The sequence below is a fragment of the Mus musculus genome, chromosome 4 (assembly GCF_000001635.26).
Source record: "Mus musculus strain C57BL/6J chromosome 4, GRCm38.p6 C57BL/6J".
Classification (NCBI taxonomy): Eukaryota; Metazoa; Chordata; class Mammalia; order Rodentia; family Muridae; genus Mus; species Mus musculus.
Window position 1 is genome coordinate 52,237,758 of NC_000070.6, and position 144,179 is coordinate 52,381,936.

Sequence of the window (144,179 nt, forward strand, 5' to 3'; positions counted from 1 at the left end):
TTGCTCTTGGGACCCTTTTCCTGCTATTGGGTTGCCCAATCTATTCTCAATATGAAGCCTTTGCCTTGTCATGTTGTATCTTATTTTGTTGTTCCTGTGTTGTCACTTGGAGATCTATACCTTTTTGAAGGGAAACAGGGGGATGTGAGTCTGAAAGGGAGTGGAGGTGTCTGTGGGGTTTGTGAGGAATTGGGGAACAGGAAAATGGCATTGGGATTGTACGGGAGAAGAATTTATTTTAAATTAAAAAAATGAACTCCACCAAGAATGGACCTCTGTCACTATCAGATATTCTCATATTCTCTACTTTTATGGTAGATGTCTTCCTTATCTGCGTTCTTTTGATGAAATAACACTAAACAGGAAAGACTTTTTCTGACTCCATCTACATTGAATATCTGCATTGAATTTTCCTCAAGGATCCGAGGTGAAAAGAAATTAAGGTGTAATTAACCTTAACTAAACACTTCTTAAAATAATTTCTTTACCTTTTTCAACATAGAAAACAAACAGACTTGCATCTAGGGAAAAAGCAATCATTTATTATATGTTAACTCCATTTAATTTTTGAACAGCTGGAAATTACCCACACTTCACACAGATAGGAAGAAAATTCTTGAATTTTTTTAAAGGTGTAATTCCTCTTTGAAGTATATATACATATGAAACAATTAAACTTTATTTCAACATTATGCTTTTGATTCTTTCACTAAAGGATTTAATTACTATTTATACTCTACTATTTATCTCAGAATAAATAACATTGTCCATAATTACTATTGTGTCTCTAACAGTGTCATCTGTCCAGCAAATGAGCATTGTTTCCTCAGAGACAGAATACTTGAGTACTATAAGAATCATTTGCTTCCCAGATACTCATTTGCACTTTCGAGCAAGGAAAACAAAACCTAAACAGCCCCACATAGTGCTCTCCTAGTTTGCTGTATGTATGCTTTACATTGCTAGAAAAATGCTCTTCCCTCTACAGCATGACCATGAATATGGGGCCAACAATTTTGTTTTCAGGAACCTATCCTAGCTAAATCTTGTCATTTTTGAACCAGTTTTGTCACCTCTGTTTTATGTCAAAATGATATACTTGAACACTGAGCTATAGCAAGGAAAATGTATTTATTTATTGTTAGGCTGTTCTTCACAAGTAATGGGATCTGCCTCAGGCAGGCTGAGTGTGGATAATGGATTCATTTTTATTATCAACACAAGTATACACCCAGTGGATAAGAGTCAGCACCAAATCTCTTGACCTCTTCATACTATTTGATTAAAGCAACTTTTCAATAAATGTGTTACATGAATAACCTTTTCATCAGAATGGGATCCTCCCAGATTCTCAAGTTTGGATATTTATCTTATAAGCATCAGTATAGGATGCCCTTGAATGAATATCAACTTTTGATCATCAGGTTTGTTGTCTGACTTAGATGGAAAATTTAGAATTATAGTAAAACATGCTAGAATTTTAACTAAGGAATGTCAGAGGAAAAACACTAAATTAAGAGCCTGACAACAGGAAGCTAACTAGCACAGATTTAAAAACAAATAAACAGTGCAAATAGAATATCTGGAAAATAAATGTTTCTTACAGTACTCATGTCTTCTGTCTCCCAGAATAATATCATTATTCCTAATGATATCCTGTTATACCTATAGATCAATGCCCAGCACAGTCATCATCAGAGAGGCATCCTCCAGCAGATAATGGGAGAAGGTGCAGAGACTCAAACCAAAAAATAAGAGGAGCTCAGGGAACCCCATAGAAAATGGGTAGAAAAGATTGTATGAGTCAGGGGGCTTGAGATCAGGAGCAAACAGACCATGGAACCAACTAAGTAGGGTTCAAAGGACCTCACAGAGACAGTATCAAAGCCTACATGAGTCTATGATAGGTCCTGTACATATACCTTATGGTTGAGTAGCCTGTAGGTTTAGTGGGACTCCTAACAATGGAGGGTGTCTCTGACTCTTGTCTGCTCTTGGAGCCCTTTTCCTCTTCCTAGGTTGCCTTGCCCAACATTGATATGAGGGTTTGTGTCTGATGATATTGTATCTTGTTATGCTGTATTTGGTTGATATTCCTGGGAAGCCTGATCAGGGTGTATTACATGAGAGAAGATTTTTTTTTAAAGAACTTGACAACACAAACACAGTGAGGAAAATATTATTTGCCAAAACCTTTCCAATGACTAGCAGTCTAAGACAGAAACATCCCCAGGTGAATGAATGGCATGAAGCTGTGAATGGAGCTGAGACAGGGTAAGGCTTCACTAGTGTGCCCATGTCCCGTGTTCAGTGCCTGGAATCACAAGCACTGAATAATAAAAAATTTGTGGCAATAAATACTAGTAACTTCTTCAAAACCTCATAAAAATCTACAAATGAGACACAACTCAAATATGGTAAATATAAGGGAATGAATTTTATTTTCTTACTAGTACTCTCCTCCCACACTACTGGCAGTGCAGTGTTTTGTCCCAGGCATAACCTCACCAAAGAGGAAAAAAAGCAGAGACTTACAAGTTGGCCTATAAATTCAAAATTAATAGAAAAATGAATTATTCATCTATATTTATAGCCTATGTACAAGTATCTGACCTGTGCCATCATAGCTGTTTTTCTTATGTGAATTAATAATTGATAAGGGACTAGTTGCTTTCAAATACCAAAAAAATCCTTTTCTACTTTTTCTGTAACACCACTTTTTTTTTCTAAATATTAAGATCCTAGTGTAGCCATCATCATTTCTAACAACCTAACAACCTGAGGCTATAAACTCTCAAATCTCTCCATCTTTAGCACCATTAGGCCTCAATGTTATTAAGGGATGCAAAGATGATAACAATTTGCTTTGGTGCAGTGTCATCCTGATGAAAAGTGCTCCCCAGATGCAAGATTTATTAAAAACAAACAAACAAACAAAACACACACACACATTTGCTTTAAACATTTTCTTTAAAACTGAAAATAAACAGTTGGTATTTTTAGTACCTTATAATTGGAAGCTTCATACATAACAATAGCTAGCTCATCACCATTATCTCCATGTTTTTTGGAGCTAAAAATAAAGTTACTTTAAAATAATAAAATAGGCTTTCTGCTCGGCCGTTCTCCTGTATAGGAGGCAGCCATGGCGCCCAGCTGGAATGGCATGATCCTGAAGCCCCACTTCCACAAGAATTGGCAGCAGCGAGTGGATACTTGGTTCAACCAGCCGGCACGCAAGATCTGCAGGTGCAAGGCCGGGCAGTCAAAACCCCTCGACACGCGTCCAGCCCCATCAGGCCCATTGTGAGGTGCCCTACAGTTAGATACCACACCAAGATCCGGGCTAGCAGGGGCTTCATCCTGGAGGAATTCAGGGTGGCTGGTATCCACGAGAAAAAGGCTTGCACCATCGGCATCTCTGTGGACCCAAGGAAGCGAAACAAATCCACTGAATCACTGCAGGCCAACGTGCAGCACCTGAAAGAGTACCGCTCCAAGCTCATACTTTTCCACAGGAAGCCTTCTGCTTCGAAGAAGGGAGACAGTTCTGCTGAAGAACTTAAGCTGGCCACCAAGCTGACAGGACCTGTGATGCCCATCCGGAATGTGTACAAAAAGGAAAAGGCCAGAGTTATCACAGAAGAAAAGAAGAACATTAAGGCTTTTGCCAGTCTCCAAATGGCCCGTGCCAATGCCTGGCTCTTTGGCAGCAAAGCAAAAAGGGCGAAGGAAGCTGCAGAGCAAAACGTTGGAAAAAAAAAAAAAAGTAATGCGCTGTTGGAGAGTTGCAATAAATTTTCCATAAGGCAAAATAATAATAATAATAATAATAATAATAATAATAATAAGTGCAGATCTGCAGAGGGCCAGGGCTGCACTCTTTCTGCCTTTCTCCTCAACTCCAGCAGCCAGCAGCAACACTGGTCTTTGCAGGCCAGGAACCTGTGCATGATGCCCCCCAAAAAGGGAGGAGATGGAATTAAACAACCTCCAAGACTTGGAACCTCACAGAAAATTGGTATTGTTAGATTGTGAAACGTTGGGAAGGCCACCTTCTTCGATGGATTAAGCAGTAGTTAGGCTTGAGGAGAAAACATCCTAGCCTGCACTATTGATCCTATTGAGAGTAGACCGTCTGTGTCAGATGAGAGGTTTGACTTTCTCTGCCAATATCACGAACCAGGAAGCAAGATTGCTCCTTTCCTAATGTAGAGGCTTTTGTTGGCTATATGAAAGGTGCTCATAATGGGCAGGGCATGGGGAATGCTTTTTATCCCACATTAGTGCCTGGGAGGGGGTTTTTCACTTAACACATGCTTTTAAAGGTGATGATATCACACGTTTTGAAGGAAGTTTAGATTCTACTCAGGATATAGAAGTAATTCATGAAGAGCTTCAGTTGAGAGATGAGAAAATAATTGGGCCCAGTATAGACAAACTAGAGAAAATGGCTGTGAGAGGAAGTGATAAGACACTAAACACCAAGCCCAAATGTATTTTATATATATATATATATATATATATATATATATATATATATATATATATATATATTACTATGCAAATCTAGGGTTACAGATCAAAAGAAACCTATTCACTAGAATGACAAAGAGATTGAAGTTTAACTCAAAACTATCTACTTGGTTAATCTTTCTGAAAAAAAAACTATATAAGAAAGAAAAACAAATGGTTGATAATATCTGTCTACTAATCTATCCATACAGAAGATACTAGAAGGAAAAATCCTATACAAACTACACCCAAGAAAACACAAGAAATTAGGCATCCTGACTCGAGCCCCGGGCTACCTTGCCAGCAGAGTCTCGTCCAACACCCGCAAGGGCCCACACAGGACTCCCCACAGTATCCTAAGACCTCTGGTGAGTGGAACACAGCGCCTGCCCCAATCCAATCATGCGGAACCTGAGACTGCGGTACATAGGGAAGCAGGCTACCCGGGCCTGATCTGGGGCACAAGCCCCTTCCGCTCCACTCGAGCCCCAGGCTACCTTGCAAGCGGAGTCGCCTGACACGGGCAAGGGCCCACACAGGATTCCACACGGGATCCTAAGACCTCTAGTGAGTGGAACACAACTTCTGCCAGGAGTCTGGTTCGAACACCAGATATCTGGGTACCTTCCCTGCAAGAAGAGAGCTTGCCTGCAGAGAATACTCTGCCCACTGAAACTAAGGAGAGTGCTACCCTCCAGGTCTGCTTATAGAGGCTAACAGAGTCACCTGAAGAACAAGCTCTTAACAGTGATAACTAAAACAGCTAGCTTCAGAGATTACCAGATGGCAAAAGGCAAACGTAAGAATCCTACTAACAGAAATCAAGACCACTCACCATCATCAGAACGCAGCACTCCCACCCCACCTAGTCCTGGGCACCCCAACACAACCGAAAATCTAGACACAGATTTAAAAACATTTCTCATGATGATGATAGAGGACATCAAGAAGGACTTTCATAAGTCACTTAAAGAATTACAGGAGAGCACTGCTAAAGAGTTACAGGCCCTTAAAGAAAAGCAGGAAAACACAGCCAAACAGGTAGAAGTCATTAAAGAAAAACAGGAAAACACATCCAAACAGGTAATGGAAATGAACAAAACCATACTAGAACTAAAAAGGGAAGTAGACACAATAAAGAAAACCCAAAGCGAGGCAACGCTGGAGATAGAAACCCTAGGAAAGAGATCTGGAACCATAGATGCGAGCATCAGCAACAGAATACAAGAAATGGAAGAAAGAATCTCAGGTACAGAAGATTCCATAGAGAACATCGACACAACAGTCAAAGAAAATACAAAATGCAAAAGGATCCTAACTCAAAACATCCAGGAAATCCAGGACACAATGAGAAGACCAAACCTACGGATAATAGGAATTGATGAGAATGAAGATTTTCAACTTAAAGGGCCAGCTAATATCTTCAACAAAATAATAGAAGAAAACTTCCCAAACATAAAGAAAGAGATGCCCATGATCATACAAGAAGCCTACAGAACTCCAAATAGACTGGACCAGAAAAGAAATTCCTCCCGACACATAATAATCAGAACAACAAATGCACTAAATAAAGATAGAATATTAAAAGCAGTAAGGGAGAAAGGTCAAGTAACATATAAAGGAAGGCCTATCAAAATTACATCAGACTTTTCACCAGAGACTATGAAAGCCAGAAGAGCCTGGACAGATGTTATACAGACACTAAGAGAACACAAATGCCAGCCCAGGCTACTATACCTGGCCAAACTCTCAATTACCATAGATGGAGAAACCAAAGTATTCCACGACAAAACCAAATTCACACAATATCTTTCCACGAATCCAGCCCTTCAAAGGATAATAACAGAAAAGAAGCTATAAAAGGATGGAAATCACGCCCTAGAACAAGCAAGAAAGTAATCACTCAACAAACCAAAAAGAAGACAGCCACAAGAACAGAATGCCAACTCTAACAACAAAAATAAAAGGAAGCAACAATTACTTTTCCTTAATATCTCTTAATATCAATGGACTCAATTCCTCAATAAAAAGACATAGACTAACAGACTGGCTACACAAACAGGACCCAACATTCTGCTGCTTACAGGAAACCCATCTCAGGGAAAAAGACAGACACTACCTCAGAGTGAAAGGCTGGAAAACAATTTTCCAAGCAAATGGACTGAAGAAACAAGCTGGAGTAGCCATTTTAATATCGGATAAAATCGACTTCCAACCCAAAGTTATCAAAAAAGACAAGGAGGGACACTTCATACTCATCAAAGGTAAAATCCTCCAAGAGGAACTCTCAATTCTGAATATCTACGCTCCAAATGCAAGGGCAGCCACATTCATTAAAGACACTTTAGTAAAGCTCAAAGCACACAATGCACCTCACACAATAATAGTGGGAGACTTCAACACACCACTTTCTTCAATGGACAGATCGTGGAAACAGAAACTAAACAGGGACACAGTGAAACTAACAGAAGTTATGAAACAAATGGACCTGACAGATATCTACAGAACATTTTATCCTAAAACAAAAGGATATACTTTCTTCTCAGCACCTCACGGGACCTTCTCCAAAATTCACCATATAATTGGTCACAAAACAGGCCTCAACAGATACAAAAATATTGAAATTGTCCCATGTATCCTATCAGACCACCATGGCCTAAGACTGATCTTCAATAACAACATAAATAATGGAAAGCCAACATTCACGTGGAAACTGAATAACACTCTTCTCAATGATACCTTGGTCAAGGAAGGAATAAAGAAAGAAATTAAAGACTTTTTAGAGTTTAATGAAAATGAAGCCACAACGTACCCAAACCTATGGGACACAATGAAAGCATTTCTAAGAGGGAAACTCATAGCTCTGAGTGCCTCCAAGAAGAAACTGGAGAGAGCACATACTAGCAGCTTGACAACACATCTAAAAGCCCTAGAAAAAAAGGAAGCAAATTCACCCTAGAGGAGTAGACGGCAGGAAATAATCAAACTCAGGGGTGAAATCAACCAAGTGGAAACAAGAAGAACTATTCAAAGAATTAACCAAACGAGGAGTTGGTTCTTTGAGAAAATCAACAAGATAGATAAACCCTTAGCTAGACTCACTAAAGGGCACAGGGACAAAATCCTAATTAACAAAATCAAAGACAAAAACCACATGATCATCTCGTTAGATGCAGAAAAAGCATTTGACAAGATCCAACACCCATTCATGATAAAAGTTTTGGAAAGATCAGGAATTCAAGGCCCATACCTAAACATGATAAAAGCAATCTACAGCAAACCAGTAGCCAACATCAAAGTAAATGGAGAGAAGCTGGAAGCAATCCCACTAAAATCAGGGACTAGACAAGGCTGCCCACTTTCTCCCTACCTTTTCAACATAGTACTTGAAGTATTAGCCAGAGCAATTCGACAACAAAAGGAGATCAAGGGGATACAAATTGGAAAAGAGGAAGTCAAAATATCACTTTTTGCAGATGATATGATAGTATATATAAGTGACCCAATTCCAACTCAATTCTTCAACGAATTGGAAGGAGCAATTTGCAAATTCGTCTGGAATAACAAAAAACCTAGGATAGCAAAAAGTCTTCTCAAGGATAAAAGGAATCACCATGCCAGACCTAAAGCTTTACTACAGAGCAATTGTGATAAAAACTGCATGGTACTGGTATAGAGACAGACAAGTAGACCAATGGAATAGAATTGAAGACCCAGAAATGAACCCACACACCTATGGTCACTTGATCTTCGACAAGGGAGCTAAAACCATCCAGTGGAAGAAAAACAGCATTTTCAACAATTGGTGCTGGCACAACTGGTTGTTATCGTGTAGAAGAATGCGAATCGATCCATACTTATCTCCTTGTACTAAGGTCAAATCTAAGTGGATCAAGGAACTTCACATAAAACCAGAGACACTGAAACTTATAGAGGAGAAAGTGGGGAAAAGCCTTGAAGATATGGGCACAGGGGAAAAATTCCTGAACAGAACAGCAATGGCTTGTGCTGTAAGATCGAGAATTGACAAATGGGACCTATTGAAACTCCAAAGTTTCTGCAAGGCAAAGGACACCGTCAATAAGACAAAAAGACCACCAACAGATTGGGAAAGGTTCTTTACCTATCCTAAATCAGATTGGGGACTAATATCGAACATATATAAAGAACTCAAGAAGGTGGACTTCAGAAAATCAAATAATCCCATTAAAAATGGGGCTCAGAACTGAACAAAGAATTCTCACCTGAGGAATACCGAATGGCAGAGAAGCACCTGAAAAAATGTTCAACATCCTTAATCATCAGGGAAATGCAAATTAAAACAACCCTGAGATTCCACCTCACACCAGTCAGAATGGCTAAGATCAAAAATTCAGGTGACAGCAGATGCTGGCGAGGATGTGGAGAAAGAGGAACACTCCTCCATTGTTGGTGGGATTGCAGGCTTGTACAACCACTCTGGAAATCAGTCTGGTGGTTCCTCAGAAAATTGGACATAGTACTACCGGAGGATCCAGCAATACCTCTCCTGGGCATATATCCAGAAGATGCCCCAACTGGTAAGAAGGACACATGCTCCACTATGTTCATAGCAGCCTTATTTATAATAGCCAGAAACTGGAAAGAACCCAGATGCCCCTCAACAGAGGAATGGATACAGAAAATGTGGTACATCTACACAATGGAGTACTACTCAGCTATTAAAAAGAATGAATTTATGAAATTCCTAGCCAAATGGATGGACCTGGAGGGCATCATCCTGAGTGAGGTAACACATTCACAAAGGAACTCACACAATATCTACTCACTGATAAGTGGATATTAGCCCCAAACCTAGGATACCCAAGATATAAGATACAATTTGCTAAACACATGAAACTCAAGAAGAATGAAGACTGAAGTGTGGACACTATGCCCCTCCTTAGAATTGGGAACAAAACACCCATGGAAGGAGTTACAAAGACAACATTTGGAGCTGAGATGAAAGGATGGACCATGTAGAGACTGCCATATCCAGGGATCCACCCCATAATCAGCATCCAAACGCTGACACCATTGCATATACTAGCAAGATTTTATCGAAAGGACACAGATGTAGCTGTCTCTTGTGAGACTATGCCGGGGCCTAGCAAACACAGAAGTGGATGCTCACAGTCAGCTAATGGATGGATCACAGGGCTCCCAATGGAGGAGCTAGAGAAAGTAGCCAAGGAGCTAAAGGGATCTCCAACCCTATAGGTGGAACAACATTATGAACTAACCAGTACCCCGGAGCTCTTGACTCTAGCTGAATATGTATCAAAAGATGGCCTAGTCGGCCATCACTGGAAAGAGAGGCCCATTGGACACGCAAACTTTATATGCCCCAGTACAGGGGAACGCCAGGGCCAAAAAGGGGGAGTGGGTGGGTAGGGGAGTGGGGGTGGGTGGGTATGGGGGACTTTTGGTATAGCATTGGAAATGTAAATGAGCTAAATACCTAATAAAAAATGGAAGGAAAAAAAAAAGAAATTAGGCATCCCACAGCAAAACCAAAAGAGAATCTCTCTCTCTCTCTCTCTCTCTCTCTCTCTCTCTCACACACACACACACACACATACACACACACACACAGTAACACATTCAAAATCAGAACAACAGGAACTAACAATCATTGGTCATTGATATCTCTCAACATCAACAGGCTCAATTCACCTATAAAAAGATAAGGGCTAACACATTAGATGTGTAAACAAGATCCTCCATTCTGCTGCATATAAGAAATACTCCTCAGAAACAAAGATAGACACTATCAGAGTGTAGAGGGATGGACAAAAAGATTTTCCAAGCAAATGTCCCCAAGAAGCAAGCTGAAATAACCTTTCTAATATTTAATAAAATAGACTTTCAACCAAAAGTAATCAAAAGAGATGGGGAAGGACACTTCACACTCATCAATGGAAAAGTCCACCATGATGATGTCTCAATTTTGAACATCTATGCCTCAAATACAAGGGAACACTTTCAGATGGAAAAACAAAACAAAACAAAACAAAACCTTTACTAAAACTCAAAACACGCATGGAAACCCACACAGTAATAGTGAGTAAAGAAATTCAACACCCCACTCCCACCAAGAGGAAAGTCATCAAAACAAAAACCAAACAGAGGAACAATGAAACTAACAGGAGATATGAACCAAATCGATTTAACAGAAATGTCATATATATATATATATATATATATATATATATATATATATATATATATATAGAGAGAGAGAGAGAGAGAGAGAGAGCATTTTACCCCCGAAACAGAAGAATATACCTTCTTCTCAGAACATCATGCAACTTTCTCCAAAATTGACCATATAATCAAACACAAAACAAGCCTCAAAAAATACAAGAAGATTGAAATAACCTCTTCTATTTTATCAGATTGCTATGGACTAAGGTTGGACTTCAACAACAACAGAAACAACAGAATGCCCACATTCTCATGGAAAATGAACAACTCTCTAGTTGATAACTTGGTCAGGGAAAAAGTAAAAAAAGAAATTAAAGACTTTCTATAAAAATGAAGGCACAACGTACCCAAACTTATGGGGCACAATGAAAGCAGTGTTAAGAGGGAAATTAATAGTACTAAGTACCTTCATAAAGAAATTAAAGTGATCTCATACTAGCAACTTAACAGCACCCCAGAAAACCCTAGGAAAAAAAGCAAACATACCCAAGAGGAGTAGACAACAAGAAATAGCCAAACTCAGGGCTCAAATCAACCAATTAGAAACAAAGAAAACAATATGAAGAATCAATAAAACCAACAGTGGGTTCAATCTATGAGACCACAGTTACTGTGATACCTAAACCACACAAACTAAGCAAGACAACTTCAGACAAATTTCACTTATGAACATTAATGCAAAAATAGTCAATAAAATTCTTGCAAACTGAATACAAAAACACATCAAAAACATCCTTCACCATGATCAAATACACTTCCTCCCATGGCTTCAGGATGGTTCATTATATGAATATCCATCAACATAATATACTATATAAACAAACAGAAAAACAAAGAACACATGATCATATCAATAAATGTTGAAATATCCTTCATGTTAAAAAACGGGATCAGGAATTCAAGGCAGACATCTACACATATTAAAAGCATTATATACAGCAAACCAATAGCCAACATAAAATTAAATGAAGAAAATTTTAAAGCAATTCCATTCAAACCAGGGTCAAGACAAGACTGCCCCACTCTCTTCATATCTATTCAATATAGTATGTGAAGTTCTAGCAAGAGCAATAAGACAACAAAATGAGATCAAAGGAATAAAAATTAGAAAATAAGAAGTCAGAGTGTTACTATTTGTGGATGATATGTTAGGATATGAAAGCAATCTCTAAAATTCTACCAGAGAACTCCTAGTGCTGAAAAACAACTTCAGGAAAGTGACTGGATATAAAATTAACTTAAATTAATCAGTAGCCTTCTTATACAGAAATCATAAATGAACAGAGAAAGAAATTAGTGAAACAGCACCCTTCTCAATAGCCACAAAATATGTAAAATATATAGGTTTAGCTCTAACCAAGCAAGTAAAAGATATATAGGACAAGAACTACAATCCATGATGATCTGGAAGATATCATCCTGAGTGAGGTAACCCAATCATAAAAGAACTCACATGATATACACTCACTGATAAGTGGATATTAGCCTAGAAACTTTGAATACCCAAGATACAATTTGCAAAACACAAGAAAATCAAGAAGGAAGATCAACGTGTGAATACTTCATTCCTCCTTAGACTAGGGAACAAAATACCCATGGAAGGAGTTACAGAGACAAAGTTTGGAGCTGAGACGAAAGGATGGACTATCCAGAGACTGCCCCACTCGGGGATCTATCCCATAATCAGCCACCAAATGCAAACACTATTGCATATGCCAGAAAGATTTTGCTGACAGGACCCTGATATAGCTGTCTCTTGTGAGGCTATGCACTGGCAAATACAGAAGTGGATGCTCACAATCTATTGGGTGGAACACAGGGCCCCCAGTGGAGGAGCTAGAGAAAAAACCCAAGGAGCTAAAGGGCTCTGCAACCCTACAGGCGAAACAACAATATGAATTAACCAGTACCCCCAGAGCTCATGTCTCTAGCTGCATATATAGCAGAAGATGGCCTAGTCAGCCATCATTGGGAAGAAAGGACCCTTGGTCTTGCAAACTTTATATGCCCCAGTACAGGGGAACACCAAGGCCAAGAAGTGAGAGTGTGTTGGTAGGGGAGCAAGGCGCTGGGGGAGGGTATAGCTGACTTTCAGGATAGCATTTGAAATGTAAATGAAGAAAATGTCTAATAAAATATTGAAGAAAAAAAAAGAACTACAATCCCTGAAGAAAGAAACTGAAGAAGATATCAGAAGATGGAAACATCTTCCATGCCATGGATCAGTAGGATTAATATAGTGAAATTGGCCATCTTACCAAAAGCAGTCTACAGATTTAATTCAATCTCCATCAAAATTCTAACACAATTCTTACAGACCTTGAAAGAGCAATTCTCTACTTCGTATGAAAAAAAACAAAACAAAACAACAACAACAACAACAACAACAAAACCCACAAGAAAATAAAAAAAAAGGATAGCCAAAATAATCCTGAACACTAAAAGAACTTCTGGAGGAATCACCATCCCAGACCTAACACTGTACTGTAGATCAAAATTGATTTTAAAATATGCATGGTATTGGTACAGAAACAGACACATTGATCAATGCAGTCAAACCAAAGATCCAAAAATAAACCCACACAGCTATGGGCATTTGATTTTCTACATGGTACCAAAACCATGTAGAAAATGGAAAAAAAGAAAAAATACAATGGAAAAAAAGAAAGTATATTCAACAAATGGTGCTGGTCCAACTGGATGTCTACATGTAGAAGAATGCAAATAGATCCATATTTATTACCCTGCACAAAACTCAAGTCCAAGTGGATTAAGGAACTCAACATAAAACTGGATACAATAAACCTAATGGAAGAGAAAATGGGAAAGAGCCTTGAACACATTGGTACAGGAGACAATTTCCTGAACAGAACACCAATGACTCAGGTTTTAAGATCAACAAATGAAAAATAGGATGTTTTGAAACTGAAAAGATTCTGTAAGGCAAAGGACACTGTCAACAGGACAAAATAACAGCCTATGCAATGAACAAATATCTTCACTAATTCTACAATTGACAGAAGGCCAATATCCAAAATATATAAAGAATTTGACAAGTTAAACTCCAAAAAAAAAAACAAACAACCCAATTAAAAGATGGGGAAGATAACTAAACCAAATTCTCATGAGAGGAATCTCAAATGGCTGAGCAATGTTCAAAATCCTTAGTCATCAGGGAAATGCAATCCAAAATGACCTTGAGATTCTACCTTACACCAAACAGAATGGCTGAGATCAAAAACCCAAGGAACAGCACATGTTACAAAGGATGTGAAGAAAGAGGAACACTTCTCCATTGCTGGTGGTGTGCAAACTTGTACAACCCCTATGGAAGTAAATCTGGAGGTTTCTAAGAAAATTGGAACTAATTCTATCTGAAGACCCAGCTATTCCTAAATAAAGACCCAGAAATAAACATATACAGCTATGGACACTTGGTTTTCCACATAGAAGGCAAAAATAATAAAATGGAGAGAAGAAAGCATGTTCAACAAATGATGCTAGTCCAACTGGATATCTGCATGTAGAAGAATGCAAAATAGATCCATATTTATCACCCTGCCAAAAAAAAAAAAAAAAAAAAAGAAAAAACTCGAGTCCAAGTGGATCAAGGAACTCAACATAAAACTGGATACAATAAACCTATTGGAAAAGAAAGTAGGAAAGGTATACTCAAATGATGCTCAAACATACCAAAGGAAATGTGCTCCACTACATTCATAGTAGCCTTACTCATAATACCCAGAAAATGGAAGCAACTCAGATGTCCCTCAATCAAAAAATGGATACAGAAAATGTGGTTTATTTACACAATGGAATATTATTCAGCTATTGAAAACAAAGACATCATGAATTTTGCAGGCACATGAATAGAACTAGAAAACATCATGCTCAGTTAGGTAATTCAAACTCAAAAGGAAAGCTATGGTATATATTCATTGATAAGTAGATGTTAGCCATAAGGGACTGAATACAATGGTAGACCCAGAATATAATCAAGAAGGAAGGTCAATGTGAGGATATTTGGACCACACAAAACAATCATAGGAGGCAGAGGGAGGGAGGGAATAGGGGGAAGTGAGGAATAGGGAATGGGGAAGCAGGATCAGGTATTGGGAAAGAGAGAAGAGTGGCCCAGAGGATCAGGGAATGAATGGAAATCTGTAAGTACAGATTGAGTGACCTTATCCAAGTTACCTAATAGGGAGGACATGGAAGCTGAAGATGCCACCTCCTGCAGACAGGCAGTACCCACAGTGGGAGGGTAGGGATATCAACCCATCCACAAAACTTTCAACCCAAAATTTGTCCTGTCTAAAAGAAATGCAGTGATTTAGCAGAGACTAAAAGAAAGATCAACCAATAACCAGCCCAACTTGAAACTCATACAAGCATCAGTCCCTGACACTATTAATGATGTTTTTATGACAGGAGCCTAGCTAGCATAACTAACCTCTGAGAGGCTCTACCCAGCAGCAGACTTGATCTGACATTTTCCTCAGGGCATAGTTTACAATCTTAGTTGAGTTTTTCACAAAGTCAATACAGCAGAATTCTTTGAATAAGAGTGTGTGATAAATCCTAGATTTCAAGAAGCCACGATTTTATTTATTTTACCTATGCAAAGTGTTGGCAGCATGTAAAAACTTACCCAAGGATTGTGGATGGCTATATGAAAGAATCTAACGGGAGATTCACTAGCTCCAAAATTCACCCGCCACCAAAATTTACTACTAAAATTTCTGCATAGCCTTGTTCTACCTCCTTTTACCTCTGTCTACACAATGAAAGAGCTTTGAGATGTACAGTTGAACTAAAAGAAAACAAGTATTTTCTATGGTTTAAATTCTCTCTCTCTCTCTCTCTCTCTCTCTCTCTCTCTCTCTCTCTCTCTCTCTCTCTCTCTCGCATGCGCGCATGCCTTTTCTCATGATACAAGAGCAGAAATAAAATATTTTGACAGTGAACCATTATGAATAGCCATGAATGACATAACCTATAATTTCCAAATATGCCCTCAAGAGTCAAGTGACAAAAGAAAGTTGCAAGTGGAGTCCACATTACATATGAGTCCTTTGAGAAAACATTGTGTGTCTAAAGAGTTGTCCTTTCAATGCATTTCCTGTCCCAGATATGTTTAATCTCGTATTCACTTTTTTCCAGTTAGAATCATGATTATGAACAACTGTAGATTATAATAGGTACTCTGACAGAATTCTTCTAAATCATCCATAATATAGGGTGCCTTAGTTAGGGTTTTACTGCTGTGAACAGACACCGTGACCAAGGCAAGTCTTATAAAACAACATTTAATTGGGGCTAGCTTACAGGTTCAGAGGTTCAGTCCATTATCATCAAGGTGGGAGCATGGCAGTATCCAGGCAGGCATGGTGCAGGAGGAGCTGAGAGTTCTGTGTCTTCATCCAAAGGCTGCTAGTGGAAGACTGACTTCCAGGCAACTAGGGTGAGGATCTTATACCCACACCCACAGTGACACACCCATTCCAACCAGGTCACACCTATATCAACAAGGCCACACCTTCAGATGGTGCCACTCCCTGGTCCAAGGATATACAAACCATCACATAGGGACTAAATGTGATTATTCTTAGACCTCCTTTCTTTTGTTCTTTCTGTTTCTTCCTTTGCCAGACTTGAATACTCATCACATCTCAAGAGTTACAAAATAATTCATACTTTATTTAAAGTTCATTTTGTTTTGTCTAAGATGGGGTCTTATGCAGTTCATGCTGACCTAGAACTCACTATGAAGCTCAGGCTGGCCTTAAACTCATGTATGATTTTTCTGCCTCCACCTTCCAAGTACTAGGATTATAGGTATATAATACAATACAATGCCTTCAAGTGGCTCTTTATTTGTTTGTTTGTTTGGTTTTGTTTTGTTTTGTTTCGAGACAGGGTTTCTCTGTATAGCCCTGGCTGTCCTGGAACTCACTCTGTAGACCAGGCTGGCTTCGAACTCAGAAATCCGGTTTTTTGTTGTTGGTGGTAGTGGTGGTTTTGGATTTTTTTTTGTTTTTTGTTTTTTGTTTTTTGTTTTTGTTTTTTGTTTTGTTTGGTTTGGTTTGGTTTGGTTTGGTTTGGTTTCAAGTGGCTCTTACTTCATTTTGAAGGAAATGTATAAAGTAATCTATACTTGCTATCACAACATGTATTCATCAGTTACTATTGAGAATACTCTCATCAGATTATGAAATATATATTGAATAAACATTTATAACAGAATTTTGTGTAATATCCCAAAATAATTCATTCTTCAAAAAAACTGGGAAGGATTTTAGCTTATTGCTGCTATTGATATGTAGTATCAATAATAGCTAAATTTCATAATCAACTAGAGTCAATTTAATCTCAAACTTTCTGCAATTATCTGTAAATTCTACAGTATGCCTTGGGTATTAACTTTATCTTCAATTTTCTATATTTCCAAGTCTCCCATCTCGTCTATTAAGTGTCAGTCAATGCATTAAGTACTCACTGTCATGAAGCGCAAAGCTCATCCATGCTCTAACATGCCGAGACTCAGATAGCTCATGACTACAAATATGAATGTCATGTGGCAATATATTGATATGCTGGGGGCAGAAGCTTTTAAATTATTGCCACTGATATATTATAACTGCTCTGATTGCTAACTTTAGTACTTCCCAGAGCAAAATTGTCTCCTCACTAGTATTTAAGAAAGAGTCAAAAAGGGAGATTTTATTAATACCTAAACCCTATATCATGAAATAACTACCACCATATTTAAGTATATGAAATATGTGTATAAGAAACAAAGAATGAGAGACACACACACAAAATGAGAATGAGTTTTTTAAATACAAATTCCATTCAGTGGTTTCACGGGAGTGGAAAATCACTGGAGTGAATCAATAGTGACTTGAAAAGGAAAAATGTATAAAAACACAGTGTTGTTTTAGATATAATTTAATATGTAGGTACTTAATGTTTAAACAGTTTTCACCTATTGTTTTAATAATTGAATCCTATTGTCCAATTATATAGTCAAAGACTAAGCAAACAGGAAATGTTGCCCTGAAGTTATCATTGTTACTGTTTCTAACTTGCAGTACCAGATAATACAGGTACAGTTGTGTGACTTGATGCATGAAATTAAAAATTTATTTTAACTCTAAGTCAACATTTTAACTTTTAATTCTAGGCTTGCTCTTACATATATGTTAATAAAATAAAAATATTAATTGGGACAGAAAAGTATGTTGTTAATTTACCTTGATAAGGTTTTATATTCACAATTATTAATTATCCATGCAAAGGGCTAATTTCTGAGAAAACATGGTGAGCAGTTTCAAATATTTATTCGCCCCACATGTATTCACTGCAGATACCAGGAAAACTAAGGAAAAGAAAACTTAAGGTCAGTTCTGCTCACCAAACTCAAAGCAGCACGGAGATAGAAAATTGATGCTGTTTAGTCTAAACAACATTTTCTGGACCAACAATTTTTTTCTGTTCCTTTAAGACAAACAACAATATTCTTGAGCAATGAAAATAATCCCCTAATAAGTTCATTATAAAATTCATGTACTTTTAGAAGGTGTAGTTCATGTTAAATTTTATGAATATTTGTTTGCAGGGTACATTTAAAAATCACCCTCAAATTGGTAGAAATGAATCTGCTTAGACCAACAGAGTGCTATCAGTGCCACATGATTGAACATAGTCAAGAGTTGACTGTAGATTCAACTACCATGTCAGCTCAGTGTGAGAGATGGTGCTGTCCATAGCAATGCCTGTGAACACATAAGGAATTAAGTGGAAAAGATGATAAGGTGTTCCACTCTCTTCTCGATTTCAAAGTAATGGGATTTGCTATTTTAGTGCAGAAGAAAACCTCTGGGCCTTTTGGTATTTGACTGAACTTTAAATACTAAATCTATCCTGTATTGCAAAGCCACTCAGCTCAATCTATATTCTCAGAGCCACGTCTACAACGGAACAATGAACGCATAACATCTGTGATTAAGAAATCTCAAAGGCCTGCTACTACCCTTCTTCATCACATATGATGTTACACTCACACTTCTGAAGTGATAATTTGCCATAAAGAATTGAGATTGTGCTGAAGTGTGTAATGTTAATAGTTCTGCTAAGCCAATCAATTATTTTAACAGAATTACCAAGGCAAGTTTTAGATGACTTCAAAAATAAAACTATTTTTAAACTTTCAAAACTACATATGTTTACATGCAAGGTGCTATCTTGTCAGTCATTAATTAGCTGGTCTCAAATAGTTATGATGTTCACATATAGATAAATACAGTATAACCACTGTGAAATATTGGAATATTGACTTTTGTATGTAAATGTTATTATTGAAACCAAATTTATCATAAAATGAATAAGTAAATTCAAAACATTTCTGAACAGGTAGAAACTAGTCATTAGATGTAGGCTCATCAAACAAAAATATCATAAATAAATAAAAAATCATGGATACTTAGTTTATATCAGGACAAATTAATAAGATACTTCTAAAAGGATTGGAGTATCTCATACTAAAGGCAAGGTGTTTTCATGGCTTGCAACAATGGTTTGGACTGAAGTTTTCCCAGAAGACTTCAACAAAAGCTAGAAAATACATCCCCACAGAGTGGTCAGTGCCATCTTCTCAACAAAAGATGCATGCTCAATGAGAAGAAAGGGTTTTGCTAAATTATAAAGCATTAATGTATGAATGTTGCACAGCCATGAACAATGATCATTGCATAGATAAATTGTAGATAACTAATTGCAATACTATCTCAAGCAGCAAAACATAAGATGAAAATTGTAGTTCATACTGCACATAAGCTGTAAAAGAAACCATTTGCAGATGGCTACATATTAGTAATAAGCAGAAACAAAAACACCTGCTACTTTAGTATTGAGTCAATTTTATGTTTATATTTTAATAGAAGTAAATTATGGTTAAATATATAAATAAAAACACCATTATTATACCCAAAGTGAAAAGCCACAGCATGTTCAGAAAAGCTGAAACAAATTTTGATTTTAGAATATTTTGACTGCCAGAGTAGTTTCACATTCACAACAAACTTGAGCAGAAAGTGTGGAGGGCTCATCTGTGTCTATCCACATCCATATCCACAGCATCCTTTAATATCAGCATCCCAAGGGCAGCAATTAATCTAATTGATGAACCTCAAAGGACACATTACTACCTCCCAGAGGACTCACTTCACATTAGGAATCACTCTTGGGCATTGTACAGACAACTGAGCAACATCATGTTCTACTTATGATATATGGAGCAGTCTCATGATTCTCCAGTTTTTCTTTCCAGTGTCCAGACATCCTTCCCATTCCCCACCTTCACAATTATTGATTCATCAAAACCTTTACTATATACAACTCAGAAACACCAAGATGGAAAACATATGTAAGGTAACTTTTTTAAAACTTAAAAATTATATTGCTCTTCTTTTTTTTTTCCATTTTTTATTAGGTATTTAACTCATTTACATTTCCAATGCTATACCAAAAGTCCCCCATATTCACCCACCCCCACTCCCCTGCCCACCCACTCCCCCTTTTTGGCCCTGGTGTTCCCCTGTACTGGGGCATATAAAGTTTGCAAGTCCAATGGGCCTCTCTTTCCAGTGATGGCCGACTAGGCCATCTTTTGATATATATGCAGCTAGAGTCAAGAGCTCCGGGGTACTGGTTAGTTCATAATGTTGTTCCACCTATAGGGTTGCAGATCCCTTTAGCTCCTTGGCTACTTTCTCTAGCTCCTCCATTGGGAGCCCTATGATCCATCCATTAGCTGACTGTGAGCATCCACTTCTGTGTTTGCTAGGCCCCGGCATAGTCTCACAAGAGACAGCTACATCTGGGTCCTATTGTTTTGTTTGTTTGAGCATTGTTTTGTCATTTGTTTACTTTTGAAGACATATATATGCATATACATACATATGTACACACCTCACGGTGATAAGTAGTATGCAAAGAAACTATAAATCGTTTTCCTTTATATTAAAATAAAATTTATGTCGTGTTCTCCATTCACATACATGATGTCTAACGAGGTACTCTTATACACAGAATGCATATACTTTGAGATTAGTGTTTTACATTACCTTTGTGTACTGTAGGATCATGGTATATGTAAATATCCATGTCACGGGAAGTGCATGTACAAGTATGTGCAGGAGCACATGGATATGAAGGTATGCATTTGTGTGCAGGAGAGCATGCGTGTGGAGACAGACTTGTGTGTATGCAAGAACACACGCACATGCATGTGGAGGCCGGACATCAATGTCAAGCAATCCTTCAGTCACTTCCCACCTTGTTTTTTGAGACAGAGGATTTTTTTTCCCTTTTTTATTTATGTATTTCTTACTTATTTCTTCTTTTTTTATTTTTAAGTTTTATTTATTTATTTACACTCTATATTTTATTCCCCATCCCATCCACCTTTTGACTGTTCCACATCCCACACCTCCTCCCCACCCACCAGTCTCCACATGGATGTCCCCACTCCCAACCCCACCTGACCTCTAAACTCTCTGGGGCCTCCAGTTTCTTGAGGGTCAGGTGCATCATCTCTGAATGAACACAGACCCCACAATCTTCTGCTGAATGTATGTTGGGGGCCTCATATCAGCTAGTATATGCTGCCTGTTTGGTGGTCCAATGTTTGAGAGATCTCAGGGGTCCAGATTATTTGAGACTGCTGATCCTCCTACAGGGTCACCCTTCTCCTCAGCTTCTTTCAGCCTTCCCTAATTCAACAGGAGTCAGCTGCTTCTGACAATTGGTTGGGTGGAAATATCTGCACCTGACACTTTCAGATGCTTATTGGGACTTCCAGAGTGCAGTCATACTAGGTCCCTTTTTTCCATCCCTGTAATTCTTTCAGTCAGGAACAATTATGGGTCACAGTTGTGACTGTGGGATGACACCCCTCTTCCTCATTTGATGCCCTGTCTTTTTTCTGGAGGTGGGCTCTATAAGTTCCCTCTCCCTACTGTCTGGCATTTCATCTAAGGTCTCTCCCTTTGATTCCTGAGAGTCTCTCACCTCCCAGGTCTCTGGTGCATTCTGGACCTCCCCCCTCCCCCAATCTTCTATCTTCCCAGATTGCCTGTTTTCATTCTTTCTGCTAGCCCTTGGGGCTTCAGTCCTTTTCCCTCACCCAATACCAGATCAGGTTCTCCTCTTCCCCCATTTCTCCCTCCTCCCCCCAGTCCACTTTCCCTCACAGTTCCCTCCCTCCCCACATGTGATTTCTTTCTTCTCCCTCCCTCCCAAGTGGGACTGAGGAGTCCTCACTTGGGCACTTCAGCTTGTTGACCTTTTTGAGTTCTGTGGACTGTATCTTGGATATACTGTGTGTTTTGTTTTTTGGGGGATTTTGCTTTGTTTTGTTTTTGGTTTTTGGGTTGTTTGTTTGTTTGTTTTTTGTGATTTTTGTTTGTTTGTTTTGTTTTTTGGCTAACATCCACTTATTAGTGAGTACATACCATGCATGTCCTTGGAGACAAAGGCTTTGAGTGACCTGGATCTCACTAATTTGGTTGGACTGACTCACTAGCGAGCCACAGAATCCCACTTGTCTATACCTCTTTGGAATTGGGATGTCAGAAGCACACTTCTCTGTCTAGAGTTTTACATGAGTGCTAGAGATCTTACCTCAGGACTTTAGTTTTGACTATTTCCCAGGGCCCACTTAAATCTTAACTGCCAAGAAAGACCAGAGAAAACTCCTCCTAGTTGATTTATCTGAATTTGTAAGTGATGCTGCGGGAGATGAGCACAATTATCCTCACCAAGTGAGGTGTTACAAGACAAAAATCTCAGGAAAAATACTTCACGAGACAGACAACGTTTATTATTTCAATTCACAGAGAAGTAAATCGCCTTAAAAATATGTTAGTATGTGTTTAGAAATCAAAATAGCTTTATGTTCCTAATATGACCGCTGATATCATTTCAAGGTAGCTTCTATAAAGCATACCTTTTCATTAAAGATATTCACATATTTGTTTTCAATGTTAACTAAGATCCCTCTAAACATTACTTTTAAAATATTTACTTCCCTTAATGTTGGGGTTTAAGCATTCTGAAAACTGTACTTTTGGAAATAATGTTTAAATGAACAAAACGGTAGGGATTTTTTTTAACCTGTATTTCAAACACTGTTACTTTTTAAAACTCTTAATTTATAGTGGCTAATTTATTGCCCCAAATTCATTATAAAGTATGTATATGTGTATGTTAAAAATATAGATATATGAATATGTATGCAATTTTAAAAGAATTTGTAATATTTAGTTTTTGTTATAAGATTTAAAACAATCAAATCTGATATATAGAAATAAGAAATTAAAATGAATCACTGCAACCACTGAATATGAAAAAATAACTATTTTAGGTTGAAAGAAATAAACAGTTTATTTATTTATATAAATAAAATTTGTTCATGTAAAGGCTAAGAAATTAAAGTGATCCAAAAGAATCCACAAAAGGCAGCAAAGTTAGTAGAAGAGACAGATGCAGTAGAAGAGAATTTCTGAGTTAAGACTGATGTCTATTAGGTTTTATGAAAAACCCCTAGGTAACTTTTATTGACGATATCAGGATGCACTTGAAAATGATCCAGTTTCCCTTTTTTTACAGTAAAAAGCAAGGTGACTGATAGTACAACTGATAGTCAAAGAAAGTTGTATAAAGAGGATCGAGGTAATGGAAAACAGCTTTCAAAAGATCAAATTTGGAAGGTATCCTCAAATAAATCAAATCACAAAGGAAGAGAAAATCTAGAAAATGAAAGGTCGGAGCCAAATAAAGAAGGTGTGGTACCATGTATTTCTTTGTTTTTATTGTTGTGATAAAATGTTTACTAAAGCTAACTTGGGGAGGGGGCTCTATTTGGCATACATATCCCAGAGCAAGAACCCAAAGGTAGGAACTGAAGTACAGACTGTGGAGAAATGATTCTCACTGTTTTCTTTTCCATAGCTCCCCCAGTTTTCTCTTTTTATACACTCCAGGACCACCTGTCCAGGGTTGGCATCACCCACAGTGGGATAAGGCCTCTATAAGCTATAATCAAAAATTGCCCTGTAGGGCCAATCTAACGGAAGTATTTAAAAAAAACAAAAAAACTGAAGTTCCCTGTTCCCACACAACTCTAGCTTACATTGATCCGACAAAAGCAAAACTACTAAGACACAATTCAAAAGCTACACATTTTCTCCTACATTAGGTGCATTGTTTGGCTGGCTAATGGTGCTGGACACTAACCTAGGTTTGGAGAAATAGAGATAAACATTAAATATGTCCGACTATTATGGGAGTTGAACGTCTATTTGGAGGCAGTCATAGCCCTAAACAATGCTTCTTTAGTAACTGTCAAAAGAAAAATATTAAAACATATAATGTTTGCTAAATATGAATTAACAAAGTTGGCCACATTGCCTCCAGTAGTCACTGGTATAATGAGAGGAGAGTGATGATACTATAAATTGACAAGACTTTTCCACAAAGAAATTTGCTTTTGCCAAGAAGGGTAGCATATTCTAATTTTAACATGCTTGCATGCTAAACTATCAATGTACAACATATTTGAAGATTATTGTAAGATGTGAAATTACTATGGCCACTGTATCTTTAGTTTCTTGTGGCAGGTTGTCAAGCCATAATTTTCAGAATGAAAGAATACAGGATATATTCATATGTAAAGTTAAAAACTAAGAAAGAGAGCTTGATTCTAATTATTTTAAGGTAGACACTGAATGTTGTTGGCCATTGTTCTGGGGTTCTATAAAGTGTCTCTATTTTGGAAGATTATTTGCTGTGCAACCTATGAAAACTTATTTGAAATAAAAGCATTACAAGAATTGGTTTATAAAATATTCATTAAACATGAGGCTTGGAAAATTGTCTCCCAACAGACCTAAAGTATCAAAAGTCTTAATACAAATCTGATATTACACACACACACACAAAATAGTTTTGTCAGACTCAAGTGTGGCAAAGATCTCATTTAATACAGACATAACAAATTCAGTTATTCAAATGATTGTAAGAAGGACGCTTGAGGTGGCTAACTCAGTTCCCTGTGTCCTATTTTGTTCTAAAAGTAGTATTCAGCCAGGTTACTTATGGAAAAAAAAAACAATTTCTCACATAGATACTTGCATAGTATAATGGACACAATCTAAGTATTTACACATTCTTTTTTGTTTTCCTTAACAATTTTAAACAAATTGATATACACTGACTGAAACAAATTCTATAATAAAGACTCCCTGTAAGCAAGTGCCACCAGTGGGTTTTCTGGCAGGTATGCCACTGGCAAATCTACTTAGAGATGAGTGAGTCAAATGTTTGTACAGCTGTTAACATATTTAACTTTTGGGTATCTTGTTTCTCTTGCCCTCAAATATGGAAAACAAGAATGCATATTTTACACGTTTATTGTATAGACTCAATGAGATAATAAAAGCTAATGAAGAGGTATGAGCCTTGCCCATTGCAGAACCTATACTCCTTGATATGGTTGCACTAAACCCATAAAAAATGTTTATCAATCAGCATAACCGTATTTAAAAACCCACAATATCATCTCTTTCCTTTGTTTCAAGAATTATTGAACATTATAGGAAAGTACTAATAGTATGTAGTTAAATAAAACTACCTAAACCTAAACCATATTTCCATATTATACCAACTTTTAAAAATATACCTACATGTATACCTATAAAAGAAACTTAACAGAAAAATTCTGTCTTCATATTCATTGAGATAAAGAATGAGTTATTTTCACCATAATTTTAATACTCCTTTTACCTCCTATAAGAAAAAAATTACTGACCTGTAACATATTTATGATAGGAAAAGTAACACTTCAATTAAAATGGGATTTGTAATAGTATATGAACCCACATTGATTCAACCTTTAATCAAAATCTTTTTTCTAACACTTCTGTAAACTTACTTAACATCCTGTTAAGGATGAAAATATTTGCAATATGTTATGGTGCTTCTTCTTTTTCAAATGTTTTAACTCCCAGACCAATGCCTTATTTACTTCTTCAATTTATAATGCTTCCGAGATGTATCAATCCCAGGTTTTTGCTTCCTATGTACCATGAAGAGTGTTTCGTTTGCTCAATAGAGGGGGATATTTACTTGTAGATTTTCTTCATCTGCCAGCTGGAATTTTGAGTGACATGCTAAATAGAAGCTTAAAAGTAGCATCATATACAAAGCCCAGAGACTCCTTGTTAATTACAGTGTTGAATGTATGAAAATAAGGTTCCTTACAAAGCCCACATATCGAACTCATAGACGACAACAGTTGCTCCTCTGACTTTCTATTTTTCTTACTAAAGACTGTGAGTTGTCAAATTGCTTTGAACTTAAGGACATTTTAGGAATGATGTAACAAACACAGAATTTAGTTCAATCCAGTCATCAAGCAAGTGAGTTCAGCTGGTCTGACTCAGCAGCATGGTCTTTCTCTGTGATGCATTTCCATTGTGAATCAGAGTTCAGGAGTTATGAAAACACACAGTCCTCTTACCAGATGCCACCCTCTGGTTACTTTGGAATGAAATACTAAAGAGATAATATTTTTCTGTGACTTCTGAACAGAAGCCCATCTTCTTTGTTTCAAATTTTGGAAACTGAGATGCAGGGTAGAGGGGTATGTGCTGCAGATAATATTATTAATTATGATATTATTAATTATTTTTAAATGTATTATTAATTACCAATTGCAGTAAACATGCTAAAGTGAACAGGAGAATGCCAATGAAGCCTTAACTCTGCACAAAGAATTCCAGGCAACCAAGGGATGCTGGGAGTGGGAGGAATTGTCTCCAACTGGTCTCCAATAGTCTACCAAATGAACAGACCTGAGAACATAGAACAGACAAAGCAGGTTGTATTTAGGAATATATATGTATATACATGCACATATATGTATATAACAACAATTATGCAAAAAGGGCATAAATTTGAAAGAAAGCAAGAAGAGATTTTTGTTAAAGAGCATTTAGAGGAAGAAAAGGGAAGGGGTGAATTGTGTAATTGTATTACTAACTCGGTAATAAATGATTTAAAAAGCAGAATGAGATCAGCATATGGCTTCTACACACAATACAATCTTACCATCAGTAAGCCAATCTCATTCTTTTGTAAGCTGCTTCCTTTGAAAGGAGCCACTTTAACAGGTACTTACAGAGGACTTTTCTTCTGCAAAAAGTTTTCTTGAATGAGGTAGACTGAAATAAATAACATAAAAGAGTAGAGTAGTTTTTATGTAAATGAGAATTCTAAAGCAGAAATTCATTTGTAAGTGAATCAATGTGTGTGACTAAGGAGAGGAGACACTGAAACACTAAAACAAGTAGACTTAGAGCTCATGTGGCATGCCTATAGACTAAGTCTTCTAAGAGCAAAGAAGATCCAGGTCTGGTTGAATGATAAAGGCGACAGACAGCAAGACTCTAGTTGAATCAGTGGTCCCTAGGCTATAAGTGCAGAAAAAGCAGAAAGTGGCCATGCCCTCAATGAGAAATCATACATTAAAAGTGATTACAGAAAAAAGCCTCAATAAGGATTTTCTTTTATAGATTTCATTGATTAAACGAATGAGTAATATGCAAATATTCATGCATGTTTTAGCTGGAGTTCAAGAAAACTGAACAGGAACACTTCTTTAGAAGATTTTGATAGGCTATTCAACTTGGCCTCAATAAAAAAAGGGTAAAAAAATGACTTTGCCCGTGGGCTTTCTTTATTCAGAGAGTTTAAAAAAAAAATCTGAAAATGAAGCCAGCTGCCAGATGGAAGATGTGTTCTCAGAGCTCAGAAAACCGATGCAGAGCTCACACTGCTGAACAACAGCAACTGGGGCCTGCCTTGGCACTTGCTATCTGTTTGCATTCATTCATAAAATGTTAATGTTTAGACATTAAGCAGAACACAGAAGAGGTACTGCTATGGTCTGCTAAGTGTTAGTGCCAGATGAAGGCCTATTGGTGTTGTGAAAAACAATAGCAGAAGCTATTCTAAGGATTTAAGAAAACACAACTGTGGCTGCTTTTTCATCTAGGAGAAAAAAAGCTGCGTCATAAACATAACAGTTACTTCATATAGCTTATTTTTGATCATTATGAAATCCAATATGTCCTACAGTGGTGTATGTGATCACTGGCTAAGTTTGTAGTGGTCAAAGAATCAAGCTTCCTTTGGGGTCTCCATACAAAACAAGGTAGGATCCTTGTTCAAGATTAGCTTGCCTAACTATCATTACAATTCTAGGTGTTGTTGAGTATTGCAGAAGACAACCTCCATAGAAGTAAACATGTGTTTTAGAAAAGAACTTGGATTCAAATCAATGAAAAACATTTCATCTACCATGAAACTTGGCTTTGTCTATAAAACTTGATAATAGCTATTTTAAGGATAATTTAATTTTCATTAAACTATTAATGTAAGTATGTCCTCTGATCACAGTCTACTTTTTAAGTGTAACAAACATTTTTTAACTGTGGCAAATGACTTTCCTACATCCAGAAATTATAAATAATAAGGAGAGACTATTTATAACAATCTGGAAGTAAACTAGTCATTGTTTATCTTTGTGTCCTAGATTCTAAGTTTTTACCTCCTTTCAATGATAGTTAAGGCTTATCTCCCCCAACATGAGGATTGATATATACATACCTACAGGCTAAAGCCTAACTCGTATAAGTGTTAGATGCCTCCAAGAAATATTAATAGCTCTTTTCCTGACAAGTTGTGTCTGGATATAGTTCATGTCTGTCTTGGCTGATGAATGAGCTTCTAAAGGTGTTCAAAATTTCAGGTACCTGTAAGAGTATCCTGCGGAAACTCCTTGACCTAAGCTGTTGCTGTGCAGCGTCTCTGCTGAGATGTTACAGAGTGACCTCTCTGTGATTGGTCTGGGAATACTGAGTTTCTGGCCTCAGCTCCAGGTCATTAGTCATTAGTTATCACCAGAGTCACCTCTGTTGCTATCAAAGTGATAATAACACACACAATGCCTACTCCACTTAGACCTAAAGTCTTTGAAAGGAGATATCTCCCTAACATGAATTTGACTCTGCCCCTTGTTCATAGGACTCATGACACAGAATCACATATCACATCTTCTTTCTGTCCTATCATGGCTTCACCTTATGCCCTGGTTGAATACTTAAACCCACATCATGGACTGGTTCCACTTTACATATATCTGTTTGTCTTGCTTTCTTAGAAAAGCTCCTAGCATCAATAACATATACAGGGAATGTATGTAGTTTAAGATTCTCTTGGTTGCTTTATAAAGGCTCATTTAGCACAACATTCCTACAATGAAAAGTTAACTACAGATTCTACTGTTATGAATATGAAACTTGTAGATGGATTTTGCCTCTGTTAACAAACTGGCTCTCTACTGAGTTTACTTCCTGATCTTCAATATATGATCTATATAAAAAAATTAAATGAAACAAAAAGAATGACAATTTATACCATATATTATAACAAAATTCTTCCTGGATTCTAGAATAGAGAATACTGCAGTCTATAGTAAAATGTCCTGGGAAAATAGGAAGATAAATTCTAAATAAAAAAAAATAATAATTCTGACTGACCTGTGTTCCCAGTAAAATAAAATAGAATAGAAAAACTAAAATAAAAAATTTAGTGAAGAGGTAGATGGCTCAGCAGTGAAGAACATTGCTGATCTGGCAGAGGACTCAGGTTTGTTTTCCAGCACCTATACAAGGGATCTCACAACTGTTCATAATCGTAGTTCCATGGGGTCTTAAAGTCATACATATGGTATGCATATACACATGGAGGCACTCACATAAACCCATAAAACAAAAATAAATGAATAAATAAATACATCTTTCAAAAACCCTTTAAATGATCCAAATGCTGCCTCATAGAACACTATGTAAAAAAAAAAGCTGAACTCTTCAGATGGTTTTATTTTTAAAATGCTATCAGAATGTCTTAGAAATTTTTGCTTATTCATTTTAATTTACTTAAGATACAATTTCATCATTTCCCTCAGGATCTCTTCCCTTCTAGCTTTCCCATGTCCACCCCTCCTAAATTAGTACCCGCCTCTTCTTTAACCATTGTTGTTATGTATAGATATAAGTGAATAATATAAGTGCAAACTGCTGAATGCCTTCAGCATTGCCTACAAGTATGTCATGCTAGGACTGACCCCTCAGTATTGGCTTTTCATTATGAAATCTCACCCCTGAGGAAACTAATTCTCCCACCTCTCAGAAGCTGCTAATTGTTTGTGCAAAATTATTCTCAATTTTTAAAATTATTGTTTTATCATTTTATAAGCTCTAACATTATAAGTTATTGATTCATATATACCCATGAAATCTTAATAGTAAGACCCAAACAACCACAACACTTGAAATTTCAACATAAATGGGGGAAACCTCACAAGGACCCAGCCCTAGATGGGGATATGGAACCCAAAGAGGTCATCTTCTGTAGCCAGGCAGGAACCCCAGTGGTACAATAGAGACACCAACCCATCCACAAAATTTTCAACACAAAATTTATCCTGTCTTCAAGAAATGCAGGGATGGGGAATAGACCAGAGACTGTGGGAATGGCCAAGCAATAACTGGCATATCTTGATACTCATCCCAAAGGCAAGCTCCAACCCCTGACACTATTAATTATACTCTGTTATCCTTGCAGACTGGAGCCTAGCTTGATTGTCCTCTGAGAGGTCCCACTTAGCAACTGACTCAAATGAATGCAGAGAACTGCAGCTAAACATTGGATGAAGCTTGGAGGATGCTTATGGAAGAATTGGTGGAATGATTGAGGGCCCTGAATGGGGATAGGAACTCCATGGGAAGATCAACAGTAGCAACTAACTTGGGTCCTTGGGGGCTCAGATACTGAAATAAACTGCCTAAGAGTACGCATGGGCTGAACCTAGGCCCCTGTAGATATGTAGCAGATGTGCAGCTGGGTCTTCATGTGGGTCCAGAACAACTGGGATGGGGCTATCCCTAAAGCTGTTGCCTATCTGAGGAAAAGATCCTCTAGTTGGGCTGCCTTGTCTGGCCTCAGTGGGAGAGAATGAGCCTAGCCCCACAGAGACTTGATGTGCAAGCTTGGGGAGATACAGGGGGTCAGAGAGCTCTACTCTCTCAGGGGATAAAGGGAGGGGGTGTGGGAAGGACTGTGGGAAGGAGAGGCCAGAGGAGGCAACAATCCAGATATAAAGGTAATAAATTAATTTTTTTAAAGGAAAAAAATCTAGTCATTTATTTGACCATTTATTGATTGGATGTGTTATTTTGATGTTTAAGTTTAGAACTTTTTATCCTCTCCAAGTATTATTCTCCTATCAGAGTTATAGTTGATGGCTAAAGACTTGATTCAAAGATTAAATGCACTCCTTGTTCTAGTAAAAGACCAAGTTCAATTCCCAACACAACAGTGGCTCACAACTGTCTGTAACTACAATCTGGGGGTGGGGTGGGGGTGAGGGGTTCAATGTTCTCCATGACTTCTATGCGTACCAGGTATGCATGTAGTGCACAAACATAGATGTAAGAAAAACACTTATACACATAAAGTAAAATAAAATAATAAATCTAAGATAATTTTTAAAAGAAGTCTAATTGATACATTTCTCCCCAATTCTATAGTCTTTCTTCACTATCATAAACATTCCCTGACTATGGGAAACCTTTTTAATTGCAGGCAATCCCATTTGTTAAGCCTTGAGATAATGTTCTGTTTTGTTGAAATTTCATTCAGTTCCTTCACTTAAAGTGTCTTCCCAATGTTTCATGTTCGCAATTTCAGTGTCTCTGATCTCTTCCTAAGATCTTTAATAAATTTTAACTGATGTTTGTGAAGTGAGAAACATTTTGGACTAGTTTCACTTTTGTGTGTTTTCTGTATTTCCAGAACCATTTGTTGAAGAGACTCTTTTCTATACCATGTGCTTTTAACACCTTTCACAAAATTTAGGTGGCTAATGCTGTAGGAGTTTACTAGCCTTCTGTACTAATATATTTGAGGTTTCTGTTTTGTTGTGTACACTGTGATGGTTTTGTTATCATATCTCCAAAGTATGATTTGAGAGAAGGTGGACTCATTTGGCTGATCAGGTTTCTACAGGCTTCTGTGTGAATTTTATAACTCTCTGTTTCTAGTTCTTTGAAGAATATTGTTGGGAGTTTTATGGAAATTATATTACTAATCTTCACTGCTAAGTATACTTAGAATCACCTGCATATGCATCTCTAGGAATGTCAGCCAATATGTGTTTGTGACAGAGCTTAAATGAGGAAAGGCAACTTGACTGTAACCCCAGGGCCATAGTCTATTATTGAATAAAAAGGAGAAAGTATGTGGAGCACCAGTGTACATCTCGCTTAACTTCTGACTGTCAATACAATGGAAAAAAATCCTTGACACCCCCCCATGCTGTTCCACAAAGGCAGACTATATCCCTTCTTAAAATGAGAGCCAAATTAAATTATTTTTCATTTAAGAAACATTTGTCATCACAACTACAAGAAAATTTACAGATTGCTTTCAGTAATATAGCTTTGTTTTTTTCATTAATTATACCTACACATGAGCTGGGAAGTCTTTTCAAGCTGGAAGTATCTTCTTTAGTTGCTTTCTCTGGTGTTTTAAGGTTTTCTTTGTAAAGATGCTTTGCCTCAAAGACACCGTCAATAAGACAAAAAGACCACCAACAGATTGGGAAAGGATCTTTGCCTATCCCAAATCGGATAGGGGACTAATATCCAATATATATATATAAAGAACTCAAGAAGGTGGACTCCAGAAAATCAAATAACCCCATTAAAAAATGGGGCTCAGAGATGAACAAAGAATTCTCACCTGAGGAATACTGAATGGCTGAGAAGCACCTGAAAAAAATGTTCAACATCCTTAATCATCAGGGAAATGCAAATCAAAACAACCCTGAGATTCCACCTCACACCAGTCAGAATGGCTAAGATCAAAAATTCAGGTGACAACAGATGCTGGCGAGGATGTGGAGAAAGAGGAACACTCCTCCATTGTTGGTGGGATTGCAGGCTTGTACAACCACTCTGGAAATCAGTCTGGCGGTTCCTCAGAAAATTGGACATAGTACTACCGGAGGATCCAGCAATACCTCTCCTGGGCATATATCCAGAAGATGTCCCAACCGGTAAGAAGGACACATGCTCCACTATGTTCATAGCAGCCTTATTTATAATAGCCAGAAGCTGGAAAGAACCCAGATGCCCCTCAACAGAGGAATGGATACAGAAAATGTGGTACATCTACACAATGGAGTACTACTCAGCTATTAGAAAGAATGAATTTATCAAATTCCTAAGCAAATGGATGGACCTGGAGGGCATCATCCTGAGTGAGGTAACCCAATCACAAAGGAACTCTCACAATATGTACTCACTGATAAGTGGATATTAGCCCAGAAACTTAGGATACCCAAGATATAAGATACAATTTGCAAAACACATGAAACTCAAGAAGAACGAAGACCAAAGTGTGGACACTTTGCCCCTTCCTAGAAATGGGAACAAAACACCCATGGAAGGAGTTACAGAGACAAAATTTGGAGCTGTGACGAAAGGATGGACCATCCAGTGATTGCCATATCCAGGGATCCATCCCATAATCAGCTTCCAAACGCTGACACCATTGCATACACTAGCAAGATTTTGCTGAAAGGACCCTGATATAGCTGTCTCTTGTGAGACTATGTGGGGCCTAGCAAACACAGAAGTGGATGCTCACAGTCAGTTATTGCATGGGTCACACAGCCCCCAATGGAGGAGCTAGAGAAAGTACCCAAGGAGCTAAAGGGAACTACAACCCTATAGATGGAACAACAATATGAACTAACCAGTACCCCGGAGCTCTTGACTAGCTGCATATGTATCAAAAGATGGCCTAGTCGGCCATCACTGGAAAGAGAGGCCCTTTGGACTTGCAAACTTTATATGCCCCAGTACAGGGGAACGCCAGAGCCAAAAAGTGGGAGTGGGTAGGGGATTGGGGGGGGGTGGGTATGGGGGACTTTTGGGATAGCATTGGAAATGTAAACGAGAAAAATACCTAATTAAAAAAAAAAGAGAGAGAGAGAAAAAAAAGATGCTTTGCCTCCTTAGTTAGGGTTATTCCTGGATACACACACACACACACACACACACACACACACACAGGGAAATTTTGTTCCAATCATTCTTGGTGGGTTATTTTTATATATTTTAACTTTTATGTGTATGAGTGTTTTGCTTCTATGTATGCATTTGCACCACATATGTGCTTGGTGCCTGTTGCAGGGGTCAAAAAAGCTGGATTAATCCCATGTAAGTGGAGTTTCAGACAGTGAGTACTGGGAATACTGGGAATGTGAGTACTGGGAATCAAGCCCAGGCCATCTGCAAGAATAACAAGTACTCTTAATCTCTGTGCTTTCACTCCTTCTTGGTAAGTTTTTAATTCATATAGTGTAAAGCGATATAATTTCATAACTTGCCATTTTAGCTAAGGTGTTTGTCAACTTTAAGAATTTCTTGGCAGAACCTCCACAGACCTAAAGATATATGATTGTGCTGTCTGCAAACAGGGATAATGTGACGTCTTCCATTCCCACTTCTTCTTTATTTCTACCTTTTGTCTTGGGGCTATAAAAGATGAGCTTTCAAGTACTCTATTGAACTAGATTGACTTATTGTATGCCTGATTTGAGACAAAATGCTGTAAATTTTTTTCCATTTAGCTATAATTCTATTAAATTTAGTCATTATTATGTTAAGGCATCTTGTTTTTATTCTGGCTTCATCAGGGAAAGGATGTTAGACTTTGCTAAAGGCTTTTAATTCTTCATTTGGGGTGGCCACGTGATTTATGTTCTAAGTCTATTTATGTAGTGTTTATGTTTATTGACTTAAATTGGCAATTATTCTTAAGGTGTCTTCATTATATGGAAATATATAGAAACACTAGGAGAGTTTTCTGTTTGTTTTTTTTTTAAGTTATTAAGTATATATCAACATGGAAACAAAAAATAAAGAATATGTTGATTTAAAAAAACATAAAAGATGGCAATTAATTATTGAATGCATTGTTTAACATAAATTAATTTGTCAGGTGTTAGAATTCCACGTGGTCAGGGTTGTTCATCAGTCTTGGGAAGGAGGAGCCATCTCTGCAGCAAAGCAGTTGGCTGCTGAAGAAGGTGTGAGGTAACTGGTTACATCCTTATGCCCAGCCACTCATTTTCATTATTTTTCAGGTTCTTTCTTCTTATCTGTTAAAAACCATGTTGATTTAAATCAGGAACAAGTCAAAACCTGTCCAATAATAAAACGAACCAAACAAAATAAATAAATAAACAAACAAACAAACAGAACCATCCATTAGTTCTCCTTCTCCCTAGTCCTCCATTTTTTTTATTTTCCTACAGTTTCCACCTTCTTGACTCTTTCATCTTTTGTTTTCTCACCCATCTGTCTTCTCTATGTTTTTGTGAGCCTTTTCTATGGATAAAAATGCTGACTCAAAAATAATACCGTCTTACATTTCCCAATAAATCGGGATCTATATGTATGCTATCATCAGTATTTTTGAGACTGTATCAAAAACTCTGTTTAAACAAACAGGCACAGAGTATTTCTTAACAGGCAAAAATATATGGGACAAGGATTTGTTGAAAAGAAAAACCCAGACTTAATATGTTTCTGTCACTCAACATCTTCTGTCCTTAGCTGTGCTTCTCTGTGACGCACAGTCATCCAAATCTCCCTATTGTTCTGTGGCTATCTTCTTTTAGTCATGAAAACCAGCATTGGTGGCTACCAGAGAACCTCCCTTTCCACTATGAAAGAAGAACCATTTTTCTCTATAATCTTTATCAACTCTCTTTTTTCCCTTTTTTTTCCCCATTATTTTTCTCTCCCTGTTCAACTGCAAAAGCAATTTTAAGGTGTAAGCAGAAATAGCTTCCTTATAAGGACTATGAAAGAAACTATAAGTCCTCCAGATATAGGTTCAATAAACAAACTGAAGCAGAGATCACAACTCTGATAGTTTCACTGTTAAGAAAGTTAAGGAAAGTTTAGTACAAAGAGGTTGAAATCAGATCTTTTACTACAGTAATTAATTAAGATTTGAAAATTTTTATGATATGTCATTTAGGTTTGTCTTAGCACAAACATGAGAACCTCAATAAATGATAAATAAGCAAGCTGTGTGTCCAGATGAATAAACAGCCTAAATTATTCACAAAGATATAAATTAGGTCATTGAGTGTTCTGAAGCAAAAATGGAAAATGTATTCCTTACTAGATTATCTTACTGGTTAAAAAGAAAATCCCTGAACAAAAATTTAAATCACTAACAACAGAGGTAGTCTCAGTTTTCAGTTCAGATAGCTAAAATATGTGAGAAAAAAAAAAGTAAGCTTGGTTCTTAAATAGGCATGGGGCTAATAGTTTAACACAGAGAAACTTTTCACCAAAATATTAATTAAATGTTCCCCTGTTGTACTCTAGAGAGAGAAAAGAAATTTGATCTCTATCAGTTCTCTACCAGAAAAAGTTCTGTACCCTAGAAGTATGTCTACGGATCCTAAATGACATGAGACAGTCTCATACAATCAAGAATCATTCACTTTACTTAAAATGCCAATAGAGTCTTGCTTCAAAGAAAAACAGTGGTTATATAAAACAATTTTAAACAGAAAACTAGTTATCTAGCACCTCATCCAAAGTATGTAGATTAGAAACTGTTTATGGTATTCAATTCCACAGATGTCTGTTTCATTTTTACCATTCAAAAGTATTAAGAGTTAGTTTTTGATGCTAAGTTCCATTCCCAGTTGGTTCTTGATCTGTCAGTACAGAAAGCCATGGGCCAATTGCTGGGCAGAAGATATAGGCAGGACTTCCAGGTCCCTATAAGAAAAGAGAGATGCAATGAAGGAGAGGAAGAATTTTGCCATGCTTTGGAGGAAAAAGAATCCAGCAGCCATGTGAAGTCTCGGGAGGAGCTGGGGCCTGTAGCCACTACTACAGGCCAGTGGTCAGTGATGTTTGGCTGGATGGGAATACCCAGTGAAATTTAGGGCAGGTGGGAAGTATGGAGCAAAGAGTATTAATAAGGGTATGCTTCTCTAGGTGGGAGGTAGTAGTGCCTAGCAGTTGTGCCAAGAAGGCAAGTTGAAAACACACAGCTATCTCTGTGATGCTGTGATTCTGTGATCCCGTGATCTTGAGATCCTGGGTGTGTCAGAGCTCCTGGCTATCCAGCCCTACAGAGGATAATAGAAGGAAAACTCCAACACAAGGAGGGAAACTACACCCAAGAAAAAGCAAAAAACTAATCTTTACAAAACAAATCAAAAGAAGAAAACCACACAAGCATAATTCCACCAACTGGAAGCAACAATCATTGGTCTTTAATAGCTCAACATCAATGGACTCAATGGCTAAATAAAAAGACATAGACTAGCATGCTGGATACTTAAACAGGACCCAGGATTCTGCCACATACAGGAAATACACCTCTGTGAGAAAGACAGATACTACCTCAAAGTAAAAGGGTGGAAAAAACTTTTGCAGGCAAATGCTCCTAAGAAACAAGCTGCAGTAGCAATTCTAGTATCCAATAAAATATACTTTCAACCAAAAGCTATCAGAAAAGATAAGAAAGGACACTTCATCTCATCAAAGGAAAAAATCTACCAAGAAGAACTCTCAATTCTGAACATCTATGCTCCTAATGCAAGGGTATCCATATTCATAAAAGAAACTTTACTAAAGCTCAAAGCACACATTGTACCTCACACAATAATTGTGGGGGACTTCAACACCCCCACTCTCATCAATAGAGAGATCAGGGAAACAAACTATACAGAGACACGATGAAACTAACACAAGTTATGAACCAAATGTACTTAACAGATATCTGCAGAAAATTTCATCCTAAAACAAAAGATTATACATTTTTCTCAACACCTCATGATACCTTCTCCAAAATTGACTATATAATCAGACACATAACAAGCCTCAACCAATACAAGTAGATTGAAATAATCACATGCATCCTATCAGAACCTTACAGACTAAGGCAGGTCTTCAACAACAACAAAAACAACCAGAAGTCAACATACCCATGGAAACTGAACAATTATCTACTCAATGATAACTTGGGAAAGAAAGAAAGAAAGAAAGAAAGAAAGAAAGAAAGAAAGAAAGAAAGAAAGAAAGAAAGAAAGAAAGAAAGAAAGAAAGAAAGAGACTGTTTAGAATTTAATGAAAATAAAGGTACAACATACCCAAACTTATGGGAAACAATGAAAGCAGTGTTAAGAGGAAAACTCATAGCTCTGAGCGCTTCCATAAAGAAGTTGTAGAGATTATACACTATCATCTTAAGAGGACATCTGACCTCTAGAACAAAAGGAAGCAAATACACCCAAGAGGAATAGAAGGCAGGAAATAATCAAACTCAGGGATGAAAACAACCAAGAAGAAACAAAAAGAACTATACAAAGAATCAACAAAACCAGGATCTGGTTCTTTGAGAAAATCAACAAGATAGATAAACCTTCAGCCAGACTAATCAGAGAGCACAGAGACAGTATCCAAATTACCAAAATCAGACATGAAAATGGAGACATAACAACAGAAACTGAAGTAATTCAAAAATTATCAGATCCTACTACAAAAGCCTATACTCAACAAAACTGGAAAATCTAGATTAAAGGATGATTTTCTACACAGATACCAAGTGCCAAAGTTAAATCAGGATCAGATAAACCATCTAAATAGTCCCATAACCCCTAAAGAAATAGAAGTGGTCATTAAAAGTCTCCCAACCAAAAAATCCCAAGGACTAGATGGTTTTAGTGCAGAATTCTATCAGACCTTCAAAGAAGACCTCATACCAATACTTCTCAAGGTATTTAATAAAATAGAATCAGAAGGAACACTACCTAATACATTCTATGAAGCCACAGTTACACTAATACCTAAACCACACAGAGACCCAACAAATAAAAAGAACTTCACACCAATTTCCCTCATGAAGATTGATGTAAAAATACTCAATAAAATTCTTGCGCAAACTGAATCCAAGAATACATCAGAATGGTTATTCACCAAGATCAAGTAGGATTCATCCCAGGAATGCAGGGATAGTTCAATATATAGAAATCCATCAACATAATCCACTATATAAACAAACTCAAAGGAAAAAAAAACACATGATCATCTTATTAGATGCTGAAAACGCCTTTGACAAAATACAACTTCATGTTAAAAGTATTGGAGAGAATAAGAATTCAAGGTCCATACCTAAATGTAATAAAACAATATACAGCAAGCCAATTAAATAGAGAGAAACTTGAAGCAATCTCACTAAAATCAGGGACAAGACAAGGCTGCCCACTCTCCCCCTATCTATTCAATATAGTCCTTGAATTTCTAGCCAGAGCAACTAGGCAACAAATGGAGATCAAAGGGATACAAATTGGAAAGTAGGAAGTCAAGTTATCACTAGTTGCAGATGATATAAAAATATACATAAGTGACCCAAAAAATTCCACAAGAGAACTCCTAAATCTGACAAACGTCACCAAAGTGGCTGGATACAAAATTACCTCAAACATATCAGTAGCTTTCTTCTACTCAAAGGACAAACAGGCTAAGAAAGAAATTAGTGAAACAACACCCTTGGCAATAGTCACAAATAATATGAAAAATCTTCGTGTGATGCTAACCGAGTAAGTGAAAGATCTATATGGCAAGAACTACAAATCTCTGAAGAAAGAAATTGAAGAAGACCTCAGAAGATGAAAAGATCTCCAATGCTCATCTTACCTAAAGCAATCTACAGATTCAATGCAATTCCCATCACAATTCCAACACAATTCTTCATAGAATTAGAAAAGGCAACTCTCAAATATATCTGGGTTAACAAAAAACCCAGGATATCAAAAAACATTCTAAACAATAAAAGAACTTCTGGGAGAGTCACCATCCCTGACACCAAGCTATACTATAGAGCAATAGTGAAAAAAAAAAACAAAACTGCATGGTATTAGTACAGAGACAGACAAGTAGATCAATGGAATAGAACTGAAGACCCAGAAATGAGCCCACATACCTATGGTCACTTGATCTTTGACAAAGGAGTCAAAACCATCCAGTGGATAAGACAGCATTTTCAACAAATGGTGCTGGTTCAACTGGTCGTCAGCATGTAGAAGAACGCACATTAACCCATTCTTATCTCCTTGTACAAAGGTCAAGTTCAAGTGGATTAATGACCTCCACATAACACTAAATACACTGAATCTAATAGAAGAGAGAGTGGAGAAGAGCCTTGAACACATGGGCACAGGAGAAAATTTCCTGAACAGAATACCAACGGCTTATAAGCTAAGATCAAGAATTGACAAATGGGAACTTACAAAATTAAAAAGCTTCTGTAAGGCAAAGGACACTATCAATAGGACAAATGGCAATTTGGAAAAAGATCTTTACCAACTCTACATCAGATAGAGAGCTAATATCCAAAACATACAAAGAACTCAAAAAGTTAGACTCCAAAGAACCAAATAACCCTATTTAAAACGGGGTACAGAGTTAAACATAGAATTCTCAACTGAGGAATCTGAAATGGCTGAGAAGCACTTAAAGAAATGTTTAACATCCTTAGTCATCAGGGAAATGCAAATCAAAACAACCCTGAGATTGCACCTCACACCAGTCAGAATGATTAAGATAAAAACTCAAGCAGTAGCAGATGCTGGCAAGGATGTAGAGAAAGCAGAACACTCCTCCATTATGGGTGGGATTGCAAGCTGTTACAACTACTATGGAAATCAGTCTGGTGATTCCCCAGAAAACTGGAAATAGTTCTACCTGAGGGCCCAGCTATAACACTCCTGGGCATATACCCAAAAGATGCTCCAACATATAACAAGGACACATGCTTCACTATGTTCATAGCATCCTTATTTATAATAGCCAGTAACTGGAAAGAACCCAGATGTCCCTCAACAGAGGAATGGATAAAAAAAAAATGTGGTACATTCACACAATGGAGTACTGCACATGGAGATATCAAAAACAAATGATTTCATGAAATTCTTAGGCAAATGGGTGGAACTTGGAAATATTATCCTCAGTGAGGTAATCCTGTCACAAAAGAACACACATGGTATGCACTCACTGATAAGTGGATATTAGCCCAAAAGTTCAGAATACACAAGATTCAATTCACATATCATGTAAAACCCAATAAGAAAGATCACACCATATGTAGATGCTGTTGCCCTACTCAGTAGTGGGAAGAGAATAATTTCTGGGAAGTAATGGGAGAGAGGGATCTGGGAGGGAGAGAGGAGGGAGAAGGAAAAAGTGGGGCCAGTTCAGATATGGGAGGAGATAGGGGACAATTATAAAGGATGAGGAATTTGAAAGTAGGTGTATAGCAGTGGGGGGGGGGGGGAACTGAGGGTAGCCACTAGAAAGTCCCAGATGCCAGGGACTCAAGAGGTTTTATTGACCAAACAGGGAGAACATTAATCAAAATATGTAACAAAGTGGAGATAGAACCCAATGGAGAAGCTAGAGAAAGCACCCAAGGAGCTGAAGGGGTCTGAAACCCTATAGGTGGAACAACAATATGAACTAGCCAGTACACCCAGAGCTCATGTCTCTAGCTGCAAATATAACAGAAGATGGCCTAGTCGGCCATCACTGGAAAGAGAGGCCCCTTGGTATTGCAAAATTTATATGCTCCAGTACAGGGGAATGCCAGGGCCAAGAAGCAGGAGTGGGTGGGTAGGGGAGCAGGGCGGGGGGGGGGGTGTATAGGGAACTTTCAGGATAGCATTTGAAATGTATATAAAGAAAATATCTAATAAAAAAATAAAAAAGAACCGATAGAGACCATATCCAGTGGATAGGCATGACCCCCAGTTGAGGGATGGGGTCACTCACCCACCTCAAAAATATTAATACAGAATTCCTCCTGTCAAAAGAAAATGTAGGGACAAAGAGTGGAGCAAAAACTGAAGGAAAGGCCACCCAGGGACTGCCCCACCTAGGGATCCATCCAATCTGCTGACACCAAACCCAGACATTATTGCTGATGCCAAAAGTTTCTTAGTGAGAGGAGCCCTGTATAGCTGTCCCCTGAAAGGCTCTGCCAGAGCTGGACCAATACAAATGCAAATGTAAATAGCCAAACATTGGACTGAGCATGGAGACCCCAATGGAGAAGTTAGGGCAAGGATGTGGGAGCTGAAGGAGTTTACAACCTCATAGAAAGAACAATAATATCAACCAACCAGACCCCCCCCCCCAGAGCTCCCAAAGACTAAACCACCAACCAAAGAGTACACAGCGTGTACCCATGGCTCCAGCTGAATATGTAGCAGAGGATTGCCTTACTGGCATCATTGGGAGGGGAGCCCCTTGGTCCTGTGGAAGCTTAATGACTCAGGATAGGGGAACACTATGGTGATGAGGCAGGAGTGAGTAGGCAGGTGAGGGATCACCCTCATAGAGTAGGGGGAGGAAGGAGGGGTTAAGGGGCTTGTGGAAGGGAAACTGGGAAGAGAGATAACATTTGAAATGTAAATTAATAAAATAACCAATAAGAAGTAATTAATAAAGTAGTTAGAGACAGTCAGTTTGAAGAGATGAACTAGAAGTTAATGGAAGGTTGTTATCTTCCATGATATCTTAAGGATCCTCTTTAAAAGTGATGTATGCCCTTATTCAAGAATCTTACTATCCAAAGTACTGTCGACAGACAAACAACATAGCATGACCTGGGAACCCACCAGGAATGCAGAATAGCAGATCACACCTCACATACATTCCATTATTGTGTTTTTAAATGTGCTCCTTAGTTGACGCTCCTCCACATTCAAGTCTGAAATGTGCTTGACAAAGTGTTTCCACGTGTGGAATTAGTAACCACCAGCAGTATGAGCCAAGGTATAGATTCTCAAGCTCATGCTCAGACTTGCTGGTTCAGAATTCCAGGGCATACAAATCAGATAAACTTGAGAAACTTCACTCCAGCTAGACTACAGAAACACCTGAAATTAGACTACAGCTTCTAAAATTTTATGCTATGAATGAATACGCTGGTTTGAGAGATAGTGAAACCTAATCATGAGGCTATTATAAGTGGATGCTGGCCATCTGTCAGAAATGACAAAGCAAAGAAGTTCGTTCTCCATGGGAGAGAGAATTCAGTGATTCTGTTTCTTTCTGAATATAAGCCATAGATTCTTCTAATTCCAGCTGTGATTTCTCGAGCCAATTTGCAATGATGCGTTTACTAGTAAAAGCTAGGAGCAAATCCACATATAAAAAGCTTGACCCCATTTTTGGCCCATTCCTACAAATAATGCCTTTCAAGAGCCTTTGCTCAAATAAACTATGGTCCTAATGACCCAAAGAACTGAAAACAGGACCACAGGTTCTAGGAAGTAATTAAGGATTTTTCTACTGAGCTCAGCTTGAATTAACTTTAAGGAATCCTGCAGCTGCCTAGATTTTCACACCAAGTCATGTCATGGTGCATAATTTGATGCTATAAAATATTCACAGTTAATTCTTATTAAATGAATCCCAGTGGCAGTTTTACCATAATAAGAAATGAAAGTACTGCTTGTTTTATTGCTAGAAAAAAAAATGTTCACCGAGGTGAAAAATCAAAACTCACCTATGATCTGTTAATACACAGGTAATTGTTATATGGAGTTCTCAAATTGAGCATCTACAAGGGTTCTCAAATTGAACTGCTATGAAATTCCACTCTTATTTCTTTTTTCATTACTCTGGTTGTTTAAAGATGAGATCCAATTATAGCTTCACCCTTCTATTCCAAACTCAAGTACAAAGTTGCAAATACAATCAGGATTGTTCCATAGATGGTATAAAAAACTTCAGGCAGCCATCATTTCATCTAGCCTTGCTATCTCTCTTTTTCCTATATTAATGATGTCAAGACAGAGGAAAATATGGCTCTGTCTAGAAATGGACAGTGAAGCAAAGGGGATAGAGGCTGTCAGAAGTTAGAATCATCTTTAACAGCCTAAGACATGGACCTTAGACCCACGACCCATTTCTTGATGCAAATGTCCATAATATATGTGCCTTCCCTTCTGTTCATAGGAGATACCTCTGATTAGTGCTCAGCTTCCTTCCCGAATCCCAACTCCTAATTTTACATCAATTTCTTCTTATTTTACCTTATAAATTGATGAAATACTAATTCATCTTTTCATATAACACACTTCTGAACAACAATTACATTGGTTACTCTCTCATAAGCACTAGTAAGTGAAATAAAGTCTCGAGTGATCTCATAGCTCCCAATTATAGAATGAACATTCATCTCCTCTCCCTAATTCACACATTTCTCAACCAGTTAATTTCTACCAGGATGACCTATAGTGCAGACAGACTCTCTAATTGAGTTTAAATGTCCCCTGGTGAGCTAAAACTAATAATAATTCCTGTGTAGGCAATAATTTTTTAAAAATACCTAAAGTCTTTGGATAATGATTGAAGAAAAACAGAAAGACAGGGTCAAAAATAGAGATGTGAAGAGAAAAGGGGGCGGGAAAGAAAGAGTAGTGGGAGAGAGGCAGAAAGGGAGGGGGAGGGGGAGAGAGGAAGGAAGGATGGGAGGAAGAGAGGGGAGAGGGAAGAAAGAAAGAAAAGTGAGCTAGGCAGGCAGCTTTTCAAATACTGCAGAGCAAGAAAGAAGTGAAAAAATCAGGAGAAAAGGAAGGAAGGGAGGGAGGGAGGGAGGGAGGGAGGGAGGGAGGGAGGGAGGGAGACTATTCTCTAGTGCCCTTCCATTATCTTGTAGATTTGAAACTGGGCCAAGAAAACTGAATTTTAATCAGACTTCCTATGAAGAGGCAAGTTCAGAAAGCACCAAGCTACAGAATACAAAAGAGTACTGCCCAAAATAAAGAGGTTAGCATTCCAAATCCTCTGTGGTGGAGCGTGGTCCAACATATGCCTGCACTTCATCACATTATCTAAAGTGTGCTACCCTCTGCTTTGGTCATTTACCATCCTGTCTGCAAACCAAAATCAATTGTGAAGCTTTGTGAATAACCCACACACATCGACTGCCTTCTCGGATCCCTGCAGAGCAAGAATCTGGAAATCAAAGTGTGTTCTGTGAGCAGACTAATAAATGACACCAGCAGACACATACATCTGAAGATGATGTCCTTAGCTGCAATCATGCTACATTAGAAAGCCGGCCTTTTCTCAGACAGACAGCCATTCTCCTCTGCTGCTGATACCTTTTTCTCTTGACTAAAATACCTCACTTTTCTCCCTTTCCTCACTCAAGACAATATTTTTAAACACTTTCATTTTCTGTCTGGGCTGACCTCTATTTGTTCCACTTCAACTCAAAGGTGTAAGATTCCCTCTCTTGGGTTTCCATAATAAGCTACCTACATCGCTAACCTCTGAATGTGCTGTCTTGCACAAGCATGAAGGAGGTTTCCTCCTATGCTAGATTGAAAGAGCCTTATTTTCAGGAGTGATGGCACATTCTTCACATAGCTGCTGTAGTTCTACGGCTTCTTGAAAAGCACGGAAGAATAAAATGGAAGACATAGAGGCACTGTAGCTTTAATAGCAAGAGTGCTTATGATACTGATAGTATGTTTTCATGACCACCATAGTGGTTACAAAGATGGATTTGTGGATATATTAAATTGTTCATTTATAATATGTGTACATTTATTTTTGTATTTTAACCTTAATGGAACTTTTTTAAAGACTTATTTATTTATTTATTTATTTATTTATTTATTTATTTGGGTTTCTGAGACAGGGTTTCTCTGTGTAGCCCTGGCTGTCCTAGAACTCACTCTCTAGACCAGGCTGGCCTCGAACTCAGAAATCCGCCTACCTCTGCCTCCAAAGTGCTGGGATTAAAGGCATGAGCCACCACTGCTTGGCAAGACTTATTTATTATTATACATAAGTACACTGTAGCTGTCTTCAGACATGCCAGAGGAGAGAGTCATATCTCATTACAGGTAGTTGTGAGCCACCATGTGGTTGCTGGGATTTGAACTCAGGACCTTCAGAAGAACAGTCGGTGTTCTTACCCGCTGAGCCATCTCGCCAGCCCCTTAAAGAAACTTTTTGAAGAGACAATAAAATTATCAACCATAGAAGATCCAGCCACAGTGCAAACAGAAAAAAAAATAGTCTCTAATAGGTTCTCGTTTAGAGGAAGATAGATCTAAGTTTCTCTGTCACACAAGGCATTAAGTGGTTCTTCTATTAAGTGGAATAATAGAACTGCTTAAATAGTTATCAATGGTCTACTACATTTTTTTAAAATGGGGGTGGGGGGAGAATGAGATTAGTGTTAAGCAATTGATAAGAACTCCTTTTAAATCTGATTCAGCATCTAATCTGGTATACCACCACCACCACCACCATGCTGCCCCCCAACAATTTGCACTCAGAAACTTGAAATTTATAATTCTGAGTTTTTGAAACCTTGGGATCAATAAAACAAACTAGATACTTAGTATATTGGCTGTACAATATACTAAACTAGAGCATTTCCCCAGAAAGCAGACAAGCTCACTGCCCTTGAGATGACCACAGACTGTGGGGGGAAGGATTGTGACAGTGAAGTGTCAACCACAAAGCTCTTGGGGAGAGCACCTGTGTATCAGGAGAGAATATAGCGTCTGACAACCTTGTACCTTAAGTCCTGCTGTAAAGATCTAATAAATTATATGTCATGTGGTCCCTGGCTAAGGAGATATGGAGGAACTTATAGAAAATAAGAGAAATTGCAAGAATTAGAGCCTATCTTAAGGTAAATGATATTACCCTCACAATCTTGACTCTTGAATTTTGACTGGAGGTTATTCACTATACTAAACAAGAAATTCATCCTAATCATATGTAAAACACTACTTAAAGACTGGACAAAAGAGACCTAATGGAAGGGGCAATTACTTTTAGAAAGACAGTGTATATGAATTTTATACACACACACACACAATTCAAGTAATGTTGCGAGTGTTCTAATAGCAAAATTGAGGTTGTACTTAGGCATCTCTCTTTGAAGGAAAGAGAGATTGAAAAAAAAATGACTTGAGCTTGGTAAACCAGGAAGTCAGAAAGAAGTAACCAAGAAAAGGGACTGAGGAACAAGGCACGGGTTTAGTGCAGGCTAACCAAAGAAAGGAATAGAAGTTTGATGTCTGAGAAAACTGCTGAATGAAATGTGGAGATAAGTGGTTATAACTACTGATTCTGTAGAACTGGCCAAGGACCAATGTGGGGCAGACTGTGCTTTGAGTTTGGCTTACGGGAATTGGGGGTTGACCAGAAGGTTCAGAAATTTTTACAATACAGAGGCATAAGAGTTGTATGAATGGAAAAAAAAACAGTCACTTTGAAACTTGAAAACTCCTCTCAGGAAGAAGCAGATGGAGCTGGGAAGTCAGCTAGACTTCTCAGCGGGCCACAACCCCCACTGGGGAATCTTGTGGTGATGCAGAAGGGAAGACTAGGCATCTGGTAATTTTGAGAGGGATGAACATTTTTACAGAGAATTTGAATAAAAACAAAGTGTGTGCTCTTAAAAGGTTTTAACCACATACCTGTGCAAACAAAGCCAGCAGCCAATCTCATGATTTTATCAGGGAAGCTCAGAGAGGAGGAACATTATATTTGTGGCAGCTTAGAAGAAGCCTTGGCACTTTGGTCTAGTGCCCAAGGCTCAATGCACAAAACCAGAAAGCAGAAACAATAGCTCTGCTCACTCACAATTAGCCACAGCACTAAGCATCAGCCATGGTGTGTATTTAGATGTTTGTTTAAAGTGCTGGCTTTATTATTGGAGAGATGCAAATTCTTCTACATTTCAGTATCTGCTGTGTAGAAGAAAAGAAATGAACAATTACCGCTTAAAACTCCCACTCTGAGCTACATTTAAAAGCTCATCATGCAAATCTAGAGGAAAGACGTCAGTTTTAGAGCTAAAAGAAGAGTTGGCTGTCTTGACGAGGGGCAAAACAATAAAAAGAACAATCAAACGAGCAAATGAAAAATTGTTTGATACTGCCTTCCAGATCAGCTTCAAACCCATCGTTCTGAAGGAAAAGCTCATATTTAGAATTGCATTCAGGAAAGCGCTGTGCTACACAGAAGGCCAAATCTATTCAAATAAAAGGGAGCAATGGGAAGAAGTTGCCTTAGAGAGTTCACTAACTTACACATTGAATACATTCTGAACAGAGAGTTGATTTGTTAAAAGACTTAGGTAAACTCAATTACTTTTTTGGAATTGTTTAAAAACATATATCATAATGACTGGTTATATGGTTGTCCTTGGAAAATTAAGTACATTAAAGAAGATTTGCCCAAAACAACAGAATATAGTCAAAATGCATATGTATAAACACATATATGTGTAGATATAGAATATATGTGTGTCCATTCATATACACAGAAACAGTATACTATATATGTGTATGTTTACAGTAGACACATATATACACCTATATAGAGATACTATATTCTGAATGCACACACACATGTGTGTAGAGTATGGGGGTGAGGCTAAGAGCTTGCTAAAAAGAAATAACTTACAATTATGGAACCTAGTCATTCCCAATAGCTGCAGGATGAACCATCAAGTCCAAAAGCTTCAGAATGAGAATTGGGATTGCAGTTCAAAGGCTCACACGTGCAAACCCAGAAAGAATTAATGTTTCAGCTTAAGTTTAAAGGCAGAAAAAGCTAATGTTGATGCTCAAAGGAAATCAGGAAGGAAAATGTCTCTGTACTCCAGGGTGGAAGGCTCTTTGTTGAGTTCATGCTTTCATCTGATCCAATGAGACCCGTCTGCACAATGGTGATGGTCCAGTTATGCTCTACTCAATATGATGATCTCAATGTTAATCTCCCCTACAACCAGCCCCACATAAGCACCAGAATACTGACTAGAAGGTTAGATACAAACAAGAAGTGTTGGTGCACTGTTGCACAATAAAGTGAATAGAGACCATAGTATGCTGTATACTTTAAACTGTGAGTGGTTTTACCATAAAGAACATTGTGAGGAGGTGAAGACATGGGTCAGTTGTTAGAAGTACTTAGTATTTTTACAGAGGTCTTGGGTTCAGTTCCCAACATGGTGGCTCACACTGAAGGTTTCATGGGCATCTGTCACTCTCCTCTGGCCTCCAGTGACACGGGACATATATGTGGTGCACATACATCCAGAGAGACAAACACTCATCCAGACAAAATTATTTTTTAAAAAAATTAATTTTTTTGCATAAAGAAATGTGAGATGAATATATATGTTCTTGTTTAAATATTATACAATGTATTATATACACCAAGTGATCAAATGAATCAAGGCATTCATGGTTTCCATTAATAATACAATTGTTATGTTTTATTTTTTTTTTAATTTTTTATTAGGTATTTAGCTCATTTACATTTCCAATGCTATACCAAAAGTCCCCCATACCCACCCACCCCCACTGCCCTACCAACCCACTCCCCCTTTTTGGCCCTGGCGTTCCCCTGTACTGGGGCATACAAATTTTGCGTGTCCAATGGGCCTCTCTTTCCAGTGATGGCCGACTAGGCCATCTTTTGATACATATGCAGCTAGAGTCAAGAGCTCCGGGGTACTGGTTAGTTCAAAATGTTGTTCCACCTATAGGGTTGCAGATCCCTTTAGCTCCTTGGCTACTTTCTCTAGCTCCTCCATTGGGAGCCCTGTGATCCATCCATTAGCTGACTGTGAGCATCCACTTCTGTGTTTGCTAGGCCCCAGCATAGTCTCACAAGAGACAGCTACATCTGGGTCCTTTCGATAAAATCTTGCTAGTGTATGCAATGGTGTCAGCGTTTGGATGCTGATTATGGGGTGGATCCCTGGATATGGCAGTCTCTACATGGTCCATCCTTTCATCTCAGCTCCAAACGTTGTCTCTGTAACTCCTTCCAAGGGTGTTTTGTTCCCACTTCTAAGGAGGGGCATAGTGTCCACACTTCAGTCTTCATTTTTCTTCAGTTTCATGTGTTTAGGAAATTGTATCTTAAATCTTGGGTATCCTAGGTTTTGGGCTAATATCCAATTATCAGGGAGTACATATGGTGTGAGTTCCTTTGTGAATGTGTTACCTCACTCAGGATGATGCCCTCCAGGTCCATCCATTTGGCTAGGAATTTCATAAATTCATTCTTTTTAATAGCTGAGTAGTACTCCATTGTGCAGATGTACCACATTTTCTGTATCCATTCCTCTGTTAAGGGGCATCTGGGTTCTTTCCAGCTTCTGGCTATTATAAATAAGGCTGCTATGAACATAGTGGAGCATGTGTCCTTCTTACCAGTTGGGGCATCTTCTGGATATATGCCCAGGAGAGGTATTGCTGGATCCTCCGGTAGTACTATGTCCAATTTTCTGAGGAAACGCCAGACTGATTTCCAGAGTGATTGTACAAGCCTGCAATCCCACCAACAATGGAGGAGTGTTCCTCTTTCTCCACATCCACGCCAGCATCTGCTGTCACCTGAATTTTTGATCTTAGCCATTCTGACTGGTGTGAGGTGGAATCTCAGGGTTGTTTTGATTTGCATTTCCCTGATGATTAAGGATGTTGAACATTTTTTCAGGTGCTTCTCTGCCATTCGGTAATCCTCAGGTGAGAATTCTTTGTTCAGTTCTGAGCCCCATTTTTTAATGGGGTTATTTGCTTTTCTGAAGTCCACCTTCTTGAGTTCTTTATATATGTTGGATATTAGTCCCCTATCTGATTTAGGATAGGTAAAGATCCTTTCCCAATCTGTTGGTGGTCGTTTTGTCTTATTGACGGTGTCTTTTGCCTTGCAGAAACTTTGGAGTTTCATGAGGTCCCATTTGTCAATTCTCGATCTTACAGCACAAGCCATTGCTGTTCTGTTCAGGAATTTTTCCCCTGTGCCCATATCTTCAAGGCTTTTCCCCACTTTCTCCTCTATAAGTTTCAGTGTCTCTGGTTTTAAGTGAAGTTCCTTGATCCACTTAGATTTGACCTTAGTACAAGGAGATAAGTATGGATCAATTCGAATTCTTCTACATGATAACAACCACTTGTGCCAGCACCAATTGTTGAAAATGCTGTCTTTCTTCCACTGGATGGTTTTAGCTCCCTTGTCGAAGATCAAGTGACCATAGGTGTGTGGGTTCATTTCTGGGTCTTCAATTCTATTCCATTGGTCTACTTGTCTGTCTCTATACCAGTACCATGCAGTTTTTATCACAATTGCTCTGTAGTAAAGCTTTAGGTCAGGCATGGTGATTCCACCAGAGGTTCTTTTATCCGTGAGAAGAGTTTTTGCTATCCTAGGTTTTTGTTATTCCAGATGAATTTGCAAATTGCTCCTTCTAATTCGTTGAAGAATTGAGTTGGAATTTTGATGGGGATTGCATTGAATCTCTAGATTGCTTTTGGCAAGATAGCCATTTTTACAATGTTGATCATGCCAATCCATGAGCATGGGAGATCCTTCCATCTTCTGAGATCTTCTTTAATTTCTTTCTTCAGAGACTTGAAGTTTTTATCATACAGATCTTTCACTTCCTTAGTTAGAGTCACGCCGAGATATTTTATATTATTTGTGACTATTGAGAAGGGTGTTGTTTCCCTAATTTGTTTCTCAGCCTGTTTATTCTTTGTATAGAGAAAGGCCATTGACTTGTTTGAGTTTATTTTATATCCACCTACTTCACCGAAGCTGTTTATCAGGTTTAGGAGTTCTCTGGTGGAATTTTTGGGGTCACTTATATATACTATCATATCATCTGCAAAAAGTGATATTTTGACTTCCTCTTTTCCCATTTGTATCCCCTTGATCTCCTTTTGTTGTCGAATTGCTCTGGCTAATACTTCAAGTACTATGTTGAAAAGGTAGGGAGAAAGTGGGCAGCCTTGTCTAGTCCCTGATTTAATGGGATTACTTCCAGCTTCTCTCCATTTACTTTGATGTTGGCTACTGGTTTGCTCTAGATTGCTTTTATCATGTTTAGGTATGGGCCTTGAATTCCTGATCTTTCCAGAACTTTTTTCATGAATGGGTGTTGGATCTTGTCAAATGCTTTTTCTGCATCTAACGAGATGATCATGTGGTTTTTGTCTTTGAGTTTGTTTATATAATGGATTACATTGATGGATTTTCGTATATTAAACCATCCCTGCATCCCTGGAATGAAACCTACTTGGTCAGGATGGATGATTGCTTTAATGTGTTCTTGGATTCGGTTAGCGAGATTTTTATTGAGGATTTTTGCATCGATATTCATAAGAGAAATTGGTCTGAAGTTCTCTATCTTTGTTGGGTCTTTCTGTGGTTTAGGTATCAGAGTAATAGTGGCTTCATAAAATGAGTTGGGTAAAGTACCTTCTACTTCTATCTTGTGAAAAAGTTTGTGCGGAACTGGAATTATATCTTCTTTGAAGGTCTGATAGAACTCTGCACTAAACCCGTCTGGTCCTGGGCTTTTTTTGGTTGGGAGACTATTTATAACTGCTTCTATTTCTTTAGGGGATATGGGACTGTTTAGAAGGTCAACTTGATCCTGATTCAACTTTGGTACCTGGTATCTGTCCAGAAATTTGTCCATTGCGTCCAGGTTTTCCAGTTTTGTTGAGTATAGCCTTTTGTAGAAGGATCTGATGGTGTTTTGGATTTCTTCAGGATCTGTTGTTATGTCTCCCTTTTCATTTCTGATTTTGTTAATTAGGATTATGTCCCTGTGCCCTCTAGTGAGTCTAGCTAATGGTTTATCTATCTTGTTGATTTTCTCAAAGAACCAACTCCTCGTTTGGTTAATTCTTTGAATAGTTCTTCTTGTTTCCACTTGGTTGATTTCACCCCTGAGTTTGATTATTTCCTGCCGTCTACTCCTCTTGGGTGAATTTGCTTCCTTTTTTTCTAGAGCTTTTAGATGTGTTGTCAAGCTGCTAGTATGTGCTCTCTCCCGTTTCTTCTTGGAGGCACTCAGAGCTATGAGTTTCCCTCTTAGAAATGCTTTCATTGTGTCCCATAGGTTTGGGTACATTGTGGCTTCATTTTCATTAAACTCTAAAAAGTCTTTAATTTCTTTCTTTATTCCTTCCTTGACCAAGGTATCATTGAGAAGAGTGTTGTTCAGTTTCCACGTGAGTGTTGGCTTTCTATTATTTTTTTTTTGTTATTGAAGATCAGCCTTAGTGTATGGTGATCTGATAGGATACATGGGACAATTTCAATATTTTTGAATCTGTTGAGGCCTGTTTTGTGACCTATTATGTGGTCAATTTTGGAGAAGGTACCATGAGGTGCTGAGAAGAAGGTATATCCTTTTGTTTTAGGATAAAATGTTCTGTAGATATCTGTCAGATCCATTTGTTTCATCACTTCTGTTAGTTTCAGGGTGTCCCTGTTTAGTTTCTGTTTCCATGATCTGTCCATTGGTGAAAGTGGTGTGTTGAAGTCTCCCACTATTATTGTGTGAGGTGCAATGTGTGCTTTGAGCTTTACTAAAGTTTCTTTAATGAATGTGGCTGCCCTTATATTTGGAGCATAGATATTCAGAATTGAGAGTTCCTCTTGGAGGATTTTACCTTTGATGAGAACGAAGTGCCTCTCCTTGTCTTTTTTGATGACTTTGGGTTGGAAGTCAATCTTATCAGATATTAGGATGGCTACTCCAGCTTGTTTCTTCATACCATTTGCTTGGAAAATTGTTTTCCAGCCTTTCATTCTGAGGTAGTGTCTATCTTTTTCTCTGAGATGTGTTTCCTGTAAGCAGCAAAATATTGGGTCTTGTTTGTGTAGCCAGTTTGTTAGTCTATGTCTTTTTATTGGGGAGTTGAGACCATTGATGTTAAGAGATATTAAGGAAAAGTAATTGTTGCTTCCTGTTATTTTTGTTGTTAAAGTTGGCATTCTGTTCTTGTGGCTGTCTTCTTTTAGGTTTGTTGAGGGATTACCTTCCTGTTTTTTCTAGGGCGTTGTTCCCGTTCTTGTATTGGTTTTTTTCTGTTATTAACCTTTGAAGGGCTGGATTCGTGGAGAGATAATGTGTGAATTTGGTTTTGTCGTGGAATACTTTGGTCTCCATCTATGGTGATTGAGAGTTTGGCTGGGTATAGTAGCCTGGGCTGGAATTTGTGTTCTCTTAGTGTCTGTATAACATCTGTCCAGGCTCTTCTGGCTTTCATAGTCTCTGGTGAAAAATCTGGTGTAATTCTGATAGGCTTGCCTTTATATGTTCCTTGACCTTTTTCCCTTACTGCTTTTAGTATTCTATCTTTATTTAGTGCATTTGTTGTTCTGATTATTATGTGTCGGGAGGAATTTCTTTTCTGGTCCAGTCTATTTGGAGTTCTGTAGGCTTCTTGTATGTTCATAGGTATCTCTTTCTTTATATTTGGGAAGTTTTCTTCAATAATTTTGTTGAAGATGTTTGCTGGTCCTTTGAGTTGAAAATCTTCATTCTCATCCACTCCTATTATCCGTAGGTTTGGTCTTCTCATTGTGTCCTGGATTTCCTGGATATTTTGAGTTAGGATCTTTTTGCATTTTCCATTTTCTTTGATTGTTGTGCCGATGTTCTCTATGGAATCTTCTGCACCTGAGATTCTCTCTTCCATCTCTTGTATTCTGTTGCTGATGCTCAAATCTATGGTTCCAGATTTCTTTCCTAGGGTTTCTATCTCCAGTGTTGCCTCACTTTGAGTTTTCTTTATTGTGTCTACTTCCCTTTTTAGGTCTAGTATGGTTTTGTTCATTTCCATCACCTATTTGTATGTTTTTTCCTCTTTTTCTGTAAGGACTTCTACCTGTTAGATTGTGTTTTCCTGGTTTTCTTTAAGGACTTGTAACTCTTTAGCAGTGTTCTCCTGTATTTCTTTAAGTGATTTATTAAAGTCCTTCTTAATGTCCTCTACCATCATCATGAGATATGCTTTTAAATCTAGGTGTAGGTTTTCAGGTGTGTTGGGGTGTCCTGGACTGGACGAAGTGGGAGTGCTGGGTTCTGATGATGGTGAGTGGTCTTGGTTCCTGTTAGTAAGATTCCTACGTTTACCTTTCGCCATCTGGTAATCTCTGGAGTTAGTAGTTATAGTTGACTCTGTTTAGAGATTGTTTTCTGGTGATTCTGTTACTGTCTATCAGCAGACCTGGGAGACAGATTCTCTCCTCTGAGTTTCAGTGCTCAGAGCACTCTCTGCTGGCAAGCTCTCTTACAGGGAAGGTGCGCAGATATCTTGTTTTTGGACCTCCTCCTGGCCGAAGAAGAAGGCCCAATACAGGGCCTTTCTCAGAAGCTGTGTTGCTTTGGCAGTTCCCAGAAGCTGTCAGCTTCTGTGGTACAGACTCTCACCTGTGCAGACTAAATTCCTAAGTTCCAGGGAGTCCCGGAATCAAGATGGTGACCGCTGCTGCTGAGGCTGAGGCCGCCTCCCAAGCCAGGCAGACACCTGTCCTCTGGTCAGGACGGTGGCCGGCTGTCTGCGGCCCGCCAAGGGTGCTGCCTCAGTGGCTCTGTGCTTCTGCCTGTCCCAGAAGCTGTCCGGTTCTCTGGTGCACCCTCTCACCTGTTCAGACTAATTTCCTAAGTTCTGCTGAGTCCCGGAACCAAAATGGCGCGACCGCTGCTGCTGAGGCTGAGGCCGCCTCCCCGTTATGTTTTATGTATCAGTTAATATTACAGTTTAAAGGTGCCCTGAACAGTAAATTCATAACAAAAATGCACAAATGTCTACAAACCCAAATTATTCCATAACATTTATGAGTTTCTGTTTCTTTGCACTCAGATAATGCTCCTCAAATCCATTTCAAAGTGAGTGTTACAATAAAGCAAGCTAAGCAAAGACTTGATAAAGAGCCAGCCACAGCCAAGTGGGTACTGCTTTAGTATAGAAAGGCAATTCAAGAAGAAGTTATAATTGGAAAGAGCGTAGCACTGACATTTAGGGGTACATAAAAAGACATTAATGATTTGGACCTATAGAGGGTGTTAGGCTCAGATGTGAATGGCTTTAATAGGCTCATGTGTTTCAACAATTGAACCTCAGCTGGTGGAAACACTTTGTAAGGTTGTAGAAACTTCAGCAAGTTGAGCCTCTTTGTAGAAGTGGGTTAATGGCACTAGGGCTTGAAGTTTTAGAATCCTGGTCTATTCGTATTCCACTCTGCTTAATGATTATGGGTGCAATGTGACCAGCCAGCCACCTTGATCTTTGCCCACTGGCCTTCTTTGCTCTGATGAGCTGTATTTCCTCCAACTGTAAGCCCAACAAACCCTTCCTCTCTTAAGTCGGTTATTTCCAAATATTTGGTCAGAGTACAAGACAGGTAACTACTACAGAAGGTTTCTGTCATTTTTTTTCCTATATCATAGTGAAGTGTATTTAAAATCTAAACAAAGCTGATGGATCACAGTGCTAATCTGGCCAAGGAACACTCTCCAAGGAGTTGAAGTGATACCTCTTTGAGCAGAGAAAAAAAATGGCATTTCTATTACTTTTCATTTTAATTATCAGCCTATTCTCCTCTCTTCTGCTGGGGTGTCACAGGACTCTGAGACAGTTTAGCCTTGCATACTTGGTGACATTTTGACCATTAACCACATGTCATTCCTTCCTCAACTGTAAAGCCACACTATGAAACAGACACTGGACTATACTATGTCATGATGTGAACAAGTTAATCGGGGAAGAATGGTTTTCTGCTACAGAAGGGAAGAGAGCAGGGATAGAAGCAGCTGTTGTACTGTGATGGGTCACAAAAGGTTGACAAGTATCCTGTACTACTGCTACTAAAGACCAGTGGGGTCCTGACTTTTTAATCTCCATGGCAAAGAGGTAATTAACTAGCTTGCAGGTTACTTCCAAGCAAGTGGGGGGAATGCCCATAGAAATCTTAGTTGCTAATATGTAATACATTGAGTGTGGGGATAGGGGGTGGAAAACTAGACTCTCTTACCACAGTTTTAGAAAATAATTCTGCTTCTCAAGGGCCTACACTTTGTCTAGTTTCCTCTGCTATTAAAAACTCATCAAGATAGAAGAAGAGTGATATTTTTGTTGTTGTTTGATTTTTATGGTAGAGGTGGTGACTTTTTGACACAAGGTCTTTGTAGCCCAGGATAGCCTTGATGTCTTTATGTAGCTGAGAAAAATCCTTAAACTCCCGATCCTCCTCCCTTAACTCTCAAGTGTCAGGATTACAGACATAAACCATCACAGCAGACAGGGAAAGAAATTTCAATATTTACAGGATAAACGGAAAGGATACAGGATTTCTGCCACGTAAATCACAAATGAAGAGGGAAAACTTGGGCCGCCTTCTTTGAAATTATAAATACAAATTTTGACTAAATAGGAAATAGATTTCCAATGAAAGGTAACTAATAGATGACTATCAGCATGGAACACAGGGCCCCCAATGGAGGAGCTAGAGAAAGTACCCAAGGAGCTGAAGGGATCTGCAACCCTATAGGTGGAACAACAATATGAACTAACCAGTACCCCCAGAGCTCGTGTCTCTAGCTGCATACGTAGCAGAAGATGGCCTAGTCGGCCATCATAGGGTAGAGAGGCCCCTTGGTCTTGCAAACTTTATATGCCTCAGTACAGGGGAATGCCAGGGCCAAGAAGTGGGAGTGGGTGGGGAGGGGAGCAGGGCAGGGGGAGGATATAGGGAACTTTCAGGATAGCATTTGAAATGTAAATGAAGAAAATATCTAATAAAAAATTGAAAAAAAGAAAGGTAACTAAAAGCAAGCTTTCTAATTATACAACATATTTTAATTAGTTCTTTGTCAGCCTGTGGCTGCAGGGAGTTTGACTTACCCCACGATGCTGGGGGTAAGGGTGGGGTGCCAGGCTGTATGGAAGCCCAGAGACACAACAGCTACAGGGGTGGGAAAGCAGTCTTAAAAGTGAGAAAACCAGAGCTGGTTTGGGGGTCATCGAGCCTTCAGTGAGGCTAGGGCCATGGGGTTCTCAGACTCTTGGACATTAAGGCACCACTGGGAGTTGTGGAAGAGCCAAGAAACAAAGTCAGGGGGCCCATGGTCTAAGGACAGCATCCAGCTCAGGGCCAGGGGAAAGGGGAGCTAGAATTTGTCCCAAGGGTGATAGTTCTTGGCTTGACAGAGGCAGGCTTGGTGGTGGGTGTGGCTAGAGCACAGAGAGGCCTTCTATAGGAGAAGCTGCTGCTCAGTAGTTGAATGCCTTCTTCATGGCTCCCCATGGCAGATTTTGATGAAAGAGACAGTCCATGGTTCTAAACAGTTTATTGGTTCTTCATGGTAGAAAATGAATGCATAAAACCATACCCACTTCTTAGGGTGGACCTGAGATTAAATACCTTTTGCAGGGAGAATGTCTGGAAAAGGAAGCTTATTGGCTAAGCCCTCTGGGCCTCTGGGTACCTCATTAGCATGGACAACTCTGTTTTGAGCCTACATGGCCCTTGGACACATATCTTTAAGTGAGGAATGTGGTATGTGTTCGAGGCCAGTAATCTGGAAGGGGGAAGAAAGTCAACTAAGCCTTTGGTCAACTAAGGTGTGTGCCCACCAAGTCTTTGTGTCTCAACCTGCTCTACCTTACCAAACTTCCTGGCACGGTTTTATGATCCACAGTTCGCATTTCATCTTTTATATTATAAATATTTCAAAAAATATATCTGATATATATGTATACACACACAGAGACACACACAACCATATATATATGAAGACTCTGTGTGTGTGTGTGCGCACGCGTGTGATTTCTATATTATATACATCAATAGCATGACTCTGAGAAAAATCATTTGAACTTCATAAAACCTTTGGAGGAAGCAAATATGGAAGCAATCCTCATACAGGGTTGAGGAGAGGGTAGTCTGTAAGCACTTACTTCTTCAGGATGAAGGCCTGAGTAGGATCTTTAGCATTCAGGTGCTGTGCCATGCAATCCCCACATTTATATCCCCGTGACTTTCCAATCGTACTCGTTATCAGGAGCTCAGTTTCCTGGTTTTAAGCATATCTGTTTCTCTGCCTTTGCTGCACCTCTTCCCAGACTCAACACCAGTCCTTCACTAGTGTATTGATCATCTTGCCAACAACATTTTCTGAAAGGAATTCAAATTTTTCCTGATGTGCTGACATCCCAAAATGTCATCAGGACACAGTACACCTCAGTCATTTTCCCTCTAGGGTTTAAGTTACAGAGACACTGAACCAAGATGGTGGCTTTCTCAAGTTAAGCAAATGAGAAGAAGGAGCTTAGAGTTCAAACCAGCCTCTTCTAAAGGAGTGGTATTAAGATGATGCTCTTCAGCTTCATGTGGCAGAAACATGAACATGGGCTTCAAGGTATTCAGAAGAAGCAGAGGAGGTGATGCTCTCTTACAGTTGGAAACTGCTGTGCTGGTTTAAATGAGAATAGCCCTCGTATGCTCATCTGTTTGAGCACTTGATCCCTAGTTGGTGAAAATGTTTAGAGAAGGATTAGTATGCGTGGTCTTGTTGGAGGAAGGGTGTGAGTCATGTTGCTGGGAACAAAAGCCCATGTCCAGCCTAGTCTTCTATACCACCTGCTTCTGGATCAGATGTGAGCTTGAAGTTACTGCTTCGGGGCCATGCTTGCTCACCCTCTGAACTTCTAAGCGAGCCCCCAATTAGAGGCTTTCTTTTATAAGATGTTATAATTATTTAATCTCAATCCGAGGTTCCTACTCTGCATTTGAACATTCAGGTCTCAGATAAAAGACACAACTTTTACATTTATAATAATCTTTAATCAGCACTAGAGCGGAGCAGGTATTACCTCTAAGCTATTAGAATCTACTTCCCCATCAATAATCCCAAATGATAACTTGCTATGTTCCATCTGGGTTGCTCTTACCTCCAATTGACCATCCCTTGTGGCCATGTTTTCATGATTCACCTACCCTGTGGCATCTTCTCTCTCCACTTTCTCAGTCTTGTTTTTTGGTCTCCTGTCTCAGACCACAAACCCAGAAACCCAAGAACACTGCCTATCTCTCTTCTGTACAGCTATAGGTTGTTGGTATCTCTATTAAACCAATAGTTTTAAATTAAGGAGCAAGGTCACAAAGCATTCTTGGTAGATGAGTGGATTCCCTTGGCCCTAAAGAAACCAGGGTCAGTATTTACAATTACAATGCATGGCAACAGACCAAACCTCAACAGTATACTCTCTTAATCGTGTCCTCCACAGTGACAGAAAAGAAACTAAGACAACCAGGATAGTCTTTGATTAACTTTTCTGTCTCTCAGTTTCCAATAACAAAATCCAAAACTAAAGGAGTCACAAAATGTTTATGGAGTGGAATTAAAGTGTAATGCTGCAAGTAGATTTGTTAAGGTGCTTGCCTCTACTGTGTTATTAGTACTCGGAATTGTATGGCTTTCAAGACACTGAACATCAGTCCAAAGGGAGACTTTCAGCCTTCCTGCTAGAGACAGACCATGACAGTCCCAGCAGCATTCTGGATTATTATTAAATTAACTGTTTCACCTCCTCCTCCTCCTCAAAGAACATACCTATAGTGAGTCTTTCAAAGAAAAACTATAATTTTCAAGATTTCACAGACAAGTAAAGTGAGCGTCAGAGAAATCACAAGGGATACATATGTCGGAAAAACTAGTCTACATTAGACCCCGAGCTTAATTGTAGATAGTTGGATTCTAGCTCTAAAGCTGGGAATTTATGAAGTTAACGATGCAGGCAAAAGACTTTCTGCCTGCATGTGCCATGTTCTAACACCCACTGGTTAAAGCAGGGCCTCGGGCCGTGTAGGTAGGCCTCCTTTGTCCCAGGGATAAGAGTTGAGTGACTGAGAGTTAGAAACCCCCAATGATGGCAAAAAGTACCAAGGCTATATTTGAGTGGTTTTAAACAATAGTTGTTTCAGTCCCAGTGACACTTTATGGAATCACACAGACAGCAACTATGTCTCACAGGACTCAGAATCATGAGCACACTGTAGGAATTCGGGCTTTCTCTTCAGCCTCCTTCTTTCTTGGAAAAACTCAGACATTTCTGACAGGAGTTTTTCAGGAGCACAGTGAGGTCTGTGCTTGCCAATTACCCAAAGGCCATGCTCCCCACTATGACCTCCGAGACTCTTTGCTCTGCCTCTCTCACCTCTGCTTTCTCAACTGTCACCTCAGTCCCTTCAACTACACACTGTAATAATGAGCATCTGCAGTATGGAAAAAGGCCACCCCCTTTCTTATATTTAGGCCCTCTCTAAAATTCTCATCTTTCTTATTTCACTTTATCTTTTGTGTTATCATTTTCTACATATAAACTTATCCATTATTACAGCCAGAAAAATCTTTCAGAATGTCCCTAATCAAATATGTTCTATCAAACATTGTATGGTAATCACCATACAACAGTTGGATATGTTTTTGTAAAAAATAAAGGGTAGTAAATTCCTGAAATCTCTCAACTGCTAGAAACACATGTGGAATGCAAAATAATTTGAGAACTATACATCAATCATATGTTGAGAATTTCCTGATTAAAGAATTAATAGATGCTGAATTAACTACTTTGACAGGAACAGAGACCTAGCTTTAAAAAGATATGGATATATGCCATGTTCCCCATGCCTGTGACTTCCATTTGGTTCTGACAATGACTGCGTTGGAAGGAAGCTGTAAGAGAAATGATCTGTGACCTTGATTATAGTCCCTTCTATGTTCCAGACTCAGCCAAAGCTTTCTAATACAAATGCCCTGCAGGGGGCACTCCGTGAGCTGCTGCTCTCCCTTAGCTCAGAGGTAAGAGGCCCCTACACTCTCCTAACATCCCTCCATTCCCCTTTATCTTCCTCCCATGTACCTTTGGATAAAGGTTGCCTTGAGGGTTTTATCTCTGCATTAGATCCTAACCCACACATTCTTACAGTTTTGTGAGTTTTGGGCTGAATTCTGTTGTAAATGGAAAGCGAAAGCTTTTTGGCTTTCAGTGGATCCATTCAGGTCAATATATAACTAGTAAACAACCTGTTATACCAGAAGTTCCTGAGAATTCGGTACCTAGAAGATACAGAAGGCACAATTTGCATAGTCCAAAATGTGCACTTTTATGTTCTCTCTCTCTCCCCCTCTCTGTGTCCCTCCCTCTCTCTCTCCCTTCCTTGTGCATGTGTGTGTGTGTGTGTGTGTGTGTGTGTGTGTGTGTGTGTGTGTCTATGTCTGTGTCAGTGTGTCTGTATCTGTGTGTCTGTGTGTGTGTGCTCATGTATGTAGAAATATGTTTTGTGAAGTGCTCAATGTACATGCATTAGCATGAATATGGAGACAGGACCTAGGGTATTGGTTCTCACCATCCATTTGTTGAAAACAGGCTCTGTTTTTGTGTGGGTTTGCCTCTGATGGGTACATCAGAGCAGCTGATCCAGGAGCTTCTGGAGATTTCTCCGGTTTACGTTCCCCATCTTGCCACAGTAACTCTATGTAAAAGTAACGTTCATTCACCTGATGTAACTGTCATCTCAGTGGTTTCCCGCCTCCATCTGCTAACCTAGACCTAATCCTGGAAGCTGCCAGGCTCTGCACAGTCTTACTTAGACCTAGAATGTTTTAGCCTTTAAGTCTTACTGTTGAATAAGCTCCCCCTTTCTTGTGCTTTCTGAACTCTCCCTGGCTGGTCAACTCAGCTGATCTGACAAAATTTCTCTCTATGCTGATTCAAACTGGCTTCTTTCAGCTTCTGACTGAATTGGTCTGCGTGACCTTCTCATTCTCTGGCTCATTCTGGTTTCACTTGTGTTTGGCTTGTTCTCTCTCTGCAACCTGTCTCTGTACAATTGTCCTGGTAAAACTGCCCTCCCTCCCTTTGTCTTTCGATGCTGTTCCCTCTCCAGTAGCCTCTCTTTTCTCTCTGTTCTTGTGAGAGTTTGGGCATATCCTATCCTGTCAAATTTTTCTCTGACTCATCACTTTGTCTGCCTTACAATTAGACATCACTTTCAAGCATGGGTATTTCTTTCTACAAACTTTACCTTCATTGTTTGGGATTAAAGGTGTGTACTAAGGTTTTGTCTGTTTCCAGGCAGAAGTGTAAAAGGCATATGCTAAAGGGCAGGTCTGTATTCTAGCCAGAGTAGCCATGTTGCTCAATTAAAATCTGGCTACAGCACTGGGACTACATGCATGTTCTATTGCTATATATAGGTCCTGGGGACTCAAATGCAGGCCTTCATGCTTATGCAGCAAGCACTTTTTACCCACTGAGTTATTTCCTCAACCTTTACATACTTGTAAAATAAGTAACCTTGAATATAATCTACTATAAATGTATGGCCCGGAGCCTAAGGAAAGTGCCTGTTATACAAACATAAGGCCCTAAATTCAACCTCCAGCAACTACATAAAAAGCTAAGCATGGTAGTGTGTGCTTGTAGACTCGGCACTTATATTGCAGAAATAGTTGGATTCTATGGAGTAGCTAGCTACCAAGCCTACCCTAATCAGGGAATGCCAGATCCCACTGGGAGACCTTACCTCAAAAACAAAAGCAAAGATGAAAGACTCATGAGAAAGACCACCACCAGATGCTGACCTCTGTCTTCTATATGCACATGCTCATATGTACATGAATATACACACACAAAGACTATGTAACTTAAAGATGAACTTTAATCTATCCTAATCAAAAAGAAGTGTGTTCTAGAGGAACCCCCTGCTATGAGAATTGCAGTGATAACGAGCATAACAAAACTGTAAGATTCCAAAGGATACCTATGAGCTTAGAACATATCTAAATAGCAATTCCCTAAGAAAGCAAGACCAGGATGGACCTCTTTCATGGATAGGTGCTGTGCTAATGCCCAAACACCTGCCTGTGACCACTAGTGAGTCCTTCTAGGTGATAAATACATACAGCATTGCAGGAGTAAGCAGCTCTTGTTTTAAAATCCTGAAGAGTAAACCTGGGATCCAAGACAGTTAAACTCCGCTTGCTTACCTCACCCTGCAGACATCAGTCTGATATCAAAGGTGATTAATATCAAAAAATTTTCATGTGTAGGGCCTATGTGGGCATTTTTAGAATCAGAAGCCAGCAAGACTGCTTTGAGACTGAATAAAACTGTGAAGGTGAGGGAAGGAATGATGAGAAATTAGACAAGTAACCCACTCTGTTTCCTGATAAAATTCCTCTACTTCCCCCTTGTGGCCAAATTCCCTTAGTTAGCACTTTTCCCCACTGGCTGGCCTCAAATAGTCTTTATTACGATTTGATCACACCACAGAAATAAGGTTTCTCCATTACGTAATGTGTGGAAAACACACTGATAGAATAGGAAATGTGTAAATTCCAAAAATATGCATTTGTAAACTATTTAAGTTTTCTAAAATGGGTTAACCAGAAACTGAATAGTCCAGAGGGGTGAACTTGCCCTGCTTCCGTCCAAGAGCCTCCACTGTTAGGGAGCTAAACTATAAAAGCTGTGTTAATCTAAGAGCCTGGCAGGGTAGAGTGCTGAACTCTACCTGTATCTGTCCAGGAACCCCAGCTCTCTAGAGTAGTGAGCTCCTCCTACATCCAACCAAAAGCCTGGATGGTCCTCAGAGGTGAATGCTGCTACATCCCAATACATCTGCTTCTCCTGATCATCTTGTAAAGTAAATGCCACTAACCTCACGGGAGCCAAAACAAAAATACGCTCAAGTAAAGTAGATTTGAGAGCTCTTGACTGTGTAAACTTTACCATTCCTAAGCTTCTACAACCCCCTGAATAACCTCAAACTATGCAATTAGGACTTTTTTGAAATTATAACATAATTATAAAATTTCTCCCTTCCCTTTCCCCACTCCAAACCCTCCCATATATCCCTTCCATTCTCCTTCACACTTAAAAAAGTGTGATCTCTTTTTAAAGTAATCTTTATTGCATATATATATATGTACATATATATATATGTATATGTATATGTATGTGTGTGTGTGTGTGTGTGTGTGTGTGTGTAATATATTCCTACATCTAACATTTCCATCAATACAATAATATAATGGCACTTCTATGTATGTTTCAGAGTTTACCATTTAGCACTGGCCAATCAATTGGTATGGACTTTTCTTGGGGAAACCACCCCCCCACTCCCAGGTCGCCTCACTTGCCTATAGTTCTTGGTGTAGAACTTAGACAACATGAGCCTTCCCCCATCCATTCTGGCATGTTCATGGGTATCACCATTGTTCAGGTCACATTTGTGCACAGACAGTGAAAGGATACCTTGCAACGCTTTGCTGGTCTTTGCTAGCTACTCAGTGCTTCCCTGATCTTTATTGGTCTTCACTTTGTAGAGAGAAACACACACCAAAGAACTTCTCTTGGTATTCTGCTGTTTCTTGCCACTTCTGCTGATTCAGCGGAGCCTTACAGTTTCTGCTGGATCAAGCTGATGATATTGATTGACCTTTGATGTTTGCTATTGGACTGGACTGCTGGTATCCTGACAACGAAGAGTGGAATTGTCAAAAAGAACTACTTCTAAACAGGTCCACAACCAACTTTTCCTATAAACCTTCTTTTCCCCTTACCTCTGATCAGTGGGTTAAAATCCTAAATAAAGGAGAATTAGAGAAAAATCTAAGCCTACAATTATGTTGCTGAGACTTTGTGGTCACAGCTTCTGAGGTTACTAGGAAACATAATATCACAACAAACTCCCTAATACTCCTGCTCTTACAATCTTCCTGCCCCCTTTTCTGCAATGATCCCTGAGCCTTACGTACTGGAGTGTTTTGTAAATGAATCCGTTGACACTGAGCTCCATGTCTCTAATTTTCCGAACAAGTATAGTCCCTAACAATAATCTATAAACATTTGTCCTTATGCCACATATAAGAATTTGAATTTTGACAGTTTAATATGTGTATATAATATATTGTGATCATATTCAACTCCTCCTTTTCCTTCCCACTACCCCCTTTTCATTCTTGCTGACCTTCTTCCTCTTCTCCTCCTCCTTCTTTTTCTTTTTCTTTTTCTTTTCAACTAATCCTCTTCTAACTACCATGGATTTGTAAATGCAAATGACCAGAGGTGCTGGGTGTTCATGACTGCAAAAGCTTTATTATAAGCAGAAGACAGCATTACTCTCTGTCCTTTGCCGCTGACGAGCTTTCTAAGCGGCTTCTATATTCCCTGGGAAATGGGGATGACAGAGATGTCTCATTTAGGGCTATCCATTCCATAGTCACTTATTCTCAAATTTTTGACCAGTTATGAGTGTTTTGGTAATAATTACCCACTGAAAAAAGAAGCCTCTCTAACACAGATGAGAGTGGTGCTGGCCCTTGGGTGTTATAGTTTAATTTTACATCGATTTAGCAAAGAATTATTAAGAGTATTCCTCACTAAGGCCTGACCTCCCCAAGCATAGGTTTTGGCCAGGATTATTTTATCAGGCAGGTATTCTACATGTTCCAGTGTGGTGGGTCATAACTTCAATTAGAAAGCAGCTGATTACTCCCTAAAACAGTCTGAACACTTTTACCAGGGAGGCTATCATGTGTGGTAGGTACATAATTTTGCACTAAAAGTACACAGCTAGATACAACCAGTTAATTCTTAAAGTTGATCTTCTAACAAAAGAAATTACCCCATAGAAACAGAACAAGACTATTTTCTTTAAAGTTATACCAGCCACATCTGGATTGACGCATTTTTTACAGAAAATAATCTGTAAGATCATATAGAGTTCTTTGCAGTTGTATGTAAGAGAGGAAGAATAAAGAGATATGTTAACTATGAGTTTAGATGCTTTAACTACACCTGAGGGGAAAATCTTGATTTTTTTTCCCCCTGAGCTACTGAGTATATTTAATTCTCCCCAATTGTCTCTAGTATTTAAAAGATAACTACAAAATATATTGGTTATCAAATTCAAAATACATTATATACACCATCAAGAAGGTTCTTAGGGGCACGGTAGATGACCGTAGAAACAGAAGACATGAAAAAAATCATTCTCAAACTCTAAGTGACTATTTTTTATTTCTGAAATGTAAAAAGCCAGCTAGTAAATAAGTGAGTCCATTTGATGCTCCAGTTCAATTCTTAGCTTTTCAATTCACAAGAATCAGACCCTCATCAACTTACATTCTTTTCTCAGCTTCAGTTCCCACATCAGTGAAGATGACAATCTGTTGTGAGGGTCAACGGAGTAACATCTCTAAGCACAAATGATGTTTGCTCTTTGTGTGGGGGACTGAAAACTACTCAAACTTAGCTTTGGAGATGACATCTAACTGCAAGCTCTCAGTGCTTATACTGTGGCCCAAGACAAGACTGGGAATGCCCTAAATGGCATTTCTTCAACAATTTTCCAATAATTAAATTCCTTTTCACATGCTTCAGCTTTACTCAATACTCATGGGTTCCATCACAAAGGTATATATGCCTCAAAGGCAATTGGGTCTATTTTCTTGTTTGGTGTGACAAGCAAATGCTGCAGTTCTTGTTCCAGGGCATCTAGGGTGATAATATACCAGTGATTCTCAACCAACGATCATGGCAAATTTCTACCTTCAAAACTATTTACATTGCAATTTACAACAGAAGCAAAATTATAGCTATGAAATAGCAATGAAAATAATTTTAAGGTTGGGGGTCACCACATCATAAGGAACTGTGAAGGTTGAGAAGCACAGATATAAACCAGATCTTCGTATTAGACTTTTTGTTCATTTCTTTGTTCAAAATACTGACTTAAGACAGACTATAAAATAGCACAGAAAGACTAGCCCACCTTAGAACTCCTAACAAAAATAAGCTTTGCTATGGCTTTTTAAATTAATCTCCAAAATACTAAGTAGAGGCCAAACTTAACACTTATAAACTTATTTCTTTGAGACATGTCTTATAGAGCTTATGGACTTCTATTTATAAGCATTATCTCATTAGAAAAAATGCAAAACTTCACAGGCACTCATGAAAAACCGTGTGAAGAAGAGCTTTAAAACTTTCAAGTTGTCACATTACTTAAAAATAGCCTGTTTCTGCAGCTAGAAGCTTGAGTGAATTCTCACTGATTAAAGTTTAGACCCTCTTTAAAAATGTAATGAACCAAAACAGTTTTTCTTATATTAAGTACCGTCTCAGTAAATCTAGAAGTTAAGTATTAAATTGAATGATTTTTCACTAAATTAAAAACACCAGCCACTTTACTAAATATTAAAAGGTGTTGAAATATTTTTGGCCAAATAGGATTAGTTTCCTTTTCCTCATTGGGGCACAGAAAACCTTTAAAAACAATCTGGACTTAACTTATAACTTATTATAAAAACACCCAGTCCATATATTTGTGCCTATATACTCATTGGAGAGTGATCAAACTCCAGTGGCCAGTTTCTTGTGTTTTATTGGTTGAGGGATGGAGGGTACAGGGGTTGGAGAGTGGACCTGGAAAGACTGCAAAGCAGGCATGATTGGGGTGCATTGTATGAAATTTTCAAATAATTAATAAAAAATATAATGTTAGGAGAATCCCTTGACAAAAACAAAAACAAACAAACAAACAAACATAAAGACACACATCAACAATATCAAAACCACTTACTAATGCAACTACCACCCATGAACGTCTTCCCTTGATACTGCATTCCTATGTATCCTTTAGGTTAGAACTCTGAACATTGCCTTTGCTTCTCTCTTGCCAGAATAGCTGTGCTTGTTTGCTTGTTTGCTCTTACCCATAGAGTATTTTGTATCTGAAAAAAAAATAGCCTCTTTGCATCTTCAAGGCCATCATTGTATTAGTTAACTAGTAATTTAATGAACTGAATAATAGCTGAGATACAAAAACAAAGTGTGATTGCTTCTTTCTGATTTGGGGCAAAAGATGGTAATTTCAAAAAAAGTTTCTGCAATTTTTTTTAAACAGAGTTACTAAAGGAGATGGTTGTAGGTCTCCATATAATCACTGTAGGGAAGAATGAAATATCAAGAAATATCCCTCCCCCTAGGAAATAGATAATGCTCTGTTGTACCTACAAAGCTTCTGATAGTGATTGCTGCAGCTTAGTAGGTAAGGGAAATTCATATGTAGTCTTTCAGCTTCCAAAATATGGAAAACAAGGTACCTAGATTATGTTCAAACTGCAAGGTAGAGCCTTAAAAAACAAAAACAAAACAAAACAAAAAAAAAAAAAAACAGAGCTATAAGCTCAGAGTCATCTAAAAGGTGTGTAAGCTACAAAACAAACCACAGTCAGCATTCTACATCCGGGCATTTTACATTGTACACTGTATATTGAGCAACTTCCAGTAAAAATTATGCCTTAAAGCTATGTGCCACATGAACAGAATTTTTCAAGTTGTTCCATACACAGTACAACTATTTACACAGCAGTTATGTGGTAGGTAGTGTAATAATCTAAAGGTTAAAGCATTTCAGAGGATGTGAGCCTGAAAACAGGCTGTGATCAAAGACGATGCCATCTGATAGTTTGAGCATCATCCTTCACTTTTTAAATCCTTGTGGGAATCAACCCTCTTGAATATCAAGTGACAAAGATAAAAAAATAAAAAATAAAAAATAAAATAAATAAATAAAATAAAATAAGTTTTTTATTTACATATAAAATTTTTACAAGCCTTATAAAGGAAGTAAAAAGATTTCTGTATTATGACTCATTATATCATATATACATAGATAGATAGATAGATGGCCTATACCCTAATAGAGAGCAGAAAATTTGTCTAGTGACCATAATTATCTCACCATTTAGGAAGAGACCTTATAATTTAAGGGTATTTAATACAAATAAAATGAATGAATAGGGATATAGAATCTTATCAGAACCGATTTCCGTGCCTCAAGTCTATGATATCTACTGTATCTGGAACACTGATGCTGGCACTAATATGAGATTTCTCAGAAGAAACCATTAGAGAAGAATCCTAAAACCTGATGGCAATGTGTTGATTCCATGGGACAGAATAGAATCTAAAGCTCATACTGTAATACCAGGGTGCTTGAACCCAAACAGTGAACCAAATTTCCAAATGACAAGGCAAAATGAGGTTTTAAAGTTCTTGTTACTTAAACCAAAAGGAAACCAATATTTTCTTACACAACTGAATATTCATGTGAAGATTTTAGCTACTACATTTATATGTGAGTATTTATATATTTGTCATTATGCTACAAGTAATGCCATTTATTCTTGTGTTTAGACTTTGAGTATTAGATGTTCAGGTTTTCATATCAGACAGACCCAATTTGAAATCCTGGCCATTTGGTTTGTTAGTGCATATTCTCAGAGAAGATATATTACAGTTGAAAATTCATTTCCTCATCTACAAAGTATGAACATTGTTAGTATCTGTATTGTAAGCTTGTTGTTGTGAGTAGAAGATAGCACACAGTTTCAAGATACTGTATATTAGATAAGAGTACATATGTATGCATATTGTGTGTGTTTTAAACAGAAACAATTTACTGTTAAAAACTGACTTCCCCACTTCTGCTTTTACTACCGATAATAATGGAGTTCCCATTCTCCCTATTGTTCATCTTCCAGATTTGTTTCCAAAGTCTTGATATGCGTGTTTGTATTTCTTAGTGAGATTTATGTTCCTACTGTACAGACTGTTTAAACCAACAGAGCACAAAGATCTTCTTTTTTATTTATTTTTTATTAGATATTTTCTTTATATACATTTCAAATGCTATCCCGAAAGTTCCCTATACCCTCCCTCTGCCCTGTTCCCCTACCCACCCACTCCCGCTTCTTGGCCCTGGCATTCCCCTGTACTGGGGCATATAAAGTTTGCAATACCAAGGGGCCTCTCTTCCCTGTGATGGCCAACTAGGCCATCTTCTGCTACATATGCAGCTAGAGACACGAGCTCTGGGGGTACTGGTTAGTTCATATTGTTGTTCCACCTATAGGGTTACAGACCCCTTCAGCTCCTTGGGTGCTTTCTCTAGCTTCTCCATTGGGGGCCCTGTGTTCCTTCTTATAGATGACTGTGAGCATCCACTTCTGTGTTTGCCAGTCACTGAAAACCAGGTTGACTTACCTTGAGGAACAAGCCTTATCAAAACTGGCTGACCTCAATGACATTAAAAACTTGTAACAATGTGTTTATGGTAAATACTAATCACAAACTCTTTGCTTGCTTGCAAAGATCATGAAAGACCTACATAAAATTTCCCAACTGCAGCTTAGACAGTGCTTTTCCCCAACTCCTGTGAAGAACAAGTCGGCCTGGCCATAGTGAAAACCTTTGCCTTACAACACTGAGAGTCTTTGGGTCTCAGTTCAGACCCTACAACAACATGAAAGAAATTAATAAGATTTGTGGGTTCTGGTTCTATCCACACTTCTCACCCCAAAGCTATTAAGAATGTTTCCTTCGAAAATGTTAAAATCAAATACTATCAGACTTAGCTATTTCCATTTTATTGGGTTGTAAGTTTACATAAATTTGCAAACATAACCACTGGGCTAAGTCTGATTATGGTCTAAACTTACAAAGGCCTGGTCCTGTCTCACGTCTTTCACACAGTGTTTGTTACCGTGGTTTTTAGTTCTAGTGGCTTGAGGAGATAAAATAAAATCATTGCAGCTAGATTTTCTGGAAATCAAGGGTGGAGAGCAGAGCTGTTCAACAACATTTTTCATGGTCGACACGTGTTGTCATAGGTCATTTTCAAGGAAGCAATCATCACATTGGCTTCTGGCTCCTCTTACCTTCCCCAAATCTAGTTTCAAACAAAAATTAAACTGAAATGATCTGTTCTGAGTCCTTTAATTCAGCAGCTAAGGTAGTTTGGCATTGCCTAGAAAGACTGGTACAAGCTTTAATCTATCTTCTTAAAGGAGACGTCGTTAACTATACCTCCTGAGACCTTTTAGGAAGCCTCTCAGTTTATCTGCTGAGGCAGTTGACTGACAGTGGCAACAGTCAACAGCCAGCAGTTGGTACCTAGGCACCAAGCTCAAACTAACTTTCTTTCTTTCTTTTTCTCTTTCTTTCTTTTTTCTCTTTCTTTCTTTCTTTCTTTCTTTCTTTCTCTCTTTCTCTCTTTCTCTCTTTCTCTCTTTCTCTCTTTCTCTCTTTCTTTCTCTCTTTTTCTCTCTCTCTCTCTCTTTCTCTCTTTCTCTCTTTCTTTCTTTCTCTCTTTCTCTCTCTCTTTCTTTCTTTCTTTTTTATTGGCAGGTAATTTTTTTAACTTAATTTAATTTTAAAATATGCCCCAGTATGGGGGAATGCCAGGGCCAGGAAGCAGGAGTGGGTGGGTTGGGGAGCAGGGCAGAGGGAGGGTATAGGGGGCTTTGGGGATAGCATTCGAAATGTAAATGAAGAAAATATATAATTAAAAAATAGCTCAATGGGGGCTATTCCAAAAGCTGTTGCCTGCAAATGGGGTATGTTCTTCTAGCTAGGCTGCCTTGTCTGGCCTTAGTGGGAGTGGGCGAGCCTAGCCTCCAGAGTCTTGAAGTGCCAGGATGAGAGAATACCTAGGGGGCCCCACCCACTCAAAAGAGAAGGGGAAGGCAGAAGGGGAAAGGATTGTGGGAGGCGGTAACCAGGGTCTCAAGAATTTAAATGATCCTTAAACCTTGCACTGTTCCAAATCAGCTTGATATCATCCTATCTGGCAACAAATAATCAGATCCTGCTCCCCTCCCCCATCTAGCATATCACTATTTAGATAAACAGAGCCCAGGATCTTCGATATATTTCACATCCTAATTATAAATGCCCACTTTAAGCCACAGGTAACTTCCCAAATGTTAAGTAAGTGCTTCCTGTTTTGTTGGTGGTTTGGAGGGAAAGAGTGAGAAGTTGGTTTTGCTTTTGTTTGGTTTTGGATTGTTTTGCAGCCATAGAGTCTAAGGTTTTTATATCATTATCACATTCTTTTAGTACTGCATCTGTTGTTGTTTTTTTAACCATTTTCTATGTGCATCATAGATATTTTACTTTTTGATTCTATTTTATCTAAAATTAAAATCTATGAAAGAATAGGATTTTTGTGAATTCACTTCACATTGATATTTAGAGCTTACTAAAAGTAAAATGGGTAAAAAAGGTACACACAGATCCTCTGACTCTTCCAACTCCTCAATGCCTGCATCTGCTATTAACAGAGTACCCATGGCTATTTGGGAAAAAAATGATTTTCTGAACAGGTAGTTCTGCTACAAAATAAAAGTGTATTGTTAAAAAGAAATACAAAACATTTTCTGTGATGAAGAGGGAATGTCAGCTGGACACTTGCAGAATCACAATAAAAATGTTTTTCACCAGGAATTTCAATAATAGTGTTTTTATATCCAAGAGTGTAGGTGTAAAATGTAGGCATCTAGGACAAAATAGATTCTCAGGATAAATGCAGGTCATAATATGCAGAGATTTCTTTAGAGGCAGCACAAAGTGTTAGGATTTCTGCCCCCAATGGCAAGTTATTATAGTTTTATACGGAAGCAATACTATGCAATTTTTCATGTTATAAATAAGATCTTTCTTGCTTCACTCTAAAAATAAACCTAGAAAGAAAGTGGTACAGATGGGGAGATTTTTTTCAAAAAAGAGAAAATGATAGATAATGAGAGAGGAGAGGTTGAGGTCATCTGTGTCGTCCCTTCTCAAGTATTCTACAGATTTTTGACTTGTCTGCTTGCATAAACAGCACCCACCGTAAACATCAAAATAAAAATAGGACTAATATATGACACAGCTAGACCCAAAGGACCCTATATCCAGCTGCAGAGAAACTTGCTCATCCATGTTTATGGCTACACTTTTCATAATAGCCAGGAAATAGAACCAACTTAGAAGTCCATCAACTGTTTGAGAATGAAATGTAGTACATACATGTAATGATATTTTATTCAGATATTAATCAAAATCAAACTTTCAGGAAAACTGATGGAATTGGAAATAATTCATCAGAAGTGACTTGGGCTCAGAAAGACAAATTCTATGTTCTCCCTAATACACAAGCCCTAGTTTTAATTGTTATATATGGGTTTATGTGAGGTTTAGTGGAGAGAGAGAGATATCATAAAACTAGAAAGGGTCTCCTGAGTTGAGGGACAGAGGCTTTGAGGAAGGGGTGTGGAGGGCAATAGATCCCACTTGGCAAGAGAATTCAAAGTGTAGACTTTGGGGAAAGAAGGGTACAAGCAGGGCAGGGGCAAAGAAGGGGAAGAAGAATGGGCTGTGGGGAGTGATAGCCAAAACTAAACAGTGTGAAAACACTGAGAAAAAAATCTTCTTGTAAGAAACTTAAAAGAATAATGTCTTAAAACTAAAACAAAAAGTAAAACTTACATTTAAAATTTAGTACATCTTTTTGAAAAAGTTAGTTACTGTAGTTCTATTTGTATCAAAAGAATATATATATAATACATAATATATATATAACATAATATATATTATGTTTTATATATATATGTGTGTGTGTGTGTGTGTGTATGTGTGTGTGTGTGTGTGTGTGTGTGTGTGTGTGTGTGTGTGTGTGTATACATTTCTGAAACTTGAACAGTGATGCTCATACCCCCAACAAACTCTGGCATGGTGCCTTGTGAAGCTATGTGATAGTTCTTTGTCTGGACTCTACAACGCCTACACATTGATTTGCATTTAAATGTGCATGAACATCTAATCCAAGCATAGAGACCACTGGCACTTCTTCATCTCACCACTATAGAAGGACTCCTTTATTTATCTCTGCTTCTCATAAATCTCTGTGTGTTGAAAGCCAGCATCACATGCCCATCTGTAAAGAGAGGGTCTTTACTGACCCTGTGGCCATTCTTTATGTAGCTAAACAGACTTGAAGTAATTAGGCAGACAGAAATGTATGGTATAGAAATGGAAGTTTCATGAAAAGCCTTTTCTTCATGTTTCTGTAATTCTTCAGTCCTCTAACTCTTGGCATCATCAATGTTTTTACCAATAATACCTACCAACTCACAGAGCACTTACAAATATTATTTTAATAGCATTTTATTACAAACAGTAATTATTTAATTGGCCTATTATAGTTTTTATTGTGTGGTATATGTTCTCTTTATACTGCCCTATACTTACAAAGCAGTTACAGTTCACCTTTGGTTCATTGCACTGAAAACACCTGTGTATCGCTCTTATTCTGCTTTAAAAGAAAATCAGGAAGACATTATAAGTTGATGCAAAAACTTCTGTTTCTGGGTATCATCTCCTGCGTCCTGGAATCCTGACAAGGGGCTGATACAGAAAGGATAGGCTGGCCTCAGTGCAGAGGATGTGCCTTGCAGTGACTTGATTTGCCAGGGTTGATTGGTACTGGGAGAGGGGAGGGGCTTCCTCTTCCCAAAGGAGGAGAAGAGGAGGGTAGAGGGAGAGAGGCTGTGTGAGGGGAGGACTGGGAGGAGAGAGGGGCTGCTATGGGGATGTAAAGTGTATAATAAATAAATAAATAAATAAATAAATAAATAAATAAATAAGGCAGGGGAGAGGACAGGCACAAGTATATACAAAAACTGAAGTAGAAATCAGGCAGGAGTTTGTTGTCTCTGCAATGCAAGATCGCAACATATTTATTATTTACAGAAAGAGGGGTCAGCTAATCTTGGTAGGAGATCTCTATAGGTGAGCATCTCAGGCTGTAAACATCCTAGAGGAAGAAAGTGTAGTTGCCAGTATTTACACACACTATTCAATCGACCATAATCACTCGGACTCAGACTCTTGAGGACAGCTTTGCCCTTCTTCTTAAGTCTTGCCCATATGGGTGATGACTTTGACAATTTCTCATAAGTTAAAAGCTTTAGGTTTTGAGATGGCTGTGCCCATGTCAAACAATGTATGATCACTCAGAACTTAGTTCATGCAGGGCTTAGTTCTACTCCCTCCAATCCTCCTCCTCCTATCTACTTTCCCATGTATATATCCTTGGATTTATTTCCCATGTTGGACATTGTTGATCTGGAATCTAGAGCAAACTGCCTCCCAACCATGTCCACATCTAAAAACAGAAAAGAGTGATACAATTATTTTAAGTATCTAAGCCTCAGGAATGGTCATAATGCATTCACAACTGTAGATTAGGGCAAGGCAGAAGTTGGAGAGACTGACTGACAAGTCCATCCTACCTGAGAACATAGAGGATGGAAGCAAGGGTTCTCCCCATTTAGTAATTGAATTTATCAAAACTGAGACTAGAAGTCAGCCAAGCAATATCAAATTACTTGTATTACTTCTAACAAAGCTGGGATTTGATAAGGTAGCTAGCTTTCTGAGATAGTCAGATTCTTTATGCTTGGTTCCTCAATAGAAAAGGCTAACCTGCCTACTCACAGTAAACAGCAGGTGGGAAAAACCTCACTCTTGAGCAACTAACATCGAAAAGAGAAGAAACTAGCAGGTATTCCCATCAAATAGCCCACCCACAAAGGAAAGAAGAGATAGAGTGCCTGATCCATGAATTACCAACTTATTCTCCAAAATTATACAAAGAATAGGTCATTTCACTCTCCTTTCCTCAACTACCTATGGGGAGAATAATGGAGACCAGAGACTCATCAGGGAGGATCACCACACTCACTTCAGTCTTTCTTTGTAGATGGGGACAATAGAACATAATAAATGACCCCTCTAATAGTCATGAAGCTCATCCTGGGACCATTCTGTCCCCTGCTCTTCCTGCTTTCTCTTTCTTGAGAGAATTACCTTCAAATTTCAGCTTATTTCAGTTACTTTGGGGGTACTATCTGAATACATGACAACAACATGGCTGTTTGCAGAGTTATTTTAAGCACATCCCAGAGGGACCCAGAGGGATGGTGCTACAAAGAAGCAGAGAAACAAAAACAAAACAAAACATGATCCTTTCCTATTCAGACACAATCATAAAGAGAATTTTTAAATATTACATTATGGTCTTTAAAATAGATTATAACTTTACATTAACATATTTATGCAATAAATATTTCACGAGAATCTTTTTAATTCGCCATTAAAGTCATTAGTCATTATAAATTCTAAGTATTATTTTAAAGTCTATATATTAATTTACAATATAACACACTAAATTTAATTATTATATTTAGGAGATATATTATTTTCTATTTGTAATGCTTAAACAAACATATATTTTATAAAACATAATAGAAGAAACTTTTTATTGGAACCAAAAAACCTTGTCATGAATAAACAACTTTAAACCTTGACGCATGATACTTAAAACTTCCCCCAAGATTTATAGCCCTTAATATATCACCTGTTTATAAATTGTCTGTCTCACTGTACCCTTCCCAATGCTCCTTGCATTAGAAACAGGAATTAATATTAATTTATATTGTATAGCTATGCTGAAAATATCCATGAAAATTAAAGCCATATTCCTACCTCATGAAAACTGAGAAACTGCAAATGTGTGTTGCTCTATAAGTCTATACTAAGTTTCAGGTTACTTTGTTGTGTAGCAAGACCTGCTACACAATTTTTAGTAATTTTAGTGGACAAATGGATAAACAGATATAGAGTTGCTGGAGAAGATATTCCTAGATATTTAGATATTGGAAGTTTTAAGCTTAACAAGAACAATGTTGGGATTAAACAAAAGCATCTAGCATTATAGAGAGAAAACTAAAAGTGTCTGTCTTAGTTAGGGTTCCTATTGCTCTGGTGAAACACCATAACCAAATCAACTTGGGGAGGAAAGGGTTGATCTGGCTTACAATTCCATATCATGGAACCACCTACAATGCTGCAATGGGCTGGGTTCTCTTCCATCAATCACTGGACAGGCAATTGACGGTCCTTACTCACAGATGACTTTAGCTTGAGTCCAGTTGACATAAAACTATCCAGCGCAGTATTCCATGCCACACCTTGCAATATTCTTGTATAGTCTTGCATACCAAGAAAAGCATGGCAAAGAAAATTGGGGGAAAGTATCACATTGTGATGAAGAAAATAAAAAATCAGTTATCAGAAAGTGACAGCAAAGAATAAAAAAAAAGTAATACCGTTGGCATGCTCAGTCTTTGCCAAGCAAGAGAGTTTTGGAAATTTATCTCACCTAAGATGGAAATAACCCTCCTCATCAATAGAGGGATGAATAAATTAGATATATGCAATGAAGTTTTTATCCATCCATAAACATGAACAAAATTGTGGCATTATAGGGAAATGGATGGAACTGGAAATGATGTTTAGCAAAAGTGTGTCAGACTCAAAAAAGCAAATAAAATATTTTCTCACATTTTGAGGATTGGGGATTGATAATTAGATAGATAGATAGATAGATAGATAGATAGATAGATAGATAGATAGATAGATAGAAATCTATAGAACATGAAGGTATAAGGGGGATTATTTTAGTAGAAAACTAAAGGTAGGCTGAAGGAGAACAAGAAAGTAACAGGAAAAAGACAAATACAGGTCTTCTACAAACACATATACAGATCTAGGGTGTGTGTGTGTGTGTGTGTGTGTGTGTGTGTGTGTGTGTGTGTATGTGTATGTGTGAGTGTATGTGTGTGTGTATGTGTCTGACTGAGTGCACATACATGTATGCTACTTGGAAATAGAGATAGAATGTCTGAGGAAAGAAGGGAATGAGCAGAGGGATAGGTGTCAATGAGTGCTGAGTAAGCAAAGTACAGATTTATATGTATGAAAATATAGCAAAAGTATTACTTCATATGCTCACTTAAACCTTTAATCTATGAATTGTTGTGTGTGTCTGTAACCTCTCAGCACTTGAGAGGTGGAAACAAAAGGAATAGGAGTTCAAGACCAGTCTCAGTTACATAATGAGTTTGAAGGTACCTTAGGGTACATGAGACTCTGTTTCAGAATAGATAAATAAATGGAGAAACACACATACACACATAGGGGAGAGAAAAAGAGGAGAGAGAGAGACAGAGAGACAGAGAGAGATGAATTTTGCAATAAGATTTTTGGTTTCTTTAAAAATCCATTTATATTATATGAATTTGTTTTATTTTAGTCCCAGGTGTGAGATAGGCTGCTTCACAGCAGGTGATTATGATTTGCCTCTTGCACCAGCAGGTCATGATTTCTGCCAACTGCAGATTGTTAATCCTGGGAACTCTGGAGAGTAAAAATGAAAGGCCTGAGAGAGCCTTTGAAGGCTGCTTCTCCTGGTTGTGGTTTAGTGAGAAGAAGCTGGAGACATCCTGACAACAAAGATTAGACTTGTCCCAAGAATCACAATATCCATAATCACCAGGAAGTAGCCTAAAGAGGTCTATGTCCACTTTTCCTTCTAACCTTCTTTCTCTGCTACCTAGTGTTGGGTGCTTGGAAGGGAGTAGGATGAAATGAAAGTTGGAAGGGAGATAAAGATATAAAACCCCAATAAAATAGTAAAAAGGAAATTGTACCAACAGATTTTATTTTAATATAATACTTTATTAAATATTCGAGAATTTAATACACCTTCTATAAATTCTCCCAGAGCTACCCCAACCTTCTCAGCCCCTCCCAACATTATATACATTTTCTTTCCATAATCCTCCCTCTCCAAGTTGTGCTCCCAGGTATGGGATCATCTACTAGAGTATAGTTCATCCACTATGGGACAGTACAAATTGTGCTCCTGAGTATGGTATGGTCATATAGTTGACCTGCTAGGGGCTTTACCCTTAAGAAAGCTGACTCTCTCTCCCCTAGAAACCATCAACCGCCAATAGTTAGAGATGGGGATTGGTGATCACCTCCCACTTCACACTAGAATATTGATTGGCATGATCCTGCATAGATAAGCACAACTATTGTGAGTTTATTAGTGTGACAGTCATATGTGTGACAGTCATTAGTGTGACTGTCATGACAGTCATGACATATCCAAATGATGTTTCCTCAGCGTCCTCCTTGACCTCTGGCTCCTTCAACCTTTTTGCGTCCTCTTCTACAGAGGTCCCAGAGCCTTGAGGGATAACTGATACAGATGTACAACTTGTGGTTAACCACTCCACTTTCATTCATTCTCTGCATTTTGTTCAGTTGTGAGTTCCTGAGTTAATCATCATCCACTGTACAAAGAAACGTCTCCGCTGAGGCTTAAGAGCTGTCTGTGCTCATCTCTGTGGAGAGAGAGCGATCTAGCAAAAGTTTGATATGATGTCCATTAATACAATAGTAATAGGTTTATCTCTGGGACCTATAAGCTTCCTGTGATGATTTGAATAAGGATAGTCCCCATAGTTTTACATGGCTAAATGCTTAGTCACCAGGGAGTAGAACCTAGAACTCTTTAATGGCATTTGAAGGATCAGCAGGTGTAGCTTTGTTGAAGTGTGTCACTTGGGATGTGCTTTGAGGTTTCAAAAGCTCATAATAAGACCCAGTCCCCGTCTCTCTTCACTCTTCTTCTTCTTCTTCTTCTTCTTCTTCTTCTTCTTCTTCTTCTTCTTCTCTCTCTCTCTCTCTCTCTCTCTCTCTCTCTCTCTCTCTCTCCCTACATGTCATGGTCCAGTACTATGCTTGCCACGCCTGTTGCCATGTTCTCTGCCATGATGAAAATCTACTAAGACTTTGAAACTGTAAACACACCCCGAATTAAATGCTTTCTCTTATAAGAATTGTTATGATTGTGGGGGTCTCTGCACAGCAAAATAGAACAGTAAAAGACACTCCTCAACCATGAAATTTTGGCAATATTTATAGTACCAAGTATGCATTCTATCCTGTGCAACAAGTCTTAAACCAAATTAGATAGTAGATCCCTAAATATAAATATGTGTGTGTATATATATATATATATACATATATATATATACGAGAGAGAAAATGTATATAAAATATTAATATATAGAGAGAATATATGTTCATATAAAATAATTTGATTGGAGTTAACCTACACAGGGGATAATGCTCACCCAGGAGCAAAGGAGGCCAAATTAATTTTTTTTCAAAAATTAACATTCAAAAGTAAAACGTAGTGCTGGGTCACTTGGCTCAAGTAATAAAGGCATTTACCCCAGTCCTGAATACCTGAGTTTGATTCCTAGAACCCACAAGGTGAAAGAAAAGAACTGACTCCTGCAAGTTCTGCTCTGACCTCCTCAAGCAACACATACATGCACGTACGTATGTACACACACACACACACACACACACACACACATACACAATAAATAAATGAAGAAAGAAAGAAAGAAAGAAAGAAAGAAAGAAAGAAAGAAAGAAAGAAAGAAAGAAAGATCCTCTCTTGGTAGATTTTATTACTTTGTAATACATATAGAGACTATGTATTTGCCTGTATGGTGCTATGTACAAATGTATGTAACATTTGTACTTTGCTTTGTAAAATCAAACTCATGATTTGGTTTTGGTCTGTTTTTGTTTTTATTTTTGTCTTAGCTAATATAATGCAATCATACAACAAATAGTACCAAGGCAGAATGAAGTTACACTTACTGCAAATAGGAAATATTACATCTCAGGAAACTTCAGGTTGCCCTACAGTGACACTTTGAAGACAGTAGCAGCTTGGTTTTTTTTTTTCATCTACTGTGGGACAGGCTGTGACTTTTCTTACATGCCAGAACACACCCAAATGAACATCATAAATAGTATCTGGTGAGGAGAAAGGCCTAACCACAAATCACAGATAGACTAAGTAAGCAGAAAATGTAGTCCAAAACAATATTTCTTAAGGTGAGCATTATTAATCACTTAATTGAAGAATTCACTTCTAAGAAACTTATAAATAGGACTTGGGCTATCACTGCCCTGAAAATTTTAAAATATTTTTTCAAACAGAAGAAAGGTAAACCATTATCACTATAATGAAAAGAAGAAGAAAAAAAACTAAATCACATTGTAAAACGTCAAAAACAGTGAGACAGAATTTTGGTCTAAAAGGCCATGATATTTCCTAACCTAGCAATTTGCCACTGAAAATAGTCGAAATGCATAGACATACATGATTTTCTAGTGAGTGTTGTGATTACTGTGTATGTTAAAAATACTTTTCTGCCGTGTTTGCAGATTTACACAGGAATTGCTGCAGCCCATTCAGAACACACCCAGGTTTCCTGATTCAGTGCCCCAAGAACTCAGCTTGCATTTGCAAAAATCTGCATATATGCAAAGTATGTATGTAAACTGGGAGTGAGTCTGCTCTAAAGTCATATATAATGCCATTGTGGAATTGTATTTCTGATCTAAATTTCTGCAGCAAGAGCCTTGTAAATGATTTCCAGTTACATTATCCTCAAAGTTTCCAAATACGTTGCTGTTTTTCATGCTCCAGCTATTGCAAACCTTGAAAGATTTTCTTCTCAAGCAGCCCTGTGCATTTGTTTATCCTACCCTTTTCCCAGAATGACTGCTGTGATTTTTCCACTATCAAGCTCTTATGTACCCTTTAAGACTCAATGTGGACATCACTGCATTCTGGAATCCTTCCTGGCCCTTTTAGAACTGCTTGCAGAAAACCAGTTTGCACATCCTTATCGCCTGTCTTCATGACACTGTAGCTGTTTATTTAAACATTTATCACCCTACCACAGGTGCTTTTCAGGAGCACAGAAGGGATTGATTTTCCCCCCTGCTCACCTACTGTCAGAGTTTAGCCCATGGTACTGATGCTGAAATGCTGACACTCATTCTCCCTTCAGGTGTTCTCCGCTAAAGGATAAATGAAAGGGAAAAATGACATTGAGAAATAATAGGTAGGTTTTATTAACAAATGCATAACTTTGATCATTCTGAACGTGGGGTTTTCTGATAAGTACTTCTCATGTGAGTGGGTAGGCCTTTAAAGGCTTGGGATCACTCCTTAATTCATTCCTCTGGATCTGAGAATGGCCACCACAATAGATGAGAAAGGGACTCCCTTTACCCATTTAGTCACTGACAGAACTTGGAGCACATTTGGGTGAATTGAGGTAAGATTCACTGGAAGCATTTTCCAAACACAGCTCCCATCTAGCACTTATAAATGTCATTTTTATTTCCTAAGATGAAGTGACAAGTTGAGAGCTGTACACAAGCTGTGCAAAAATGTGACTTGGGCTGAGCCTAGAGTGTTTCTATCTAACTGTCCCAAGGCCTAGGCCTGGAAGCTCATAGCCTCCATACAAACTAATCTTCTGCAAGCTCAGACGTTGACGGCTTTAGCTTCTGGTCTCCACTTGCTAACCTAGACCTCTGAGACTTCCTGCTAATACATTTACTCTTCCTAGTTCTTTCTGAACTCTAGCTAGCTGGTTCAGCTCAGCTGTTCTGGCTCAAATTCCTCTCCAAGTTGGCTGATTCAAATTGGCTTCTCTTGGTTTGTAACTGAATTGCTCTGCTTTGAAAGCCTCCAAACAAAACTGAACTGAAATGCACTGAATTGAATTCCATTCGATTCTCTCTCCCTCACTGCTCTTTACGTAGCCTCTCTTTCCTGTCTATTCTTGTGAGAGTTAAGGAATATCTTATCTCTGACTCATTCTGTCAAGTCTTTCTGATATGTCACTTTGTCTTCCTCCCCCCCCCACCCCCCCTCCCGCTGACCCCCGCAATTGGACGTCATTGTTTGGGATCAAAGGTGTGTACTAAGGACGTGTCTGTAAAAGGGATTAAAGGTGTATGGCATGTCTGCATTCAGCCAGATCATATCTTTGGAAGTCATCTTTTGCCAGAGCATCCATGTTGCTGAATTAAAATTCCTCTACAATTACTAACTAGACCTGACCTTACTAAGTTTCTACTATAAAACCAGACTGAGTGTATTCAGGGTAGTATGACTAGAGACACAAATCTAAGGAGTTAAAGAGTAGACTAATGTGTAATCCTATATTTATATATAGGATATATAAAAACAAGAACCTATATTCCTGTCAAATAGGTCTCAGGAAAGATCTTGAATGCAGCCAGCAAATCAATGTCTTGTGCCTTAAGAAGGTTCTAGAATGAGTTGGAATTCACAGCATGTAAACACTATCAATCTCTCTTCTGTAAACTCTTATACTTTATAATAACTTATAATATTCAAAGTTTCAGGTATATTACACAACGTAATATTCAATAGCACAAAATTGTAAAGCATGAGGGTTTTTATAAACAGTTAAGAAACTAGGAAAAATAGCAACAAACCCGTAAGACTTTTTTAATGCAAAATAATGCAGTTTTCTAATAAGCAACATGCCACAGAGTGTACTTAAATTGTTCCTACATGAGGAGCTTCCAACTAGTGCAGCAGGAGGCCTGAATGTGTTAGAAATACCTCTGAGGTTCTTGGTGTCTATGTCTGTAGCCATCCTCGAACACACCTGCATATCCTGTCTCCACGGCTCGAGATACTCAGCTGTTGCCTTATTTATAATAGCCAGAAGCTGGAAAGAACCCAGATGCCCCTCAACAGAGGAATGGATACAAAAAATGTGGTTCATTTACACAATGGAGTACTACTCAGCTATTAAAACGAATGAATTTATGAAATGCCTAGACAAATGGTTGGACCTGGAGGGCATCATCCTGAGTGAGGTAACACAATCACAAAAGAACTCAAATGATATGTACTCACTGATAAGTGGATATTAGCCCAGAAACTTAGTATAGTGAGATATAAGGTACAATTTGCAAAACACATGAAACTGAAGAAGAACAAAGACCAAAGTGTGGACACTTTGCCCCTTCTTAGAATTGGAAACAATCACCCATGGAAGGAGTTACAGAGACAAAGTTTGGAGCTGAGACAAAAGGATGGACCATCTAGAGACTGCCATATCCAGAGATCTATCCCATAATTAGCCTCCAAACGATGACACCATTGCATACACTAGCAAGCGTTTGCTGGAAGGACCCTGATATAGCTGTCTCTAATGAGACTAGGCCGGGGCCTAGCAAACACATAAGTGGATGCTCACAGTCAGCTATTGGATGGATCCCAGGGCCCCCAATGGAGGAGCTAGAGAAAGTATCCAAGGAGCTAAAGAGATCTGCAACCCTGCAGGTGCAACAACATTATGAACTAACCAGTACCCCGGAGCTCTTGTCTCTAGCTGCATATGTATCAAAAGATGGCCTAGTCGGCCATCACTGGAAAGAGAGGCCCATTGGACACGCAAACTTTCTATGCCTCAGTACAGGGGAACGCCAGGGCCAAAAAATGGGAAAGGGTGGGTAGGGGAGTGGGGTGGGGGGGAAGGCGGGGGGACTTTTGGGCTAGCATTGGAAATGTAATTGAGGAAAATATGTAATAAAAAAAGATATTCAGCTGTTGCATCTGTTTTAACAACGTCATGATGGAGCACAGGTGAAGGATGTGTTATGTCCAGACCTCTGGTCCCCACAGACCACCAAAGACCACCAGGAGGCCAGCACGTATGCAAAAGTGAAAAGTCTCTATTCAAGCTCAAACTTGGACCGATCCATCCTCTCCCACACAGTGATGGGTGTGGAAGCTGCTGAGCTGGTGTCAGCCTTATCTTTTATACAGTTTAAGCTGAGTAAGGGGCTTTCTAACTTGGCAGTTACATGATTGGTTGGCATTTCAGAAATCATAGTTTGCCTGAAATCTTAGCTAACATCATAAACTTTGCTATAACTTGAGTCGTTTGCCCTGGACATGACACAGGGCATTACCTCTTATCAAGAATAGAGTGGCTATTACTTGGTTCCTGGAACAAACTGTGGTTTTTCCAGTTACCAAGTTCAAACTGAGGACAGGCTAGACATCAGATGCGGTTTGAAAACAAAATAGAATTAGCTGGCTCGGTCATTCAAATAAACATCTCTTGAGACTCTACACTTAGACATATTTTTAACGCCAAGAATCCAATTACAACCAAGTTATTTCAAGGTACTACACAGATAAGGTCTAATCTGCTCATAGGATCTAAAGGTTCGGGTAAAATGGTTTATATGAACAACTGAGATCTTCTTAGAAAAAGACAGAGAGAAAAAAATATCTAGTTTCCTAGGGATTGAGAATTCACTAGGGACTCTTACCCTCAAAAGAGAGCGTTCTATAAGTTTTAGGTTCAAGAAGGCTTGACATTTTTGTTGCTCTCAGGATTTGATGCCACAAAAGGAAAGAGTAGCAGTTCAGGGAGATATCTTTGTGGTTTATTCTATCCTGTAAAGGTTTAGAGGCAGGGACTTAGAGCATTGGTTATACTCATAAGCAATCTATGTAACACATATATTACATTTGTAAACTTTTTGTCAGTCTCCTCCCCTCAATGTTTTTCAGAGCTTGAACATAATGAAAACAATGCATTGTAGAAAGACTTTCCCACAGCTGCAAACAACAGCCATGCTAGCTTACAAAAATGTAGAAGTGTAAATGTGAACAGTTTAGAAAATCATTAAGATATATAATGCTGTTTTGATCTGATTTCACCAAAAAAAAATGAGTAAAAAATATTAACTGACACTTGAAAGGAAACATTAAATTTAATGGGAAAGGCACTTTTCTGTGAAACAGATCTAACCATCTGACATACTAGATCAATGGATATATGAATGATGGATAATTTCCCATAATACTCTCTATCTTGAGTCTTTGATGCTAACATCATCATTTGGACATCTAAGTGTGAGGAGCAAAGACTTGTTAAAACAATTGTGAGCAATCTGATTTAATTATAAGACTTCCTTCTGGAGTCCACAGCTATTGTCCTGTCTATAATATCTTACAAGTATGAGTTGCTTGTTTTCTTTCAATCTACAGATAAGAGATATTTGATAATTTATTTACAAGGAAAAAAACTGTTTAAAATGTCAAGTGATGTAAAAATGGAATACTGAAATTGGAGAAAAGTCTCAGTGGGTGGGAACATTTCTTGTACAAACATGAGGATATGAGTTCTATTGTTAGCTCTCATGACCAGAACTCGAGCAATGTGGGAGGTGAGGGAGACCAAAGCACCCTGTCAAAACGAGTTGGGTGAATGGTGATAAACCAGGCAGAACAGAAGATATTTTAAAAATCTGGCTTCCACACGTGCATGCACTAACATGTACCCCTCCTCCACACACAAAACCCCACACTAAAATCAGAGCCACATTTTGTATTAAATCCACAGTTAAAAATCAAAAAGGAGGTGGGACTGTCAAGGAAACAGACAAATAAATAGTCAGAATCTTTTTCGTGGAGAATAAAATAGCACTTTACTGTCAGAAGGGGAAATGCTGGATAATTGAAGTCAAGAGTAAAACCCACATCATGTCAATGCCAAGAAGGCAAAAAGAGCTAGTAGGTGTTTGTGGAAGTATGAGAAAAAGTTTACTTTATTTTTTTTATTAATTGGTTATCTTATTTATTTACATTTAATATGTTGTCCTCCTTCCCAGTCTCCCCTCCACAAATCCCCCATCCCATCCTTTCTCCCCTTTGCCTCTAAGAGGGTACTCCCCATGCACCCACCCACTCTGGTCTCACCCCTCTAGCATCCCTCTATGCAAGCTTCCAGAGGACCAAGGGCCTCCCCTCCTATTGATGCCAGATAAGGCAATCTTTCCTATATATGCACCTGGAGCCATGGGTCCTTCCATGTGTATTATTTGCTCTGTGGTTTAATCCCTGGGAGCTCTGGGTGGTCCAGTTAGATGACACTGTTGTTCTTCCTATGGAGTTGCAATCCCCATCTGCTCTTTCAGTCCCTCCCCTAACTCTTCCATTGAGGTCCCCTGGCTCAGTCCAATGGTTGGCTCTGAGTATCTGCATCTGTCTTAGTCAGATGCTGGTAGAGCCTCTCAGAGAACAGTCATATTAGGCTCCTGTTAAATTTTAATGTTTCAGTTTGGGGCTATAAGAATGTTTTTATAACACCAAGTTCATTATTAAAATTAATAATAATGAGTTATAGATTACGGTATTAATATTACTCAGTTTAATTTTCCCCTCAACCTTTAAAAAAACCTACTATGTATCTATGTATCATTTTCTTCTACTCAGCCCACTCCAAAACAGAAACAAAGCATCAAATACAGTAGCTTACTTAACATTGTCTCTAAAATTTAAATAAAACATGGTTTGTAAAGCTATCCGATTCCTGGAATGGCAGCATTTACAGTAGAACACAATAAGTTAGCAGCTAGTCCATGCTTGCATTAGAAGCCTTTGGCCCTATATTGCAGTGTTCACAAGGAGTGCAGTCATTGGGGTGGGTACCTACTAGATTTTCATGTGATTGGAAAAGCCAACAACAGTAGATGATGATGTTTAATCAGGAAGAAGATAACAGGTTAATATCAGCACTGCTTTGTTGTTGGTTTTTTTTTTTTTCAAGTACAGTTTTTTTTTTCCACAGTGACAAAAGACTGCTTAAATGAAAATGGCCCTTGTTGTTGAAATGGTCACTGTTGTTAATTTCTCCACCTGTGGGACAGACGCAGTTGGAATGAGCTTGTGAGAGAAATTTGGGGAATGGAGATGATGTGATACTTAGAAAAAGTTTAGAATATGATGAACAGACCGCCATGGATTATTATTTTGATGGCACTTCAGAAGACCAAAATGCTAACAGGTAGAGGAATTGGAAAGACTGCTCATGAATCTTGCAGAAAGAAATAAGGAAGCATATGGAATTGCATTAGATGCCACTCATATGATATTTAAGTGATAAATTAGTCTGTTATACTCATGTCTTAAGACTCTGTCTGAGGTTAAGTTTAAAGGGTACCCAATGATTAATCTTAGAAAGAAAGTTCAAGTCAGCACAGCATCAGGCTGTCAAAGTTTTGTTAAAGAGATAGCCCTCAAAGGAGGGCTTCACTGGCACAAATCTCTAGGCCCTATTGCTCTGACACACTCATTCTTTTGAGATTTCTCAAGGAAAAGCATTTCCTCAGTTCAAATAGTACAGTACAATGAACTTCTAGATGCCTGGGATCCCTGCAGGGAGACCTGGTCAGCTCATTCTCATGGCTGCCTCATCCTATCATATTGCGCTGGGATTAATCCACTTTTCCATAAGTATTTGAGCTACAGATAGATACTTTCAGTGAAAGCTAGCCTCTCTCTCTCTCTCTCTCTCTCTCTCTCTCTCTCTCTCTCTCTCGGGAGAAAGTAGAAGATTATTAGGACAAAGTACTGTAGATTGTACCCCTCCCCATTCATCAACTGTCTTAGTTAGGGTTTCATTACTATGAATAAACACCATGACCATGGCAACTCCTATAAAGGAAGATATTTCATTGGAGTGGCTTACAGTTTCAGCAGCTCAGTCCATTATTGTGGCAGAAAGCATGGTCCTAGAGAGGTAGCCGAGAGTTCTACATTTTAATCCATAGGCAGCAGAAGGAGATTATGTGCCACACTGGGTGTAGCTTGAGCATAGGAAACTTCAACACCTACTTCTCCAGTGACACACTTTCTACAATAGGGCTACACCTACTCCAAGAAGACTACATATACATCCTAATAGTGCCACACCTTATGACCAAACATTCAAGCACATGAATGTATGGAGGCCATACCTACTCAAACTACCACACCAACTACTCAACATATCCATTTTCTACTTGTCTCAGTAGCTGAAGGTAGAAGACTGAAAATCATCTTTTGGAAGAAACTCAACTAGACAAGAGTTGCTGTCTGTGTTCATCCAGAAACACAGGTAGGCAGGAGAGTCTTAAAAAACACTCAAGCAAATTATCTGGACTTTTTTTTGACACAGCAATTTCAGTTTTGCATTTGGAGCCCAACCACTATCCTCTTCAGCAATCCTCCATGTCCATTTATTATTGCTCACATATATATATATATATTCCTTGTTAAATTAAAGCCACTTTCCTTCACACAGATGATACAAGTAACTACCTGACATTTTCCTCATTGGAAATATTTTCCTCACAACTTTATTTCAAGGCTCCCCTTGAATATAGCTGTATTGAAGTCATGACCCATTTGGGGCCTGACCCATAAGTCAAGTTCATCCCATCTGCAACCCAGTCTGAGCTTCCCTTCCCCTTCTATAAAGTATAGATAGAAACTAAGGGGTTGAATTGAGTGACAGAAGGGTCTGTTCACACTTACTGTTTCTTAAGTCTAATTCTGCCCTGTCAAGGTCATTCTCATGGACAGTCTCTCTACTTTGGCAAGAGAGAAAACAGTTTCACCAACGTCTTCACACTAACCATTCCCACATCCAAATACATCAATCCCAACTATAAACTGAGAGTGTATGAATGAGTTCACAAAGCTCATATTGCTGCCACAAGCCCAGTTTAGCTAGGAATCCTGATTTTTACCTTGGTCCTATAGGCAATCATGGAGATGTGCAATATCAAATTGAACTCAAAACCTATACCTAATAATCTTCCAATTGGGCATTGCTCACTCCCTGAAACACAGGAAAGTAAGCAAATGTCTAGAAATGTTTTTGAGTAAATATCATGGAAAAATCATTAAAACTTAGACATTTTGCAAATCCTATCCTCCTGAGGACTTGACTATCCCTAGTGAGCTTTCTGGGTCTGAAATTTTTAAGTTGAGAACTTCCATTAACAATTGTGACTTTGAATAAAAGTGACTCATCCAGTGTCTTGTGCATTAAGCAGCACTGTTGCTCACTCTCCCTCCATATTATCATTAGGACTATTGTGTTCTCTCAGCCTTTCCCAGGTTCCTTTAAATGCTCCTCTGACCTTGTCAATCAGTGGAGCTATTGCAATCTTCTGCTGTGGCTTTAAGACCTTATTATGTCTATTACTGTTAACAAGGGGAAATCATGTTCATCTGTCTGACCATCAGCGTTGCCATCAGCAGAGCAGGGCTACCACTGTCCTTGCTAGAGAAGATGTGCTCATCTTTCCAGTGAAATCCTGAAGGCCTTGGTGAGTGGTGATTCCTGCTTTCATCTGCCTCCTCACAATGGATCCACTCTACCGTGTCCTCAGTATTTTCATTTCTTATTAGATTCTTGTCCCAGCATCCCTGTAAATGATTTCCTGGGAAAGGGAAAATAATATATCTCTAATGGGATATATAATCAATGTTTTCATTATAGAAATGGAAATCTTTGGTGCTATAACTTACCGGAACACCTACTAATTTGAAGTGATAAATAAAATTTGATTTCTACGGCAAAAAAGTGTTTAATCTGAATTATGCATACAAAACTTTATTGTAATATTCTCATTTGATCATTTATGCTTCCCTCTTTTTCATGTTTTATTAATTTATGTATTTCACAATCAAGCCTGATGGTCCAAGTGCAGTCTTTGAACACAGGATGGACTGTGAAAAAGAGTTTAGATTTAGGCTTATGAATAATTTGCATCTGAGAATAGGCAATAATTGCATAGAAGACTTGAAATCCTCTAGGTTATATTATTGTGCTGTTACATCAAGAAAGGGGTAAATGTTTATCTACAAGTAAATATCCTTACACAAGGGTTCTTCCAGGGTGCTTATGGCAGGCAAGTGAAATGTTGCAATGTCTTCAGAAATCTTGAAAAGATACTTAATTACAAATCACATCCATCTGACAAGGAAAAGTGATTTTAAAAAAAAATTAGCTATCAGAATTCAAAACAGCCTGGAGATTTTCAAAAGAAGTTGTACTCTTTCAAAAGTTTCAAATTGCGGTACAAAATAACAAGGCACACTGCCTTAAAGAAGAAGAAAGTTATACTGTGGTAGTTTAATAGATTAACACCAACACATCTAGTGAATAAAATGAGATGCAGCTGGAGGAACTCTAGAGACCCCCCCCCCCCCACCTGGAGCTTTTACTGACATGGAGGAAGATTTATTTAGCTTGTATTTCTAGGTCACTGTCCATCACTAAGGGAAGTCTGGGCAGGGACTCAAGGAAGACGCTTGAGGTGGAAACCTTGCAAAAATGATGCTTATTGGTTTTCTCCCAGGCTCACATCCAACAACCATTCATAGATATCCCAAATCCACCTGCCTATGGAGGGTAGAGGTTCCATTCTTAAAACAAATAAGTTAATTAACAATGAGACAATATCACTTAACACTGATAACTATCATGTGATGATCTTAAAAGCAAGAGCCTGTTTCCTAGATCAATTAGTAAACAGATTTTGCCAACAAGTGTTATGCTATCACAACTGCATTATCTACTGAGAGACCAAATCATATGGGTTCAGACTCCATCTTAGAGAACCTGACCTAAGGTTGACCTCAAGTAAACGAACAGGCCAGTACCTAGCACCAGTTGCCAGGTTATTCCCCAACAAGACCTGTATCTAATACCAGCTTCTAGCCCACCTCCCCCAACAAAACCTGCATGTAGCACCAATTTCTAGGTTATTCTTCAACAAATCTGTACCCCCAAGTTATAAGCCCACCCCTGATACTTCAATTCCTAACAACCACCAATCAGGAGGATAGCAGAAGTTATGTTTATGGTTTGGCTCCCAGCATCATCCAATTATGTTAAAGGCAATAATGGCCCCCCCAATCAGATGTGTAGAAAGCTAGCTATCCCCTTCTTGCCTCTATAAACGCTTGCCAGAAACTAGACACGGGGCTCCACTTTCTTGCTGTGTCAGGGTTGGTCAAGAGCCCAAACTCTAGAATAAAGAGACCCTAATGTGATTGTATCAGTAAGGCTCCTCGGTGGTCTTTTTAGGTTCACTGACATTTTCTGGCACAACACTACAAGTATTGGAGAAGTTCAAGTATATGTGTATGGCTACAATAAGTTGCCGAAAAGCAATCATATTGTTTGGCTTCTCAAAAGAAGAAAGGAAAAAAGAAAGAAAGAAGAAAGAAAGAAAGAAAGAAAGAAAGGAAGGAAGGAAGGAAGGAAGGAAGGAAGGAAGGAAGGAAGGAAGGAAGGAAGGAAGGAAGAAAGAAAGAAAGAAAGAAAGAAAGAAAGAAAGAAAGAAAGAAAGAAAGAAAGAAAGAAAGAAAAGAAAGGAAAGGAAAAGGAAAAAAAAAAAGCTTTCTTGGAGAAACTGCCCTGGCATCTAGCCCAACCCTACCCCATCAATGATGAGAGCCATGAAAGAGTTTCTTATGTTAATTACTATAAAGGCTCTTCCTAACATGGCCTCCACCCCCACTCCTGATCTCTTCTCAGGAAGGTTATGATTAAATGAATCACTACCTGCACAATACTACAAAAATAATTAGCTTTATAAATAAGCAACAGCCAAGATTGCTTTAAACTGGGGGGAGGGGTGGGGTGGAGGAGAGCCTGTATAACCCTATGAGCATAAAGCATAAAACCTTCCTCTCCAGGCAGGAATTTTTGGCTAGGCACAGAAAAGTTGTCAATGTAGTTTTTTATTTTGAAGAGCACTTCAAAAAATTACTTCCAAAAATAATTTTCAAAAAAATTACCTTCAAAATATCTACTTCAAAAAATAGAAACTTCATCATCTTCAATGCTCTGTTTTTTAAAAACTAAATGATACAGAAAGCAGCTACTTAAGTATTTTTTTCTTCCCATGAACATAACTAAAGGAATCTTGACTATAAGGGAAATAGGATTTAAAAAAATAATAATAAGATTTTAAAAGCTATGTCTCATCTTCTTTAGTCCAGTATGGAATAGAGCATAGAGGCCAAGAAAGACAAGAAGACCTGAAGAGAAATAAATGGGTGAGACACTTTCAGAGCCTCCCTGTGTAACTCTTCGCTACCGTACACAGTTCACATGTGGGACATGTGTACAGGAACAAATAGCCTATTCTAACACTGTATTCTTTGGTAGGAAACCAGAGACCATATCCAGGAGCTGCTTCTTCATAATTCTTAATCTCTTATGGCTGATCCAAGTCATATCCAGTGAATTACAGGTATTTGTGTTATAACATCTAAGCAGTTGCTTGAGTGCAAATGTCTTTCACCAGAGGCCAATCATTGTCTTAAAGCACAGTTAAAGCATAGTTGCATAGTGGGCCCTATGTGAGACTCTAAGCAAGTTTCTATGGAAAAAGAGAACTTTGACTAAGTAGGGGGGAGCAGAGGGTTTCAATGCAGAGCCCAGATTTTTAGTGATGCCAAGAAGGGAATGCATGTAATTTGTAAAGCACCCACGGGGCCCTAAAACATGATTAGTCAAACACACAGAGACATTTTCAAACCTTTCCTTAATTGTAACAGATGGCTGAGCAATAAATTTCTATTTCAAGCTAAAGGATGTGCTGCAAATATATCTGGCTGAAGTCCAGGCTTGCCAACATAGTATTTCATTGTTGGAAAAAGACTGAGTCTGTATTAGGGGACTGTTAGACTTGGCCCCATTAGCTGCCTGGGTGGAACTGTAATTATTGAAATTGAAACATTTAATGGAAGGCAACCATGAACTTAAAAGGAACAAGCTTTGTATAATTGTCTCCTTGCATACAAAAACAAAAGAAAGAAAAGAAAGAAAATCAAAGTTAAACACTAGACAGGTTAAATAATTTATTCTTCTCATACTGCTAGTTAATTACAAAACTAAAATCCAAACTTAAACACCCAGTTTTCCACTTCACCAGTGAGAATAACACTCAAAGAGAGAAACTAATAACTCGCCCAAAGTTATGCAGATAGATGGTAACAATATTTTATGTATATTCTGAACATCTCACTGGAGGTCTGATTTCTGAGCCATACTCTTGAAGACAGGCTGTAAAAGAATCCTCAGCTTTTGGCTTGTAAGAGAGTTTCCTGTTGAGGAATGAACAGAACGGAGGAGTAAGTGTTGTGTCTGGAATTAAAAGGACACAAATTCTAATCAGTGTTGTAACTAAGTAGACTGGTGACACGCAAATCTCATAAAACCTCTGCATATTCACTAACAGTGAAGAAAAGGGATACAGAAGTACCAAGATCTTTGACGTGAGCTTCCAGTAAAAAAGTGATATGTCAACCACCCACCAAGCATTCTGCACCTTAGCTGGGCCATTTTTGATATCCACATCAAAACTGTTCAGATTTTTTTACGGTATAAATTGTCAGTATGCCATTAACTTGAAATTGTTTTATTATGTGAAAACTACATAAGCCACCACTTTGTGTCTTCAAATCAGAGGTAGAAGCTGGACTAGAGAAAAGAAAATGGTACATTCAGATAATTTTCACCCATCCACGAGTACACTTCAACCCGAGAAACCTTTGAAAGCTTTGCTGTTTCCGTTTCAAATTTTGAGACATATTCTCACACTGTAACCCAGGTGGTCCTGGAATTCTTTAAGCGGCCCAGGATGCCCTCAAACTTCCTTTTGTCTACACTTCAACAGTGCTTAGCTTAAAGGTGCAGGCTCCCCTGTCTAACTTTAGGCTTCTCATTACTCTATTTCAATAAACAGTCATTATGATGGAGTCTTTCAAACACTGACTAAACCTATGTCCTCCTCACAGGAAATGCCTCATTCCTTCATTCTCTTCCCACTCATACATCTGAAAGAAACAAAATTAGATATAAAACCATGAGTTAGAGGGAAAAGAGAGTGGTAGGAAGCCTTGTTGGCTGTCAGAGAGATCTGGTGAAACTGGCCTTTCCTCTGGACCCTTCAGCTTATTCCTGGTGTGTGCATCAAGAAACCCAACATCAATTCACAAACCCTGAGTCAAGGAACTAGGAATTATTCTTTCATTTGGTGGACAAGCAATTGATCCTGCAACACAGAGACTTATGGAATTGACCCTGTTCACATGTTCACACAAATGCAGCAATGCAAGGACATTGCAAAGGAGGAAGTCCAGAAAGATCATCAGAGAAATGGTCTTGACAAAAGACACATAAAAAAGAAGCAAGATGCAGTAAATCAAATGTCCCAGAAATAGATGTGGCAGTTATTGCTAGCAATAGGTCCTTGAGGTCATCAGGCTGATGGATCTGGGGAACGGACATGATGAGTGCCACCAGCATGGTGACGAGCAAGCATGAAGAGTTCATGAGGTCACTTCATTAGCTTTTAGAATGAGGGACTTTGTACAGTTTCCCTGGAACACTCTTCTTAAGGCTGTCTGACATATAAACAAAACTTAATCCTATAAAGAAGTTTATTTCTGCCACAGGAAAAACGTTGACATTTTCTCACTTAAAATGTAGGGATATGGGTATATATGTGGTTTTAGTACAAAATTTTATCTTTGTAGCTAACACAAAGTTACTGAATTACGTACAGCTTTGGAGGTTAGAAGTTTCAAATGCATTTTTTTTTCAAAATTTATTACCGTGTGTGTGTGTGTATTCAACTTGTGAAATTTGAGTCTCTCTTTCAGCATGTTGACCCTAGAAATCAAACTCATGTCATCAGACTTAGTGGTATTTCCCTACTGAGCCATCTCTCTGGTCCTGAAATGAATCTTGTTTACTAAAATCGAGAGGTCTGAAGCTTTAAGAGGAAAAGAATTCTATTTCCTTACTACTATGGTTTGGATGTAACAGGTTCCTTGGCAGACTCACAGATGTTAGCACTTGGGCCCAAGGTGGTGATGCTGTTTAGGAAGGTTGTAGAACCTTTAGGAGGTGGAGACTCATTGGCCGACATATGGGCTAGCCTTGGGGTTTATAGCACAGACCTGCCTCCTGTTCTCTGTATTCCAAAGGCCAATGGAATGTGACCAGCAGTGTCTAGACCCTGCTGCCTTGTTCCCCACCTCCACCATGATTAAAGAATACTGTTGAACTATAACCAAGATAAGTCCTTATCTTGCTTCTTCTTAGGGATTTTGTTACAGCAACAAGAGAATTAACTCAGATTCTTATGTTCTCTACTTTCTGTAGCCAGCCTGCATTCTTTACTCCCATCTTCAAAGCACAAGTCTAGTCCTGGGCCGGACCTTCTACCTATCTTTGAGTCTCTTGCCTTCCTTATATTGACCCTTATGATTACACTGAACCCACCTGGGTAATCCAGAATAATCACTCCATCACATATCCCTTAATGTCATCATAATTGTAAAATCCCCTTAGAGGTATTCTTTTTTAAAATTTTTTAATTTTTTTATTAGATATTTTCTTTATTTACATTTTAAATGTTATTCCCTTCCCTGGTTTCCCCTATGAAAACTCGCATCCCAACCCCCTTCCCCTATGTCCATGAGAGTGTTCCCCCACCCAGCCTCCCTCTCCCGATTCCCCATCCTGGCATTCCTCTAAACTGGGGCATCCAGCCTTCACAGGACCAAGGACCTCTCCTCCCATTGATGTCCGACAAGGCCATCCTCTGCTAGATATGCAGCTGGAGTCATGGTTCACTCCATGTGCACTCTTTAGTTGGTGGTTTAGTCCCTGGGAGCTCTTGGGGGGGGGGCTGTTTAGTTGATATTGTTGTTCCTCCTATGAGGCTGCAAACCCCTTCAACTCCTTCTGTCCTTTCTCTAACTCCTCCATTGGGGACCCCATGGATGGCTGTGAGCATCCACCTCTGTATTTGTCAGGCATAGGACAAAATAGCCACCAACAGATTGGGAAAAGATCTTTACCAACTCTAGATCTGATAGAGGGCTAATATCTAATATATACAAAGAACTCAATAAGTTAGATTCCAGAGACCCAAATAACCCTATTAAAGTGGGGTACAGAGCTAAACAGAGAATTCTCAACTGAGGAATACCAAATGGCTGAGAAGCACTTAAAGAAATGTTCAACAACCTTAGTCATCAGGAAAATGCAAATCAAAACAATCCTTAGATTCTACCTCACACCAGTCAAAATGGCTAAAATCAAAAGCTCAGATGTCAGTAGATGCTGGTGAGTGCCGCAGACCGAATACTCCTCCATTTTGGTGGGATTGAAATCTGGTACAACTACTCTGGAAATCAGTCTATCAGTTCCTCGGGAAATTGGACATAGTATTACCTGAGGACCCAGCTATACCACTCCTGGGCATATACCCAAAAGATTATCTGTCATATAGCAAGGACACATGCTCCAGTATGTCCATAGCAGCCTTATTTATAATAGCCAGAAACTGGAACAAAGCCAGATGTCCTTCAACAGAGGAATGGATACCGAAAATGTGGTACATTTACACAATGGAGTACTATTCAGATATTAAAAACAATTTGGATATTAGCCCTTAGAGGTATTCTTAAGGACTTGGGGTAATTAGTATTCAGATATTGTTAAGTATGAATAAGGATAATTTAATGAATATGTGTTGTAAGCACTCTTTCTTGGGATAAATGAAACTCTTGGAAACAAGACATTTAACTCTTTAAATGAGAGCATGAAGTTATGCCTGCATGCCTTGAACAGAAAGTGGCTGCCAAGGGTCTCCTTCTTTGTCTTCTTGAACAGTCCACAGTAATTTGAGGAACCACTCATGAGTAAGTACCACTGCAACCATTTCTCTCTACTACAGAAAGCACTTAGGGGGGCTTTGCAGCACTCATGACCATTTCAAGTAGTTGCACTAGCATAGAGAGGCTCCTCTCTAGATAGTACAAGGTATTTGGAAGACTCTACTCTAGGCAAGGCAAGATTCCATGAACTCTAGATGACATACTGTTCGCCCTCAGTTATTCTCACTGAGGACTGAAGAAAGAAGACCTCCCAGTAACACACACACACATACACACACACACACACACACACACACACACACACACACACACAACTCTATTTAGTGCTATATGAAATCTTGGGACTTATGGAACTAGACACCTTGCACTATCACCCTGAGGTGGATAGAAAATAATCTGAACACAAATTTACCAAGCCAAATACTACCTATATGAGCAACCTATTTCTTGGTCCTGGTGAGTCAACCTGGTAGATTTCTGTCCTATGCATTAACTGTTCGACTCCAATAAAAGACTTCTCAAGAATTACTTTAATCTACATGTGATTTTATTTTGTGTAGAATGGGCTAATCTGGCTACTCAAAGTTCAAAGACATACCCTTAGTACTTTTAGCCCCAGACTCACCTAGAAGCAGGGGGAAGGCAGCTGAAGAGTTCCAGACAGAAACTGGGAACAGAACCTGCAAAGCACTGAGAGGACAGATGGTGAGAGACTATAAACAACCAAGGATGAAAGCTCCAGGCTCCACGTGCTGGAAAAGTTCCTGAGAACTACCAAGGGTTACAAGCTATGGGTCCCAGCACACAATGATCAGAAATTATAACACTAGCTGCTCGCTGCTGGCTGCTGGCATTAAAAATCCACAGCAAAAAAGTCTCATCTGTGAGTGCCAAGAGATCTATAACCCTCTGGCTTTTAAAGCCTGGAGAGCCTTAAGCCTCTAGTTCTCACAACCTAGAGCAATAAGCCTCTGGGTTTGGAAATCCAACCCGCATCCATCTGGCACCCCAATACTTAGCACTGCCAATGCAAAGGAAGCTGTGCCTTGCCTATTCATTATTTTCATCCAAAAGGAGCCAAATGACCCTTGGGCAGCCATTGGTGACTCTTTCACCGTGCACATTAATATATTCACAGCTTCCAACAATTAAAAAATGCTGTGTTTGAGAGTTCTCTGACCAAAAATCTAAAATTGTTGATTTGAAGTTTTAAAAACTTACACATTCATCTCCACGTACCCTCCAGGTTTCTTGGACCAAATACCCTATGTTGAAAAATGATAAAATCGCAACCCCTCTCATTTTTTCTGTCACTCAAATCCTAAGATCCTTAAAAAGTCCCCCTTCTTGATTCCATTTCCATCTTTAACTCAGGCCTTCCGATCTAGACCCTCAATTATATCAAAGGCATGGGAACATATCACCTATCATCATTTTTTTCATTCTTCATTTCCAACATACTTCCAGAGTTACATCTTAACAACACCACATAAAGGAACTTATTTGAATGAAGCATAACTCATAAATCAAGAAGCAGCAAACTGAAAGGGGCTGCTCTCCAGCAAGTTTGAAGGTCAAGTTTTTCCTCTTGCGCTCAATAGAGCTACAAGGCACAGAAACTCTCCGACTGGGTGAAGCTAAGTACCCAGTTGTGTGGCATGAGTCTACGAAGAGTCTATAACCAAGGAGCTTCTTGGCTGTTTGCGTTAGACCAACCCTCAGATGGGTTTTCTTTTGCTTTGTCTTGTTTTCTTTTGCAGTCAGTTATAATAAATCAAGTTCACTTTCGGCTTGCTTACTTATGAGTTCTGGGTAGAGAAAAAGTCTTAAGGCAATGACCTCCTCATTTGTTAAAGTGTAATAATGTGTCAGACTCTTCTTAATGGTCACCTATTGTTTAGCAAGATAAAAATCCAATTACCTCAGTTTGGCAATCAAAACCATTACACCTTCCTACCCCAATCTGTTTTTCCTTCTAATCCTTTTTTTATATCCTACCCACATAAAGTACTCAATTCCTCCATAATATGACCCTGAGAACTGACTCATCATATTTCTGGAATCCCTGGCATCTTCCTATACCTTGATATTCAAGCCAACCTTTTTGTAAGCCTAAGGTACCAACCACATCTGTTAATTCCTCTAAACACCTCTTCCATGGGGGCAGTACTCCATGGAAAGAGTCATTCCCATGAACAACAACAAAAACACACTAGTTCTTTTCATATTTAATTTCATTACTTTTTTATTATATATATTTTATTGGACATTGTCTTCATTTACATTTTAAATGTTTTCCTCTTTCCAGGTCTCCCCTTCAGAAACCCCCTATCCCATCCCGCCTCCCTCTACCTCTATGAGGGTACTCCCCTAATCTCCCCCCCCCCACTCCTGTCTTTCTGCCCTGACATTCCCCTATACTGGGGCATCAAACACCCTCAGTCCCAAGGGCCTTTCCTCACACTGATGTCCAACAAGGCTATCCTCTGCCACATAAGTGGCTGGAGCCATGGGTTGCTCTATGCGTATTCTTTGGTCGGCAGTCAAGTCCCAGGAGCACCGAGGGGTCTGACTTGTTGACACTGTTGCTCACTGTTGGGCATTGGGCTATACACAGACAGTCTGGTCTCCAGTTGAGTTGAGATGTTGAACCCCAGGACCTGGTGGTGATAATTCACCTACATGGGACAGAAGGAGTTCTCTCATGGCTCCTGGGACCCTGTCTCCTGTTGAAGTTACCACCCCCTCAGTCCCCACAAGAGAAGCATGGTTAGTAGTTACATAGGCAATATCCCAAGCTTCTGTCCTTCAGGCTAGACTCCTCCCCAGTTACCTAGCAACAGAAAAGATAGCACAATACTTGAAGAGGGGCTGTTTGGTCCCTCCTCACTCTCTAACTCCTCACTCCTCTTTGTCTTCTCTTCTCTCTCCTCTCTCTTCCTCTCTCTCCTTCTTACTCTCTAGCCTTTCTTCTCTCTCTTTCCTATGCCCCTTCTCCTCTTGGCCATGGCTGGTCTCTCTCTCTTTTACCTTCTCTCCTTTCTCCCTGCCTTTCTATAATAAAGCTCTAAAATCATAGAAGGTCTCTGCTCATCAAGGCCCACTGTGCAGACTCTCATCTGTCTGGGAACCTCTCTCCTTCAGCCCTCTCTCCCATAACCCCAGGGTGACAGGGTGTTACCCCAGGCCCTGGTTTCAGGGGCTGCCCCTTGTCCACCCCCCACCACCCCACCGCCCCCCGTCGAGTGGGGTCAGAGCCCTCCCCACTAGGCTGAATGGAAAGCATCTGGAAGCCTTCCCACATCTGCCTGCCCAGAGCATAGTTGGAACTCTGACTGGACTTAGGCTATCCTCCCTTCCCCCTCCTTCTAGTTCCCACAGCTTGCCTCATGGGACTACAAACCCCCTCAGCCCTCAAACTTAGGGTGGAAATCAACCAAGTGGAAACAAAAAGAACTATTCAAAGAATCAACCAAACCAGATGCTGGTTCTTTGAGAAAATCAACAAGATAGATAAACCCTTAGCCAGACTAACTAAAGGGCACAGGAACTAGTATCCTAATTAACAAAATAAGAAATGAAAAGAGAGACATAACAACAGATCCTGAGGAAATCCAAAACACCATCAGATCTTTCTACAAAAGGTTAAACTCAACAAAACTGGAAAACCTAGATGAAATGGACAACTTCCTAGACAGATGCCAGGTACCAAAGTTAAATCAGGATCAGATTAACGATCTAAACAGTCCCATTTCCCCTAAAGAAATAGAAGCAGTCATTAATAGTCTCCCAACCAAATAAAGCCCAGGACCAGATGGGTTTAGTGCAAAGTTCTATCAGACCTTCAAAGAAGACCTAATTCCAATTCTCCTCAAACTATTCCACAAAATAGAAACAGAAGGAACTCTACCCAACTCATTCTATGAAGCCACAATTACTCTGATACCTAAACCACACAAAGATCTAACAAAGAAAGAGAACTTCAGACCAATTTCCCTTATGAATATCAATACAAAAATACTCAATAAAATCCTTGCAAACTGAATCCAAGAACACATCAAAACGATCATCCATCATCACCAAGTAAGTTTCATCCCAGGGATGCAGGGATGGTTTAATATACAGAAATCCATCAAGGTTATACACTATATAAACAAACTCAAAAACCACATGATCATCTCGTTAGTTTCGGAGAAAGCATTTGACAAAATCCAACACCCATTCATGATAAAAGTCTTGGATAGATCAGGAATTCAAGGCCCATACCTAAACATAATAAAAGCAATCTATAGCAAACCAGTACCCAACATGGAGAGAAGCTGGAAGCAATCCCACTAAAATCAGGGACTAGACAGGCTGCCCACTTTCTCCCTACCTGATACACATTTCAAATTTTGCTTGGGATGAATAAAAAGAGAGAAATTTTTCTTTTAGCTTTTTCTTTTCCTTTCTTCTTTGTTTCTCTTTTCTTTTTTCTTTCATTGGTATTTGGAGGAATAAAGGCAAGATATGAGGATTTTAATTTGGTTTAAGAATTCAAACCAGATATGCTATACATACAGCAACATCTGGAAGAAATGGAGTGGGTAAGCATGTGAAGAAATCTCAGGGTCATGGGGAACAAAGTAGAAATTCAAAATATTCTCACAACTGAATTTCACTAAGGTCCTTGCAAAGCACTCATCCTAGTGCAGTGGATGAAATGATGCTCTTTAGAATAGAGAATGGCCGGCAAGGTATCAAAGGACTCAGTCATCCAGCAAAGGTTCATTCTTACAGAAATCTTCCTCGGTAGTTATAGCGAGTGCTAGAGTTCCATGTCCTATAGTTGTGGGGACGATACTTGTAGCAAGATATCAGAGTAATGATATGAAGGAATTGTGTTCTCTTATGAACTTCTCCTTTGTGGTTCCCAAGAATCAATATTTATGCTAGAAAAACTAAACACACTGATATTCTGTGAGCACATTGTGCAGATTACCGCTAAGAATCTTGAAGAACTACTCATTAAAATAAGTAACCTAATTTTTACTCAAGGCTGGGTAAGTGTGCAGTCATTCATGTTTAATAAAAGATTTAATGGCTGAACAAATAAAAATGCATAAAGCAATAAAGGGCAACAGCTTCTTTTTTCATGTGTTCTAGAATGTATGTTTTATTTTCAATGCTGCTTTTCTTAAAAGGAAACTATAGAATCATTTCACTTGAAATCTGATACAGATAGGGTTATTTTGAAATGTTAGTTCAATGACTGGCATGTGTCCTCATTGGACACCTAAGCCTATTAATCCTCCTAAAATAACATACACACACACACTGTCTACAGAGTATAGTTCCAATCTATTCACTATGTAGCATAAATGATAGTCAGATATATAAGGAGATTTTACTAAGGCATGAAAACATTATGATCAATTTAACCTTGCTGTTAACTGGAGGAAAGAACAAATGAAACAGAATACAGAGTAAAAATAAATAAATGAATAGGACATTGATATAATATATCCTTTCTGTTATGTAATAGCCATTGAGATGTTAAGTTGAAATATTGTCTAACATTTTGCCAGTAGGGAAAAAAATAACAGCAGATGGACAGAGCATAAGGCAGATCTAAATCATTTTGTATTCTTTTCATTGAAGGGTTTTTTTAGTTTCAGTACAGATATAACTGAGACAGATAAACCTACATCAGAAAAAAATGCATCAGACAGCCTTATAATTATATAACATAAGTGATTCTTTTAGGGTTATTTTTACAAATAAGTTATTACCATTGAAGTTCATTCTGGAAGAATTAGATGATAGTTAATAGTCCTTCAGAAGTAGAAGGATTATATACGAATAGAAAAGATGAGGAGATGACCTCAAGGAGCGAACACATGTGATGTCATTGCCCTGCACTTGATGTGAACTGATTTTTCTCATGAAGATATCTATTAGTTATCATGCCCTATCTTTGATCTTGGTCAATTTGTCATCAGGAACTAAGTGGTAGAACAGCGAAGGCAACAGATGTTGGGAATGACAAGCCAAATTACTTAAAACTCTGCCAATAATTTCCTCTCAAAAGTAAATGGTCTGACTTTCTAATCTCTAGAATTCATTCTTTCATAAGCAGTTGATGGCTTTGCGTTGTCAAACGACAAAGCCATCTGTTTCCTAAATGCAAAAAATCTTAGCACTGCCATGCCAGTTAGACTCATCCTCTCCCCTTCCACTCCTGTTATTTTATGTAAGTGAGTGATCACTTCTTTCAGCTGTAACACAGTCAGGCCCACAGTTGGAAGGCTGACAACATTCCCATAGGGTTCATATACTCTTTCAGGTATATCTCACATCTAAAGCTTTGACATAGCACAAATCATCTGGTATATTTTATGTAGTTTTAGCATAACCATATAGGAGTATATCTATAAAATATCATCTTTGAAATTTCATATTGATGCAGACTAGTTTATTCTCAATAGGAATTATTTTTGCATAATAACCTATAATAGATTGTTATTTGTATTGTATGTACTAATTACATGTATTGCAATAATCCTTGATAGATACCTATTATTTAAAACAATAAGTGAATATATTTGGAGTTCTGTTTGCCTTTTCTTTTTAAGACAGGGTTTCACTATGCCTCCTAGGCTGACCTCCAACTCAGTGGTAGAGTTTAGAGTTATGGATTTACATCATGTTGGACTTCACTTTGTTGATACATATTGAAACTTTCTCAGGTTCTGTGCAAGAGAAGCATCACGGATACAGAAAAAACAAAAAGACATGTGGCTTTTGCCCCTATGAGAATTACATCTACTAGAAGAGATGAAAGTTAATTACGTTATTAGCTATAAAAATGCTATGAAGAAACAAAAGCTGTTTCCTGACTAAATTCACATCAGAATGGCAGAAAAGGAACTTTTTCTCCAAAGAAGGAACTTTAAGCTAAACTCAACAATGGTTGTATGAAACTTGGGCACAGCCAGGCATTGGTGGCGCACGCCTTTAATCCCAGCACTTGGGAGGCAGAGGCAGGTGGATTTCTGAGTTTCAGGCCAGCCTGGTCTACAGAGTGACTTCCAGGACAGTCAGGGCTACATAGAGAAACCCTGCCTCGAAAAAAAAAAACAAAAAAGAAGAAGGAGGAGGAGGAGGAGGAGGAGGAAACTTGGGCACAAAGTAGACATAAGAATGGGGAGGTCCTTTAGGATGCCTTTGGGTGGAAATAGGGTAATGTTCCAGGAATGAATAGAAAACAAATGAATGATTGATAGATAGATTGATTGATCGATCAATTGATTGACTGATTTAAAAGACATCCAAGGGAAGGCTGGCATGAAACAAACACATCCTGGAAAATAGCAAATGTTTATTATTTATGGTTTCAGAAGACATCTTAAAAACACCAAGTAGAATCATGAGTTGCCACTTCCAACTTTTGGCTGCATGCATGTTTTATTTTGAGGATTGTTTACATCCATTATATTAAAATGATAGTTATATTAAGAAAGATTGCTTTCAGTGTTCCAAGCTTCAAGTTTCTTGCTTTATTCAAACCTAGATTTCCCCTTCACTAAATTCTTTCTTTCTAGTTCAGGAAATTAAGGTTCTGGAAATATAAGCAACTTTCTTACAGCCACACAGTAGAAAATGCTGGAGCCACAAATTAGAAAGTGTTTCCTCTAACTAAGCCAGTTCTTTTTGTTCCATATCACATTATCTTTTTAGCATCCCAGAAAAACATGAAAGTGCCCATAATCAGGTGAACAATACTTCTCTACAGTGCTTTTCTTCATTTAGAACACAAGGTACTAATGACACAATAGATGTGTGCTGATGAGCACATGCTGTGGGGGAAACAAATAAGAAACTCACAGTTCTGTCACATGACCTGCCGAAAACATTGCCATTGACAATGCTTTTGCTTAATTTGGGGTGGTTTAAGATTAACATTAGCTAGGTCGCGGTGCACTGGAGAACAGCATACATTTCCTGTCAGAGTACTCATCATGAGTTTAATGATTGCATGAATGGTTAGGCATCCTAGGTCAAATGCCTGCTAAACGGTTAAACCTTCATTACAAATTGGATAATTACCTAAAATTCTTTGTTACTTAGGAAAACAAAAAACAAAAACGAAACAGTGACTATGCTGTAATAATTCAATACTATACTGGATCAGCTATGTGAAGTAATGCATCTTTTTCATTGCATAGTTATGCTTTCAAAACTTCACACATGCATTATCATATCCATACACACAGATCAAAAATAATTATAAAGGAGTAATTATAGTTTTAGGTCATTTTACATGTTTTTTACAAATCAAAATTCATTAAAAAATTCAGCCAGACAGTGGTGGCCCACGCCTTTAATCCCAGCACTTGGGAGGCAGAGACAGGTGGAAATCTGAGTTCGAGGCCAGCCTAGTCTACAGAGTGAGTTCTAGGACAGCCAGGGCTACACAGAGAAACCCTGTCTCGAAAAAACAGAAAAAAAAAAAAATTCAAATAATGTTCATACGAAACCAAACATTTTTCTGTAGTTTTCAGGAGAGGTATATAGGACACTTTTCATACAAAATGTATTAAACCTCATTACTGATATTTATTACAAATGATAAATTTAGTCAAAATGTAAAGAACTTACTTCATCAGTGTTGCCTAGCTAATTAAAGTCCAAGTCTACCAGTGACCAGATAGCCTTCTGAGCTTGGCACAGTATGGAGGACTCCCTGCATGGCAGGGATTCCCTTTATCTGCCTTTGTCTGGGGCATTCAAATACCCTCCTCCCAACATGCCTCTACCTGCAGAATGTCACATAGCTCAGTTGGATTATAGGTTTAACTTCCTTTCTCCAGCTTCCTTTCTGCTAGCACCTGAGATTCCTAAAATGTGTCCCCATGCTAATGAGGATCTTGGTACCTGAAAGCTTCTGCCCATCCTGGATGTTTCTACCTCCTGTCCCCCCAAATTATATAAGCCTTAAATCACCCCAAGTAAAGTTGATCTGCTTCCCCTCAGTGGGACCCAGTACCATCACTCACATGGCTTCTGAAACCCTATCTATCCCCTCCACTCCCTGTGCCCTTGTGATCAACTCTTGGCCAACAATCCTTGAGGGCAGGGATCACACATCAGCTAAAATATAATATACATAAAGATAAAATTTATTACTTGACTCTATCATTCACCCCATCTCCAAAACTCAGACCCATACCTTTTACATGTTGGTATTACAAAAATGTTTGAGTTAATAAATTAGCTAATAAAGGCAGCTGAGAGGGGTCTTAGTTCAATTGTTTGCTGTTTTGAGCTTATTCTACCCTTGAGTTCTAATTCTCTGTGTCAGCTTATTCATATCTGGATAAGCAGTTTATCCTATGACTCTATCAACTGTTCCTGAAAATTATCTGCCAATACCAGGAGAAGTCAGCCTTAAAATATACGTGCCTATGTATAAAAGTGTAGAGACAGGAAAGTACCAGCTGCAAAACGCATTCTATCTCTTTACTTTGGGTAGTAAGAACTTCAAAATAATAATAATAATAATAATAATAATAATAATAATAATAATAATAACAATAATAATATCATTTTAATTATAACTATTTGAAGTGAATCTCTCCATTTGTAGTTGAAATCTTTAAGATGTCTTCCTTTTCTTTGTAACATGTATTTGAGGTTGTATGGTACATGTTCTAGTGTATTATGAATTCAATAATACAAATGTCAAAGTCACCTTTTTAAGCACGTGAAACATGCAAAATTTTGTACTAGACAAAGATTAATGAGGCATGGCCTTTTCCATAAAGGTGCATACAAAACTGAATGGAAACAAAATCAATCATAGATACCAAAAGCAGAAATGGAGTATGTGCATACAAACATGTGAACCATGATCCCATTTTATACCGTTTATTCCCTTATTTATTGTTGAGAATGCTTAAGACGTTAAAACTGCATCTATATCAAATCTAAAGGTATTTGGAGGAAAAGGTATTTTAATTATATAGTATACAAATGCACATGTTTGAATTCTAAATATCTTAATCAAGGTTTCTATTGCCATGACAAAATATACTGATCAAAAGCAACTAGGGAAGGAAAGGGTTCATCGCAGCTTCCAACTAGCCCTTCAGACTCCATCAATGAAAGGGGTGTCAGATTAGGAACTCAGGGCAGGAACTAAAGCCGAAACCATGAGGAAGTTCCTTAGGGCTTTCTCAGCCTATTTCCTTGTACGCCTCAGGACCACCTTCCCAGGGATAACGCCAACCACAATGATCTGGGTCTTCCCTCATCCATTGCTAATTAAGAAAATGCCCTACTGGCTTGCCAACAGCCTGATCTTACAGGGACATTTTCTCAGTTGTAATTCCATCTCAGAGAGGTCTAGCTAGTGTCAAGTCAAAAAGAAAAAGAAGATGTTGAAGTATATGATTCTTAGATTTCCCCCCTTCTCCCTATGCATAGTAATTTTCTTCTGTAACTGTTAACTAAGGTAGATTGAACAGATTCTATCAAATAATCATGACTACCCAGAAGCTGAAAAACAGCATTATTTGCAAAATAGAGTCTTCACAGTCATTGTCAATTAGGGTTGAAATAAGTGCATGCTTGATTCCGGTGTTCCTAGATCTCATGGCATTGTCTTTGTTAGAGACACGGGACTTGTAGAAAATAAAATGCAAAGACAATTTCTGGAGGCAGAGATTGAAATGGTGTGTGGAATGTAGAAGCAGAAAAGTATCTCCCTGGAAGCACTTATGAGTGTGGTCCTGAAGTGGAAAGGGGCTACGCCCATACAAATGTGGCCCAGCAGTGGAAAGAGGCTATACAAATGTGGTCCTATAGTAGGAAGGGGCTATGCCTATACAAGGACAAGATGGTGTTCTTACATTTTATTTGTTTTATAGAAGCTTGGCCTCTGAGTAAATTGGTAACCACTTATATGAAATGCTAAATCCATAAAAAATGATAAATATCAGAAATGGAGGGGTGGAGGTGACTAGCAAACAACAGGTTACACTGAGGCCCATGTAAGTCTATTTCATGGTTTATCCTTCACTACATTCAACAATGTTTGAAATTATAATCCAAATCATAATAACAATAGCATAAATATCTGCCCAAGTTGACTAGAATTCAAACCGTATAGTACTGAATCATGAATGGTGTTCCAAACTAGCTCTAGGTCTGTGAGAGAAAGAAGGAGGTTAACTGACGAAAAAGAGGCTTAGTCCTTAAAGATGTCTCTCACACAACCCAAGAGTAGGCCTGATATGTACAAGGACCTTCTGCAGATACTAGGTGAAAAGATTCATCCAGGACACTGATTTTCAATGAGTGCCAGTGCAGCAAGTTACCTTCTCTTGATATCCTGGTGTTGTATAGCTACCTACCCTGTCCCCAGAATTCCTTCAACACCAAGGCAGAGTTATAGTGAGAACTGAGGACGAAAATTAAAAAAAGAAAAAGTATCAGTTATTAAGACAACTACTAGTGGCTGAAAACAAAACTAAGTCTATTAATTTTTTTTAAATCTAGACTTGCCCTACTTACATTTTTCTACAATTAGATGAAACTGTAGCTTAAAATAAAGACCAAATTTAGGTAAGCCTAACATCAAATCACCTTTTAATATCCAAAGTCTATGAATTTCTTAATCATTTACAAGACAAATACAACTTGAAAATAAATTAGTTGCAGAAAAACAAGTGTGTTTAGATTTACTGTAAAAAAGGATTGCTCAGCTCTAAAGTCATGTGGTGGGTAGGAACTAACTGGGTTGCTGTGAATTCCCTAACAACACATATCCTATATGATTTTATTCTCCAACATGTAATGATCGTCCACAACATTCTGTTAGCAAATTCTCTTGCACAGACTCCCACCTGGTTTCTTTTCCTCACTTTCAAAGGTGAGATAACTGCAAATAGAAGTTTAGAAAGTTGTACACGATAGTTGTTTTGAGGATGAAAATGCCCTAAATATTTCAGCAGAGATGAATATATTGTGAATTGTTATCAATTACTAAATAAAAATTGCAAATAAAATAATATGTGAAAATGAACAACAAAACCCAGGCTCCATCGAGCTAATGATGTCATGAAGCATAAAGATATAATATGCTCTACAAAGCCATGAGCTGATGCTTCCTTGTTTGAGGGTATTTACACCTTCATTTTCTGGGTCTAGTGAGTTTGTTAAACTCCTATACATAAAAGCCAGCTTTTCTCAGATCAGAAGGCTTCCCTGTTTACCAGCCAGAATGAATCAACATCATAGCCTTTATACATCACCCCTACTCTATACACAGATTTCATTGGCCCTTGGGGCACCACCTTATTTCTCATGTCTCATAGTTCTTTGTATCACCAAAGACTCCTACTGGGATCATGAATTAGTTATTTAAACCATGTTTACTGAGTGCATAAGGAATGAAAAGAACCTTGAGTCTAAACAGCATCCTCAAAACAAGTTCCTTGGTTAATTGAAAGCCTTACACCTTACATAGTAATTGTCAAGACTGACAAACTCTTAAAAAGAAGAAAGAGACAGAAAACAGAACTGATCCTGATTTCAGCAATGACATACACACAGTTACTCAGTATTCATGAAATGAAAGTCTTAGAAAAGTGACATACAAGTTCAGAGCATGTTTGCAGGCAGTGGGGTCTCTCTTGGATTTGATCAAGAGGTCAACTGATCAATTAGAGACTTGTCACACCAACAATTATCTTAAAACTAGACTCTTCTTTTCAGCCATTTTTTGATTAGCATAATAGACATAAGGCCAAGACCACATTTCACTTGAATTCGTTTTTCTTTTGTCAGTTTTAGAAGAGAGAAAATTAACTGAAGGGGGGGATTGTGAAAATAAATTATCAGCCAATCATTTCACTGAAAATGCCATTTGTTTGTCAGCTACATCAATTTGGACGTTCATTAACATCTCACCTCAGAAGTCTAAAAGTAATTCCCTGTCCTGGTTGTGATGAATACTGCCTAGTAGCCTGTTCAGATTCTCTGTATGTATCTCTGTTGTCTATTTTTAAAGTCCATTTTTAGTTGTTATATTAAATTCCCCCTGGTAGAAGAACTGTGTACTTGGCAAATCTAAACTTTATCTTTTAGTATATGCCATGAATCTCACTAAAGAACACTCTCAAGCTCCTGTATTGGGCAGGTCTGAAGTGTACCGAGGAAGCAATAAAGCTGAACATTCCTTTGCTTTACAAAACTATCTTATAAGTGTATGCTGTGTATCATTGTATCTAACCAATAATGGAAACCAGTCATCTAAAAACTAGAAGAGGTCTGAAGTGGAAGGAACAAAACCCTGGGACATTTAGATCCACAATTTGTCCCTGTTTTCCTTTATCCCTTCCATTTCTGTTGCTCAGTTTAAAAAATTTTAAATTACATCTGAAGAACAATGATGGCTAGATATGTCTTGGACAGAACATTGCTGTAATATCACTAAGCACTGGGTTACTAATTCTTCTATAAAGTCTATTGGCTTTTAAGGTCCTGCTACCTCCATAAACATGATGAAATCATAAACTGAGACTTCAGCCATTATCTAACTCAATGTTTCTCAGCCATAAAAATAGCATTGCGTAGGTGACATGTAGAAGACTGATAGGAAACACTTATTATGGGATAACTCAGAAGACCTGAAGCAGCCTTAAAAATCAGAAACATTTGATTCAAACTTGCTCTAAATAAGCATTGCAGAGTTTGGAGAATATGCACACCGACTGGAACAGAGAGCAGAATGTAGAGGAAAATATATAAAATAAATAAAGTCAGGGCTTTAAGAGTGGATTGTGCAGTGGAATGTGCCCCTACATCTATGTGAGTGTACCTATCTTTCCTTTAATAACTTGCTGGTTTATCTTCCTTTTTTCTTATTAATTCTTCTTGATTGATGCATAAGAACTGAGAGGATTCTCCCCCATAACACAAGGGGCATTTTAAAGATTTGTGGGTATCTTTGTGTTTTGAAACAGATATTTTTTCAAATACTATGCTCTGATTATGGTTTCCCTTCCCAAGATTCTCCCAGACTCTCCCCCAACTCTTCTCCCACCCAAATCCACACCTTTTCTTGCTCTCTCTCTCTTTCCACCTCTCTTTCTCTCTCTCTCTCTCTCCTTCTCCCTCTCTCTCTCATTAGTAACAGAGGCCGTGTGTGTGTGTGTGTGTGTGTGTGTGTGTGCTAAAAACAAACAAATCTTAATAGGACAAAACAAACAAACAAATAGAAAAATAGAGCAAAAGAAACACATGCAGATACATACATACATACATACATACATACATACATACATACATACACATACACCCCCCAAAAATACAAAACTATAAACCATAATATATAAGCAAAAGACTTATAAGGGAAAAAAATCCCAGACAAAGTGTTATAAGAAAAAGAAACCTTCAAAATTACCATTGAGCTTGGTTTTTTGTTTGTTTGTTTTTGGGTTTTTTTTTTTTTTTTTTTTGCCATCTACTGTTGGGCATGGGGCCTGCCTTTAATTGTGATTTGTATAACCAGTAAGACTCCATTAAAGAAAACTAAATTTTCTTTTGAGAGTAGTTACCAGTTGGGAATCACTTCTGGCTTAGGGGTGTGTGATTGTCTTTCCTTCCCCTCTTGTGTTCCCTTCCCCTCTCAATGCTAAGACCCCATCTGGAGACCTGTGCTACCCTATGCATGCTGCCTCTCTCCATGAATTCATATGTGTGTCAGCCCTGGTTTTTTGTAGCATGTTTGGTTGTTTTAACTACCAAGTATACAATGGGTATTTAGTGAATAGGAATTAGATATATTATGTGTCTATCATTCACAGAACAACTGTCCAGAAGGAGCTTTGTCTCAAATCTTGTGTGACTGGCATATATACCTTAGAGTCAGTAGATCCTAACCTTTACCTTTGATCAGAAATACACACTGCTGCTGTGCATGCCCAGCTTCTCATTCACTGTTCATGGCATAAAGGCAGATGGTATCTGTGGAAGAGTTTCTCAGTGATGCTGGCACTGCTGGCTCAGGGACCATGCACTGGGAACATAAACTCTAGAGAAGCACAAAAGTGCAAAATCTATTTCTAATTATCTGAACCCCAAATGAGTTTCATTCTGTGTGCAGGTTTTAGTATAACTGAGTAATGTTTTACTATTGGAGTATTGTAACTAACTACCATATAATTTAAGAGCCTTCCACTTTCTTGCACTTAAATTCTAATGATAGTTGTTTAATATTTCATAAAATCACATTACCAGTTAAAAAGTTATTCCCAGTGACAATATAAGCACGAATAACACACACTTCTATCTGCCTATGCTTATTACACAAGTATACAACAGACAAGGTTGAAACTTTTTATAAATTTAAACATTAAAGAAATAATGAAATGTGAAAATCAAAGTGATTCTATATTTTATCAATGTTAGTTATTTCAAGAATATTAATACTCTTATTGTCCTATTACAGCATAGATATGAAGTACTCATTGAAATTGTTGACTTGGTTTGAGCACAGCAGCTAGTGTTCAGCCTCAATCTGATATTTTCTAAGTCAAAATATTCATTGTAAGATAGTATAATTATCTATTTTAGTACCTCACCATGGCCTGTCATGGAGCATAACTGAACACTTTGTCTACCTAAACATGTATAATTTTTCACAAATGGCTCCCTTTTAGTTGATCTTAGTGTCTGCCCAAGTCTACACGATTGCTCAGCAGGTGATAGTGCTTACTGTGGAGTCATGAGGACAGGTGTTTAGATCCAAAACCTAGATAACATGTTCCAAGTGGTATGGATGGATATTGGAGGCTTGTTGGGATGTGCTGGCTTCCATCTTACTTGGGATCATGGACAGGCCCTACCTCAAATGAATTGATAGAGGGTAATAAAGGGAAGGCACCATATACCCTCTTCTGGCATCCACATGCACAGGAACACACATATGCACACATGTCTTTGCACATACTGTCATACACAAACATATTAAGACACGAATAAACCTTTAAAAAGTAAATAAAAGGAACTATTTGTTTTAAAGGAGATGATACTCATGCTGATAATGTTGACATACATTGACTTAGTCAAATCCCTTCAGACAATTTTGAGAAGTAGAAGTTTGTAGAAATAAAAGGAGATAAAGAAACTATTTGCCAATGCCTGACAAATTCAGAAGTGGATGTTCACAGCCATCCATTGGACAAAGCACAGGGTCCCCAATGAAGGAGCTGGAGAAAGTACCCAAGAGGCTGAAGGGGTTTGCAGCCCCCTAGGAGGAACAACAATATGAATAACCAGTACACCCAAGAGCTCCCTGGGACTAAACCACCAATCAAAGAAAACACATGGTAGGACTTATGGCTCTAGATGCATATGTAACAGAGGATGGCCTAGTTGGTCATCAATGGGAGGAGAGGCCCTTAGTCCCGTGAAGATTCTATGCCCCAGTATAGGGGAATGCCAGGGCCAGGAAGCAGGAGTGGGTGGGTTAGGGAGCAGGGGGAGGAGGGAGGGAATAGGGGATTTTCAGAGGGTAAACTAGGAAAGGGGATAACATTTGAAATGTAAATAAAGAAAATATCTAATAAAAAAAGAAACTATTTGCTGGGGAAAAATATTTAGAGACATTGAGTGTTCTAAAAATAGAGTTCAGAATTTTCTATTTCAGTGACCCTTCATCTAGACTAAAACTATTGTAATTAATTTTTATTTTGGTATACAAGGTAAGAAGTCAAGTAGAGAGTTATATAATTTCTGACTGGATTATAATAGCAAGTGAACTTTCTTCATGGTTTCAAATATCATTTTTCTGTAGAAATTTTCATGAATTGGCTTTTTTCTATATAAAAATCTATAAATCCAGAGATTCTGTTTGAGCAAAAGATAATTGTGCTATAGATGATATCTTTTCATGATAGCATACCTTTACCCTGCCTCCACATGCTAAGAAATTGGTCCAGGCAGCATTTGAAAGAGATACATTTTCCAAGGAAAGGCACAGAAATGGAGGCAATCATCTCCAACTGACAGAAAACAGTGGTGAGCACAGGAAAGTTGAGAATGTAATCAATACTGCATCAGACTAGTACAATGAAGTAGCAGATTATTAGAGCACAGCCTTTAAGGTGTGATACTTACAACCCGGGAAGGGCACGGGCACATGAACGCCTTGCCTTGGCGTTTGCAAAGCACTCCCGTTGCACACATCACAAACTGATAGAAACTTATCAAAAATTTTCTACCACAAGACACAGTAATTGAGAATGTCTTACTGGGTGACCTGGAAAAAAAGCATCATTTCCACCAGCATCTATATTTTAAACTTACTACCACAGTTGTCCACAAAGTCAATGCTGCTACATTGGTTTTATTACTGTTATTATTGTTGATACTGTTTTATGATTATACATTTTGTTGCTGGTTCTTTTATGTCACTCGGCAATAAGATCATTATAAGAGATATCAGTAAGAGATTTATGCACTAAAAACAAAAGCTATAATTATTCTCTAGAATTTCAAGTGTTTTGTTTTATTTTTTCTCTAACCACAGGAAGTATGTAACATAGCCAGTCTCTGTTTTCATCTCTTTTTTGCCAAAAATGTCTGTCATTTTGCAAAATAACTATAGAGAATATATGGGAACTGTGTGTTTGCTTGCTTGCTTGCTTGCTTGCTTGCTTGCTTGCTTGCTTGCTTGCTTGCTTGAGATGAGGTCTCACTATGTAGCTCTGGCTGTCCTGGATCTTGCTGTGTGGATCAGGCTGTCCTTGAACTCACAGAGATTCCCCTGCCTCTGCCTCCCAAGTGTCCACATTAAAACCATGCCAGCCATGTGCTCTTGATTAAGCATATTTGCCTTTTCCTTCCCATGTATGATAGTTAGTCTCTGTAGTTATTTTGAGGAATCAAAATCATGTAGAAAATTGAAGTTCTCTTGTATTGTCTCTAAAAGCATTTCAGAGAGGATTGATTAGAAGGAAATGACCCAACCTGAATTTGGGGAGCACTATAGAAGGAGCTGGTGGCTTTGATGAAATAAATGAAGAACAGGAGATAGCAAGTTGACCACTGACCTCCACTCTCTCTCCCTCTCCCCCACCCCTGTCTCTCTCATCCTCATCTGTCCAGCTGTGAACAAATTCCACTGTCAATGTTTTTCCTGTTCTAATGGAGTTTATCTGTGCCAAACAGGAGCCAAACCAAGTCCACATGGAAGTTGCTTCTTGTCAAATATTTGATCCAAAGGATGAGAAATGGAACAAATGCACCATTTCATATTCCTCTTTTCCCACACTTGTTACCATGCTTTAGAGTAAGACTCCTCTTTATCCTCTTTATTTTTATTATCACATCTATGATACAAATGATCGGAAACTAAATTTGCATAAGTTGGATTGTGATGATAAAGCCACCCACAGCCACTCACAATTATGTGAGTAGTTCATTTTTTAAAGTTTTTCATTGCCTTCACCTAAAAACTGTGAGTCTTGAGAAAAGCAAATACCTGTAGTTAACATATGTAGTTAAGAGATTCACAAAGACCAGTTAGACAACACAAAAGACTTTTACCTATAGTGGAAGAACATTCCAGAATAGTATTACAATTAATTCACTAAACTAATTTAGCACTTAGGTTACCACAGGAAAATGAAAACGTGAGATATGCTAGTTGAGGATCCTACCTATAACTAAGCGGGATAAAAATGTCAAATGAAAGAATGAAGGTGCTATGGATTTGGCATACTCAGAGGTAAACCAATAAGGCTCATAGATTCCATAATGGACTCTCAGAAAATTTTGAACCTTTCCAAGGAAATTAAAGTATCAAAAGAAAAATGTAACTGAATCGTTAGCAGATGTGTCTCTAAGAAACAAGCTAACTGGGATTTAAAGAATGAAAGAAGCAGGGATAAGGCACATGCCTTTAATCCCAGCATTCAGGACGCAGAGGCAGGCAGATCTCTGAGTTCAAGACCAGCCTAGACTACAGAGTTTGTTCAAGGACAGTCAGGGCCACGTGGAGAAATCCTGCCTCAAAAAATTTAAAATAAAGAGTGAAAGGAGGCAATCTGGTGAGGAGAGCAGTTGGGAAGAGAAAAATCATAGTCATAGAAGTCTCAAGGGAGGAAAGACATTCAATAATTTGAGTTACAGAACATACAGAGAGGGCAGAAGTGTAATAAGTAAAACTTAAAAAATGAGTTTATTGTCCATCGGAGTGATGAAATTACTGACAAAAATAAGAGGTAAAGATCAGGTCTTGCTTAGTTTGGGGCTTTTAAACTAAGGTTGGCTAGCCCCACTGCTTGTGGGCTATTCTAATGCATTGTGAGAAGTGTGTGGAGAAACAAAGCTGGTCACAACATGGCAGCTAGGAGGTAGAGAAAAGAGAAGAAGGATGGAGAGAAATGAGAAGGGGAATGAAGAGAGTGAGGCAGTTACACTTTGTACCTTCCAGAGCATGCCCTACCTTTTAATAGCACAGTTAGTAAGAATTCAACAGTGGGGAGGTCACTGATAAAGTTGGAGCCTCATGCTCTAACCATGCATCAACACTCCATCTCAAACACTACTCCATTCTCAATTACACCCTTAATATCGGAGTCTTTGGAAGGACATTTCATATCAAACTAATAGACATGCAAGCTTAGGCATAGATAAGGTCTAAACATATAGCAGGATGTGATTGATATGATGTGCATTTAAAGGTGAAATTTAGTTTCCATGTGTAGAATAAGTTATGAGTATGTGCTAAAATATATTTTCCATTTATATCCGTATATCCTGGCCTCAAACTTAAAGATATCTACCTGCCTCTGCCCTCTAAGTGCTGGGATTAATGCTGAATAGCATCTTACATAGAATGGATCATGTTATTTAATTTGCTAGGAAGAATGAGAGAATGGAAGCCACAGGATAGAAAGAATGATTTGACATTTCTATAAAGGCACCTACGATTTACTAAGCAGTTAACAGGACACATGTCTTCAAGCTTCATATACAAAGCAAAAATATACATTCCAGAAATAATGACATACAGGAATATTTTAAGGTCATAGGAAGAAAATTAAGAACACAGGCCCGTTCATCTCTGTGTCTTGTCATCTTTCTATACATTTACTCCTAGGAGTGGACCAAAGAAAACCATGTAAAGAAATGTGAGCCCTGCCTGGTGGTGGTGATTCATGTCTTTAATCCCAGCACTTGGAAGGCACAGACAGAGAGATTTCTGTGTTTTGAGTCCAACCTGGTCTACAGAGCTAGTTCCAGGATAGCTAGGCCTACACAGAGAAATCCTGTCTCAAAAATCAAACCAGAAAAATAAACAAATGAAGGGAAGGAGGGAGGGAGAAAGGGAGAGAAATGGGAGGGAGAGAAAGGGAAGTTGGAAGGGAGGGAGGGAGGGAAGGGGAGACGGAGGGAGGGAGGGAAGGAGGGAGGGGGAGAGAGAGAGAGAGGTGAATCCATTAGGATCTGAAATTTTGAGTTAATTCCTCACCACACAGCTTTCAGTTATGCTAATTTTGTTTGTTTAATGGAGAATTTGATTGACAGCTAAAGTCTATTCTAACAATGTTATCTCAAAGGAGGGTTATGTTTTTATGTTGTGTTGTGGTTATGTTTTTGCATTCTATTTTCTATTCATTTGAGCATGAAAAATAAAATCTTTCTGAATTTCTCATTATTGTCACCATTGTAATTGATATAAATGGATGAAAACCATGGAGTCAGGAGTGAGAGTAAATGAGTCCTAATTATACTAAAGAAGCTGAAAGGAAATGAATTTGTGTAGGATCTAAATATTTACTGAGTATGTTCACGTATTTGCTTTTTTTCTACAGCAAATATCTGGAGTGCAGGTACCTAACACATTTCTAGATATCAGGAAACAAATAATATCCTTGGTGCTATGTAGACTGGAAATGGGGATAAGTCCTCAAAGAGCTCACCCTGCATTTTATATTGTACTTTATGAACTTTTAGAGTAGCACATTACTATGATTTGTCGACCTTTTTTCTTATATCCCCATTTTACAGAGTAAGTAAGGCTAATGAGTCCTGAAATACAAAACAAAAGGGGGGAAATCTACATAATAGCTTAATGATTGGATGACTAGTGGTGTTTCCTACATACAGGGGCACTTGCAGCAGATCTGAAGCTATGTTATAGAATGAAATCTCATTTTTGTACAACTAAACAGATTTCTCAGTTATAACCAGAATCATTACAAACTAAAATCCATAACCATTTTAAAATGAGCCCAGAAGGTTGAAGCACAAAGTGTTTTTAATCTTTCCTAAAGATATCAAGAGTTTCATTTACATCTTCAAGAGATTTTAAAAGAGAATTCATACCAAATGTATTATTGGAAAAAAAAAATCCTTCCATTTAGATAGAGTTTAAAGGCTCTTTCTGTAAGGACGATCCTGTACAATTAAGTTCAGTACATCACCTGACTGTGTAGTTAAAGGCATCTTTTTATAAAGATGCAAAATAGAAATATAAGCTGGTTTTGCAATAATGTCTAAGTATTCAGTGGGGAATGGATGCCAAGTACTCTAGGTTATTACATTTTGAGTATCTTAAAATGTCAATGTAATATAGGCAAAGTTATAAGAAGCATATTTTCTGCCAGATACTTTTTAATGAAAATTGGCGAGTTATGACCAGAGATCATAGGCTAAATCTTTATTACACTTGTGGAAAACAAGAATGAGTTTCTAAAACTGAAGGGTAACTTCCAGATAGGAAACTTTCTCTTTGTTTTTAACAGACTTCCCTCATGCCCTGACTCACACTTTGAGTTCTCCACTCCAAAGCAGACCTTTAAGGCAGAAGGTTTAAATCACAAACTTAAGAAATAATTGATTTGTTGAAACATCCAAAGGCATAAATATAGCCTGTATGTGACCTTAGCCAACATGGAGACATTGATCAATCATAGAACACAGATTCACTGGAGGGCAAAAATTGTCATTAAAATATCAGAGCCAAGAAAAGCATTCACACATTCACAGGATTCGGTACTTTTTGTGTGTTTGCTCTTAAGAATAAATGCAAATGATTATTTTCTCTGGCTTTAAAATTAAAAGCACAAACACAAATCTGGGATTTGTAAACTCTCATTATGGTAGACAATTCAACACAGATAAGTGTGTATTGTTATTATTTCTTTTTAAAGGGAAAAGGGAAGGAAATACAGAATGTGGGAGAGAGGAAGAGAGAGAGAAGTTAAAATTGAGAGGTAGATAAAGACAACTAAGACCAATCAAGAAACAAAAAATGGGAAAGGGGCTGTATGCTTACCAACAAAAGAACATCTTCATTGTTGTAATTTGATTTCTGTTGCTGTGATCAAACCTTTTGACCAGAAGCAACCTTGAGAATAAAGAGGTTATTTTGTATTACATTTTCAAGTGATGGTCCTACACTGAGGAAAGTCAGGACAGAAACTCATGCAGGAACTGTAAGCAGAAACCATGGAGAAGCACTACCTGCTGGCTCCATCTCTGTTTTGTTCACGGGCTATGCTTTCTTACCTCTCTTCCACAACCCTGAACAACCTGTCTAGGGGTGATGTTGACCACAGTGGACTGGGCCCTCCTGTACCAATTAGTGATCAAGACCAGCTGCCACAGTATTGCCAATCTTATCTACATCATCCTAAAATTCAGACTTTCCTCTTAGATGAGGCTAGACTGTGTCAATGTGACATTTTACAAGAACAGAAGCTATTATACCTACTGAAGCAATCTGTAAAATTATTTGCTTTGCATTTATATAGTATAAAATACATGGTTGACTTCTAAAAACTGAAATGCTTTATGATACCAAAGCTGATGTCCCAGAAAGCTTTATTTCAACTTGACACAAGCTAAAGTCAGCAGAAAAGAGTAAGATTCAATTAAGAAAATGTCACCATAAGATGGGCAGTGGGCAAGCCTGAGGGACATTTTCTTATTAGTGATTTAAAGGAGAAGGGTTCATCCTGTTATGGGTAGGGCTGTGCCTGGACTAATGATCCAGGGTTCTACAAAAACCCAGGTTGAGCAAGCCATGTGAGCAAGCTAGTAAGTTCCATCCCTCTTTGGCTTCTGAATCAGCTCCAGCCTCCAGGTTCCTGCAAAGTTTGAGTTCTGGCCTGGCTTCCTTTAGTAACAGACTTCAGTGTTGAGGTGTAAACTAAATAAACCCCTCCTCCCCGAGTTGCTTTGGTCATAATGTTTCATCATAGTAATAGTAACCCTAACCAAGACAGCTAAGCTAGAAGGGTGCCTGTCTTTCTACCTGGCTTTCCTTCTGTACTGTGGCATGACTCTTTGGAGCCCTGAGCTGCAATTTAAGAAGTCCAAATAGCTTCACTACCATTCTCTGTGGTCAAAAGAGAAGACTAAAGACAAAGGAAAATAGCCAATAATCTGTAGTTGTGGTGTATAGCAAGAATTATGTGTGTTAACCTAACTATTATTTTTTCCAGACATACGTGTCACCTAAGAAGGGCTAGCACTACAGTTTGATCTTGAGTGTCCCGAGGCCTGTGTGTTTCAGGCTTGGTCCAGAAGGCATACTATTAGGATATACCCTATAAGCAGTCTTTACCAGCAGAAGATCTTTGAGGATTGTGCCTTTAAAGACTTTTGTGAGACTCTGGCTCCTTCCTCTTCCTTGTATTTCCTAGCCATAGAGTGTTTTGGTCCCACTAGTCATCCACACTGAGTAAGCTGCCTCACCCAAATCATGTTGCCAGTAAATCATAGACTAGAGCTTTTAATATTGTGAGCCATCCCATATATAAAAAATAAAATAAAATAAATTATAAGTTAGCTATTGAGTTAGGTCTCCCCTACCATATGTGTCCAGGAGACCCAAATCAAGTCATCAGGCCTGGTGACAAGCACGCTTACCCACAAAGCCATCTCATAGACTCCAGGTTCAATTATTGGAGCTACCCATGGCTGTTTTCACTTTTTTTTCTCCAAATATCCACTGACCTTGATTATGTAATCTAAATTTTGGTGACTAAAATGTCCCATATACTGGCTTTCAACTGTATTTTTTCCTCCTTGTTCCATCTGGTTGCAATCCTTCTCCTTATGCCCCTATTTACATGTTTTTGTGGGGTTTTTTTCTTATAACTGTCTCATATGTGTGTGCTATTTGGTTTTCCACTGACACTTTAATTTAGTATATATATGAAGACTGATGATCCTCTGCTATAAATCCCCATACGTGATAGATGTCTATTGGTCTTACTAAATGATACTTTTTTCAAACCTCTGAAACAATAACCTCAGGAGTTGTACTACATTTCTATAATATATTCACTCCATTTCATCTGACTATATTCATTAACTAATCCAAAAATATAGCATCTATGTTGTGGCATCCCATAGTAATGGTATTATGAATTCTCATACCTCATTTGCTTGCCTTCTGTCAGACATTTTCCTCATGACTATTCTTCTTGACAGTTGGGATTGTTTCCAGGGTGAGTGACTGACAGGAAAATTACTCTATGGCTTCTGATATATTCTAGGATTAAGACACTAAAAACACTTACATGAATTTGATTTTGCCTACCTTCTGATCACCATCACCCTAATCTTTTACCCAACTTGATTGTCATACACTGATTAGTTACCAAAGTTATATTACAGGAACATAGATTTATCACATTGATCATATTCAGAAAAAAAAAACGTATACAACTACAGGAATTTTCAATGAATGTTAAATAAAACTAATTCATTGATCAATATTTTTCACAACTTTATCATATGTTGTCATCTTCCATTTCAAAATAACATATGGCTCTCTAGCTTCTTCATACAGATCACAAAGGCTATGATGTGATGGCTGAGCAGCATTTGTTCCCGGTGAGGCGAGGAGCTAGGCAAACTTATACAGTAAGTGACAGTGTATACTTCTTGGTCGTCTTCTTTGACCACCCCGAGTCCTTCCAGAGACAGCATTTACTTTTTCTGGAAGAAACCAGTAATGGACACTTGTCTGTTGGATTTACCCAGAGCCGCAGCCCTTTTCCTGGGGCTCTTCTCTGAGTCTTCTCTGGGCTCCCTTTTCACAGCGACAGCAGAGGGTCTGTGTGCTGAGGCCGGCTTCTTCTTAAGGTCCTCCTCACTGTCTGTGCAGGACTCACTCTCATAGACTTTCTCAGTCACTACGCAGCCTTCTTCATCCACAAAGGGTTTAGATTTCAGTACACGCTTTCGTTTTCTCTTATTGTCTCCACCTGAACGCTTGACAGGAGGAGGCTCAGTTTTGGGGCCTAGGATCAAGAGGTGGAGATACAGGAACTGGAGATGGCGAGCCGGCTTCAGACATCTCAGGAGAGTTTGCAAAGACTTCATCTTCACTGCTATCAGACTGAGGAAGCTTGATTCTTCTTCTCTTTTTCTTCAGCTTTTCGGTTTCCTATGCTTCCTCATCAGATAAGTATGCTCGCTTGCCCCTGTTGCTTTTCTCCCTCTCCTGCACCTTCGCAGGCTCGGACTTTCTGCTGGATTTCTTCAGAGCTGGGGGAGCTGCCAGCTTTGGTTCAGTGACAGACACTGGAGGTTGCTCCGGTGTTTTTTCTTCCTTTACTGCTTGTTCTGAATCCAAATTGACTTTAAATTTATTCATTGCAACTTTTCAAAAAAAGTTCCCTTTTCCTAGTAGTGCTTTGCCCCCAGCGGAAGACGGCGCTTGTTACTTCTCCGGCCTCTGTTTCGGTTTCCTTGTTGGTGTCTTGGGTTTTAGTAGCAGCTTTAGAGATTAGATTTAGAGCCCAAAGGAAACATTCCCATGATTCCTTTGGGCTGCTGGAAGCCTGTTTGGGGGCAGGTGGATGGCCATTGGTAGTCAGATCATTGGCTTGTGTCTCACTTTCTGCCTGAAGATTTGATTGCTCATACTTTCTGGAAGATGGGGATTCTGCAGGAGCTCTGGGGACTGCAGCTGCACACTGTATGGCACTAAACTTGCTGCAGTTCTGCAAATTGCTTTTAAGGATGTCATAGTCGGTATTGAACAGAGGCTCACCGTCCTTTAGCATAGATTTCTGGATGCTGTACACCTGGATGCTGGCAGTCACAGCTAAGTAGGACTTCACTGTTTATCCTCTCACTACTGCTACCTTGTGGCAAGAATGTCCGTTCTGTATGCGACTGCCAGACACCAAGTAGGTAACATGCAGCTGAGCTCCTGACTTTTCTTTCCGTTTCCTTTCAACCTATTCATAGAGCATCTGTTTGGCCTGGTTAACATGAACGCCTAGTGTATAGCTTAGTCACTTGTAAGTCACGATCTTTTTCTGGTCCGTGAAAACTCATCTGTGTTTTCTGAATACGCTCTTCTGCCATGGTGGTGCAGCTTCAAGTCCTTTGTTCAACCCACCTCAGCCACAGCTCCCGCCCAAATTCTTAACTTTTTAATCACAAATAACTGGCAAAAAGTAAAAACCAAAAAAAAATCCTCTTTTCTAATCACTTGAAAAATTAGGTATTTGAAGTCTATATATTCACTTCTATGATCTGGTACTTTTTGGGTATTATCACATTGCTATTGCTGAGCATGGCAATTAATTTATTCACAAACTACTACTAAATACATATAATCAATGAGACATTTGGAATATGCTAGGGATTATAAGAACTAAGAAAAGCAGGTCTAACCCACGCTATATGCAAATCTCATGGAGAAACCAAATCTAGCATTTAACTATAACATATAACTAAGTGTAAATGTTTTTAGCTATATAATGGTAACTGAACTAGGTATAACAGAAATATATATGGCAAGATGAAACAACCTATTGAAGACCCTGTGGTAAAAAGAAGGTGTTTTCATTTTTAAATGTATGTTATATCCTGTAGGCTACAAAGTACTAGAAAGTAGACTGATTTCTGAAGCCTTGGGACTAGACAAGGTCTAGCATAACCCTAACACTGAAGACAGGGAGCTCAAGCTGCACACAGATCACACTCCTGGCTCATGTTCTTTTTTTAAAATATATTTTTTTATTTTAATTAATCTACTTTTTACACTCTATATTTTATTTTCCCCCATTCACCCTCCAACTGTTCCACATCCCATACCTCCTCCCCACCCCACCACGGAGATGCCCCTACCTCCCACCCCACCTGACCTGTAAACTCCCAGGGACCTCCAGTCTCTTGAGGATTAGGTGCATCATCTCTGAGTGAAAAGACCCGGCAGTCCTCTGCTGTATATGTATTGGGGACCTCATGTCGGCTGGTATATGCTGTCTGTTTGGTGGTCCCGTGTTTGAGAGATCTTGGAGGTCCAGATTTATTGGGACTGCTGGTCCTCCTACAGGATTGCCCTTCTGCTCAGCTTCTTTCAGCCTTCTCTTATTCAACAACAGGGGTCAGCTGCTTCTGTCCATTGGATGTGTGCAAATAACTGCATGTGACTCTTTTAGCTGTTTTGGGGGTCTTTTGGAGGGCAGTCATGGTAGGTCCCTTTTTGTGAGTGCCCCGTAGCCTCAGTAATAGTGTCAGGCCTTAGGACCTTCCCTTGAGCTGGCTCTCACTTTGGACCTGTCGCTGGACCTTCTCTTCCTCGGGCTCCTCTCCATTTCCAACTCTGTAATTTTTTCAGACAGGAAAAAGTATGCGCCCGAGTTGTGACTGTGGGATGACAGCCCCATCCCTCACTTGATGTCCCGTCTTCCTGCTGGAGGTGGGCTCAACAAGTTCCCTCTCCCTACTGCCTGACATTTCATCTAAGGTCCCTCCCTTTGCATCCTGAAAGTCTCTGACCTCCTAGCTCTCTGGTGCTTTTTGGACTGTTCTCCAAGCTTGTTTCCATTCTTTCTGTTGGCTCTCAGGGCTTTAGTCGTTTTCCCTCACCCAATACTAGATCAGGTTCCCCTCTTCCTCCTATTCCCACCCTCCCCATCTGCTTTCCTTCCCAGGTCCTTCCTCCCTCCCAACTTGTAATTGCTTTCTTCTCTCTCCCAAGTGTGACTGAGGCTCCTCACTTGGGCACTTCAGCTTGTTGAGTTTTTTGAGTTCTGTGGACTGGATCTTGGGTATTCTGTTTTTGTTTGTTTGTTTGTTTGGTTGGTTGGTTGGTTGGTTGGTTGGTTGGTTTTTTTGGCTAACATCCACTTATTAGTGAGTACATACCAGGCATGTCCTTTTGGGTCTGAGCTACCTCACTCAGGATGATATTTTCTAGTTCCATCCATTTGCCTGCACCTGATGTCCTCTGTAAAGCTGAAGGCACAACAGGAAGGGTTTTGCAGTAACTAAAACAACAAAGAGAGAAGTAGGTTGGTTGATGGTGACAAAGCACAAAGCTGTGTGGAAGGGATGTGGAGTAAATAGGATGTGAATCTTCTACTTAGGGTGCTGGCAGATTTGACCCTGTCAGTCACAGGAGAAGAGAGCACACAAGCAAAACTGTTAGGTTTGAGTCTTGGAAGCTTTCTCTGGTCTAGATGTTAAATCTAAGGTAGCAAACACAAATAAACCTTAAGGGGACAGTTATTTACCAAAGTGCATGGGCTTATTTCATTGCTTTCACAATTGGTAGGGTCCCGTTTGTACATAGCGACTGAGTAGCAGCCTTTAGTGTTGGCCCAGTGTAACAAAGCGAATGGAAACTGCAGGTGAGGATCGTGATCTCTTTTCTGTGCCCATGAGCAAAGACATTTGCACGGTGATGGATGAGTTGGTCCTTGTGTACTTTTTCTATTATACCATGCCAGTAACTATTTCATAGTCCCTACAATACTCACTCTTTCAAAGTCTCTTCCTTCTTACTTTAAGCTGATGCATTTATTTCTTGATTTATTGATGACCCTAAGTATGGAAGAAATTTCCTAGAGGCATATAGTACCCAATGTCTGCTTGTACATTTCCATACTGGGGATAGCTATCCACTCTCTTTGGAAAGTTTGACATAAGCAGTTTTCCTCCAACATTAAAACTCTTTCTTTTGTTTAGTAACAACTACAGTCTGCATTCACAGTCTATTTAATACCCAAATGTCTTCATTTATCTTTTCAAACTGACTGATCATCAGGCCTTGAGAGACATATGGGAACCGATCCTGAGTGATCTCACATTCACTCAGAGGCATCAGCTCCTGGGATGGACTAGTAAGATAAATACTTGTACTGTATAAATTCATATTTATACCTTTACCATGTCATTTTTGGATAATGAGAGCTGGTAGACATGAAGTGCTAATATGCATTGTAGCACAGATTCATTATGTGAGCCTACTGGAAAATATGATGCAATTTTCCACTTATTAAATTTGATAGTCCATTTCACATGCTTAGCACAATGCAGCACAGAGAGTAAACAATAAGCATTAGCTATTAGTAGCAATACTTTTAGTATTAGTGCTAATATGTAAAAGTTTACACTACAGGCAAGTGGAAAAGACAACTATGTATGAAGATGAATAGTGGTGTTGTAAGTGCTAAATAACGTTGGAGGTGCTCAGAGCAGAAGAGGGCACCATCAACTGTGGCCTCGATGATTAGCCTTGAATTGTTATGCATAAAAATGCCCGAGCCGACAAGAAGAAAGTCAGCAGCTGTGAAACAACACAGCTCTGATAAAATACAGGACAAAATTGGAGGTAATTTTCTGACCGTTTCCAGAATAATTAAACCACAAGATCAAAGTTTACATGCAGAGGATTTGTGGCTTATAAGATATGCTAACCTTCCTTGCTTCACTGAGGGGCTTGGGATTAGCTGATGGAAGACCAGATAAGCCCAATCTCAAAAGCTGTCCTTTTAGCACGTGGTAAGTTGCACAGGGGTAAAGAGAAAGGGCATGAAGAACAGCTCTGAGCCCAGCACCCTAGTGTTGTACTCTTCCTGCTCTGCCTGGAACAATAATTCACAGAAAATAAAAGGTACTATGAGAGTAAGTGCCAGAGTTAATATAATGTTTAAAGTATTTTGTTGTGTTGACAAAGTCCATTTAAAAAAGAATGAGAGAACCTTTAAACGTGGTGTAACCATCAATACTGCCTGTCCATTAACCAGACACACTGGTATCGTCTTAATTCAAATATTTGTAGGCAGAAAAGAAAGGCTCATTTTTATTCACAATGACTTTCCTATCCCATCTGGCACAAGCAATTTCCTTTTGTTTGCCTTTAAACTGTGTTATAAAGAAATTAATTTTACCCTCCAGGCTTTCGCTACAAATTTCACAACTTTCATTCTGCTTATTTTTCAATTTCATCATCAGGCACAAATTGTTCTTGTGGGTGGAATTGTACTTGTCAATTTTTCTATTTTAACCCCTGAGATTTTTCATTAGGTCTTACCACTCACAAAACTCCCTGTTTTCTTCTGAAACTTGTCAACAGCTATTATAATTATTTTATCGTCGGAGCACATACTACATTGGTGTGCACATGCTAATTGGAAAATTACCTTTCTAAATTGGTTTCTAATGAGAACGATTATGAGCCCTGTCACTTAGACAAGTGGTCCAGTGAAAACAGAATCAATTTTGTCAAATATATGCGATTAATAACTAAAAACCATAAACATGCACCTTGTAATTATTGAACCATCCTTCTTGCACTGATCCTCATGATCGGTGACTAGAAAAATCTGCCTATGCTTAACATCTGCTCACTGAAGCCAAAAATGTTGAAAGATGATTTTTTTTTTTAATTTTTCCTTGATGTTTGCTCTCATTTGAGCTTGAATTTGTCCAAGGATAGAAAGACCGACAAGAGAAAAACCCAGCTTCAAAGAAGTCCAAGTGTAAAAACCCCACACTCACGACTGCCAACTACTCAACCTTTTCTGCCAAAGGTGCGGACTACCTAGAAATTTTACAAGCTGCACAGATATTTTCTTTTATTAGTGCCAGGATAAATGTATACTCTATAGTGCTCTCTATAGAGCTCTATAGTGAGCTTCATGCACATTGCACGACCCTAGAAAGATAAGTATACACTGGGCATTGTGCCCTAGTATCTTTCTTCTAATTTTTTGAGACAGGTTTTCTCAGTAAATCCGAAGCTCACTAATTGATTTAAAAGGCCAGCCAGCAAGCTCACAGGCTTTTCCTGTGTCTGCCCTCTAAGTTCTGGGATTGAAGGTGTGTGCACTGTCTGATCTTGCTTTTACACAGGTACTGGGGATCCAAACTCAGTTCTTTGTACTTGTGCACCAAGCACTTTACCCACTGAATCATGCCCTCCGCACACCTTTTAACGAAGAATTTTAACGAAGAATGCAACTGAATATGGGGAGGATAATCAGCAGTGTAGTCATTGATTTGGAAAATAGTCTTTTTTTTTCTTAATATAAATGTTCAAAGACTCAACGCTTTAGATATCCAAGAATGTGTGGCTATGGTGTCACTGAGTGATGGCTAGTGAGCAAATGTTCATACAGATGATAGTGTTTGAATATTTCAAACAATCCCTATGAGTATTTATCAAAAATTGTACTAGAGGGGTGTCCCTTAAAAGTACTAGACTTTAATTATGTCGGTGAAAAACATGTACAATTTATTGTTTTAGATTAAACTTCCTTGTCTGAAAAATAGTAATACTTAAAACGACTTCACATGCGCTTGATGCTTCAGTGAGATACTATTTTTTCATTTATTACTTAGTACTTAAATTTGCTGGACAAACACAACCTGTTCTTGTACATTCTCAATGGATTTGGATTACAAGCTACTGGACTATGGGGCATCACTTTGGATGGGCGGAGCCAGTACTTCCGGGAAGGGAAGGGGGTATAGCATCAGGAAGTCTATACACAATCTCATGATTGATGAAGTGTCAGAAAATGCTGTTTGAGGCAGTGATCTAAGTAAGCAGCACAGGTTTGTCTTGAATAAATGGAGAGCAAAAGTCTGTAGCCTCATGCTAGAAGAAGATTATGAGTTTTAATTTTTGACGAATGTCTTAGCTGGGGTTTCTCTTGCTTTAATGAAACACCAAACCAAAACAACTTGGGGAGGAAAGGGTTTATTTGGCTTATATTTCCACACTGTAGTCCATCATTTAAGAAAGCCAGGAGAAGAACTCAAACAGGGAGCCGGGTGTGGTGGTGCATGCCTTTAATCCCAGCACTCAGGAGGCAGAGGCAGGTGGACTTCTGAGTTCGAGGCCATGGTCTACAAAGTGAGTTACAGGACAGCCAGGGCTATACAGAGAAACCCTGTCTTAAAAAAAAAAAAAAAAAAAAAAAACTCAAACAGGGCAGCAACCTGGAGGCAGGAGCTGATGCTTAGGCCATGGAGGGATGCTGCTTACTGGCTCCCCATTAGCTTACTCAGCCTGAGTTCTAAAGGGACTTGGGACCACCAGCCCAGGGGTAGCACCACCCACAATGGGCTGAGCTCTCCTTTCCCAAACACTAATTAAGAAAATGCCCTATAATCGCAATCTTATGGAAGAGGCATTTTTCAGTTGCAGCCTCCTCCTCATCAATGACACTAGTTAGTGTCAAGTTGATATAAAACTGCTCTGAACAATGAACGATGCAGTATGTGAACCCGGAAGCATGGAGGGTGATTTTTCGAGACAGGGTTTCTCTGTGTAGTCCTGACTGTCCTGAAATCCACAGTGTAGACCAAGCTGGCCTCGAACTCAGAAATCTGCCTGCCTCTGCCTCCCAAGTGCAGGGATTAAAGGCATATGCCACCACTGCCCAGCTCTGACTGATTTTCTTGAGGCAATCAGCTACACAGACACAGGCCAGCATTTGCATGTTGGTGACCCAGCACTAGGCTTCCGTGGGAAGCAAATAATATGAAATTCTCTCTGGTAGGTGCTCTGGAACAGTAAGAGCGGGAGAGATAAGGAGAAGGGCTTTATGGAGTCACTGGTGCTCAGGTAGCTCACTATACTTTGCTTTGGCTATGCTTACAAGGCATGTGCAGGTTTTGGTATGGCAAGAATGTTTAAGTGGAGTCCTTCCAAGCTTCTAGTACTGAAATTGAGTCTCACTATGAGTTATAGCGGGTAGGAACTTAAACCAGCTGAGGTATTTACAGGCTTCTGGTTGGGAGAGATCATTTGGACTGGATAAAGTTATAGAGAGGGGTCCCAGTGTCTTAACACAATGGGTTTACAACAGACTGCATATCCCTATACCCCATCTCTTGTCCTGGGATACCCTGTATAATCTTGGTAGTTTACCACCAAAAAGCTTATCCCAGCCCTAGCCTCTAAAGTTTGCTCTTTCAGAATCATGAACCCAAACAAATTTCTTTATGTATTTTTTCCTTTGCCTACAGTAAATGAATTGCTAGAAGACAGGAACAGGAAATACAGAAATTACAAAACTAGAATGTGTTTAAGTGGAGTGTGAATTCAATTAACCCAATTCTGGGTCAATGAATCATGTGTTTCATGGTGTATATTGTCATAGAAATAAAATTTTTTTAAATGGACAACTGACTGTCCAGGGAGCTCAAAGTCCCCACAAGACATGGTACCACCTCTTCCTAAGGACTTTGACCATCCTGAACCTCTCCTCAACACTCTTCCTCCAAGGAGAGTAGAGGTCTCCACCCCTCCAGCACAGGGCTGCTTCTGAATGCATGCCATTCACAGGGCAGATGTGGGTGGCTTATTTTGATGGAAGTTTTTGCTACAACCGATTGTCGAAGCTCCTGTCTGTAGCAGGTGGGCTGAGTGGGGTTTGGATCTCTCTACCGTCCACTCCTCTGTTCTTCCTGAGCCAACAGAACCCCTGGAGACTTTGGAATATGATTGTTAGCCTAGCTGGCAGCTTTACTTCATCAAGCCTCTGGTCTCTTGTTTGCTTTACTCACTCATTCATTCATAAATTCCAAAGGCATACCTACCCCATGCGCGGTAGGTGCTACGAGCTAGGGTGCAAACAGATAAACACTGTCTCTGTCTAGCTCTGTGACTATTAGACATCTTGAAATATGCAAATACACATATGTATTGAGCATTTACACATGCTGTTCTAAACATTTTGTGTGTGATAACTGAGTGAATTGTTATGGCAACCCTTTCAACAATATTATCATAATATTGTTGATAATATTATCATCTCTGTTTGGTGCAAGAGAAACTGAAGCCCAGAGAGGAGAGGTAGCTTGCCCTATATTATATAGCTCTTAGAGGAACCAAGAATCAAACACTTTGACCCTTGACTGTGATCTTAACCAATTTGACCAAGTGTCTCTAGAGGTTCTAGGACAAGGAAGGGACCTGAGTAACAGAGCAGAGAGAAAAAAAAAAAAAAAGACTTCTTCAGGAGGTCCTCTGAAGCAGCACAGGGGGTGGTGACACATGACATACTCTTTTGGCAGCACTAGGCAGCAGGTTCAGTCCCCATGGACACTACAACAGATACTTCAAAGAACACATAGGCACACATGCACAGTACTTAGAGATCTTGGGGTGGAAGGAACAATGCAAAGGCAAAATTAGGCCAAATATCTATCTGAAATGCATTGCTCAGCTGTTTGAATTTAGATTCTAGCCTAACACATCCCTATCCTTCCAGTCCCATTTCCGGCTCCCAGTCCTTTATTGTTCCCACAGTCGCTTTCAATTTCCCACCTGTCTTGAGGTTGCAACAATTTTCTCTGTAGGATAAAAATATTGTGATAATAGAAAATTGGTGCAGATACCTATTCTTAAGTAGAAGCCACATGTACTGAACCCACACACCAAGGGTTGTGCTACATAAGCATATCATAGAGCAAACAAACATTCAGAAGGCCACACTTACTCCTCAAAGAAACAGTGAAGGTATGTTCAAGTTCTTTCTTCAAATAGTGCGACATATGAGGCTGATAAATATAGATGATTTCTACTTAAATTGGGAGCAGAAACATAATAGGATTCAGAAACAACTCCACAATACCAATAAAAGTTACTGGTTATTGTCTAACACTTCTTATGAAGAAGACAAGACACTAGCATTTGGGATGAAAATATTAAGGCAGATCATAAGACACTGCTAAAAGTCATCCAAAGGTGTTCTCTTGTTTTTTCATCACTTAAAAGGTAGGGTGTCCTTATAGAACTTTGCTTTCTCTAAAGTTAGAATTTCAAAGACACTATGATATAGCCCATAAGTGGGCTCTGCATATACCAGGTTACATAGTGCTGTTTCATTTCAAACAACTCTACAAGCTTGACATATCTTGAGAATGACACTTAAAATGAGTCCTTAACATTTTAATATGACCCTGCTGATTCAGAGTTGATGAGGACACAATTCATAAACTTTATTCTTTGGGTAGAATGATAGTCAGAGATGAATCTGAAGTACTGAATACAGTAGTTCTTAAAAACCATACTGGTTCTACTTTTAAGGAAACTTGAAGGTAGTATATGAAATTCTAGCTTAAAAGAATGCTTTGGGGGAAATGGTCTCAATGAATAAATAAAAACTATTGTAATTAGCCTATCATCTAAGGTATTTATATGCAAATGATGCTTCTAAAGTACTTGAGGTTGCCTGCAAGTAATTTCTTCTCTGAATTAGTCATAAACTTTATGCGTTGTGCTCACAGTGGCTTTGCTCTATTAATTCACCTAATAAAGCATTTCTTCATCATTAGCACAAAGGTAAACTTCAACACAATTAAAATTTGTAACTAAGTATTGTAATCTAAATGAAGCTAAATAAGTGCAACTTTAAATATCAGAAACAGACTTTGGGAGCTATCACATGAACCTTTCTAATCACACAGGTCTTAGATGTATGGACAATAGTGATTTGGAAAAATAATCTCATTTTTGAAGCTGTATATGATGCAAAACAATCTTAAGATTGCTCATGTCAAAAGCCTGAGTCCACCCGTATAGACTGCATATTTTATACTTGCTAGGTACATATATGATATTATCTTGTGATATGCTAAAACACAAGGCAGTCCCCAGGAGAGCAGCTTTCTGAATCTAGTTTTGACATTGGGGAACTGTGGAGAAGGTGGGAGCCACAAAACAGAAACAGCTCCTGTGACAGATACTCTCAGTTCAACGAGGTAAATGCAAAACTATAAGAGAAATCACATCGCAGCACAAAAGCTAGGCAGCCCTTGAGGATAGATGATGCCAGAAAAAATATGAGCTTACTGGAGCTGCCAGAGTATATTAATACTATAAATATAGATGATTTCCTGAGGAAAAAGGTCCTTGAAAATGTAGCAAATGTATGATGCTGAATACCAAGTTCAACAGCTAAGACACGGAGTGTCAACAGAATGCCAACAACTGCCCTTCCTTTCATGGCATCCTGAATGATGTCTGCATGACTCACATGTACCTGGGATGCCACAGGGTACCAAGCTGAAATCCTTAATTCTTTTCATATTGTCTTCTATCTTTAGATTCTCTGCCTTCATTAAACATATAGCTGGCTACCAAATAGCTCAAGGGCTCCATGATCAAGTGCATTTGAGCATTTCCGAAATATTTATCTCTTCTGTTAACTTGGGATTTTCCTAACTAATATTGTAAAAATTCTGAGTTGCTATGAATAACTTTTAACCATTAACTTAAAATAAGGTATTTATACAATTGATAAAGGCTGCCTGGACTTAGCTATCTAGTTTCCTAAACTCAAATATTGGCTTAATCATTAATATTGGTGTTAATGGGTATGAATATTTGTGACTTATAAAAGAAATGTAAGCTGAGTATTTAATTAAACTAGAAAGTATAATAGCCACCATGATTGATTGTTCTGAGCCTAGTGATCACAGATATCTGAGCATGGTGACTAACTTGCCAGAGCCACTCGGCCTACATGAGTGTAGAGAGTTTAGCACAGAAAGTATATCCAATAGCAGACATAATTTCCCTCTGATTCTTATTTTCTTTAATTCAACAAACAAGGAAACTGAATTTCTAAAGAATATTAAAAGTTTTTAACATTTATTTGTTTATTTATGCTCTGCCTCTGTCTGTCTAACTGTCTCTCTCTCTCTCTCTCTCTCTCTCTCTCTCTCTCTCTCTCTCTCTCTCTCTCTCTCTCTCGTGTGTGTGTGTGTGTGTGTGTGTGTGGTTATGGGGCACATTCATTTCAGGAGTTTCTTCTCACCTTCCTTCATGCAGGTCCTGGGGATTGAGCTGAGGTCATCAACTTTAGTGGCAAAGTGCCTTTATGGTCCTTCCTAAATACCCTACTGACCAAAGGAATGGAATGTCAATATTGACTAAGGAATTCGTGTACACTTCTAAATCATACTGAGGAGGAATGTATGGCAGAAAAGTTCTTTCTTTTGTAAATGGGAGACCTAATTGTTAAATAGGCAATTAATAAATTCTGTCACAGTTAGAATTTCATATACGCTGGTTTGTCTGGGCAATTCTAGTTTGTTCATACTTGATGCTCCAAGAAACAGTAGTGTTTATTCCAACTGAAAAAGTTTGTCCATTGAAAATTAATTACATGACTAGTAAAACCAAAATAGTGAAAGTCAGTAATAAGGAGAGTATAAAATAATGTGATTTAGTAGTTAACTAGTCAATAGTATTGTGAAGAGCATACAGAGATGGATTCAGTGAGACAGCTCTGTCTATCAGGGGTAGACAAGCCAGCATGAGAATCTAACTTCAGTTCCTAGAACCCATGTGGGAAAAAAAAGCAGGCTTGAGGCACAGTGGCACATGTTTTAAGTCATGGTGCTGGGAAAGTGAAGAAAGGTGGGTTCCTTGGGCTTGTCACCCAGCCAGTCTAGCCTATCCAACAAGTTCAAGGCTAGTAAGAGAATATGTACCCCTACTACCAAATAAAAATGTGGACAGCAACTCAGGAATGACACTTACTGTCATTCCTGTTGTTTCTATATGCATGCACTCACATGTATGTACATGCATACACATGCTCACAAACTCTCTCACAGAGAGAGAGAAGTATAGGCTAGTGAGAATATGATTAGAAGTGATTTGAAGATTGAAGCACTGACATGATTAGAAGGAGGGAAAAAAAGACAATATTCTTACAGAAGCAGAAATTCAAAATTGAGCACCTGTTGGAATGAGATATGAAAATAATATTGAATAAAAGTGAAAGGAGGCTTAAATATTTAAAATTTCATGACTGAAGGTATTATTCTGTAATGCAAACTGGAAAGATAGAAAGTTCAGTGAATAGAATTATGAGATCAGGCTTGACATATTAAGCTTATTTCTTCTCTGAAAGTTGGGTGAAAAATATCAAGCAGTTGTATTAAGGCTTCTATCAGTGGCCTCTGAGGTAATTTAGTGAGCTATATAATTTTATTGGTAGATTCTCATGGATCTCCAAAGCTAACAGAAGTAAACACCTTTCTTTACTATCTACTCAAGAAATAATCACACTATCAAAATGTTCTAAGAGTTGTACAATCAGAAATGATCGAAATTGCTCAAGTCTCAACTTAGAATTAATATGAGAAATCACATTGAACAAAAAAAAAATACATTGTTGATTATGTGGTCACCTTTCTGCCCATCTTCACCCTGGGAACATCTGAGTTAGATTCCATCTGCTCCAACTACAATCCCCTGCCTGCCAAGCCCAGGTGCACCAAGACATGCCCTGCATCCTAAGTAACATTATCCAGTCCAAGGCTGACCAGATGAGGTCTACTGAACCATAACTATCCAGGATAGGCACACCTTCCCAGAGATGTGCTATGCAGGAACATCCACGGAATGGATACCTGATGTCTAAAGGCCAGCATAAGAACTCAATCAACAAGAGCCAGGGCAATATGACACTTACATAGCACAGCTATCCTAATACATAAATCACTGTATAACCTAACACAACCAAAGCACAAAAAAAAATGACCTTAAATCCAACCTTATAAAGATGTTAGAGGACATTAAAAAGGAAATTAATAAATCCCTTCAAGAAGTACAGGAAAATGCAATCAAATGGATGTAGGAAATGAATGAAACTGTTCAAGATCTTAAAATGTAAATAAAAGCAATAAAGAAAGCAAAACTGAAGGAGTCCTAGAGTTGGAAAACCTAGTGAAGAGAACAGGAACAATAGACTCAAGAATTACCAGCACAATACAAAAAATGGAAGAGAGAATATCAGGAGTAGAAGATGCAATAAAGCCAGGCAGTGGTGGTGCACCCCTGTAATCCCAGCACTTGGGAGGCAGAGGCAGGCAGATTTCTGAGTTTGAGGCCAGCCTGGTCTACAGAGTGAGTTCCAGGACAGCCAGGACTATACAAAAACTCTGTCTCGAGAAAAAGAAAAGAAAGAGAGAAAGAAAGGAAGGAAGGAAGGAAGGAAGGAAGGAAGGAAGGAAGGAAGAAGATACAATAAAAGAAATTGACACATCAGTCAAAGAAAATGTTAGCTCTGAAAAATTCCTGACACAAAACATCAAGGAAATCTAGAATGCCATGAAAAGAAAGAACCTACGAATAATAGGAATAGAAGAGGGTAAAAAGTCCCAACTCCAAAGACCAGCAAATATTTTCAACAAAATCATAGAAGAAAAATTCCCTAACCTAAAGAAACAGATGCCGATAAACATACAAGAACCTTACAGAACACCAATTAGATTGGACCAGAAAAGAGAATCCTACCACCATATAACAGCCGAAACACTAAAGCTACAGAACAAAGAAAGAATATTAAAAGCTGCATGATTTAAAAAAAAAAGCCAAGTAATATATAAAGGCAGAGCTACCAAAAATTACAACTGACTCGTGAAAAGAGACTCTAAAACCTAGAAGGGCTTGGACAGATGTCTTGCAGCCTGTAGAGAGCACAGAGCCAACCTAGACTACTATCCCCAGCAAAACTTTCAATCACTATACATGGAGGAAAAAAAGATATTCCAAGACAAAACCAAATATAAAAAAAATCTATGCACAAATCCAGCCCTACAGAAAATTCTGAAAGGAAAACTTCAACAAAATAAGGGTAACTGCACCCGCCCCACAAAAAAAACCAAGAGAAATAAATAACTTTACAGCAGCAAGAGAAAAAGAAGAGAAACACGCACAAAACCACTATCACCAACATGAGAATAATAAGAATTAGCAATCATTGATTGGTCATTAATATCTCTCAACATCAATGCAAACAATTATCAAATAGAAAAACACAGGCTAACACAGTGGATATCTAAATAGGATCCATCATTCTGCTGCACCTAAGAAACACATCTCAGAAACAAAGATAGACACTACCTCAGAGAAAAAGTTTCCTAAGCAAATAAACCCTAGAAGCAAGCTGAAGTAGCCATTCTAATATGCAATAAAATAGACTTTCAACTAAAAGTAATCAAGAGAGGTATGGAAAGATACTTCAGCCTCATCAAATGAAAAATCCACCAGGAGGATGACTCAATTCTGAGCATGTATGCCCCAAATGTAAGGGCACTAAAATTTGTAAAATAAACACTATTAAAACTTAAATCACACATCAAACCCCATATGTTAATAGTGGTAGACCTCAACACCCCAATCTCATCAATGGATATTGAAACAGAAACTAAACAGTGAAATAATGAAACTTACAGTGGTTAAAAATCAAATGAACCATACAGTTTTTATCACATTTGCTCTGTAGTACAGCTTGAAGTCAGGCATGGTGATTCCACCAGAGGTTCTTTTATTGTTGAGAATAGTTTTTGCTATCCTAGTTTTTTTGTTATTCCAGATGAATTTACAAATTGCCCTTTCTAACTCTGTGAAGAATTGAGTTGGGATTTTGATGGGGATTGCATTGAATCTGTAGATTGCTTTCAGCAGGATACCCATTTTTACTATATTAATCCTGACAATCCATGAGCATGGGAGATCTTTCTATCTTCTGAAATCTTCTTTGATTTCTTTCTTCAGAGACTTGACATTCTTATCATACAGATCTTTCACTTCCTTAGTTAGACACACCAAGGTATTTTATATTATTTGTGACTATTTTGAAGGGTGTTGTTTCCCTAATTTCTTTCTCAGCCTGTTTATCCTTTGTGTAGAGAAAGGCCACTGATTTATTTGAGTTAATTTTATACCCAGCTACTGTACTGAAGCTGTTTATCAGGTTAAAGAGTTATCTGGTAGAATTTTTAGGGTCACTTATATATACTATCATATCATCTGCAAAAAGTGGTATTTTGACTTCTTCCTTTCCAATTTGTATCCCCTTGATCTCCTTTTGTTGTCTAATTGCTCTGGCTAGGACTTCAAGTACTATATTGAATAGGTAGGGAGAAAGTGGGCAGCCTTGTTTAGTCCCTGATTTTAGTGGGATTGCTTCCAGCTTCTCTCCATTTAGTTTGATGTTGGCTACTGGTTTGCTGTATATTGTTTTTATTATGTTTAGGTATGGGCCATGAATTCCTGATCTTTCCAAGCCTTTATCATGAATGGGTGTTAGATTTTGTCAAATGCTTTCTCAGCATCTAAACAGATGATCATATGTTTTTTGTCTTTGAGTTTGTTTATATAGTGGATTACGTTGATGGATTCTGTATATTAAAGCATCCCTGCATCCCTGGGATGAAGCCTACTTGATCATGATGGATGATCGTTTTGATGTGTTTTTGGATTTGGTTTGCGAGAATTTTATTGAGTATTTTTGCATCGATATTCATAAAGGGAAATTGGTCTGAAGTTCTCTTTCTTCGTTGGGTCTTTGTGTGGTTTTGGTATCAGAGTAATTGTGGCTTCATAGAATAAATTGGGTGGAGTACCTTCTGTTTCTATTTTGTGAAATAGTTTGAGGAGAATTAGAATTAGGTCTTCTTTGAAGGTCTGATAGAACTCTGCACTAAACCCATCTGATCCTGGTCTTTTGTTGTTTTGGAGACTGTTAATGACTGCTTCTATTTCTATAGGGGTTATGGGGCTATTTAGATCATTAATATGATCCTGATTTAACCTTGGTACCTGGTATAGCGACGGACAGGTAGATCAGTGGAATAGAATCGAAGACCCAGAAATGAACCCATACACCTATGGTCAATTGACAAGGGAGCTAAAATCATCCAATAGAAAAAAGACAGCCTTTTCAACAAATGGTGCTGGCTCAACTGGTGGTTATCATGGAGAAAATGTGAATTGATCCATTTTTATCTCTTTGTACAAAGGTCAAGTCTAAATGGATCAAGGAACTCCACATAAAACCAGAGACTCTGAAACTTATAGAGGAGATAGTGAGGGAAAGCTTCAAAGATATGGGCACAGGGGGAAAATTCCTGAACAGAACAGCAATGGCTTGTGCTGCAAGATCAAAAATCTACAAATGGGACCTTATAAAATTGCAAAGCTTCTGTAAGGCAAAAGACACTGTCAATGAGACAAAAAGGCTGCGAACAGATTGGGAAAGGATCTTTACCAATCCTAAATTGACCCGTCCAGCAGGTCCAGTTATTCGAGGGTCTCGAGGGGACCTTCTCCTAAGAACCAAATGGGGGGAGAGAAAGACGGACACCAAGTTCGAGGAACAACACAGAACCAGTCTGATTAGCATCAAGGTGTCACTGTATTCAGCAAGGCTCAAGGCTTAAATGCACAAGCAAAACGGGAAGTACTTCTCAGCAGGAGGAATGGGGCAGTGGAAAAAGAGGAAGTACTTCTCAGCAGGAGTGATGGGGCAGCAGAAATTTTTCTTTTGGCGACTACACAGGGAAGCAGGAACTTGGTGGTATCAGGGTACATCTGGTGGTCAGGACATCCAGTGCTGACTTAGGGATGGAACAATCTGTGGTTGTTCTTGGAGCAGTGCGTAGGGGGCCCGCTTTTGACCCCCTTTTCTTCTCGGGGGGAGAGGCCCAATTCAGAGATCAGGACAATTGTGTTGTCTTAATAGCTCCCAACACTAAATCTGATAGAGGACTAATATTCAAGATATACAAAGAACTCAAGAAGCTGGACTCCAGAAAATCAAATAACTCTATTACCAAATGGGGTACAGAGCTAAACAAAGAATTCTCAACTGAGGAGTATCAAATGGCTGAGAATCACCTGAAAAAATGTTCAACATCCTTAATCATCAGGGAAATGTAAATCAAAACAACCCTGAGATTCCACCTCACACCAATCAGAATGGCTAAGATAAAAAATTCAGGTGACAGCAGATGCTGGCAAGGATGTGGAGAAAGAGGAACACTCCTCCATTGCTGGTGGGATTGCAAACTGGTACAACCACTCTAGAAATCAGTTCCGTAGTTGCTCACTAAATTGGACATATTACTACCGGAAGATCCAGCAACACCTCTCCTGGGCATATACCCAGAAGATGGTCCAACTTGTAATATGGACACATGCTCTACTATGTTCATATCAGCCTTATTTATAATAGTCAGAGGCTGGAAAGAACCCAGAAGTCCCTCAACAGAAGAATGGATACAGAAAATGTGGTACATTTACACAATGGAATACTACTCAGGTATTAAAAACAATGAATTTATGAAATCCTTAGGCAAATGGATGGATCTGGAGGATATCATCCTGAGTGCATGTATTAGTCAGGGTTCTCTAGAGTCACAGAACTTATGGATAGTCTCTATATAGTAAAGGAATTTATTGATGACTTACAGTCGGCAGCCCAATTCCCAACAATTGTTCAGTCGCAGCTGTGAATGGAAGTCCAAGGATCTAGCAGTTACTCAGTCTCACGCAGCAAGTAGGCGAAGGAGCAAGAGCTCGAGCTAGACTCCCTTCTTCCAGTGTCCTTATATTGTCTCCAGCAGAAGGTGGAGCCCAGATTAAAGGTGTGTTCCACCACACCTTTAATCCCAGATGAAAGGCGTAGCCCAGATTAAAGGTGTGTTCCTTAAACTCGGAGATTCAATCTTCTGGAATCCATAGCCACTATGGCTCAAGATCTCCATACCAAGATCCAGATAAGGATCTCCAAGTCTCCAGATAAGGGTCACTGGTGAGCCTTCCAATTCTGGATTGTAGTTCATTCCAAATATAGTCAAGTTGACAACCAGGAATAACCACTACAATCCACCCCTTGTCAACTTGACACAAATAATATCTCATGTTCACATGAAACAATAACAAGGTTGTGAATACGCCTAATATGATATAACTATCCCTCGTACAATCGCAAACGCATTTGTCAATTTACAAGGGGGCATTCATATTACTTTATAATCCTCGTTTCTGCAACTGGTTACGTGGCCTTAATTGGTATTTATAACTACCTTCCTCTACTACCCATTCTGTATTTCCTTCACCTTCAGCCAGCACCTCAGCAGGTCTTGGCTCTTTTCCTGGAGGATTGACCCATACCTTCATTCCTGATGGGTCTGCGTCCTTCGTCATCCTGCTTGGATTAGGCTGTTGTAGTTTCCCATTGACTTTAATCACAGGACATGGTAGTACTAAGAGACGCCCTAAGGGATCTCCTACACTCCAGACATAATCTTGCTTACCACCATTGTGAAGAGGTAATCCAATTTCCCCATGGTAATCTGGATCTATCACCCCTCCTAACACTGTTATTCCTTTTTTAGCCTGTTGGTTTAAGGGCATTAGAAGCCCAAAATGACCAGGGGGAAGTCTGAGCTTCCAATTCAATGGAATGTTTGTTGTAGCTCCTGGTAGGAGCACTCCCCTCTCTGGAGCCAAAACTTCTAGGCCAGCAGAACCTAGAGTTATGGGGACAGGAAGCAAAAATTTTCCTAGAGGGTCACTAGGAGTGATAGTAAGTGGAACTATTCCTTTTTCCACCCCTTGATTCCTGGACCCATGAATCCTGGCTATGGGTGAAACTGTACCATATATCGAGCGCTGATTCAAAGCATATACTGCCTTCTGAAGAACTCTACCCCAGCCTTCCAAGCTGTTACCACCTAATTGGCACTGTAACTGCGTCTTTAAAAGGCCGTTCCATCTTTCTATCAGACCAGCTGCTTCAGGATGATGGGGAACGTGGTAAGACCAGTGAATTCCATGATCGTGAGCCCACTGTCGTACTTCTCTGGCTGTGAAATGAGTTCCTTGGTCAGAAGCAATACTGTGTGGAATACCATGACGATAACATTCTGTCAGTCCGTGAATGGTGGTTTTAGCAGAGGCATTACGTGCAGGAAAGGCAAATCCATAACCAGAATAAGTATCTACTCCAGTAAGAACAAAACGCTGTCCTTTCCACGAAGGATGTGGTCCAATGTAGTCAACCTGCCACCAGGTTGCTGGCTGGTCACCTCGAGGAATGGTGCCATATCTGGGACTCAGTGTTGGTTTCTGCTGTTGGCATATCTGGCAATCAGCAGCAGCTGTAGCCAGGTCAGCTTTGGTGAGTAGAAGCCCGTGTTGCTGAGCCCAAGCATAACCTCCATCTCGACCACCATGGCCACTTTGTTCATGTGCCCATTGAGCAATGACAGGGATGGCTGGGGAGAGAGGCTGACTGTCCACAGAACGGGTCATCTTATCCACTTGATTATTGAACTCCTCCTCGGCTGAAGTCACCTTTTGGTGAGCATTTACATGGGACACAAATATCTTCACATCCTTTGCCCATTTGGAGAGATCTATCCACATACTTCTTCCCCAGATGTCTTTCTCACCAATTTTCCAATTGTGATCTTTCCAAGTCCCTGACCATCCAGCCGATCCATTGGCTACAGCCCATGAGTCAGTGAATAATCGTACATCTGGCCATTTCTTCTTGCAAACAAACTGTAATACCATGTGTACTGCCCGAAGTTCTGCCCACTGTGAAGATTTCCCTTCACCTCTGTCTTTCAAGGTTGTCGCAGAAAGGGGTTGTAATGCTGCAGCTGTCCACTTCTGGGTGGTGCCTGCATAACGTGCAGAGCCATCAGTAAACCAGGCTCTAGTCTTCTCCACTTCGGTCAGTCGATCATAGGGAACACCCCATGAGGCTATAGGCGCATGCTTGGCAGCAGATGGCATTGTAACAGGAGTAGAAACCATAGGAATTTGAGCAACTTCTTCATGTAACTTGCTTGTGCCTTCAGGACCTGCTCTGGCCCGATCACGTATATACCACTTCCATTTGATAATAGACTGCTGCTGTGCGCGTCCCACTTTATGACTTGCAGGGTCTGATAGTACCCAGCTCATGATAGGTAGTTCAGGTCGCATAGTAACTTGGTGTCCTATTGTCAAACGTTCAGTTTCCACTA

At 38.7% G+C, this 144,179-nt stretch overlaps 3 pseudogenes; 2 read left to right on the forward strand and 1 right to left on the reverse strand.

Annotated features, from left to right (window-relative positions):
* Gm12466 (predicted gene 12466) lies at positions 3,109-3,815 on the forward strand (annotated as a pseudogene).
* On the forward strand, positions 3,955-85,376 carry Gm12467 (annotated as a pseudogene).
* On the reverse strand, positions 122,943-124,507 carry Gm12475 (predicted gene 12475; annotated as a pseudogene).